Below are 124,586 nucleotides of genomic sequence, written 5' to 3'. Positions count from 1 at the left end.
ACTTTTTTATATATAATTTTACATCTATTCAGAAGAAAAAAAATGATTACATTTGTAAAATTGGAGTAGTTATTTTTAAAATATTTTAACCAACCTTTTATATTGGTAACATCTTGACAACTTACTTCTGGCTCCTCTTGTGATGTTATGTGACGACAGGAAGCCTGTCTTTCTTTTATGCCTTCTTATGATGTTACAAAGTAGGACATTATGGACCAAACCAGATGAGGTCATATAACTAATCTTGGAACCGACATATTTGTTTGACTGCATTTTATTTTGACATCATTTGCCAAGGGTATTGCCAATCAGACATGACTAAACTGATACTGGAATAAATGATTAAACCTTCTGCCCTTTTGTCCCATTTACTTTATCCACTAACCGCTTATTTTGTGTCGTTGAGTTAATACCAATCACGTTTGTCCTGGCAAGTCTTCTTGGATACACAGAAAGTTGTTTATCAAAGGCATTTATTTTTTGATTTATGGAAAGCTGTTCAAGCAGAATGTTCTAGAATTGGTTCCTGAACATACTTATAAGCATCACCACACTCTATACCACAATAGCTGCACTCTCAGAAAAAAAGGTACAAAAGCTGTCACTGGGGCGGTACCTTTTCAAAAGGTACACTTTTGTACCTATTAGGTTCTAATATGTACACTTTAAGTACTAATATGTACTTTTAAGGTACCAAAATGGAATCTTTAGGTACAAACATGTACCTTTTGAAAAGGTACCACCCCAGTGACAGCTTTTGTACCTTTTTTTCTGAGAGTGCAGCTATTGTGGTATAGAACACTATGCAGGATTTTCCCTGTAATGTTTGTTATTGATTACTTAAACAGAACTACAGCAGCCAAGAAAGATTATGTCTCCTCTTCAAAAGAGAAATGCTATCCTCATTCAAAGCATTGAGCAAAACACTCAATCTGCAGAGGCCAGCAGCCACCTGAATCTTTAACCTGTGTGTTTGAATATTTCTCTTAAGTGTGCACAATAAAAAAAGAGAAATTGTATGAATTAATGTGTTGCACTGATCAAAGTTTGTCTTGTAGTCTGTTTTCTAGTTCGAACTAATCATGCACGGTTTGAGAGTCTCCAGTCAAGGCTCAACTCTAATTCCAACCCTGAGAAGATACAATACCATTTTCTCTATAAGGCAGCTGAGTTTGTATAAAAATATGCTTTTTTGGCCAGTCTTTTAGTTGGAAAAGGAGAGCACACAGCAGCCCCGTTTTATCATGAATACTTGTTTAAAAGTCCACTGACATATCAAGGTTCAGGTATTGACAGACTTGTCTTTTCTATCTTACATAAGGTGAAGAGAAGAGAAGTGCACTGATTTCATTTCTTTCTCATAGTGCTTTTACAAAAATACAGAAAGATAATATGTAATATATACATATATAAAATAATGAAAATAAAAGCTGACTAATGTCCCTGACTGCACAAACTATTCTTTTGCATTACATGGTTTATGCCACTATGCCACATTGGGATCCTGATGTTTCTTTTTCCTGTAGAAATGTTCTTTTAGGACTTTCTTAGGCTACTTTTAATCTGTATAATGATTTGATCTACATAATATATCTACTCTAAGAAAGCCTGTTAAAAATTAGGGCTCAATGTACCATGTCATTTTCTTTATTGCTTTTTAACAGGTGTTGAATCTGTATTATAATTTACACATTGCTTTATGTTCTGTTGAAGGAAATTTAACTGAACAAAAAAGGTACTGGTAATTTTTTGCCAAGACATAAGTTTATCTATGATTTCTCAGTGTACAGAATGTAATCTTATATTGTCCTTGTGCTGGTTTATTTTGGCTCTTTCACTATTTTCAGAATATATTTTTCCCCTGAAATTAAAATTTTGGATAAAATACTGTTGCTTGAAGATGTGTTTTTCTGATTATAGATCTGAGGAAATTAAAAGGACCTTTAAAGGGATAGTTCACCCAAAAATGAAAATTCTGTCATCATTTACTCACCCTCAAGTAGTTCCAAACCTGTATGAATGTCTTTGTTCTGCTGAACACAAAGGAAGATATTCTGAAGAATATGGGAAACAGAGCAGTTCTGGGGCACCATTGACTTCCATAGTGTTTTTATTTCCTACTATGGAAGTCAATAGTGCCCCAAAACAGCCTGGTTACAAACTTTCTTCAAAATATCTTCCTTTGTGTTCAGCAGAACAAAGACATTCATACAGGTTTGGAACTACTTGAGGGTGAGTAAATGATGACAGAATTTTCATTTTTGGGTGAACTATCCCTTTAACAATTGTGCCAAACATTCTTTTATATAATATATGAATTTATGTTATTTCAGCATTACTGTTGATCAGAGACCTTTAAAAAGTCTTGAATCATCAATTTGTTAACCCAGAGTACTGTTATCATCAATCGTATAGTGAAACCTTGATTTTGTGCTGATGTGAGTGGTACATTATATTGCACATAGCCATACATATAGAGGCATGTATGCAAGCACGCACGCAGACACTGATATGCCCATTCCCTCATTAACATGGTTGCTAATTCTACACACACTTTTATCAGTCAGGTCTCTGCACCAGACATCATTCATAGCTGATAGACAAATGTGTGAACCTGACCTCAATACAGTATACTGTACAAGACAGATTTGTAATGACATTATCAAACACAGACAGTTTCGCAACTACTGCAGGATAACTGTTATCTAATCAAATAGACCGCAAATAAAAGCCCTTTTGTGAAAGTTTGCATGGGTGACTTTGTCAATGAATTGTTAATAATTATTATTAATATTGTTGATAATAATACAATAAAAAAAATAATAACATTAATAAAGTACTTTCTTTATTCAATTTATAATTTTGGACTGTTGTATTGGTCTATCATATTGTAAATGCTAAATCAGCTGTGCCGTGCTTGCATTGCTGGAGTAAAAACACAAAATGCAAAGTATTTGTACAGAATGTACAGTGTATCGCCTCAGAAGCATTTGAGGTTTGCAATACACAACTTTATCAACACTTACTCTGATTACAGGCAGTTTCCGATAAGGTTTTGAGATTGAACAGTTCTGGGATGCCATATATTATGTAATAATGGCAGCACAGGTTCATATAAGAATCCTGTTTAATGTAATGTAAAAAAATATATTATAGTAAACTGAAATAGCAACTAAAAAAAAAAAAAAAAAATCATGAAAGCGTATTTGTGTGAGTTTAATAGAGTTTAATAATTAAACACTTCATATTTATTCACAAATAAGTGTACATAATAAATATTACATATTCTTAAAAGACTCCTAGACTTTATGATAGCATGCATACATTTTTAGGAGACACATTCACATGTTCAGTTACATGCTGCATGGACTTTGATCAGGACATTTGAGTTGGATCCAACCTTCGTTCTTGCATTGATGAGCTTATCTTTTGTCTTAGGAGGCAAGTTTCTTACCTTTTTGAGTAGATAATGCTATGGATCCTCTTACTGAACAAAATGTTTCTGTGCTTTAAGCCCTCAATGATATTGTGTCCTGTCCTGCCATATTTTACTGCAGTCAGAGTCCTTTAATTAAATTAAATGAGAAACATTTCTGTTGTCTAAATACTAGATACGTGAACTTTCAGTTGCGGTATGACAATGGTGACTGAGACTGATATAGTGAATCTTATTTAGCTAGATTTTAAAACTATTGCAATGATGCTTGAAACCATTCATTCTCAATGTAGATACTTTGGTTTAGCTCAGAACATTCAGTCAGCAGGCCTTCTATGAGACCTCATAATGGGAGTGGGAATTGCTTAATATGGTGGATATGCTGTGCAGTAGATACGTGTACTTCACTCACATGCATGGCATGTCTAATACATGTGACACCCAGCACTGCATCCACACTATATCATGATTTAAGGAAGAATGTGGTTTTGTGCATTTAAACTGTGGAAGATACACAGAAGACAACAGATGGTACGAATTCCTCTTTTGCAGTATTTTGCTTTCTATTTTTAAGAGCATTAATGTTGTTTATTAGTTTAAAACTAACTCCAGCCTTATCCAGGCTGGAATCTCATGCCATTACTGTATCAGCTCCTATAAAACTCCAGATTGTGGTCATTTACCGTCCCCCTGGCCAAATTCTAGCCACCTTCCTAGAGGAGCTGGACGGGCTGATGTCCTCTTTCGTGGAGGATGGCACTCCGCTCTTAGTCTTTGGTGATTTCAACATTCACCTAGACAAGCCTTATGCTACAGACTTCCATTCACTCCTAGCTTCATTTGATCTCAAACGCCTTACCACCACTAGCACGCACAAATCAGGCAACCAGCTTGATTTAATTTACACACGCACTTGTACAGCAGATAACATTCTGGTACAACCACTACGTACCTCGGACCATTTCTTCATTACATTTACATTACACTTTGCTACTCCTGTGCCACCAACCCCCCTACCGGTTACTTTTAGACGAAACCTACGTTCCCTTTCTCCCTCCCATCTCTCCTCTGTAGTATCCTCCTCTCTTCCATCACCCACCCATTTCTCATCTCTGGATGTGAATGCAGCTACTGAGACTTTATGCTCTACCTTAACCTCTTGTCTAGACAACATTTGTCCTCTCTCCTCTAGGCCAGCACGGGCTGCTCCTTCCAACCCATGGTTATCCGAGGTTCTTCGTGAACATCGGACTACACTCAGAGCGGCAGAGAGAAAATGGCGCAAATCAAGCGATCTGTCGGACCTCAGTAGGTACCTTTGCTCACATCCTTCTCTGCTAAAGTCCACACTGCCAAATCCTCACATTTCCACAACAAGATCAACAGCGCTCCAGACATGCGTAATCTCTTCAGAACATTTAATTCCCTCCTCTGTCCCCCTCCACCTCTTACCACCACTTCTATTACAGCTGATGACTTTGCCACTTTTTTTTACAGACAAAACTAGATCGATCAGTGGTCAGTTTTCACCTCCACGCACACATGACCCTCAACCTACCACATCCACTGCTAAAACTCCCATCTTCTCTTTCTGTCCCCTCACTGAGGCTGAAGTATCCAAGCTTCTCCTCTCCAACCATCCTACAACATGTCCTCTTGACCCAATCCCCTCACACCTTCTGCAAGCAATCTCTCCCACGCTCTTACCGGCACTCACACACATCATCAACACATCCCTCCTCACAGGCATCTTCCCCACTGCGTTCAAGCAGGCTCGGGTAACCCCACTGCTCAAAAAACCTACATTAAACACTTCTCTTATAGAAAACTATAGACCTGTCTCTCTCCTTCCATTCATAGCGAAAACACTTGAACGAGTTGTCTTCAACCAGGTCTCACTGTTTCTTTCACAGAACGACAAACTGGACGCTAAACAGTCAGGTTTCAGGAGTGGCCACTCAACCGAGACTGCGCTTCTCTCAGTCACTGAAGCCCTGCGAATTGCAAAAGCCCATTCCAAATCATCAGTCCTCATTCTGCTGGATCTATCTGCCGCTTTTGACACTGTCAATCATCAGATACTCCTCTCCACCCTCTCATCACTGGGCATCACTGGCATTCCACTTCGCTGGTTTGAATCCTATCTCACTGGTAGGTCTTTCAGGGTGGCCTGGGGAGGGGAGGTATCCAAAGCACATACACTGGTCACTGGGGTTCCTCAGGGATCGGTTCTTAGACCCCTCCTCTTCTCCACATACACTACATCACTGGGTCCCATCATACAGGCACATGGATTCTCCTACCACTGCTACGCTGATGACACACAGCTCTATCTCTCTTTTCAACCAGATGATCCAACGGTAGCTGCACAGATCTCAGGCTGCCTGGCGGACATCTCGGCATGGATGAAAGAACATCACCTGCAGCTCAACCTGGCAAAGACTGAGCTTCTTGTCGTCCCTGCCACTCCGACTCTACAGCATGACTTCACGGTCCAGTTAGGTTCATCAACAATAACCCCATCAACTTCGGTCACAAATCTTGGTGTAATCTTTGATGATCAGCTGACCTTCAAAGACCACATTGCAAAGACTGCTCGATCTTGCAGGTTTGCACTACACAACATCAGAAAGATCAGGCCCTTTCTGACAGAGCATGCTGCACAACTTCTTGTCCAGGCCCTTGTCATTTCTAGGCTGGACTACTGCAATGCTCTTCTGGCTGGACTTCTGTCAAACACAGTCAAACCTCTACAAATGATTCAGAATGCAGCGGCATGACTGGTCTTCAACGAGCCCAAAAGAGCCCATGTTACACCTCTCTTTATCTCCTTGCACTGGCTACCGGTCGCGGCTCGCATCAAGTTCAAGACACTGATGCTTGCATATAGAACAACCACAGGCTCAGCACCCGCTTACTTGCACTCTCTATTAAGAATCTACATCCCCTCCAGAAATCTGAGATCTGCTAGTGAGCGACGCCTCGTGATACCATCACAGAGAGGCTCAAAATCACTCTCCAGAACATTCTCGTTCACCATTCCTGGCTGGTGGAATGATCTTCCCACCCCTATCCGGAATGCTGGATCCCTGTCAATCTTCAAGCAACAACTGAAAACTCATCTCTTTCGACAGCACTTGACTTCATCCTAAACTTAAAAAAAAAAAAAAAAAAAAAATGTCTCTTTACTTATTCCTTCCTTTGGTAGTTTGTACTTATTTGAACAATGCCTGAGACTTGGTGTTGCAAGCGCTTCGTCTGTCTGATTGCCTCTTCAAGATGAATCGCTTTATGTATTCCCCAAAAGTCGCTTTGGATAAAAGCGTCTGCAAAATGACTAAATGTAAATGTAAATGTAAATCCAGCCATTATAGAGTTAATGGCAAACCTGATAAAAACTGACTTACATTTAGATTTTACTTCTTTTGAACAACATTGTATATTTGAAAAAATTAAAACAAAATCTTACTTTTCTTAATAATTTCTACATAACATTATGTACAAATAATGCAAAGAATTTCTAGAAAAAAGGTAGATATGTTTGAGAGAGGAGACATTTCCTCGCAGTCTGATTGGTGCTGATCTAATGGGTGGTTGATTTTATGCCAAATCAACAGACAAAAATCAATCATCTCAACCCCAACAACCAGCATGTACTGTTTGTTTTGTAGTTAAACTTCACATCAGATCCTAAAATGAAATCTTAAAGCTGGACTTTATAATGCAGGACACTGAGTGGTATGATTTCCATGCCACCACATGAAGATCTTGCATATTTGTTTTGTTGAAAGACAAATTCTCAATAAAATATTTCACAATGTTTTAATAGTTTGCATTACTAATTGGTATGTGTTATATGATAAATTCAACTGATTATAGATCTTGATTTGCTTCAAGTATTTAATATTTCATTAATGATAGTCAGACAGATGATAGATAGATAGATAGATAGATAGATAGATAGACAGCTAGATAGATAGATAGATGATAGATAGATAGATAGATAGATAGATAGATAGATAGATAGATAGATAACTTAATGTTTAATCTACTTAAAAACAATCTGTTTATTTTATGTGTATAATTTTGCTGTATTTCACTTTATGCAAACTGTTTTTCAGCAGAAAAGAAGTCTGGGGTCAAAATGGTATGGAAATATCAGCACGCTTCCATGGAGTGACCATAAAGTCCATTGCCCCTGTCTGTCTGAGGTACATTTATATCTGTCAACATTAGCTGTTTGTTTTTGAGCTCAGTGCCATCATGGTCTCATTCTCTAGAATCATGATTAAACATGGGAGGTAGTTTATGGGTCTGGGGTCCATTCAGCTGAGAAATCTAAATGTGTATAAAAATAAATATTATAAATACCGTATTGTCCTGAATATAAGACGACCCTGATTATAAGACGACCCCCCTTTTTCCAGATGTACCTGTTGGAAAAAGGCTTTTTGAAAACCAAATCTTGTTTTTTTTTTTTCTCTCTCTCTGTAAAACACATTTATTCTAAAATTATTTTCATATTGCATATTTTTCCAATTCTAATTTTTGTTTTGAAAGTATGGTAAATACTGTTAAAATGTACCAACAATGACATTGGAAAATTTTGATATACCATTGAAATAACAGGTAGCCCATCTGAATTATATAACAATTAGTAGACGTGAAATCTTATTGTAGTCTTCAAATCTGGGTACTGTCTTATGTTTTAAAATCACTTACAGAGGAAGTTTGATCCCATCAGGCTAACATACAGTCAGGATCATGCTGCTGTAAGCTTTTCTTTTTCATTTGTTTTCATTCGCGATCTTTACAACACACATTACATTACATATTTCATGGCACACTCGTTTTATGCGTTTTTGGCGCCACCTATTGTTGTGGGTGTATTATTGACATGTCAAAGTCTAGACCCTGAATATAAGACTAACGCGTTTTTTCAGATGTATTTCCAAGGAAAAAACATCGTCTTATATTCGGGTCAATACGGTACATAAAAGAAGTTTTGATTGCGTAGACTCATAGCTGATTCATGCAATTACAATATCTTGTTATTCCATAACAAGAGCAAAGGTCATTTGTACAATCATAGATCAGAGATCATGAGTGTTTTTCTGTTTTGGAAAGATGGGTTGTTTTTAAAATAATACAAAATTAGATTAAAGGGTCTTTTAGGTCAACAAGCTCTTATTGATGAAGTATGAATCACATTGCATTTCAAAATCACAACATGAATTTTAGGAGAGGACATAAATTGCATAGGCCTAAAGTTTGGATTACAACTGTTTTGGATCAGAATGTTCTGAAAAAATAGACTGTTTTTACATATACAGGAATATACAGTAGGCTAATATTGAAATGACAAGCTGTGTACACTTTTGGCTACAAGAGAAATTACAAGGCAACATCTGCTGCCCCCTGGTGGAGATGTAGAACATATTTCCATCAGAGTTTTCCATCTCAAACCAATGAGAGCTAGAATTTTATAAAATATAAACATAATTTTGGAACCGTGAGAAAGAATGTTATTCAGATGATCAATTTGAGCTATTAAAATATGTACGACATCAAAACCGAATATTAAAATATAATACATATTTAATACAGGGTGATGTTATGTGGGGTAAATTGCGTCAAGGTAGCAGTGATTGAATATTGAGTAAAAATAAATAAATAAATAATAATACAAATAAATAAAAGAAAAATTAAAAAGTTGCCACAATAGTACTTGATTTTCAACAAAAACTTATTTAACATGAAACGCCCCCAAAAGGTTTTATTAGGTTAGATAAACAGCCTCATTATTTAATTAACCCTAACTGTAAATAGCCTATACTTACATTTTAGCTATATGCTTCCTATGTTTTAGATATGAAATTCTTGTAATCAAGAAAAGAGAAAATCTTTGAAGACAAAAAGCAAGTTTTACAAGAGAATTGGAGGGATGAGGGTGGGATGCAACAGTATCCAGCTGTTATGGAGATGGGATGCAACAGTATCCAGCTGCAGACAAGTACGCGCTTTCTTTCCCGCTAGCGAACTGTTCTTTTTACAGTATATTGCAGTCTGCTCTACTTCGAAGTGTACGGACTCGTCCAAAGAGTAGCACAGTGTTTTGCTCTCCCTAGATCGCTGTGTGTGCACAGAAATTATTAATTATTTGCCTTCAACCGTATCGCAACTTGAAACATGAGTTTAGAATGTGAATGCTCTCAAATATGATACTGACATCCCTTTCTCAGATCCACGAGTCCCCCCTACCGTCTAGCGGTGGTTTCGTCCATTGACAGCGGAGCAGAGCTGTGTGTGTGGTGTCAGGTCTCTCGCTCAATGATGAGGTTTCAAGTGCGCCTTTGAGATGTTATGGAGTCTGTAGAATATTCTGCAATTTATAACTTTTTCGCTTCGCTTTTATTACAACAACACTCCAACTTTTAGTCTACAAGATCGACCGGTACGTGTAAACATAGCTTATTTAGTTTTTTGTTTGTATATGCAAGCTTCTGTTAGTTTTTTCATGCAGCGAAAATTTTGAAAGTTTTGTGAGGGCACTCCTTCTCCAGGACCCGACGGACCAAGGCTACAGCTGACAAATTGGGGCACATATCAGCTTTGTCATTTTTTTTAGAGGTAAGTTGATGTTTGTTTTAAGCCTCTAATATATTTTTTTCAGCAACATATGCCGCTGTTTGTAACCCATCATTTGCATGATAGCGGTCCATGAGAATCAATACACAGCTCTTTATGGCACCTAAAAGAATAAAGTTTAGGCTAAATAATAGTTTCATGTCAAATTTTACAAATCTTCGATGGTTTTGGCAATGGTACGTGAGGTTATTTTTGTATTTCTAGGTTGGAGAAATGTATTTTTTTTATTATTCATTTATTTATTTTTTAGTTTATGGCCAGGTCGCCATAAAATCCATGAATGTAAGCAGGGGCTGTTTTTAATGCCCAGGAAAACTGACCTTATGACTCTATTTAACACTTCACATTAATTTGATATATTAAATCATTTGATTTCCTGGCTTATCCACTGAAGAATTTGACTTATATGTGAATACATTAAGTTACTTACCATATATATAATATAACTGAGTGTATAATTATAGTTACACTGCTTGTGATAGTTCCCTTATATTATATTAATATGTGCAGTACAGCTTTTCAATGGTAGTCTGAAGATGGTCTGATAACAATAGGTTATTCTTCCAATTCACTTGCCATTTGTATTCTTAATTTCATCTGTATTATGATCACCTTGTGGGTCACAGCATGATCTTCACAGCAGGAGTAAGAGGTCGATTTCCCACTTTTCCAATCAAGTCTCTCCATGATGCCTTGCAATCATCTCAGTGGCATACCTGCCAGCCTGCCATCAGTGTCAGAACAATCCGGAACCGCTGTCAACATTTTCATTTCCATCTTCTAGTCTAAATCTGGTAAATACCAGCGAAATGTGTAAAACTGTTTTGGGGAAATTCATCCTGGATGGGAAATGTATTGGATGACCTCTCGACATCATTACATTTAGCGACAAGCTATTTCAAGGAAAAATACCCTGAATTCTCAAACGAGGGTACAAGCGGATTGTTTGGTTTCCTGTGATTTTACGGTCCACCAGAGCAGCAGAAAAACTGGGTTTTCTGTTCTACTGATCTTTAGACACCTGTCAGGGTGCATTTTTGTTAGGCCACATTGGGGAATAGAAGGCTTAATGAGCCTCACACCAACACACACACAGTTAATTGAGTTGATGTTTTATGCATGATGGGTCAAAGATGAATACTGTACAACTACATGCTGAATTGCACTGATGTGTACAAAGTGTGTCCCTCACTTTCCAGGTAACGTCTCTCTAGCTATCTGATCCGTGCACATGGCAACCTGGCACATATTTTTGTTTGATTTGAATGGAGTGTAATGAAAGCTGTTATCTGGAAATAAATTAAGGGCAATAGTTGCACTGTATAGCTTTTCACACTGGTCTGTGAAAAAATACATGTCACGTGAGTGTGTGGAATCTGGCGGCGAGACACAACATTCACGTTTGCCAGAGTGGCAGCGTTGTAATGGGGGCTACTCTAATGAGAGGAAGGAGGGTAACAAAGACAAGTTTGTGCAACCAAGGCTACTGAGAGTGAAACTGGAAACTAGGTCTTGTGTGGAAATCATAGAGGAATGCTTAGTCAGTAGATGCAATATAAGAGCCTCTGACTTATTGTGACAGAATATTCCATTTAGAGGCATGGCAGGCAAGGGTAAAATATTTGGTGAGAAGAAAGTGCAACAGGGGTCAGTGTAATAGAAATTGGCATTTAGGATAAACAGAGGAAATATGTTAAACTAACAGATGCAAATTTATTCATCTGGACAGACAGTTTAAGTAAATGAAATAACATTGAAATACTAACAAGCTTGGCTGAACTTTATATACTGGCTTTTTTCCATAAACTGATTGACATTTCCAAACCTGTTTTCACCCTTAAAGAGATAGTTCACCCCAAAGAATGAAATTGCTGTCATGATTTCACTCTCCCTCTCAGGTCTTTCCAAATCTGTATAACTTTCCTTCCTCCGTGGAAAAAGTGTACTGAAGAATGTACCAGCAATTTCTTTCCATGCTGTTAAAATGAATGGTAACCGGAGCGTTCAAGCTTTAAAAAGAAAACTGAAGCCTAATAAAAGTATCATAAAAGTGGTCCACATTACTAATGCATTTTCTGAGAAACAGCTTCAGTTTACTGTAAGTGATGATATCATGATGAAATGACGATGCCTGATTCGTGAATAATATATACATTAAATATTATAATAATATATTTTAATATTTAATTGGTTCACAAAATTTTGAACCAATCACTGTGATCCAGATCTCACATTAAACTCAAATTGACTGCTTATTTATGTTAAGACTGTCAATGAACAACAAGTGAAAAGATTAGGTTTCAGTCTATTTGTGAGCAAATTATTCTTGTGAGTTGGATCTTTTCAATAAATTAGATTTATTGGTTTGCTAGACCAGCGGTTTTCAATCCTGTTTCTCGGGACCCACTGCTCTGCACATTTTGCATGTCTCCCTTATCTGACACACTCATTTGAGTTCATGGAGCCCTTTCCTAATGAGCTGATGATCTGAATCAGGTGTGTAAATTAGGGAGACATGCAAAATGTGCAGAGCTGTGGGTCCCCAGGAACAGGTTTGAAAACTACTGCACTAGACCAGTTAGAATGAATCAGTTCTCAAGTTCTACTCCGCTGACTACTTCTCTTTGTTAAGACTATCAGTGAATAACGAGCGAAAAGATTAAATTTTATGTCTATTCATGAACAAAATATTCTTTTGAGTTGGATTTTTTCATTGAATCTGTTTATTTGGTTCATAAAACTAATCTGAACGAATCAGTCTGATCCAGTTCTTGAGTACGGCTAAACTGTCTGGTCCTCTGTGTTAAGACTAATAGTGAAAAACTAATGAGATAACATTTTTGTCTATTCCTCACACACAATTATGTCATAGGATTTCAGAAGATTTCCATATAAATTATTTTTATGATACTTTAAGGCTCTAGTTCCCATTCTTTGTAATTGAATGAAAAATGACCAGTAAATGCTTAAGTGTCTCCTTTTGTGTTCCATGAAAGTCATACAGGTTTAAACTTGAAAATATTTGAATGATGGCAGAATGTAAAAGTTTTGGCTGATCTATCCCTTTAAGAAACATGAAGTCATTCTTTGGGATGTTGACATAAGAAGCTATATGTTTTCTCCAGTGTTCTTTAGGGTGTGTGAGTGCCATTTGTATCGTTTATAGAAAGACACCAGTTGTGAAACCACCTGTAAAGCATTATGGTTTGTGACTTGAGTGGCAGAGGATGCTTCTGAACCATGAGGTACTGGAGCATAAAGTAATACACCATCTGCTCTCCACCCACAATTCATTTGAGAAGATGTGTCTCACACTTCACTGTTCTGATTCAGTTTTTTTTTGCAAGGGGCTTTTCAAGCATTTGGAAAATTAGGGCTGTGTTCGACTCCTCACTCCTCTCATCATGTCTTTCATTTTGGTTCCTCTTCACAGAGAATGAATATGTGGGCCTGATTCTCAGCTCTATATATGTGCCCCCTGTGATGTTGTTATTTCTGCTGGATCAGGGCCTGTGGGGACCCTACTTTTTCATATTTTTTTCCATTTGACAGCAGCATGAGCTTACATTTTTTTTTTCCTTCAGATGGAAAGTTCTGGGTTTCTTGTGGCTTGGTAAGTGTCTGAGGGAAAAGAGGGAGGGAGCAGCAAGCTACGCCCATGTTTATGTCTGTCTGCCTGCGTGCTGCCAGGCCAGTAGCTTCACCCATGTGACTCGAGCCAAGGGAGGAGCCACTCTTTTGATGGCCTTGACAAACTAAGCAAACGGAGCAAAACCATTTTCTGAAGAAGTGGACATGTCAGAGAATCAAGTCTAAATGCCTAAAAAAATCTATTTCTCTAGAACATACTGAGTTAGTTCCTCCTTAAGAAAGTGTAGCTTTAACCGAAATAAACTGCAGAAATAAATAGATATTTACAGTAGCTTTGAGGTTTCTAGGTCATAGTAATTCAGTAACCCATGACGTTTTTATTTAGGAAAAGAAAATCTGTTGCGGTGTTGCTCTGTGGATGCAGCACGAGATAGATGGCAGACGGTATTTTAGTCACAGGAACACCAATTTATATCTATAATGAGCCATGATCTCACTTGCCACCCTGCAGTCTTGAAACCAGGAGCTTGTGGGCTAAAGTAGGACATCCTGATTCACTGGAAGGAAAAGATGCTTGCATGAAGATACATTTTTTCCAAACAGAAATATGCACAGTCTGGTCATAGTAATGGCCTTCTGTTTACACAGGTTTGATAGTGGCCAATGATGTTTTTCAAAACTAGTGCTAAACTACTGATATTTTTAATAACTAAGAGCAGAATTGTTAAAAATATACTCTTTGTGTTTATGTTGGTTTCATATGATTTTGAAAATATAAATTATATAAAATGTCATGTAATGTAACCCTCAAGTAAAAAAGTTTAAATATAAAATTTTATTTACTTATATCATTAATTATACTTTTTTAGGCTTGGCCCACATGACATTTACAACCTGAATTATGACTTTGTTCTGCAAGGATCCTTGCTATGATAGTTTTATTATTTTTTTCCTGTATGTTTCTCCATGTTGGTTGAACCACATGGCTTTGGTGGTCATGACTTGATGGTGACATTATTTTTTATACTTTTTTTCTAATATTAATAAGCAGTGAAGTGTTTTTTTAAGATATAAAAAATGGTCAAACTACCTAAAAATTCTTGCCCTTATCTCAGGACGGTTGTGTCATCCTGACATTTTTTTTAAACTTTATGTCCCCTCAAATATATCAAAATTAATTTTAATACAGAAATTAAAAATCATAGAAGAAATGTATTCAAGTCATTGTTTGAATGAGTTGCATTTTAAATGTATTTTTGAAAAAAATATTAGATCCGGAGGCTACACTTTATATTAAGGTGTCCTTATTTCAGTGTAATTGTACATTTAAGTACTGAGTAATATTAATTAACTACATGTACTTACTATATGGTTAAGGTTAGGATTAGGGTTTGGCTTAGGGTTACTTGCATATAATTATGCATTATTTATTGTTATTATAAAAGTAAGTACATGTAACGTGTAACAAGGACACCTTAAAATAAAGTGTTACCGATCCGAACAAAAAAAAAAAAAATGGCATTAAGTCATTGAACTATACTGTAAACAAGTCAGATTCAGAAAGGAATATGAAAGAGTCTGTAGTAAAAAGAGCGAGAATATGGAAACGAGTGCATATGGTCACGTAGCTTACATAACCTATCGTTAAATTTCCCATCCCTGCCACCTCACCATTTATATGGTCTTTATATGATTTGTTTAAATAGAATGAGCAGTGCCTCACACTCTGCCCCCTCTTAACGCTGCGAGCACAGGCTCATGTACAGTAAGCCACACCAACCGTTCCAAATTACCCACACACATGCAAAAAAACACATCTCTTCATCATCTCCCTGGTAACCCACGCCGACTTGATTGTTGCTAAGGGGGTCTGGTGACAGTTATGCCCTCATATTAGCCTCCCTGAATGCTGCTCAGTGCCCTCCCCCCTTTACTCCACTGTGAAGGAGTCAATAAATTCTCACCTTAACAAGGTATTAAATGGTTTCCATGGATACCAGGATCCACTCCCTGGGTTTGGAAGGGTAACACGTTTTCCATTATTCCGAAACCTACATCTGGCAGAGGAAATGTGGATCTCTTTATTCTGGCTTGTGTTGAAAGTATAAAAGAGGCTAATTTGGGGTTCAAAATAGCTAAGTAGTTACTTTTTCTTTGTGTTTGTGCTGACAGGGAGCAGCAAGGATCTGGGAACCGTCTGTGAGAGAGTTTCGTCATGGGTAAACAGAACAGCAAGTTGCGACCCGAGGTCCTCAATGACCTGCGGGAGAACACGGAGTTCACAGACCATGAATTGCAGGAGTGGTACCGTGGCTTCCTGAAGGACTGCCCATCTGGCCACCTCACGGTAGAAGAATTCAAGAAGATCTACGCCAATTTCTTCCCCTATGGTGACGCTTCAAAGTTCGCAGAGCACGTCTTCCGCACCTTTGACACCAACGGAGACGCCACCATCGACTTCCGGGAGTTCATTATTGCCCTGAGTGTGACCTCGCGCGGAGGCCTGGAGCAGAAGCTCCGCTGGGCCTTCAGCATGTACGATCTGGACGGCAACGGATACATCAGCCGAGCTGAAATGCTGGAGATCGTACAGGTGAGGTACTTTTTAGTGCTTGCCCTCCTTTTGGTTTCATTTGCATTTCTGTATTTTACCCGGCGAGTCATTGTTTTCAGAGCAGCTTGTTCCACATCAATATTGGCTCAGTCTAATGTTTGGTGATACAGACCTCCTGAATAAACAGATCTCCTCAAACAAGTGTTCCACAGGCCATATGGTCTTGCCACAAATGGTGGCCAAACACTAAGGCTTTGTTCGCTACTTCAAAGGGTCTGTTGACTCTCCATGTTAATAACATTGATGGCTCTTTTACACCTGCGACCGAGGACATGTTATAAAACAATATCTGAAAGTGACATTAAATGTGTCTGGCTGGGAAACGAGCTGGTGATCATTTGCATTGATTACGCTGATATGAAGTGTTGATTGAAGCTGTGACAGTGACAGCTGCGTTATGGAACTTTTGACTGGCAGTCGTAGCATTATAAAGACAGTCTTATCAAACTTGTTGCTATTGAAAAACGAAGCCTTTGCATGTGACGGCAAACTACCGTATGCTTTGACACACAGTTACATTAATCTTCACAGGCGATTTATAAAATGGTGTCATCTGTGATGAAGATGCCTGAGGACGAGTCGACACCAGAGAAACGCACAGATAAGATATTCCGACAGATGGATACGGACAACGATGGTACGCCTCTCGAGATCCATCTCCCACTCACTGTTAATATTTATATAGACTCTTAAGTTGAAGCACACAAAATGTAATAGAAACTGCACTTGGAAAAAAATGCACATATATATATATATATATATATATATACTGTATATATACTGTATATATATAGTTAAATATGTCAGAATTTAAAAAAAAAAGTTTTCTTACCCAATTACCAAATAGTTTTTTATTGAGCCAAATATAATGGTTTTATGTCTTATGTAACTGTGCTTGCCAAGTAAATATTTCTTGTTTTAAAGATGTTGGGAAACAAGACAGAAATACTCATTTAGAAAATAATTTTTCAGTTTCCATGACAACCACTGGCACACAGATAAAACAATATTTAGGATTTATTTAAGTTCCTGGGTATTTCATCAATATTTGCACCACTCCTGGAAATGGGTGAAATAACATTTTTGTTGTTGTTTTTTCAAATTTATAGGCAGACTGTCTCTGGAGGAATTCATCAAAGGTGCCAAGAGTGACCCCTCTATTGTCAGACTACTGCAGTCTGACCAAAGCACCTCTCGACAGTTATGAATACAGATCTTAAATGCAGCTGACAGGAAACCACTCGCATACACACTGAAAAGGCAAGATTTAATTCGAAAAGTTGTTTGGGTTATTAATGATACACTTATATATCTTTCCTGCTTAAAAAAAAAGTTTCTGTTAATGGGTGGTTACCTGTTTCATCAGTATTCCGAGCATGTTTTTGGATTGGTATTGATGAGTTGTCATAATGTCTGGGAATGGTCAGAATTTTAAAGAACCCTTGAAATCAATTGGCAAAATTCAGGTATTTACAGATATTTAAAATAAAAAAGAATATTAAAAAAAGCATGAAACTAGCATGAATCTGTAAAATTGTGACTTCAAAGTGTCTTTAAGTGATGACCTAAAAAGAATTATATTTTCACAATTGTTTGCATTCCTCTCAAAGCGGTAAATGACTAGTCAGTACCATGTGCAAATTTCTAGACTGGCTATTAGGCGAAAAGATGAAGTTCTGCTTGTAAATATTCCATTTGTTTTGCATTCATTCCAAATCTCAATCTCAGATATCTCCAGAGCACTATTTTTATGCTTTTGGCATGTTCTAAACATAGTATTTGTACTAGGTGTTCTTTGGTTGAAAGTTGGGTTTTATACATCAGGGGGTCTAGATGCATTCGGAGCGGTCTGCTGTCCTGCCAATTATGATAATTTTGAAACAGACTGTGTTCTACTTTATTTTAAAATGAAAGTATTGCTTCTTTAACTGTGTAACAGAACATGCCAACAGTTTGGTGTCAGTAAGATTTTTTAAATTGATCAAACGTCATAGTAAACATGCTCGCTTTGTTATAATTGTTAGATTTCTATTTCAAATAAATGCTTTTCTTTCAAATTTTCTGTACATCAAAGAATCCTGAGAAAATGTATCATGCTTTACAAAAAATATTAAGATGTTTCTTGAGCAGCAAATAAGTTTCATGGTTTGAAAGATAATGTGACACTGAAGACTGGAGTAATGACCACTGAAAATTAAGCTTTGCCATCACAGGTGATATATTTTCAAATATATTAAAAACAGTCATTTTAATAATAAAAAAATAAAATTCACAATTTTACTTATTTTACAGTAATTTTGATCGAATAAATGCAGCTTTAGTGAGGATAAGATGTTTTCAAACAGTTTGAAAGATCTTACTGAAACCAAACTTGTGAACAATAAATGCCCACTGTATTTTGAGTTCAGATGTAGCATTTAGATTTCAAATCTAATATGCTAGAATAAGTCTGAATTTTTTTCTCAGGAGTTCAGAATGAATCGAATTATAATGCGCTTTGATCTGTTTTAAAGTGCTATCGAATCATGCATAATTATTTTCCTGCTTTGTTTTTGTTTCAATGCTAAATTAAACTAAAGGTAGCATAAGCAGACAGTCACACTTTTCACAACCGTTTCTGCCCTGAAAGTAAAAAACAGCAGCCATCAGCCTTTAGGCTGCTCATGAATATTTGAATGCTGTTGTCGGTGTGGACATATGGAACAGATAGAATAGCAGACAGGTGGTTAGTTTCTATTCGATGCTTTCACCAATCCAGTGTCAACATGAACAGTACAGATGCTGTTGGATAAGTAGCTCCATGGAATGTAACAGTAACACTTCATGTCAAATATAGTGTCTTCAAGCACTTTCTGTTAAAAGAAACATTCTTTCACTTGGCTCTTAATTTGCTCTTTTGCATGTGTGGTATGTCAGTGCTCCCTTAGTATTTTTTTTTTCCTCTGTGAAATGACTGTTGAAGTGAAATGCCAAAACTAACATTTGTACTGGATACATATATATATAGATTTATGAGTCATTTCTAATTTTGTATAGTGTTAATTGTGTTGTAAGGAATGATGGTTGACAAAAAAAAAAGTTATATTGCAGCTGGGAATGGGATGTCCAGCCATATTTTTGTGAAGCCAAAGCGTCAGTGAATCTAAATGTTGCATCTTTACAGTGTATGTGCATGAATTCTCAATAAACCACTGATTCATAGGCAACAAGTGTTCATCTGAGTAACTTGTAATAAAAAAAAGTTAGTCAATTTATTATTTGTTTTATTTTCATAACAAAAACTTTTTTTTTTTTTTTTCAAAACAGTGCTGTGTAAGAAAAATCTACACGACACCCACATTACACCCGGTCCGGCACATTAGACAAATGGGCAAACTGGGATACAGTTTGGATGACATTCTTTTCAGTAACACAATTTAAAAACCAAAAAAAAAAAGAGTCACATCAGAGGGAGAAAGTGTGAAAATGGAAATATTTTTAGGCATCTTGCATCTCAAGGAGCTGCTGAAATTACAGAAAGGCTGATTTAAATAACCACTGGTTAATCTCATAACCAGAACGCCCAGTGCCATCTGATTAAATTTAGTCAATGAAACAGATATTAGAAAGTGTTCTGTGAAGAACCTCTGTGTGACATCTGCTTACAGGAAACAAGTGTTTGATAATCACAGAGAGTCACATTCTGCTTCATCAAGCTGATTGAAAACTCCAATCAGTCACTAAATCAAAAAGTGAAGAAGGAACTTGAGGCAGAGCATAGCTCAATCGTGATGTACATACTGAAAAGCCTCATTTTTCAACTAACTTGGAGATCTTTTCTTTTAAAAAGCTGCACAACCATTTGCTTTATTTGTATCTTTTCAGAAGTCTTAAGGAAGTTTGTGTCCCAACCATCCCCTCATCCATGGGAGAGAAGACATGGGCATCATTTGGGGTCTAGAGTAGTTTAGACCAGGCTCATAACTCATCCCTCTCCAGGTCATCCAGATCCACATCGCTCAGGTCAATGTCATCCTCCATGGGCAACTGAGGAAAGGCCACAAAAAAAAAGGGGGTTTGAGAACAACAAAGTATGACATCTAGGCACCCTCAGACTGTTTTCCATACTCACCACTCCGTCTTTCCCATCCCAAGGTTCCACAGTGTTGATCTTAGGCAAAGCTCCGCCTCCCACTGTAGCAGTGGAGCCACGGCCAACAGAAAGTTCCCTGCATAAATAAAGGCATTAATAGTTTAACAACATAAAACAGGCTGACAGTTAGAAGGGCCCTTATAAACAACACCTTCAATTTACTGTATGCTAACAGTCACTGTGACGTAACTTGTTTCCCAGAAACATAAACTCCAGCCTTCTGTTACCTGAGGAATTCGTGGATACCCGTTTCACTGAATGAGCCTTTGAGCAGAGCGAACTTCATCTTGCGAGCATTAATGGCTGCCATGGCGGGATAACCAAATCCACCGATCCCAAGAGACGACTCCAGATCCATCTGTGCCCCTGCTTCAGTCCACAGCCAACTGATGAGAGAGAGAGGGAGGGAAGAGTGTGATGTGTGTGACTGTATCCCACTCTCTATTCCCTAAAGTCTCATCTCTGGCACACAAGCAGTGACATGTACTGGTGTTATTTATGGGCAGGCTGATCTCAACATGTACTCAGACTGAAAACACTGACCCCCACATCTTCTTCTTGTATTTGTCTGCCATCGTCCTCATCACCTCCAGGTAAGAGTTTCTTCCAGATGCACCTGCAAGCATAGAAAAAAATACTGTTATAGTTTGAATATTATGTACTGTTATATTTTTTATTTTTATTTTATATGTCCTCAGGTTTTAGTCATTTTTAATAAAGTATATACATAATATTCAAACTATAACAGTAATAATACTTAAATGCATCATGTTACTAATAAATTTGTATCATACACAGCAAGTTATAAACTGAAGTGATCACTTTTAATGACCACTGCATGAATTTATTTCAATTTTGGCCAATGATAATTATTTTGAAGGGTTATGGCTGGTATCTGATAAATAGCTGGTACTGAAATTATATAGTATTTTGGTGAAAAAAGAAAAAAAAAAAAGAAAAATCATTTTAAATGCAAAAAGTGAAATGAGACAGCACAACATTACACTGTATTTTTAAGTTTTTAGTCCTTTTTTAAAAATTAACTTTTAAGTGAACATTAGATGACAATAAATTAGTAAATAAGCATGCATAATTAAATATTGACCAATATATAAAATAAAAAATCTGTAACATTAGACAATAACCAATACAGTGCCACTATATTGTGCACCCTTAGTGAACCATTCTGTTTAAGAGGATCATCAAATGATAAGCAACAAGTGTCTTGTTTTATAGTTGCCATTGAAACGCACCTGTGTCTAGAATGTGGGGCAGCACAGCTATGATACACAGCTGATAGTCCTCGCAGGTTTTCTTCAAAACGTCTTCATTCAAAATCTAAAGGAAATAAAAGTCACATGAATATAAACCAACCTAAATATTTTTTTACAATGCCTATTATGTTACAAAATAAACTAATTACTACCAACAATATAAAACACTAGTTAAACAATATTCTTCTATCCTAATAAAAATAGAAGAGAAAACACTCACCTCTTGAAGTTCTGGAGGAGGGGTGTTGTCAGAGTAAAGGTCCATGGCACGAGCAATAATGTCAGCTCGGGTACGTCCTCCCTGATAGTCCTCTGGCTCCTCTCCTTTACGAAAGATCTTGATGGTGGGAAATCCTCGAATCTAACAAAACCAGCAGAAATGACAGCAAGTCCAGATGCAATTAGTGAACCCAAAAACCAGAGAAGAAAAAAATGGAACGCAGAAAAGGGAATTCTGCAAGACTAAAATAAAGAACAGCAGATATTCAGTGTCCAAAACGGATTAATATTGTTTGTTGGGATCACTAGGATATAAAATGAAACTACAGACAATATAAGAATTGTTTATATTCAAAGACATTAAATAAGTGATATACATCAGACGTACCCCATAGCGGCTTGCCAAGCCCTGGTGAACAGTAGCATCCACAGCACCCAGATTCACTTTACCCTTTGTCTGCTCTTTGACTTCTGCGGCGGCTGCCGTCCATTCCGGCTCAAGACTGGAAACATTAAAGAAAGTCAACAGGGGAAAGCCCAGCTGGCAAAGGAATTTCATTGTCTTTGAATCCATGTAAATAATTGAAGCACTTAAATAATGCATGGCGCAGCATGTCAGGTACTATTTCAGTGTAATGACAGACAGACAGGTCTTATGATGTACACGAGACACATACTTTTTGCAGTGTCCACACCAGGGGGCGAAGAACTCCACCATCCAGATATCATTGCTGTCTAGCACGTTATGGTCAAAGTTATCATCGGTCAGCTCCACCACATCCTTCTTATTGCCGGCACCTCCTCCACTCTGATCACAACAGAACCCAAAGAGTCAATAAAAATGGAAACGTAACAATATAGCAACAAAGTCATCACGGTGGGCTTCCATACCGGTTTGCCATAGTCTGAGCCTCCAGTCTTTCCACCAAGTCTGTCTTTGACCAGCGAGCGGAGAGCATTCAGAGCGGAGTCTACAATGGCCTGACTGCTACGGCCACCTAACGTGAAGAGAGAGACAGAGACAAACTCTACTTAGGAGGAGCAACAGACATTCATATCGCCATAAAATGTTTTCTTTGTGTGCATGCCAAGACGTTTTATGAAGATGCAGTACTGGTACCTTGGTAATCCTCTGGTTTGTGTTTGTTGGCTCCGAAGATCTTGATAGTTGGGAAGCCGCGGACTCCATACTGGCCTCCCAGGGAGTTGTGCTGGTCTGCATCCACTGCACCCACCTTCACAATGCCCTGTACCAGAACATAAATGGCATCAACATTCAATAATTTTTTCTCTTTTTTTTTTTTTTTAACCATTTTTTACTTTTAGATTCATCCAATTAACTGCACTGAGGCAGGCCACTTATTAAATATTTAGAAATATTCTGAACAATAAATGAAGAATTCCCATTTGGATACATATTCCATTGAACGAACATGGTTCCTTAACAACACATAGTACTTTTAAGCAATTAAAATAAATAATTAATTCTAATAATTAACAACAACTAATTAAAAACACATTTTGAAAAATCTCAATGCCCACTCAGGCTGCATTTATTTAAAATCACAGGAAAAACAGTAACACTGTGAAATATAACAATTAAATAATTTATAACAACTTACTTTTCTATATTAACACATTTTAAAATGTAATTTATTTCTGTGAATTTTCAGCAGCCATTGCTCCAGGCTTCAATGTCACATAATCCTTCAGAGATCAATATAATATGCTAATTTAGTGCTCAAGAAACATTTCTTATCATTGTCAGTAGTGTCGAATACAGTTTCTGTGGAAACTGTGATGCATTTTTTTTTTGGCGATGCAATGAATAGAAAGTTCAAAAGTGCATTATTTATTTGAAACAGAAATATTTTGTAACAAATTTATTTAGCGTCACTTTTGATCAATTTCATGCATCCTTGTAGAATAAAAGTATTAATTTCTTCAATGATTCTTAAATTCAGAATTTACCTTTAAAGCTGTGGCTGCTTTCTTCCATTCAGGAACCAAATTCTTGCAGTGACCACACCTTAAAAACAAACAAACAATAAACTGTCAGATATTGAACATTAACATCTAAACACCATCATGAAACGTATAACCACACAGGTCTAATAATGATGCTCACAACTGTATTATGCATCACATGCAAACTAAACCTATTGACATGCAAATCATGATGCAAATAAGAATAACTAAACTATGCTTTCAACAAACATTACTAAGTGTATATACTGCTTAGAAAGCAACAGATTGGGCTGATTCAGCACCAGTATTTCAGACAGTAACCTGATCTGTAACTACAAATCTAGAGATCTCTACGAGTGACACATATCCGGGTTCCACCACACTCTTCCAACTTACCAGGGGGCATAAAACTCAATCAGCCAGAGACTGTCACTCTGTATGACTTCCCTGTTAAAGTTAGAGGGGTTGAGTTCAACCACATCATCACTGGCAGAGTAGAGACCGTGGACAGAGAGCACAGTCAGAGAACACGCCAACACACCTGAGAACATAAAGAAGGAGCATCAGGTGGTTTCAATAGCTTTATTAAAAAAAACAAAAAAAACAATGCAGCATCTTTCTGTAAAAATAAGAACCATAGCATATGGTTCAAAACAAACAGGACTTTCTACTCTCGGACTCTAAGCACAAACAAGGGATGATTGCAGAATCTCAATATGAACACAAAATTAGTCTCATGCAATATGGAGATGAATTTGCTGTAATGTATAGGCCCAACCAGCACTACTCACTCTGCATGTTTAACTATACTATAATTCTACATTTATTCATTTTATGTAAACAGGAGCTTTGTAAAACACTGTTCAGTTAGTTTTACAGAATGTTTTGCTTTCCCTTTTATCAAAATAACCCGTATCCTTCACACTGCAATTCTACATGTTAACTAAAGTTGGGCTCTCCACACCTTCCACTCATTTGTGTCGATAAAACGCCACACTACAGCTCAGTTCACGATTTTTTTGTCATTATAACTCACCCAAGAACGCTCGCATGGTTGTTCTTTGTGCCTAGTGAATATCTTGTTCAGTTGTTCAGACTGTGCAGTGCTGTGTGCGCCGCGTGAACTCTCCACCTCACTCAGTGCATCACACAGCCGGTCTCCAACCAGCAGCGTAACAACACAACACAGTCGCACCGTGGCCCGCGCTGATTGGCCCGCTTCCACCCGGAGACGAGCTCAGCCAATAGGAGCTCGACGTGTAGTTCTGCGCCTCGGTGAAGTACGGTGGCTGGGAGGTACTAAAATTGTTTTATAAAAGGTACTAAAGTAATTATGTGCTATAACAAAAGTAATAGATATGATAACATAACGTTGCAATTCAATTTTATATTGTCCTGCATCCACGTGATCCATTTTAATATAAGACAAATGCATATGCATACTTGCTATTTATATAAATTAAAATGCATGCAATAATAAATTGAAACCAAGTCGCACGGTTAAAGAAATATTTTAATTTCAGCCACAATATTATAAAAATAACAATAGTGAAGAAATTATTTAAGATACATTCTTACTCAAATTAAAGTATAAAAATATATAAAAGTGTTCATCTACTAGGCACTTTAATGTCTCTGGGGTAGTTTTATTAAAACTAGCAAATTTCAACATTAAACATTGAAAAATCCAGGTCAAAAGTCTCTTTTTGTGTGACATTTCCAATCAAGCTGTAATTTTGTAAAATTACATGCAAATAGCATGACAATAGCTATTATATAACTATGAAATTTGATTTAGCAACACAATGAGGTCGACCATTTTATTCTGTTAAAATGTTTAAAATGTAATCAGTTTTAGCACAGAATATTGTCACAATACTGTGCCTAGGTTGAAATGTGGTAGATATGTTCATGACCAGTGTTGGGGGTAACGCATTACAAGTAACGCGAGTTACGTAATCATATTACTTTTTTCAAGTAACTAGTAAAGTAACGCATTACTTTTTATTTTACAAGAAAATATCTGAGTTACTTTTTCAAAAACGTAACGCAAGTTACTTTGTTTTCCCATTTATTGACTGACAAGTCTCTTGTCCCCATATTGGGAGAAATCAGAAGAACAGAGGCGTTGTGTGCGCTGTGTGAACATGATGTTTCTGTAGTTCTCAGACTAAATGTGAATGTGCATTAATTCATCCCACTCACAAAAATACAGAATCAAAATGAATTAAAACAGTGAAATGCAAATTCAGAATATGAGCAAACCTGCAATAATTAAATATGTTAAATAACACAAATATATCTAATCCCATTTTATTAACCAATGTCGTTGCTGCTGACTTTTGATGATCCAGTTCAACCATACTAATAAGCAAAAATAACTTTAGATAAACTAACAATTGTGCTTCATTGTTTTTTTTTTTGTTGCTGAAGAGTGTTGAACCTTCTTCTCCTGTGTTCTACTGTACAGACTTGAATTTACTTTTCCTTCAGCCTGCGGTTTATTCATTACACTTTTTGGTGTGAAAGGGCTTTTACATTTGCTATAAATAGAAATTCTTATATTAAAAACAATCAAGGCCTGCTCATATTTAAAAAGTAACGCAAAAGTAACACAAAAGTAATGTAACGCATTACTTTCCATAAAAGTAATTAACGTAATTAGTTACTTTTTTTAGGGAGTAACACAATATTGTAATGCATTACTTTTAAAAGTAACTTTCCCCAACACTGTTCATGACTTTCAGAAACAAATGCCTAAAATGACAGAATTTTCCTGTGATGCATGTATAGACACTATTACATTGTAATTAGACAAAATAATTAAACCAATGACAAATAAACCAATGGCAAAAGAGCTCATAGTTGAAGAAACATCCATCCCATAAAAAGCCTTTGATGGGTAAGTGTCTCTTGTCAAGTGCCAAACACCACCTTTTAATAATATTCTTAATAATTCTTAATTATATTCTTAACAGACAAATGATGTCATATTAGCAATAAATTGCATTCAATCAGCAATGCTAATGATGCCATCCGTTTCAATAACCTGCTTTGTGCTGGCACCAGGTAATTATCCAGAGATGTTGAAGATCTTCTGGATGAAAGCTGAAGGTAATGAAAAGAACAGGAGGCCCAAAAAGATCAGTCCGGTTATGCTGAGCAGAGTCACCACTGATGCCAACTTATACTGCCGCCAACACATTATGCAGGTCACCCGTATGGGACTCAACAACCACGACAGGCTGGTAGTCGGACGACTGTGTGAAAGAGAACAGGGTTATACTGCAAACTCTCTCACTCACATGCATACCCACCGTATGGAAACAATAAACATGTTCAGTGTTTTACTTCAATGAGTTCATTTTATTAAGTCTTCATACTGACAAAAATAAATAAATCAATCCATATTGCACACTTGTAAACAAGAATTAAAAATACACTCTTTTTATATAAACAAGCCAAAATCAGTGCAAACAAGTCCATGGTCAAATTTCCCATTCATTAAATAGCAAGCAAACAAGTACATACCAAGTAAATGTACACTACACAGCAAGCAAAAACAACAGTAGGAAATATAAGAAATAGCATTCTATTGTGTTGTTAAAGCTTGAAATGTCAAATGAAACATCATTCCACTACTAGTGTCTGTTTCCCTAAAGGATAAACTACATTATGTTACTGGAGTGCAGAAGATTTGTGTCATGGACTGAAAGTGCAAACATCAAGGCAAAATGCAATCAAATTACATACTGTATATATGAGGCCTGCAACCCGATCATAATATTTTTCAGATTGTAGCTACTGATGAACATGTCATCATTCTTTAGACAACCTTGCATGCTTATTGTGCTTCTAGCAGCGACATATACACATGTAGACAATAACAACAAAATCCAATCCAACGATCTGAAGCAATGCATTTATATCAACATTTGAACGAATACCAGAAATCAATCCAGTTTACTCAATTTTGTACCAAAAATAGACACTTCCCTGCTTTCCTTTTCTTCCTATGACCAATTATTCTTGAAATGTACAAACAGAAAGATGTTAATTGATCTTTTTTTGGGTTAGACATGCAAACTGATACTGAAAAAGTTATTATATTTGATACGCTTTGCTTAGAGTGCAACTATGAGGGACGGTAAACTCTTAAGATGTTGTTTAAAAATAAAAGGAGTGCTGCAAATTGTAACCTAAAATTAGAAAAGGGCCACTTCAGAGGGAAAGGTCAAATCAGAATCTCTCAAATGAACCTTTTTGACCCCCCTTTAGGCCCCGAGCAGCTTCTTGACCAGATAGCCTGGCATGCTGTAGAGAAACAGGCCCACCATGATCAGCAGCAACAGAGCCAAGACGATCTTGATGATTAGCCATTTGTAGCGGTTGCATATCAGGTAGCGGATGGCCTTCAGTGGGCTCAAAAACCACAGGAAGGTGGTGTCAGGCCGGCTGTGATTGAGGTGGTGAAGGGGTTGCAGGTGAGAGGTGGTGAGTTGAAAAGTGAAACCATGGATGATGGAGGAAGAGAGGTAATACAAATGTTAGTGGTTAGTATGATGACTGCAAAGTTGTAAAATCTCTTAAAGGCACATCATCCATTTAAAGGCATAGTTCACTCAACATGAAAATGTGTTAGTCTTTTCAAAACTGTGTGACTATTTCTTCAGTGAACACAAAAGAACATATTTTGGAGAATGTTTTTTGGCAATGCAATTAAAGTAAATGGGGTCCAAACAACATTCCCATTGTCTTCCATTGCTTTTGTGTTTCATAGAGGAATAAAAATGTCATACAGGTTTGGAACGACACAAGAGTGAGTAAATGATGACACAATTTTTCATTTTTGTGTGAACTATCCCACAGAGCTGGTGAAAATGTTTGCCTAGGACTACCGCGTATGTGCATGATACTGTAAATTTGCAGTGGATTGAGCTCAGAGCAGTACAATGACACATCAGGCAACAAAGGTAGGTTCAGAAAGCACAGTAGCAGACAATAGACTATAAATCTCATAAAATTCATAACTAATTCAAATCTTTGCCCAAACAGACAACCAGAGGCAAATGACAACCACAAAGACCTGAAGTACAACATAACACACAGATATGCTGTGAGAAAGAAATGAGATGATAGAGGAATGGCAAAATGGAAAACACTTAATCACCCACAATTCCTCTGGTCCACGTTGTAGGCCTTTAAATACAGCATGAGTAACCAAAAGACAGAAATACACTGTGAATGGCTCAAAGTGAGACAGAAAGCAGAGAAAACAGAGGCAGTGAGAGTGGGCTACCAGTGGTCTTCCCATCTCCCCTCACGCCCCTAGAAGTTTCTTGACCAGGTATCCAGGAATAGAGTAGAGGAAGAGCCCAACGAGGAGGAGGAGGAGCAGCAGAGCCAGAGCCTTCAGGATCAGCCAGCGGTAGTTGTGCCAAATGAAGTATCGTATGGACTTCAGAGGGTTCATGAACCACATTAGACTGGTGTCTGGACGACTTTTTCCAAAACAGGAATGGGGGTTGGAATGAAGGAAATGAACAGGAAAGGGTAGGCGGAGGAAAGGGCAGTCACAGAAGGAAGGAAGGATGTGAAAAAGGAGAGTGGGAGTATTAGAAAGGGAAGTTAACAGTTTCAGAGGGGCATTCTTCACTGGAGAGAACGCTTCTGACTTAAGCCCACTTCATGTGCCAGTGTTTGTGCCATACCTGTAATTATCTACAGTATTTATATGAGACTCTTTATGTCTCCTTTCTATAGCTGTATAATTAGCACATCCTCATCAGTTAGACTGTATGCCCGAAATACTCCATGCATGCTGAATACTATGGAAGCCTGTTTCTGCCTCAGAGTAAAAAGAAAAGGGTAATTGTGAATTTATTTCTTTATTATTGCAACTTTATATCTCACAATGTTACTTAATAAACATTGTAATTTTATACACTGCCATGGGGTCACTAAACTTTTTTCAAGAAATTAATATTTTAATTCAGTGTGGATTCATTAAATTAATAAAAAGTGACAGTAAAGACACGTATAACGTTACAAAGTAATTCTTTTAATTCGTTTTGAGCTTTTATTCAAACAATCCTAAAAATGTATCACAGATTCCACAACATAAATGGTTTTCAGCATTGATAATAAAATAAATGTTTTTTTAAGTGCCAAATCAGCATATTAGAATGATTTCTTAAGGATCCTGTGACACTGAAGACTGGAGTAATAACTGCTGAAAATTCAGCTTTGCATCACAGGAATAAATTACATTTTAAAATATGTTAAAATAGAAAACTGTTATTTTAAATTGTAATATTATTTCACAACATTACTGTTTTCACTGTATTTTGGATTAAATAAACATAACCTCGGTGAGCATAAGATACTTCTTTCAAAAACATAAAAAAAAAAATAAATTACTGACCCCAAACAATTAAATGGTGATGAACCTGCACGCAACTTTATTTCTTATTTTCTCACAATCTCACAATTACCTTTTCATTTTTCACACTTAAGGCAGAAACGGGCTTTCATAGTCTACCCTGCAGTATATGAAATACTGCATATTTATTCCCACACTAAAACTACATCATTACTCAGATGTGCTATGCACCATGAGAGTGGAAGCAAATGTGTATATACATGAGTGGCTTTATGTCTTACTTTGGTTTCTCAAGTGGCTCAGGTTCATTCCGCCCAAGGCCGACTGGATTTTTCTCCGCCTCCTCCGCTGTCAATAGATGGAGCTCTGCCTCCACTTTCCCCTGCAAGCACAACATGGTTAGAATGTTAATGAGGTAATCTTATGCAATCTTTTCAATACACCACATGCTGGCAAATTACAAAGCAAATGTAAAATAACATTTGAGTAATCATTGTACCTGGTAATGAAATGGCTGTTTTAGTATTTTTCTTTTTATTATATTTACTCACTGTGAGCTCAAATTCATCATTCTCATCCCGGGCCACAAATGGCCACCAGCCCTTCACTCTTTTCTGTTTAAAGATGGAGATGGTTGGCAGCTCGTGCTCTTTGAGAACCATGCCGAGAGAGCACTGCTTAGCTGTTTTTGCCCCACGGGGAAACTTATTCAAGTCCAGCTCAATGGCACCTGCGAAAATAAACAGAGCATTAAAAATGATTTTATATTGGAATTAAACACATTAACTTTAAACTGAGCATTAATTACAAAAATGTGTACATGAGTTATCTTGAGTACACGACTTGCATACAGAAAGTCATAAATATCTAATAATTAAGTCTTTTTTTGTATTTCTGAATTGTGAACATACCCAGGAAGTCATCTGCGGAGAAATGATCAGCATCCCATACTTGAAGGGTGAGTCGAGCAGGAATCTTGTACTCGGTCTCATCCCAGGAAAACATGGATTCCTTCTTAGAGATGACTATCTTCTCCTCAGCCATGAGATAGTCAAAAGGGAAGACAAAGCGCCAGTTGAAGTTTCCTTCCCCAGTTAGAGAGTGATAATGCACGTCTGTGTCCTGTTTATCCTCCTGCTGTCCTTTTAGCCAGCTGAGCAGGGAGATGATTTTCAATTGTTAAAAGCAACACGATTTTAATATTCATACAAAAAAATATACCAGCATCGGTGATTTCTTGTGATAGTCGCATGACAAAACATGCACAAATGTTCTGAACAAAAAGTGCATTTATATACTTGTATAATGTGTGAAATGTATGTACAAAAATACTGAATAGACAACATGCATAAAATAGTATTTAGACATATCTACTCCAATACTGCCTCAGAAAACTGGGGAAAAAATTAAATAATCCAAATTCTACCCCATGGTCATTGCAGTTACACTAGGTGTTATTAAACATTGTAATGAGGTCCAAATGATTATATTTGTTTAATAAAGCACAAAGAATATGTAGATGGTTAATTCACGACTTAGAAGAGTTATGTGCTTGTTACTTTTTGATAATATCATTTGAAAGAGTGCATACAAATCACAGATACACTCTCTGAAAAGAAAAAAGAAAAAGGGATGCCTGACCTGACAAAAGGACTAGTTCACCCAAAACATTTTTGGTAAAAATGTATACACCCACAGGTCTTCCAAACATTTTATTTGCTTCTTACAAACACACAGTTTTTCACTTCAGAAGATGTTAACTGATGGACTGGAGTTGTGTGGATTACTTGTGAGTTAATAAGGTGTTTTTATCAGCTGTATGACTCTCATTCTAACGGGATCCTTTAGTGATCAAGTGAAATAATGCTAAATTTCTCCAAATCTATTCTGACGAAGAAAATAAATCTTGGATGAAAATGCACATCTTGGATGACTTGATGGCAAATGTTAATATATTTGTGAACTATTCCTTTCATTTGTGAGGCATCGATCTGCAGAGCTTCTAGAAAGCCCTTTGAGCTTTCTCTTTGAGCTCCTTCACAGCCAAAGTAAAGTATTATGTATTTATCTGAACCATTAGTTGCCAACTATACGAATCCAATACATGCATAATTGTATTTGTAACTTTAAAAAATAGACAGATTAAGTTCTCGAGACATGTTGTTATACATATGTCACAGTCAGTTTACAAAAGTTGATTTTGGCATGCAAACAGACATATCTTATGCTTTCATGCAGTATTTGATGAAGACATCTCAGTCCCCAAGACAAACTAAACAAAAATGGCTCTATAAACCAAGACCATACCAGTTATTATATATTTATGAGGAATACAATTTTACAGCCAATTGAATTCATTTGAAATAATATTATACAAAGAGTTTAGGAGGTGATAACTAGAAAGCAGCATCTTTTTGAATGATATGGTCCCGTTTAACTTGAATCTGTATGGAGGGTGGTATTTGTTTAGGGCAGGTGCAGATTTCTGCAGGCGGTGAGCAGAGCATTCAAGCCATGCGATCGTATCGTCTTTACCCCCTGACATAGATGTCAGACATCTTCTCTCCTGTCATGAAAGCATCGTCCTCTAGAACTACGTCATCAGTGTTCCAAATAATAACACGAAGCTCAAAGCTAGATAACAGCACAGCAATGACGTGGGGGGCAGGGAGGAGGGATAGACAAAATAACACCAAACGCAACAACACAGACGAACAACAAAAGGAAACAGAAACAAACAAACAAAGGTAACCGATTAAACCACACACTATTCACACATCTGCCCATACCTACCCCCTCACAAAAATGTCACTGGACTTTTCCCCTGTGAAGTAATCATCGTCTTCCAGAATTACCTCGTCAGTATTCCATATTATCACCCTGAGCTCATATCTGGGAGATGAAAAAAATGGGATCATCATCTCACACTGTAAAAAGTGTTTTAACCAAAAAATGGTAATATCTAAACTGCATTAGCTGGTTAGAGTTAAAAGACAAATATTATTTAAGACTATGATATTTTATTATTATAAAAAAATATTTAAGACTATTAACATCTATCCTTTTTACTTTCTGAATGCATGTTCCTGTTTTTTGTCTTTAAATTGTCTTTGTAGGAGTCAATAAGGTGCAACAGCACATCTTGACTTTTTGCAGCGAATTAATATCTCAGACTAAAGTAGGACAGTTTCACAGTACATGCCTCATTAAAAACTGGCAGATTCTTTAGATGATTAACATGAAAAAATAAGGGCAGATGAGAGGCGTGAAGCTGGCAGAGTAAGTATGAGAAGAAAAAGAACAAGGAGGAAAATCAAAGTTATCTACAACTTTTGGTGAAAGAATGTGTCATCTAAACTGTTTCCTTGTATCTAAACTGTAGCGGAATCACAGTAGCATCACTGTAGTTACTGTAAACGCAGTTAAAATCATTATAGTAAACAATTATGAAAATTTAAGTGAGATAAAAAGACATTCTGTAGTTTGGCAATTCACCATTCACAGCCAGTTCTTTCATCCAAAGCTTTTAAGTCAGCCAAAGAATATTAATTGCACAAGCAGTCCAGAAAACAAAGCAATCTGTTCCTTGCTTAAGGGTGTAATGATCTAAGAGTGAGTATGTGATCTCAGCATGACTTCCTATTTTTTGTCTAAACCTCTTCAAGGCTACACTCACTGATGCACAAATCAAAATGACATTTTGTTCCATGTACCTAAAGCCTTTAAGGAAAAATATGTAAACATTAAGGCAACATTATGTACAAATAAAACATTAATACCTTAACTGCAACAAACTCTTTGAATATAAACGAGTGTGAATTAAGGAAAAGCAACAAAAGTCGAGACTCTGAATAGAATCATCTACCTCTTTGGTTTACGTGGTGATATGTCAATGGCTGGTCCTGGTGCTGGTACATCCATAGGAAACATGTCCACCCACATTTCAATCCTTCCCTGTGAGATTGTGAAAATTCGAGGAGCTGATAGTTACATTACATTTTTTCTTTTAAAATACTCATTTATGTTCCCTCATTTAACATGCATAAATAAACTGCATCTGCTAAAGTTGATGCAGATGTTTATTCTTGCTCTGAATTGCGTTAGCAATGACGTTAAACTCATCAAGGTCTCTTAGTGAACATTCGAGTATGTACTTGGTAAACTTAGTAGTATCTTGTTGCAGACCCTTGCGTACCTGCTCTATGCCTGGCTTGTCTGGGTTGAGGAGGGGCCTGGTCTCCACATGCTCAGGGATGAGTTTGCAACCAACACGTGGGATCTCCTCCCAATGCCTAAGAACTGTAAGAGCCAAGTGTTCTTCTGTCTGCTTCTTCAGACCTGCAAGCCAAACGATACTGATGTCTTTTCATATATGATCAGAGAAAAACATTATAAACTCTGTAAATGTCTCACCACTCTCATCCTCAATTTCTGTTGACCCAAGAAAGATGCGGTTTCCAACTTTGACCTTCCCACCAGGTCCATAGTGGGGTCCGTCCAATTTACCTTCTTTGCACAACTTAACAAGGATCTGAGTTGGCTTCTGAGGGTCACGCCATGCATTGTAACCATGGCTGGATGTTTCATAGTGAAACAAAAAAAAAAACAGGACTGTTAGTTTAACACATTAATTATAAAGACTTGATGTCTGCCTTGGACAGATCAAGAAACTCAACTGAATGGATTATGCTGGTTATGACTGCTCTATTATTATAATCAAATTTTTAAATGTTGATATATGCAATTAATTGTGATTCAGTTTATGAATTGTTACATCATGTAAAATGTATTGATTGACATCCCCATAAATAAAATACTTCAACATGTTGTTCTATAGTTGTTCTATAAAGATTTGAGAGGTTCATGCGTTCAATGTGTTGATAACTTATAGAAAGTACAAGAAAGAAAGTACTCACACAGAGTAGTTAGATGCAATGCCACATGTGGCTCTGTGTTTGCTGTAGTATCGGTTCTCCAAATCGATCTTAGTCTCACCAATCAGGTCATCAGTTCCCACCAAATCCCAGTCATATACTGCAACCGTCAGCATGGACTCCATTGGGAATGTAGCCTCTATGTCGAACGACCTTAAGGACAGGAAAGAGAGGAGAGTATGCTTTCAAGAAATTATTTTCTTGTTTGAACTTTAACCAATTTATTGGTTTGGTTGGTTTACAATAGTATAGCGTACTTACTTTCCAAAGACAGGATTTAGCTGCTTGGATATGTAGCTCTCCTTGTCCCGAATCTCTGACTTTCCCAATCGAATGACTATATAAGGGTCTGCTTTACCATTTATATCCGCAGGATGCAGGTCTGTGGCCTGAGAAGAGAGCAGTGTTGGGTAAGTTACTTTAAAAAAGTTATCCACTACAAATTACTAATTACTTCTTTAAAATTGTAATTTGATTACATTACTGATTACTGCATTTAAAAAGTAATCAGATTACTAATTACTTTACTTTCAAGTTACTTTCAGGTTTACTTTTCAAGTTATCAAATCTAAAAAAGACTACAAAGAGAAACTCATAGTTCTTTCATTAATTTAATATTGACTGGAAAAAAAACGTAAGTATTATTTTTATAGCCTACACTCCCAATATCAACAAAACTTTTTTTTTTTCTTTGTAAAATAAAGAAAACAAATTGGGTGGGCTTTCTGCATTCTCAGTCTCTGCGAATATCTTCCTGAAACCAGTCACTAAAATGAACGAAAATGACATGAGAAATCTAAAGAAAGCTTGAAGTGTCTATTATTAAATGAAGTCAGTCAAGTCGAAAACAAATATTCTCTGATAAAATAATCCGTATGAAACCAACGCGAGGCACAGTCTCTCCCTTCTGAGCTCACCTATATCACACCCACGCACATCGCGCGCTATAAGATCATCATCCACGCGAAACCAGGCTTGAGACGTGCGGACATGTAAATGTCCACATCACCTCCGTATACAAAGAAAGATTCAAGTTCATCTTGGCTACTTTTTTGGAAGACGATGTGCTTTGAGGAATAAGCCTTGAATTGTGATGCCGACGTGGCTTAATGCAGCGGATGATCTCATTCTGATGAGTCATTTATTATATTCACTTGTTGAACTTTTCCCAAACTATAATGCCAGACTAAAATATGTCGAGTGCAACATTTTGAAATATGATTCATACGAATTGAAATACGACCTTTCCTTGCATCTAAATGTTGTAGGACTGGCCTGCATTTTAGCTCACATTGTCCAGTGATTTATTAAAGGGCATACTGACCCGCAAAACATGATTTTTTTAGTTTTTATGATTTTTTTACGAAACGCATTATACCCAACTCTGGAAGAGAGTCACGTTACTTCAGAGACAGTGCCATATGAATAACACTTACAATTCAAAGTTGAATTCACTCACTCTAATGATATAAATCCTTATGAGAACATTGATAGGGTCATTGTGAGGAATACTTTGGAACATGCCCATGTTCGGGTCAAATCCTGCCTCCCTGGTGATCTCCTCAGACAGTGGAAGTTTATACATACAGAGGGAGCCCTGGTTCATAAGGAGACAGATTCAAATCAAAATGAGATGTTCATACTTTATATCTGAAGCCTGATTTATACTTTATATATTCTTACCTTGAATCTGCCCACAATCCTGTCATCATCAACCACGTTGTGGTCAATATCATCTCCAGCCTTTCCTCTATACAGGTTGAAGGTGTGGAGCCAGTCCTCAAAGCTACCAAACTCACTCTCCAGCTCTTTATTGTACACCTGAGATAAAGGTGTTTATATTTACACTAAAATAAGGATAAATTGCTACAGATCACAGTTTAGCTAATGTATGTTCAAAATTTTGGGGTCAGGAAGTCTGAATTTTTGAACTCTGTGACTCCAAACTTTTGAACAGTAACTTTTACATGAATGTTTATAATACAGAAAAAATACAGAAAAAAATTTTCAAGAAGAAGAACTGACCATGAGTTCATCAACTTTTGGTTTTGGAGGTCGTTTTTCTGTGCCGTCATGGTTCTTCTTTTTGTCCTTGGAGCTCTTCTTGTCTTTGTTCTTCTCCTTGGGTTTGGTGCCTTTCATAGGAAAGTCATCAGCTTTGATCTCTGAGGTTAGGGGTGAATGGGTAGGTAAGGATGGAAATGAGGAAATGAGAAACGTGTGAGCACAACACCTACAATGCCAGTCTAAATGGACTATGTACTGAAGGATGATGCTTCAAGCCATGAGAGTTATTTTAAAGACCCAAAAGACATACGGACTATATACTAGATCCCCTTAAAGCAGGGGTGTCCAAACTACGGCCCGCTGGCCATCTGCGGCCCGCTATCACTCCTGCGGCGGCCCGGAGGGATTTTTAAAAATGATATGAATCTGCAGAGGTGGGCAAACTACGGGTGTTTTCATCCAGCCAGTGAGGCAGTTGGTCCAAAATAGCTAAGTTGATGCAATATCAGTAAGATTCAATAGATGGCGCTCAGACGCGGCCAGATCGCAGCAACTCGTGTCAATGTTTGTTTTTACACCAGCTACGCCGCGGCACGTTTCAAAAGCGACTCTCCGCACTGCTTCGCTAAAGATTTTGTATTTTTGGCAAATACAAAATAAAAAGTCAAAATATATAACCTACAAAACTGGCACAACTGTAATAAGTTACTTGTTTTATAAATGAAAGTGTTCATTTGTTTTGAAAAAATGCCTTGTATTGGTACTAAAAATGCTTAAAATGCTCTGTAGACTTTCCAGTATCAGAACAAATGCCAGTGTTATCCTGCTCACGGGCACTGCAATTTCGTGGGGAAAACATGGAAATAATTTGTCGTTTTATCTTGCTAAGATATGCTTTCTTCATCTGTTTGGGGTTCACCTGAAACGTGTTGCGTTTTCCAAGGCGACTTAAAGCAAACAAGGCTAAGCACAAAGTGCGCACATTAGGATTGATAACGAACGAGAAAAGGCAAGTGAGTTTGTTTTGTGCATTTTCTAGCAACCACGCACTAGTTTCAGTTTTGCTTTAAATATTTAGGCTGGGAGTTTATAATATATGTTTATGTTGAATTAGTTTGTTTTTTTAACTTATATTTTCGTTCTTTATTCCATTCTGGACACTGCTAAATTTATGGGATTTTTTGTGGAGTGTGGGGAATATACATATGTTTGTAAACGTTTAGTTTATTTTACATTATTTCTGAATGAAATGATAAAATGTGTCTTACACATCAATCGACTTGTAGGCTACACCAATGCAACTTATCTGTCATAAAGTGCTCATAAAAAAAAAAATAGGTAGAGACGGTACAAGAATATAACGGCCATGTATGTACAAGTATACATACAGTACAGTAGTAAGTGAGTGTCAGTCTAGAATAATAAAAAAAAAAAATCAAAACTTCATTTGTCATAAACATATTATGCAGCCCCTCACTTGATGTGGAAAACTTGATGTGGCCCTCGAGTCAAAAAGTTTGCCCACCCCTGCCTTAAAGTATAAAGGATCAAATACATTCAAATTCAATTTAATTAAAAGAATATGTGGGAAAATTAGTTCCCAAATTGGAGATTATTAATAGTTTCTAAATGTTTGTGTCCAACGTTCATGGCATGAAAAAAAATACTAATGGGTTCATTCATGTCATGACTACAATGGAAATGGATTTGGGATGATAGTGCTCATCTGAACACGTTTCTAACCAGAACGTTAGTTCTATTTAGAAACATGACACCAAGTCCATGTTAAGCTCTGTGGTTACCTGCACTCTCTGCTGCTATCTCCAAATCTTCTCTTTCCTCTGCCTCTGCCAAAGCGGCCTCCTGGGCTCTGAGAGTCTGCATTCACATTAAGTATATTACATATGACACTATATATCAAATGTAAAGGATCGAAAATGCTTAAAGTCTCTCCCACCTCCATCATAGTCTCTATTGAGGCAAAGTATTTGGACCACCAGTCCAACATGCTCTCATCCGGCTCCTCCTCGTCCACTTCTTCTCCCTTCTTTTTCTTCTTTTTCTTTTTCTCTTTCTCCTTCTCACCGTCATTCTGTTAGTACAAATGATTTTATTTGAAATGTAATGTAATTAAATTTGTAATGTTAATCCAAATGAATATGAATAAAATCAAAACATTTACATCTGTCTGAACCAAACCAAGACTTACCAAGTCAACTTTAACAACAGCATCGGTGGTCTACAAGGACAGGGCCACACAAACATACATCAAATACAAACAACATCCACAACAGATTCTACAATAGTTGTCGGTACAAATGTTGGTGCACTACCCTTAAAACACTAAAACAAACAGAACCACATTTGGAACAAAAAACACACCAAGCAGAGCAGTATTCTAAACCATAACAGCGTGTTCTCACAGCATGGCATGTCTACTCACAGCATCAATCTTGACAACTGTGTCCATCTTCTTAATGTTGGGTTCAGGGTCCATATTGACCACAATATCACCTGAGGGATGAGAAATGGGACGGGAATGGGGGCGGGAATGAGATGTCCCATTCGTGAGAGCCATGTAGCCATTGGCCAGTCTAGCTGGTGTGGGCAGGGTCATATGATTTAGCAATCAATGACCCAAGAACAGCACCAGGACAGAAAGGATAAGACCATGAAGAGATCAGAGGACGAAGGAATGGAGAAAAGGAATGAAAAGTCAGAAAAACTGGAAAAAAGATGTAGTCTGTACCAAGAATTTAAAATAAAAGCAATATAATGCAAGTTTTCTTATATACACTACCGTTTAAATAGGTTGGGGTTGGTAAGACTTTTTAAAGTCTCTCACAATTTATCTGAATTTGTTTAATCAAAAATACAGTAGAAACAATACTATTGTGAAATATTTATATTTTAATATTTTAAAATGTATTTGAAATTGAAATCTTTTGTAACAATATAAATGTAACTATTATCAATTAAATGTGTCCTTGCTGAATAAATTTCTTTAAAAAACAACAAACAAAAAATCTTACCTACTCCAAACCTTTAAACAGTAGTGCAAGCAATTATAATTTAATTGCTTGATGTATAAATAGGGTTGTGCAATATATGGTCAAAAACAAACAAACACATATTGTGGTACAATATCATCATCTTGCAAAGTTCGGCACCTGACCCAGATGACAATAAGCTGTTACTCACACACCATGGCATAAGAGTTTATGCAATAACAAGTGAAATGTAAAGATATTTGTGATCTTTGAATGGTGGGATTTAACTATCATTGAAATCCAACAAATACATATTTTTGTACAAATAATAATTACTAGATCATTAGAAAAGTTACATTATAATATGTCATTTAATTATTACAGATTCACAATGAGTATATTCGTATATGACAGGTACCGGTGTGAGCCCAGTTGTTAGCAGTCTTGTCTGGGGGGCTGTAGATGAACTTGCGAAGGCTGGTCACAGCATGAGACCCTACCAAGGTGTAGCGTCCGAATGCCCTGCAGTCCACCACCCGAATATTGAGTGGTGGATGAAGTAGCTCATTTTCTGGCAGATCCTGCAGCATGAGATTATTCAAGTGAACTTTTTAAATCAGAAATGAAGTGGATATTTTGTGTTACATATATAATTTCACTCACCACTTCAAACCACTTCACTAACGTGCTGAAGTTTGGATTCTTCTTGTAGTTCTGAATGAGGGCTGACTGAACTCCTTTCCCTGCACACTCGATGTCCACACGAGGCCTGTCCACCTGGGCCAGATTGATTCTTTTAAGGTCCCTGAGACCCCAGAACAGGACCTGGCGAGAAATAAAGACACAACAATACTGATGCAAAAAAATAACATGAGCTACAAGTACAGTAAAACAGTTGTAAACATATGGTTGTGGCTCTCTGTGGTGGTGCTTTCACCTCTATACGATATCTGCTGAGAACTGGTCGTATGCCCAATGGAACAGGCAGAAGGGGCCCACGGTCGGAATCAGTCGGGCCATCAATTGGAGGAAGAGCTGCCCGCCCTGCTGGACCAATCTGTGGATATACAGATAGTTTAGAATGAAAATATGTCATTAACTGATGAAAGACTGAGGTAATTACTGACTAATAATACTGATTAAATACTCATTTTAATTTCAAACCTCTACCATGTCTTGTAAACCAGGAAAAAAGCCAAAGCACAGCAATAGCAAAGAGGATGGAGTCACTTACACAAGGATGGAAAACAAAGCAGAATTACAGAGGGGGAACTGTTATTTTGTTTATTGCACCTTGATCTGAGGTACAGCAAAGTCATGGACAGAAATAAGAGCCCTCCTGATCTCCTCATCATCATAAGGAATCTGTTAAAGTTGCCATGGAAGAGTACAGCAGAAAGATGGGACAGAGGATTATGGAAAAATGAAGTGGGAAATCACACAAAAAGATCAAGAATCAAATACAAGTGGAAGGAATAGAGAAAGAGCGATCTGCATCTGTGCTAGTCAAGCAACATTTATGAATAGATAGGCCAAGCATTGACTGAGAGTCCACTGAAGATTGGAGTATATACAAGTTGATCACAGCCACTGTGTACCGCCTGTACCTGCAGTAGTTCAAAAGCAGCCAACAGATCTCCTGCAGCGCAGTTTCCTCTGTAGATCTGATAGTACTCCAGCTGGGGGGGAAACCGCGGGGGCCCGTAGTGTTCATCAACCATCTTAGTTAGTGGCTTTGCAAATGTTCGCCCAATGAACTCTGCTTTCCCCTGAATGCCACACAGAAAAAAAAACACCAGTTGCAGTTCTGCCTCTGAACACCAGGGGTCAGTGTGGCCACATTCCTTGTAAAACCACTTGCATATCATGGCTACTGTATTGCTGGGGCTTTAAGATCTGAAAATCAAGCTTTGGTTGTCAATTATGAATATTTTTATTAAACGTTGAACATAAAAGTTTGCATTCACAAAAGTTAAATTCTACTTGAGTTTGGTTTCTTCATCTGTGCTCATATCTGACCTTGGCCCTCAGCTGTCAATGAAATAAACCACAGCAACAATTACTACAAACTACTGTAGAGACTACAACTACAAGGAAACATCCAGTTGTAAACCCTCTGAACTGTCACAACCAAGGGAATGCAAGAGGCAGTTCATCACCACAGGAAACAGGTGTTTTTATCACTATGAAGGTAAGGGAAATGATCTGGTCTTGTTTTTAGGACAGAGTCCCAAGCAATTCCACTTCTTGCATGCCTTGTTGAATTCAGCTATACAAACACAGATTGACAGCAGTGTTGAAATAAGTGTTCACACTCTACTTAGCCAAAATGCCGTCCAACAAAAGGCCAGGACCAGAAGATTTTAAACAGGAAGAAACATCAAGTCAGGACAATAGGGCACATTTTCACACTCTTAATATGACTCATACATGGAAAGGATAATGTCAACAGAACTGTGCGCTGAACTAGCAAACAATGACATTTCATTTTCTATATTTATAAGACTTGGTATAAGACGTTCGTTTTGCAATACAAACTTACCACAGTGTCTTGGTCATACAGTTCAATGACAATGATTGGTGGATCATCACGGAGTTCCCCAGCCTCACCGTAGAGTTCAACATTATCAAACACAAGCAACTGATCCCACGTAGGACAAAGAGTCTCACTGAGGACCTGAAATATACAAACAAAAAATGTTCATGGATGATTCATCAATTACAACAACCTTTCTGTCCTTTAACCAAAAATAACAATAATTCTAAGATTATATCAGCTTTTGACATTTTAATGTGTCTCTTTAATTGTTTTCTTCATTTTTAGAGAGTGTATTCTGTTTTTCAGGTATAAATGGCCCTTAAACATGTTTAATTAAGAACATCAACATTTTTAATAAATTTTGTATTCATGTGTACAATGTATAAATAAATAATATTATAACAAACAATTGCAGTAATTGCAATTAGAATCACTGAAATTTTTTTTAGAAAAATTACTGCACACATTTTAGTAATTGTTTAAATGTTTATATTAGTGCTGGGCAACGATTAATCTAGATTAATCTCATCCAAAATAAAAGTTTTTGTTTATATAATATATCTGTGTGTACTGTGAATATTTATTGTGTGTATATAAAGACACACACATACAGTATATATTTTGAAAATATTTACATGTATTTACACGTATATATTTATATTAATATAATTTATATGATATATAAATATATTTAATATATAAACATAACACATTTTTCTTAAATATATACATAAATGGGTGTGTATTCATATATACATAATAAATATACACAATACACACACATATATTATGTACACAAAAACTTTTATTTTGGATGAGATTAATCTAGATTAATCGTTGCCCAGCACTAGTTTATATTTACTTGTGGATTATTGTGATGTTTTTAAATCAGCTGTTTGGACTCTTATTCTGACAACACCCATTTATTCCAGAGGATCCATTGGTGAGCAAGTGATGTAATGTTCAATTTCTCCAAATCTGTTCCGATGAAGAAAGAAACTAATCTAAAACCTGGAAGGCCTGAGGGTGAGTACGTTTCCATCCAATTAAAATTTTTGGGTGAACTATTCAATGTAAAGTGTAAAGTGCCTCTAACTTAGAATCGCCTACATACAAAAACAGCAACCACTGTATTTGTTCACAGACAGCAGAGACAGCCAAACTGAAAAATCCTGCACTTTTACAGACTCATAACCAAAGGCTCCAACACACACTCACCTCTGTCACCTGGCTGTGGGTGGAGAAGAAAACCCTTGCAAATGGGTCAGACAGACCGCTACTATCAGCAGCAAACAGACTGCGAGCCTGATACATATGGGCCCTCAGCTGAAACACCTGCTTCACTACAGAACAAGTTGAGGGTCACTTATCACATACTGTACGTTATAACATGCATGCAAACAAAAGCAAAAAACAACAACATTAGATCATATTTAAAGCATTTAATAATCTTACTGTTATAAACCAGGCTGATGGGAGGAACAGCTTGTATGCCTGTTCCCTTCATAGCCTTGCTCTCTTCAAAGCCGCTAGGGAGGCCACTCAAGAAGTCCTTCCTCTGTTTGTTCATCCCCAGCCACAAATACATCTCCAGTTTAGCCTGAACTGTCCAGCCAGCAGACCCAAAGCCTTTCTTTCCAGGCAGCTATAATGAACACAACACAAGCACCAATGCAGAATGTTTACATCAATAATATCCAACCTAATTTAATTCCTTCTAACTAGCATGTTTATTCAGAGGAAGAAAGACATGAAAATGGGGAGTTACCCTGAGAAAAACAGCTTTAACTTTCCCACAGTCTTTTCCCATCTCTTCGTCAACAATTGAGTAGAGAATGTCTTTGGAGGGAATGCGGGCGTACGCTATGCGTTTGTTGTTGCTAATCATCCATATGAACACATCAGGGATGCTGTGCTGGGGCTTACAGGAAAACAAACAAGAAAATGTTGAGTCTGAGTTGCTCAATGTGAATGGAGTAGTAGGGGGATGTGATTTCTTTTACCTCATCTGCTAGGAAACGAAGCCTGTGAAGGAAATTGAACACTAGCTTGAGTTTGTCTCGAACCGTGTTTCTCTTCACCTGTGAGCGGATAGTCTTCGACTGCTGACCCATGCTCTCCTATGAACAATGTAACCACGCAAATTACATTTAATAACCCATCAGCAGTTCTTAATGTCCAAGCTGAGACCATATAGGGTGTGTAGGCATACCAACTCTCTCATGCAGGACTTTAGCCTCTCTTTGTCCAGCTTGGTTCTTCCGGACAGATTCTGATCTTTGTTTGCCAGTGTAACAAATCGGCTTAAATTGTAGAGAACAGACAAAAAGATTGCTGATTGTGATTGTGTGCTGTATATACTTTAACTTCGATTGTTTAGATGATTTTTAACATTCTCTCACCTGCAACTTGTGCTAAGCTCCTCTAAAACACCTCTAAGTCTGCGTTCTGGATATGCCTTCTCTGTTTTTATGATTTCTTGAACATCATTCAGACCTTCCTCCTGTTTACAAAGACAGACATGCACATGCTTAAACAGTATAATAATGTCAGATTTTACAAAAATAACTCTAAAAGAACTGCTTCGAAGGAGGAGATTGACAGTTTAACAGTCAGATAGCAATTTAAGTTGGAGCCTGACCAGTTTATCTGCAATCTTGTCCATTATATTGGAGTTGTAGAGCCGTCTCCTCTGGTCTTGCCACCAGCTCTTGATGTAAATGCAGGGTTTCTTTTCAAAGTAAGGCAAGTGGAAGTAATTTCTGTAAATGGAGCAAAATGGATAGTTCAGTTTCTTGATGCAGAGCTCAACAGTAGCTGTTATCTATTTTTTTTTTTTTTTTTTTATGTGATTTTCACAAACTGCAAGTTGCCCATGAAAGTGATTTTCAGTCAGAGAACACTTCTGTTCTCAAAACCATTTCTAGACAGTTTGATGACTCGATATTTCTTTGCCATTTGATCATTTTCCTTTCCTTAACCTCTGACCTGTCAGTGATAACTGGTTTCATAGGAGGGGTGGATGGCACAGATGTCAAATCTCCATCATCCTCTGCCTCTTCATCGCTGGAGTTATGGATGAGCTCAGTCTCCTCTTCTTCACTCTCCCCTCCACCCTCTTTCTTCTTCTTTGCTGATGCAGGCTTGCTCACTCCATCAATCTGGTTACCATAGTTACCTAAGTGGAAAATTGTGTACATGTGGTGCTGTAAATGTTGTTATTTTTGATGTTTTGAATTTACTGAAGCATTTCCATAAGTATACTGAAAAGTGAATGTTTTGAAAAGAGACCTCACAGGTGTTTGACTTCAGCTCACCGATAGTGACTTCAAAGCTGATGGGTTTATCTCCAATTTTTCTGTCTATCATTGTGGCCTCCAAGAACGACCCAAAAAGGAAAAACTCCTCCATCTTCCCTGTGGCACTCTGATAGAAAAAAAAATAAAAATTGATCTTTTAAGGTCAGAATTACATCCAAATAGCTGTCATTGATTTAATTAACATAAAAAGTGTTAAATAACTATCTGCTGAATGGGATTGAGGAATGAACACACTATGTGACCTTTTATTTCACTGCATTGGGATCTCTTGCCTCTTTCCTCTCAGACATGAATAGCATTTTCCCAATAGTGAACGAAAGTGTGTGAGCTCAGTCTGAAATAATAATTGACTTGAGATTATGGCAGCTCAGTGCTGCATTGTAACCCAGCAGGGGTTTCTTCCCAACTGAAGCTGTGACCTTTGATCAAATAAATCTCTCACTGCTGTCCTTAGCAGAAAATAAGAAATGAATTCACGCCCTTATAAAAATGTACTTTTCATTTCTACAGTTGTATAACTACAACTATGCAACTGTTTTCAAAAATGTTCATCATAAATCTATTATGGAAGAGAGGAAATCTTCATTTTTATTATAACAATGGCAGTTTAGTAGTTTAGTGGGCCACTAATTTTCATACCAAATACTGTATAATAGTTTGTTTTATAAAAACAAGCTTGGTAATTAATTAATTAATGATCCATAGTAAATTGAAAATTGACTGGTACATTTTCATAAGAATTTTTAATTAAAATGGAAATTCATCATTTACTCAACTCATTCTGGAGCTGTATGACATTCTGTCAATAACAGAATAGAAAAAAAAAATTGATATGATAAATGTGAATAAGGACTGAGACTGTCGAGCTTCATAATGACCAAAAAAAGGCACAAATAAAGTGTCACTAAAGGGTCCATATGACTTGTGTGCTATATTCTAAGTCCTGGGTTCACAGACGGGGCTAAACTAAGCCAGGATTAAGTCATAGTTGAATTAGAACAAAACATTACTAGTGTGCATCTTGAGACAAAACAAAGGCACTCACATATTTTAAGATATGTCACTGCAAGTTTCTTTCATTTAAAACATCTCAGTCATGCATTTTAGTCTGGGACTAAGCTTAAGTCTCGTTTGTGAAACCAGGGGAAAGTCTTATAAAGCTGAACAAAAGCTTTCTGTAAGAAAAGTTATTTGTGAAAAATCTTCACAGATTTTTATAATAATGCTCAATTCATAAACTAATTTTACTTTTCAGTCAATCTTTTCAAACAATCAGTTGATCTACTTCCAAAAACTGATCTGCATGATCTGTTCAAGAAATGGACTTCTGGTCTGGGTTTCTAGAATTGCAATGGATGGGAAGATTGTCAGGTGAATAATGACTTCAACCATTTTGTAACACTTCAGTGGTGCTTTTGTTGTGATTACGGAGCTTCACAGTCTCAGTCCTTATTCATATTCATTATATGGATCGGAATACAGTCGGAATACAGCACATGGACACCATAGACTACTTTTATGATAATTTTATGATCCTTTAATACTGTTTTCGCTTTTACTTTTTGAAGAGTAAAAGCTCTATTTCCCTATTTATTATAATATTACAGAAAAGAATAAATGGTACAAAATGTATCCTTTTGTGTTCCACAGAAGAAAGAAAGTAATTTTATTTTTGGTGAACTATCCCTTTAAGGAGTTTATTCACCTCCTCCTCTTCTAAACACTAAGAAAACATCTAATGTTCTGTGCTAGTCTCCAGCTCTTCTGTATTATATCAATGATCTCACCGTCGACATATCTGTGGCTTACACTTTTATGTCTCTATTCTTCATGTAGCTTGGATCAATGCACAGGCTTTTACACCGCCAGGTTAGTCATGGCATTAAAGGCAGTTGGGATTATCAGAATCACATGCTTGCCTCTACATCAAATCTTGCGCTTGAGTAAAATGCATCTGACAATCAATATTTTCTCCCAAAGGCCACACAAAAATCACAGACAGCTGGACTCCCACATCTGCAGTGACTTTTTGTCTGAGGACAAAGAGCTTGGCCTTGTAATTTCCCAGAGGGCAGCTGATGTTTCGTAGAATCTGGACTGAGCTGTAATCAATTTGTCTTCACATATGGTGCAAGAAGGTTACAAATGACCAGGCCAAGATGGAATCTGTAGAGTTTTTTAAACATTGTTAAATATGAAGATTGCAGGCTTGCAGATGAGTTAGAATGAATCAGATGGCTTCCAAATAACGTGTGTGTAATGTCATGGTGTTTTGTCAAGATTGTCAAGATTTCAGTATTGATTTAAAGAGAGGTGTCACAGTGCCTTGACCCAATCTCAAAAAAAGAAAATAAGGAATCTCACCTCTGACATGTTGGACACCTGCTCTATTTGTACCTCAGTAGAGCTCATTATTTCTGTGGAAGAGGTGTCCAGGATCTCCACTGCGATACTAATAAGGAGGCGTGCCCTGAAGGACACACCTTCCCCCAGCCCCTCGTTTAGGTCCTGGTGCTCATCCATCAGGGTGTAGTTACGGGTAGAACCATACATATTCACCCAGGCTGGGCCCATAGTGGGCAGGAACCCTGGGGAGCGATGAAGGAGCCGTTAATTCTTTTGTTCTTTAAGATGTCTGTTTATTTACAGCCTCCATTCAACCTGTACATTCATTAAACTGCTCGTGTTACACTGGGACAGATCATCAGTACCTTTGTCTCCATCATTTGCAATCTTTCGTAGATCGATGAAATGGGTTCCTATGGCAACATCATTCACCTTGTCTGAATCACGGATCTGAACTTTCAGTCGCCTACACAAAGGTGGGAACATCTCGGTGAAGATTACTTGCTCATTCCAGATGGGCTCGTAGCTGCTCTTCTGAACTGACGTCTTACCCTGATGGTATAAAAATGTATTACATGTACAGAATAAGTAATCTGTCACTGTCTAATATAAAAATTGAATTGATGTAAATATTGATCTCTTATTGAGTGTTTTCAGGTGTTTCTCACCTTCTGCCCTGCAAACTGCACCAGGACATAAGGGTCCACAAGGTCCCTGTTCTCCCCGATAAAAGCTTTCTTCATGTTGGCCATGATGCTGGTGTTCATTTTTGGTAGTCCCTCAGCTCTATAAATCTTGACATAAAATCGTGCCCATTGTCTTTCTGATGGAACACCCTCCGGCAAGAGAAGATTCCTGCAATGTATCGAAAAGAACAGACCAACATGACACTCGAATGAATGAAGGAATAAATGTATGAATAAATAAAGCATTAGATGCTGTAGAAAACAGTATGAACATTTGGGAATCTAAAGTGCACTCCAATATATAAATTCATTAATTAATGAACTAAACAAATATAAGAATGTTAGTGTTTAAAGATATCAGTTTCTGACCCCTCTATGTCATCCTCATCTGTTTCATTGGCCTTGTGGGGAGTCTTGATGTTGTCTCCTTTTCCTACGACTGCAATGTCACACTTAACGTAACCTTTGCAGCCGGCTGTGATGTCATCAGGGTCCGAAAGCATTGCCCATTTGTGGTGGAACTGATGCTCTGTAAGATACATGCACCAATTAAAAGACTTTTTCCATCTAATTAGTATATCTCTTACTTATTAAGATTTTCATTATTCCTTGGTAACTGACCAGGTTGTGAGTACACAGTTCCCACATCTAGTTTGAAGGTGCCCACCAGAGTACCGCTTCGTAGAAGGTTTTTAGAATGTATTACCTTTATTTTAGCATGAGAGAAAAGCAGAAGTACAATTGAATCATTTTTCATCTGCTGTTTTCAGTGGGTTTTCTTAGCGATTTGTTATAATATGTATAATCATATGCTGAAAGTGTGAACTAATGCTAAATCTACTCACTGATATCTTCAGGATCTTGTCAAACATGACATCTGGAGGCACGTGGAAGTCAAAGACAAAGTACTGTTGGAAGATAGAGAGAAATACTGAAATAATCTGGATCAATGAAGTTTATCAAATGAAGTCATTCATCATTTCAAACAATGTGGGTGGATTTAGACATTACTTAGGTGTTGATACAGCAACTATCATGAGAAAGTACAAAATAATCTGTCTTTCCAAATAAAATAAGATGATTCTTGCAGTTATAATCGGTAAAAGGCTGTCAAAATGTCTGAAATGACAGAATTCCTTTGCTCGGATATTTTAGCAATGTGAATATAACCTCATTGTAGTAGGGGCAGTTTGTGGACTCCTTCATCGATGTATACTTCTTCTCCTCTCCAATTTCCACACAAACCACAGGATCCATGTTCAAACCAATCAACTGACGGGCCTCGATTACTGTTACACTGATCTGAAATACATTTTAATTTGGATATTAAAAATATGATTATTTAAACATAATATATTTGGGGGCATACAGGATATAAAACCCTGAGCTGGTATGTGTCTAACATGCTGATTATAAGACTGATGAGGCTGTATTAACGTGGGTGTGGAATCTGTTATGTTTTTATTACTGCAGAGGGCTAATTAGTCAAGTTTGCTTTAGGGAATCAAATGACAAATGAGCTACAGTATTCTATTGGATCACAGATTCATAAAGTAAACTTTATGACTCTGTGGCTGCATATGGACAAATAACAAGAGAAGGAAAATCATAATATTTGTATTTTTAGTTTTAGCTCTTAAATCAGCAGAGCCATCTAATTCAGGTTTGCACAGTTCGAATGAACTACCAAATTGCTCTCTCTTATTTTCCTTACATTGGCGCTGTCTTTATTACACTTCAAAGCTACATTTTTATGAAACACATTTAAGCAAATAAACTACTCTCTGCAAAATAACAGAAGCTGGATTCCAGAAGAATGCAGACAATAATACTGCTTATTGCTGCAGTGATTTCTTCTGCGAGCAGGTCCCAAAAGTTAATGAAGAGAAAGACAGAAAGCAAAGAGTTTCCAACCTCCAGCAAAATATGAACTGTTAGAGATAAGGAAAAATTTTAACAAGTCCTAAAAGCACTTACACAGCACACAAGGGATGTATGGATTTCCTGCATTTAAAAGAATTATACAGTGCCAGTACTGAAACGAATTTGCAATTCAACTGCTCAACACAACAGCCATGCAGAGGACAATTAGTAAGTAAACATCAAAGGCTTTTCTGAAACACTGAAGCTCAAGGCCGATGTTGTTTATTTGGGACGGCTCTGTATATTCAGGGCTTTATGCAGAATACACTACTCAAGGATAAATGCCACTGGTTTAACATGTCTGGTTGGCAATTCAAGGCCTGAAGTTATTGTCTTTTGTAATGTGGGAATGTTATTGAGCTCCCCTTCCTCTCTGTGTTCTTTCGTCTGTCTTCATACCTGATAATCCACAGGACGCCCTGAACTGGGCTCCATCTTAATGTCAGGCTTTGATCTGAAATCAAAATGTGAAGAAAACTTAAAACACATTCAATATAGGACTGTCAATTGATTAGTCATTTTAATCAAATTTATTACAATGTTAAAGCAGGTCTATGTTGTGGCTAAAATAAATAAAAAAATAATAATAAAATTAAATTAAAAATACTGCCATTCATACTTGAAACTCAATTAACTGTTCTTTCTCAAAAACAAAATGGATTTTGAAAGAAAACAAAAAACAAGCACTCAGAAAAAGAAATACTGATGGTTTTCTTCCTTGTGACCTTTTCAAAGGATGCAAACAGATAAACTTCAAAAAAGAGAAGAGTGTATTGCTTTAAAAATACACCAAGTGCACATCAGATATGTGACCTTTTGTTGGAGACGTTAGTGGTTACTGCAGTAACAGAGGCCAGTGAGATGGTATCTGGGTCGAGTCCACCGCCCAGACGCATGGCCTTTCGATCCAGATCTTCTGCATCCAAAATGGCAGCGTCATCTGCAAACAAGAGCACAGTTGCATTAGAATTTTATGATTCTTTAGTCTCTCCTATTGATGTCCAATGTAAAATGTAACTATGCATTTAAAGTACAATTAAGGTTAAGGTAATAAAAGTACCATAAACTTATAACTGTGATTTCAGCACTAAATTGACCCAAAATGCAGACACAAATACATTTCAGTTGATTTGTTTTCCTCTCTCAACCAATAAAAAATACATTTGCCTTTCTTGTAAAACCAGCTCAGTAATATTTACCTCCTTTTTTGTGGTCATCTTTAGAGACGCGTGTCTTGCCCAGTTTCATGGCTGAAAACACTCCTTTTCCTGTCCTACAATATAAAACAAACATTTAGATGGGCATGAACGGGGGGAAAAAGTGACATTATTTGCACTGATTCATTTTTAATCACCTCTACCTCTGGGCCTCCCAAACACTGAATAATTTATACCAGTTTAAACTCAGAAATATGATTATGTTACATAGATATTGTATAAAAAGCAGTGAACCATCTGGATACATTCCACAATTCAATCAAATAAATTATTAATACATAAGGCTTACACATAGGTAGTGCAATAGATAGGTGTCCAAGTATCAAAATGGTTCCCATATACATGTTTGCTCTACAGGTCATGTTTTATCTTTATTTTGATGTATTCATTCTCTTATAGGCACTGCTGGAGAGCAATCAGATCATCACTACTGGAGCACGACAGGTTTTCCCATGATGGAAAATTTCTGTGATATATATCACTCAGACGAGACACTCGTTTCAACAACGAGACCCCACTCACAATAGCCCCAGTGGTGTCCGATAACTCTGCACTGATATTATGGTGATTAGATATCAGTTCACCTACAAAGGCCTGATGATGTCACAGGCCGGCTGGACAAATAACGGTGCTTAATTATTCAACAAGATGGGCACAATTCTCCAATTAGCTGTGATCTGTGGATATAGATACTTTCTCAGGACAAGATGAAAGAATTCAAAGAGTGAAAATGTATCACTGATTTCTCCAATATTTGGATGTATTATGGAAATCACTAAATAACAGGACATCATCTGTCAAGTCAGGACTGGTTATGCAAATACAAGATACTTTTCTGAAAATTTTCAAACATTATTCTGTAATGTAGTCGTTTTTGCATCTCAGTCTTATGATGGAAGCATACCCTCTAAAATCTGTATCTTTGAATCACTGCCATCATCTCAAAGTGACACTGAAGAGAAAGTCTTCAGAGCTTACTTTTTAAACTTTTATTCATTAATAGAAATGAATAAAGATCAGACATTTTTATTCCTCATAAGTCTAGCAATTTACTTTTTGAGTCAAACACTCCTCTAAAATACATACGCAGTCAAACAAGAAGTTATATCAAACAAATGAGCGTTAATATGTGATCAGAGTACAGAAATTTCATCATATGCATCAGGCATGTTTTTTTTTTTTAAAGTGCACCAGATCACAAAAAGACACACACACACTTTTATAAAACAAGCTAAATTAAGCTTTGAATTTTTTTTTTCTTTCTTATCAACACAACTTGATATCTCACAGATTAATCAGGTTTAGTTTAACAAGTTTTTGAACTGCGCAATAGAACAAACTCCCTCACATATACAGGATACTCCCCAAACGCTGACAACCAGCAAAAACTCACCAATAGAGAAATGTGTGCCGAGCCACTCAGGGTAAAAAATGAGGAATTCCTCACTAGTGTACTATATGTCCATTTTCAGTTGCTAGTTCATATCCAAGCAAAACACAGGCAAAGAGACACTTCTCAGACTAAACGGGACGTCCACAATAAGGGAGAACCTGAGATGATGACCAGGTATGAGTGAAAAAGTAACAGGAGAGTACGTGACCTCACACACACACAGACACACAACGATACACACCCACATTCACTCACTCTCACTCTCTTACAGATGTGTCTGATATAATTACCCATATTAAATAAAGTCAAAATTACTGTTGTATACATCTACTAAATGTTTCTTAGGGAGCAAATCAGCATATTAGAATGATTTCTGAAGGATCATGTGACACTGAAAACTGGATTAATGACTGATGAAAACTCAACTTTGTCATCACAAGAATTAATTACAAATAATTGTAATAATATTTCACAACAGTGCTGTTTGTGATGTATTTTTGATTAAAAATAATTACCAATTTACCAATTACAAATGTGCTTTGGTTATCAGATAATGCATATATACTGTAATTGGACATAACAGCTTATTAACAACAATGTCATCTTGGCGTCACCACAAAAAAAAAAAAAAATACCCCAAAAAATATACATTAAAACACTTCAGACTATGTTTGGACTTTCACTAGAACATTACCTATGATAAGAGTGGACAAAATCAAAAAGAAAAGACTGGATTGTATCTAGACATGATAAGGTAAGCTAACACTAATTAGATGATTTTTAGAGCGTGATGAGACCAGCTCGGTTTAATCAAAGGCTTCAGTTCAGCAGTCAAGGAGAAACAGGCAACCCACAGATACGACTTGACAACACAAACAACGGCAGTTCTGCAGGTCTTTGGGATTTACTGGAGCCACATGAAATAGCTTTACAGTACTGTATGTAGGCCAGACATTCAGCACTGACTTGTTTAGTCTACATACTGTAGGATGTTCAGTAAATGATCAGTCTGATGGACAGCGTTGCTACAGAGAACAAAGCCAGAGTCTCACATTGCGCTCTGAGCAGCACACAATGGAGCAGACACTATTTTTTAAGCCTAGGAGAAGGACATTGGTGAACACTGTCAATCAATGAAGCACTTGAGACGTTTAATTCCTTCATTAAATGCTAAATTGCTGCACTTTTATTTGGATTTCATATAGTCTGTCTCAGTCTATCTATATTGGCTGGGCCATTTGATGTTTCTTCAAGAAGCGAAACCTCTGCAAAACGACAATCCCATTTTAATAAAGATTGCAATCCCCTTCCCCCAGTTTAATGAAGAGTGACCTTTGCATATAATTTAGTGTGTGGGGGTGAGCTCAAGTGACATTTGAGATATTATGAGTGAAGATGCTAAACTGGTATGCACAAAAAAGTCACTGATCCAAAACCAATTATTCTAAACCCTGTTTAAGAATTATGACCTGTACCTGTAACATAATACAAACAATACAACTGTCAACACAATATGAAAGGAGAGACCATGACACCTGGGAGAGAAATGTGAAAGGCACTTTATTTGTATTTGCTAGAGGCATTCAGACGTGATGGAATATGAGCACAAATAAATATACTGAAATCCTCAAATGTGGCATACTGTAGTACGAGTAAGACTGAACATAAATTATAATTCAAAAGTCTCTTATGCTCACCAAGGCTTGGATTATTTGATCAAAAATACAGTAAACAGTAATATCATGAAAAATGATTAGAATTCAAAATAACTGTTTTCTATTTTAATGTTTTAAAATGTAATTTATTCCTGTGATGGCAAAGCTGAATTTTTAGCAGTAAGTACTCTAGACTTCAGTGTCATATTATGATCCTTGAGAAATCATTAGAATATGCTGATTTGGTGCTCAAGATGTTTTTAATTATTATTATTATTATTATCAAATGTTGAAAACAGTTGTGCTGTTTAATATTTTTATAGAAACCATGATACATTTTTAGGATTCTTTGATGAATAGAAAGTTCAAAATAATAGCATTTATTTAAAATAGAAATATTTTGTAACATAATAAACGTCTTTGTCACTTTTGATCAATTTAATGCATCCTTTCTGAAAGTAAAGTGTTAATTTCTTTCAACCTCCCTGCCCCCAAAAAACTTATGAACAGTAGGCCTACTGTGAACATTAAAATGCACTACTAGAACTAAGATATTAATTTCACCGATCATTTTTCTGTGCTTGTGTGTGATCATGTATCTGTGCTGTAATAAACCAAACATTACATCTAAACCAGTTAAATAGCATCTTAACCAGGCTTGGAGACTGGCTGAACTTTATTTGGCAAGAAAAAGGGCACCAATGCTAAAAAAGAGAGAAGATCATTCACATCAATGAAAGTCCCAGAGTATATCACAGACCATTCCTCAACCATGACACGGAATAAATGCACAGCAATACATTTAAACAGAGATAAATGGGATGCATTGACAAGCATAAAGCAGCGTATGAATTATGTATCGCTCAAGCGCTTGGGAGACCTTGGTGTCTGAGGCTAGTTTCTCTAGCCACATAAACTAAGCTAAAACAGAATCTCAAAGCACGTTCTTCGTCAAATCACTAATCAGAACAAAGTTGTGGGGTTCCATACAGTAGCCCAGTATTAACATGATTATTTTTCCCTCTGGGTCACTCTAAAATTATAAATATAAATAGATCGGCTTCTCCAATTTTAAATAATTAGACAGTTTAAACACTATTCAGCAGAGACATGAATACACTGAAGTGTTTGTTTTAATATGAGTCTCCTTTGTATTTTTGTCATTTTTGCCATTTACAGCAATGCGTAAATGAATAAGAAGCACAATTCTGTTTCATTAATGTGATGAATTATTAAACAATGAGCGCCTTTGAGCTTTTGTGCCCTACTTTCTAAAGTGTATGTGGGGGTTCAAAGTGAGAGTTTTATGCAAGAAGGAGAGAAGAACAAAAGAATGGAGCGATCGAGAATGAACATTAAACTTCAACAAAGACAGGGAACTGAACCACTAGAGTAATGCAACAGCTCTAAAGTGACAAACATCCCTGTGCAAATGCCCTTGTTCTGTAAAGTTTCATTTGACTGTAAGCTATTGCCCGTCGTTATATCAAGCTCAAGAGAATAACGCTCCTTCTCTCATGATTAAGCTTGCCTTACAAACAGCAGGCTATGAGAATGAATCTGATCAGAACTGGGAATTGCAACAACTTAAACCAATCTAAGGTGGTTAGATGGCTTAAACCAGTTTGCATTAGGTTTTGCTATTCAGCCAGCTAGCTGAAAAAATTCCCAAAACCCCCCTAAAACCATCAAAAAGGACCAGCATAAATAGCTGGGCCAGGCTGGGTGACCAGTAAACCACCTTAGGCCAGAATAAACTGTTTTTCTCCCAGCAGGGTGGTAATTTCTGCTTTACTAAACATGAAAGCACCTGTTCTAATGCTGAGGATAAACATGCAATATCCTCTATATGATAATGATGTTGCACACAAAAGGCTGATAGAAGTCCAGTTGAAGCATCAAAAGCTTTAACAAGCTTGTTCAGTGATGCAGGTGCTTTTTGTGGAGCTCTTCAAATAACATGTGAAAGAAAAAGAACAAAACCCTTGTAAAATATAAGACTTTAGATACATCACAAATTTACATGTGAAATAGTAATGCAAATCCATCACTGCTATTTAAATCTAGCCTTGGATACAAGCCACATACCTAGTCCAATACTGGGAAAAGAGAAAAGGATTTACCTGGATTTTGGCATGAATTAAACTGATCGTTAAATTGATCCCATCTTCAACTAAGTCACAACAACAGATAAACACAGTCTTTGTAAACAAAAGTGAGAGTCCAATCAATGAGACAAGAACTAGAGATATTGGTCAGGGCTGCCCTGCAATTCACAAGATGCATTGCCTGATGCAAAATAAGAGAGAAATCTGTCAGTGTTTCTTGAGAATAATATTTGTCCATTTTTGGCATACAATTTCCTGCAACTGTCCATGGACACTGGACTGTTACATACAGAATATCGGAGTATGGAAAGCACAGTTTCAGTGCAAGTTCAAGTAGGCAGACTCATAACTCTATTGGGAGAAACGAGAAGTGAAAAAGAAAAGCTAGAAAGAAATAAAGCCGAAAGATGGGAGGGAGAGAGAGAGAGAGAGAGAGAGAGGGGTCTAATCATTAGAGAGGACTAGCAGTTACTTCAGATCAGAAGCTTCACCACGTCCCACTGGGTCCCGGCAACTTCAGCTGTACAACAAACACACACACACACACACACACACGCATACACGTTCTTCATAGAGAAACTCCAAAAACTCACACACTTTTAAAAGTAAAACTGTACAACTAAGACTTGTAATCAATAATGAAACAGCATCAGGAATGAGGTTCAAGAGAGGACAGAGGGATATATTATTAAAAATGTCAATGTCAAGTAACCTAAAAAAAATGTGCAAACCTTTTTTTAATTATTTAACATGACTACATAATGTTACACAACTTTAAGTGTCTAAAATAAAACCAAGGAAATACATAAATACATACATACATTTTGTAATTAATATTAATTCTTCAAAGTGCAAGAAGACGCTAATTGCTGTGAAATGCAAAGTAGTAGTAAAGCCAGATTCTTAAAATTACATTCAGTTCATAACTAGGAAGAAACTTGGAACAAAAAAACATAGGTTTTAACTCTTTGAAAAGTGTCAAGGTCTTTGAAAGAGTAACTCTCTGTGTGAGCTCAAAAGTCATCCATAAAGCATTAAAGACAGTGGTTTTGTGCTCACTCTTTCTGGTCAGAAACAAAAAAATATGCTGTATAAGGTCTCCAAATGCATTGCTTGCTTGCTAGTGTGCAGAAAGGAGTGAAGACTAACTTTTCTGGTGTGCGTGTGTGTGTGTGTGTGTGTGTGTGTGTGTGTTAGACTGACTTAGCAGCTGTCATCTATGCAATGCATAATGAGCTATCATATCACATCCTATTTATTCAGACCTGAACGATTCCTTGTGTTCTCTCCTCTCACTGTCTCTTCTCATTTACTCAGTTAATTAATGCTAAATTGATACATGCTAAAGTTGCTTTATTAATAGCTCTCTAACAAGAAATTATCCTGCATAAAGAAAAGGCCCATATCCAGAGGCAACACGAACAGAGTAGCATATAGATATAAAATGACTCAAACTAGGAGCATCACTTTATATTATCAGAGTGAAGACATAAGCAGTCACAATAATATGGAAAATTTGAAGTTTAAATGAAACAGATTGTCTTCATGGAGATTTAATTGAAATAATAAATATAAACTGAGTAAGCAAGCAAGGGTAATCAGAACAGATAAACAGCTCTCATAAAACACTTGCTAAAGACAACATCAATCTAAAACAGATAGAATACTCAAATTCCAGAATCACTAGGCCTATTTGTTTAAATAAAAATAAGATTTATTGGTTGAATACTCACTAATTAATTCCCAATATCAAATACAAGATCTAAATGAAATGGGGCTTTTAAATCAATCCAAAACCACCTACAAATCTCTTGAGGCTGCTTTAATTTACCTAGTAGTAACTTTAAACAACTTTCCCAATATAGATTTTTCTAGCAGTGATCACCCATATGCATCAGCATGTAAACACGTCCACACAGAAACACTAATGGTGCCCACGCACAAACCATGATGGAGTACATTTGTGTCTGTGTATGGTTATAATTTATAGATCAGCGGACCTGTAGAGACTGGAAGGCTTAGTGGAAATCAATGCATCCCACACATTCCAGTCATCCATGTCTTCATTATTCAGAAAAAATGTCCACACAGTGAAAAGATGTGCTAATAAGATTATTTGTTAATACAATGAGTAAATGTATATGTTTAGTTAGATTACTTCTTTATTACTTAATCTAATTTCCTCCTCATTATCATCACAGAGTTAGAGTTAAAGGTCCCATGACATGCTGCTTTTTGGATGCTTTTATATAGGCCTAAGTGGTCCCTAATACTGTATCTGTAGTCTGTTTCCCGAAATTCAGCCTTAGTGCAGAATTTCAGCCACTACAAGCCAGTCCCACAATGAGCTTTCCTTAGGACGTGCCATTCTGTGTCTGTAGCTTTAAATGCTAATGAGGAGGAGAGAGGCGGGGCAAGGTGGAGGGTGGGGGTGTGGCCTTAACCAGCTTGCGCTACCATGCGCTAATGTTGACATTGGATGTATCGCAATGGCTCGTAGACACGCAGTCGTTCAAGCTTTTCTGTTTCACCCAGAATCTGATCCGGATGGAGAAGCACCGGATGAAGAAGTTGCAACTCAGCGGCTACAGCAGGACGTCTCTGAATGGTTAGTTTAAAATATTGTGTCTGGATACGGTACTTTAGTTGGTTTGTTTATGTATGCTGTTACAGTTATTATCATGTAGCTAATGCTAGCCATAGGCTCGGATGAAGGAACTAAAAAAATACTTCGGTGTTCATTTGTACATCCAAACACTGAGCAACTGCCATGCTTCGCTCGTTTGCAAACCATGATGTCTCTCGAGGGAAAAAAAATATTGCGCTCACCTCGCACGGTAGTGGCTCATTTTCTCATGGGCGGGCAAAGCAGAGAAAGGGGAGGTAACCTTTCCCCATATGACGACATAAAGGAAAGATTCCAGATTGGGCCATCTGAGCTTTCATTTTCTCAAAGGCGAAGCAGGATACCCAGGGCTCGGTTTACACCTATTGCCATTTCTAGCCACTGGGGGACCATAGGCAGGCTAGGGGAACTCATATTAATGTTAAAAAACCTCATAAAGTGAAATTTTCATGCCATGGGACCTTTAAGAGGATGAGGATGAGGGTGATTGTGTTAACTGTGGCTGGCTAAGATGACACACTTACTTGCGGAATGTGGGAATGCCGTGGATAGAACGTCCAGGTGATGTCCCAGAGCTCTGGCTGCGTCCAGAGAGTAGACTGTCTGTCTCAAACTGGAAAGTTCCATCACAGTCATCTGGAATATCAAGGAATTCACCATCGCTCCATACCTTCACACTCCCGTCCATGGTCTGATATTTGATCTCTATGGAAATACTTGTCTGAAATTAAATATGCGTATTTATGTCAAATAATTAAAACACACAGTACATATTTATTTCACTTTTACTTGTTTTCAAGATTACTGAATATATAATATACAGTGAGGAAAATAAGTATTTGAACACCCTGCTATTTTGCAAGTTCTCCCACTTAGAAATCATGGAGGGGTCTGAAATTGTCATCGTAGGTGCATGTCCACTGTGAGAGACATAATCTAAAAAAAATCCAGAAATCACAATGTATGATTTTTAACTATTTATTTGTATGATACAGCTGCAAATAAGTATTTGAACACCTGAGAAAATCAATGTTAATATTTGGTACAGTAGCCTTTGTTTGCAGTTACAGAGGTCAAACGTTTCCTGTAGTTTTTCACCAGGTTTGCACACACTGCAGGAGGGATTTTGGCCCACCTCCACACAGATCTTCTCTAGATCAGTCAGGTTTCTGGCCTGTCGCTGAGAAACACGGAGTTTGAGCTCCTCCAAAGATTCTCTATTGGGTTTAGGTCTGAGACTGGCTAGGCCACGCCAGAACCTTGATATGCTTCTTACAGAGCCACTCCTTGGTTATCCTGGCTGTGTGCTTCGGGTCATTGTCATGTTGGAAGACCCAGCCTCGACCCATCTTCAATGCTCTAACTGAGGGAAGGAGGTTGTTCCCCAAAATCTCGCAATACATGGCCCCGGTCATCCTCTCCTTAATACAGTGCAGTCGCCCTGTCCCATGTGCAGAAAAACACCCCAAAGCATGATGCTACCACCCCATGCTTCACAGTAGGGATGGTGTTCTTGGATGGTACTCATCATTCTTCTTCCTCCAAACACGTTTAGTGGAATTATGACCAAAATTTTGGTCTCATCTGACCACATGACTTTCTCCCATGACTCCTCTGGATCATCCAAATGGTCATTGGCAAACTTAAGTCGGGCCTGGACATGTGCTGGTTTAAGCAGGGGAACCTTCCGTGCCATGCATGATTTCAAACCATGACGCCTTAGTGTATTACCAACAGTAACCTTGGAAACGGTGGTCCCAGCTCTTTTCAGGTCATTGACCAGCTCCTCCCGTGTAGTTCTGGGCTGATTTCTCACCTTTCTTAGGATCATTGAGACCCCACGAGGTGAGATCTTGCATGGAGCCCCAGTCCGAGGGAGATTGACAGTCATGTTTAGCTTCTTCCATTTTCTAATGATTGCTCCAACAGTGGACCTTTTTCACCAAGCTGCTTGGCAATTTCCCGTAGCCCTTTCCAGCCTTGTGGAGGTGTACAATTTTGTCTCTAGTGTCTTTGGACAGCTCTTTGGTCTTGGCCATGTTAGTAGTTGGATTCTTACTGATTGTATGGGGTGGACAGGTGTCTTTATGCAGCTAACGACCTCAAACAGGTGCATCTAATTTAGGATAATAAATGGAGTTTAGGTGGACATTTTAAAGGCAGACTAACAGGTCTTTGAGGGTCAGAATTCTAGCTGATAGACAGGTGTTCAAATACTTATTTGCAGCTGTATCATACAAATAAATAGTTAAAAATCATACATTGTGATTTCTGGATTTTTTTTAGATTATGTCTCTCACAGTGGACATGCACCTACGATGACAATTTCAGACCCCTCCATGATTTCTAAGTGGGAGAACTTGCAAAATAGCAGGGTGTTCAAATACTTATTTTCCTCACTGTAAATTGAAACATAAATATGTCTTATTGTGCATTTTATTTAAAGTAAGTTCTGTACAAAACTGCACTTAATTACTAAGTAAACACTAACTAGTTCACAGGTTTCACAAGCAATAAAGACACTTGTGTAATCGTGACAAAGCTGAAGAGAGGTAGAACGTTAGGTGTTAGAGTTAAGTGTTAGGGTTAGGGTCATGCTAACCCATGTGGCAGTATCAGTCTGTCAGCATCAGTTACCCTTTCCTTCTCATGTTTACAAACTCATTAGAAGGAACAAGGAACAATTTAGCCTCAGTCCAACTTATCCCCAAATGCCTGATGGTCACTTCTTCTCCCAAGGGCACATGTCATACAAAAGGGGGAACCTGAGCCCTGCTGCAACTTTACTTAGATGTAACCCCTGCTTTAATTAACCAAGACAAATTTCAAGCTTTCCTGAGGTCTCATCTCAACAGAATGAGCTCCTCTTATTTTGTAAAGTTTTTGTTTTCCTATCCACAATATTTTAATGCAGTATCAGAAAGCTTCTATTCAATGTCCTGGAAAAGTATTGAATGAATTACTGCATCGCCCTAAGCAAAACAAAACATGACTAAGGACCAGTCAGTGTGTTCGCTATCGCTATAGCAATGCAGCAGATCAACAAAGAAGGATTAATGTAGAACATATGTTTAATATAACACCTCCACCTAAACCGATACATTTTATCATAGAGCTGCTATTAATTATCCTGACATATAGAGATGAGCAGGATCCATATGGAAATCAACATGCACATGATGGTAGATATCACAGAGAGAGAAAAATAAAACTGAATAGTCCCTTATAGCCTCTGAGTAGACATGTAACCATGACAACAATTTTTTGTGCAAGTTTAGCAAAACCAGACCCCTGTGGTGAAATATGTGAATGGATGTTTTTGTGAGTGGGTGTGTTATATGAAAAAAAGAGCATTTCTGATCTGTCAGACCAGAACACAAATATGCACACACACACTGCCTGCGATCCTCACGTCTCACCCGTATGGCTGTGTTATTGTCGTCAATAAGAGTGTCAGACACCTCCAAGTGACCCTCCTCCACCACCTTCTGCAGAACCATGCGGAAAGTGCCAATTAACCTGCAAACACACACACACACACACACACACACACAAAGAGTCAGTCAGCTGTGTTAAATAACAATCTAATACTTCTTTTCACTCACTTTGGTTTGGCCCAATGTGCACTGAACTTATAATGGTGGTTTGGTCACAGTGAGGAACATACACTGTGACAACTACAAAGAGAATGAAAAATAGCAACACTGTGAAACACACATACACAAATACATGAAATAAAATATTTGAAGTATGTAAAGCTGAGACGAATATCATGAACTTTAAAGACAATATATTTTCATTTTATATCTATTTTTACAAATTTACTGCTACTGCTATTATTAATTATACTATTGTTTAAAGTCTAAGCTTTTTCAAGAAAATAAAGCAAAAACAGTAATGTGAAAATTTTTAAAATAACTTTGCTATTTTTTCTATATTTTGAAATGTAATTTATTGCTGTGATGACAAAGGCAAAGGTTTCATCCTTTACAAATCCTTCAGAAATGCTGATTTGGTGCTCAAGAAAATTATGAATCACACTTGAAAATGGTTGTGTTGCTTAATATTTTGTGAAAACTGTAATCTCCAGGCTGCTTTGATAAATAGAAAGTTAAATATATCAGCATTTATTTTAAGGAAACCTTTTGTAACAATTTAAAAGTAATTACTGTTTTGTTTTGTCCTTGGTGAATAAAAGTATTAATTACTGTAAAACAAAAAAATAGCATTCAGGTAAAACAGCTTTTATAAGACTACTGATATGACTGGACTTTTAATTGGGAAAATACTAGTAAATTGGCTGTGTACTGTTAAAGAAATACCATTATTAAATTATATATATATTTTTTAATTGTTTAACCAATACTGAATACTTTCCCCTCTATGAATCATGTAGACATTTTCTAATAAAAAAAAGACATTTCTTTATTACAACAAGAAGGCTGCAATCATCCCAGTCCCAGCCACACAAAAACATGCTTTTTATTTAACCACAATGTCTGTCATGAATTTAGAAGCAAACAATTCAGACATAAGAAGACCAACAAACACATGGGCGATAGTGATGTGTCTTTGTTCTGATTGTTAACTCAACTGTCTGTATGAAAAGTGACAGGCAGTGAAGAAAAGCAATCAGAACCTCTGGACTGACCAATTAAACGCCACATGTCGTTAGCTTACACACACTCTCTCTTGTCTCTTACAGCATCACTGTCAGCAAGAGAAAGACAGGCGGGTCTATCCATGTAGTCAGTGAATTTGATGAGAAAACACATCAAACCATTTAAACTGCTAACCGTTTTAGCGCCTGCCTCTGAGCTACAGCTGTATTCGGATGTGAAATGACATACTCAGCACCACTGTTCATCCAGAGGGACTCGATAAAGGAAAAACGACCATTGTGATTGATATGTGCCCAGTTCAGTGGTGAAATAATGGCTTTGTGACTGTTGGTGAACCGCATGCATCCACGGGTGAATAATTCACTGATCCTGGATCAGGTTCTGGCTCCCGATCATTTTCTAAAGACCCCACATACATTATTGATCCTCTGAACAAACAACAGACAATTGACTTTCATCTGCTCTATAATTTACTGCGTCCTGCCTTGTCAAGTCACTAGACTTGTGTTGGAGAGGTCAGAACTGGAGAATTCACAAGCCTTTGACTAACTGTGTGAGGGTTTAGAAATGAACAGCTAAAAGCTAAAATATCTATCAATTTGCAGTCATTTTATAACTAGACCATGTAAAGACCATATATCAATATACCCATATTTACTAAGGTAATGTAAAAAGAACATGCTTTTTTCAAGCGTTACTCAACCACCAAATTAATTTCCTAACATATACTGAAATAAATTTAGTCTTATTTGTATGACACTGTCAAGTTGATTTCTGATTATCTGTGATCTGATCTGTTTTCTAAATGCTAACCAGTCTTGACTTCTTTTTACTACTTATTGTTATTGTGAAGGCCATAACCACCACTGACATTGACATTTTTACATTTATTCATTTAGCAGGCGCTTTTATCCAAAGCGACTTACAATTGGGGAATACATCAAGCGATTCATCTTAAAGAGGCAAATAGCCAATTTTAATACCAAGTTTCCTCATAATTTAATACCTCATAAAACCAAGTTGCAAGCATTGTTCAAGTAAGAACAAGCTAGACAGGGAAAGATTAAAGAAAAGAGAAAAAGAGAAAAACATTGAGTAGGACAATGAGCCTTTCTTCTGCTGAAAACTGAGATAAAATAACTCACAGCAGGGATGTATGTGTATGTAATACCAAGGAACTGCCGAGCAGGAGTTTTCTCTTCATTAGTCAGTAATATAAAGAGTGGCCGTGTTGCAGCCAGAATTTGACGTTTTTCTGCATATTCGCTGTAGTTGTCATCAGCAGCAGATCCTATTATAGAGCAGGAGTGCTCTCTCCTGCACAACTCTCTCTTCCAGTGATATCAGTAAATTAAATGAATGAAAATACAGCCCAACTTCTGATATACGTCCACTGACATAAAACGTCACATTACATTGGACATTGAACTAACTTTTAAAAAACAGTGACTATTTATAAGCTACACAAACTTTTGTTAAAATGTTTGGGGTTCTGTAAAACCTTTAAATGTTTCTTATCTTTGAATGTCTCTTTTTGCCTTGATTTGATCAAAAATAGAGCAAATTATTATTACAATTTAAAATAACGTTTTCAATTTTAAGATATTTTATAATGATGGCAAAGCTGGATTTTCACCAGCCTTTACTTCAGTCTTCAGTGTCACATGATCCTTCAGAAATTATTCTTATATGCTAATTTGGTACTCAAGTATTGCAAAATTTTTTCAGAATTCTTTGATAAATAAAGCACAAAAGTGCAATTATCTGAAACGGAAATCTTTTGTAACATTTTACTGTCTCTTTTGAGTTGTTTGATTTCTTCTCATATTGACTTTAATTTGCAGGACGGCATCCTATAAATGCCTTTGCAGAAATCTCCAATGTCACCACCTGGTGGTCAGTTGGTCGTGAATTAACAACAGCACTGTTGAATGAATCTTCTCAAGGATAGGAAATCTTCATCTCTAATGTATAACCTTAAAGTCTTGCATAAAGAAGATAGAGTTTCTGAGCTACACATCGGTCTCACACCTGGTGTTTTGTCCCGATCTACAGAGCTTGCAAAGCTCAGGATATCACATGGTGTTTGTCGATACGGTCAGCTACAGTACGTAATGCATATGATGGATAGAAATTACATCTGTAAATAACAAACAAATAGCTAATGAGCTGCGTGGTAAACATATGTCACGGTGGCATGTGAATTATTCAGCAGATGCTTTTCTTATACATTGTGATCTATTCACAGGTGTCATTCAGACCACAATAGATGTCTGTGAACTCAAAACAATGCCTATGATAACACAAAACAAAGCGCTGACCATTGATTGCACACCATAATTAAATTAACTTAATTGTCGTGGTAGATTTTTCTACTGACATCTGTTGATTTATTTAGATCACGTTGATGCAGACAGATTGGTTGAAATGGAACTGACTTAGATTAGAATAGACATCAGACTCGCTCACAAGCAAGAGCAACAGAGAATCTGTTAACACCACTGCAACCTAACATCTCAACTCAATCTAGAATCTGATGTATTCTAGTGAAACGGAAGGATGTTAACCATATATACACCCGCACAACCCTACACACACTGACGTCTGCATCAGCAGGAGTGTCACACTCTTCAGGACACAGAATTTACACGTCATTCAGTGGAGAACAGCTAGTAATGACTGTCAGCCTGTCCACCACCTCTAGAGGAAGACAGTGGATGGAAACACACCACAGCACTCAGCACATAGAAAAAGAGCAGTGAGGGAAAAACTTCTTCACAGAATGAATACTGACAGGTACAAGTACAGAAAAAACACTGCACTGCATCCCATCAAGCTTCTAGAAAATACTATAAGCGGAACCTATAGGGTGCATCTCTATCCTGTGCCTGCTCTCTCGTTCGTATCTCATGAATGTTATAAAGTGTAAATTACACTGAACAAAATTATAAACGCAACACTTTTGTTTTTGCCCTCATTTTCATGAGCTGAACTCAAAGATCTAAGACTTTTTGTATGTACACAAAAGGCCTATTTCTTTCAAATATTGTTCACAAATCTGTCTAAATCTGTGTTAGTGAGCACTTCTCCTTTGCCGAGATACTCCATCCACCTCACAGGTGTGGCATATCAAGATGCTGATTAGACAACATGATTATTGCACAGGTGTGCCTTAGGCTGGCCACAATAAAAGGCCACTCTAAACGTATAAACCTGAAGAGAAACATTCAAATCATTGTTTATAAAATTATTTTTAAAATCAAAAAACTCTGTACTGTAGATATAAACATGCAGTTCTGAGAAATAAAGTCAGAATTGAGACTCACAATTCTGACTGTTTTTCTCAGAATTGCATGTTTATATCTCGCAATTGTGACTTTATTTTCTCAGAATTGCAAGTTTATTTCTTGCAATTGTGACTTTTTTTCTCAGAATTGTGAGTTTATATCTAATAATTTTGACTTTTTTTCTCAGAATTGTGAGTTTATATCTAATAATTTTGACTTTTTAACACGCAATTGCGAGTTAGTGAGTCCAAACAGAGATATAAACTTGCAATTTTGAGAACAGTCTTTTCCCCCCCTCAGAATTGGACTTTATAACTCGCAATTCTGAGTCAGAATTTACTTTTTTTATTTTTCTATTCAGTGGCAGAAACAGGCTTCCATAAAGGAGAGAAATAAGAGATATAAACTCACATTTGTGAGAAAAAGTCAAGAATTGCAAGTTTTTATCATGCAATTCTGAGTAAAAAAGTCAGAATTGCGAGATGTAAACTCGCAACTGCGAGAAAAAAGTCAGAATTGTGAGATAAAAACTTGCATTTACCTTTTTTATTTTTTATTCAGTGGCACAAACAGGCTTCCATAAAGGAGAGATAAACACTTAGAGATAAACAAATATACGAATAGTTGTGGTACATTTAAAAAAAATAAAATAAATACAATAAATGTTTTATAGCGCAAAGCCTGCAGTAGAAATTGTGGCATGTCAAATGTGGCTTCACCCCTGTAGTTGTCATGTGTAATATTATCTCAAAATACATCAAATTGTCAACATTGAGTTCAGCAATTATGAGTTATAAGGTTCTATATGGTCTCATGGAAATAACAAAGACTTGGTGCAAAACAAACAAGCCTTAGTTTGTCTAAGAGAATATTTAAATAACCAGTGCTGTGTTGCTGGAGTTTGTTTGGAGACCACAGGTTGAAGCCATGAATGTTAATTACTTGAATTAAATGGAAATGAATTTTGGGCTTTGCTTATAGCCTTGCTTCACTCAACATCTTGTCCAGATTTATTTAAGACTGCAATAATTCTTGTACATGTCTTGATTAGATTGTTTTTTCTAAACATATACTCTTAAATATAGAGATGTGTCAATAAATCTTTTTTAGCTGATCTGTTGCATATCAAATTTTTTAATTCTCATACCTGTTAGTGAAGACTTTGCTGTAATTAAACACTTGAATCTCCAGCATCTCGTCACCATCCACTTGACTCCCGATTGGCCAACGGAATGCCTGGAAAACAAACCAAACAAAAATCAATCTGTTCAATCTTTTTGAACATACTGTAGACCTTTCCATGTTAATTATCCACATTATATTGGAATATTATAAAATTCAAAAGAGCTCTAGCACCACACCACACTATTAGGCTATAATTTCTTATTATATCAAACCAAAACAAGCTAATTATCTGAATCATTAATGGCATTCCAATAAATCCCTAATCTGAATGAAAAAGGAAGTGTTCTACAGGAAATCATTAACGACACAACAGGAAATCAGCAGCTGAACGTTATCGATACTGTGCCATGCTTGGGGATTTAAAGAAGCTTGTTTATGCCTCAGAGTACAATATAAAAAAAAGTAATTGTGAGATAAAGTTTATAAAGTTGCAAATGTGAAATTTTAAACAGGCATCCATAAGGAACAGAAGTTAATTTAACTGCTTTTCTCTATCATGACCAAGCTTCAATCTAAATAACACTAGTCACTTGCCATTTACTCGTCATTAACATCCCAAAATTCATTATGGATTTCAGTGTGAATATTATATAGGATACTGAAGGATGACCCACTTGCATTCCCTTTTGAACTAATTGTTGCAATCTATGACACTGCAGGAGTCTTGTTTGCCTCTAGGGCTCTTAACAGTGGGATGATGCATTAGATCCCAGAACATGGACTCCCATCTGGCTCACTGATCTATACAGACAAACGGGCTGCCCTGAGGGCTGCTGAGGCGTTCTGTTTCACTGCGATTATGGAGAACAGCGGTACTCCACTGCCAGGCTGTGGGACCACAATGTTTCTTGCCAAATAAATCAGTGCAGTGCTGTAACTGGCCAGGATGCTCTGACTAAGGGAATGAGATTTGTTGTTGTGTGGTTAAAAAAGTCACAGAGGCCACATGCAGGTGAATGCGGTTGTCACTTCTGTTTAATCCTGTTTTGAACACAAAGTTGGGTTATTTACAGGAGTGACAGCCGCTTTCGACAGGCAAATTAAGTCTTGAAAAATTCAAGAAGTGATAACGACGTGTCTACAGAACACATAGTTCTTAATGGCGTTATTAAAAGCATATCAGAGATGTTTGTTTCTCTTCTTCTAGTATGGTGTAAACAAATAATATGGAAAATATATTCCATCCAGATATAAATATCCATCACACACTTGACACATGTAACTACCATTTTAATTAAATTATATTTAATAATAAATTTAAGGAGTTATACAAGACATATTTGTTAAATAATAACTATTAGGGAAACAGAATTACATTTAAAATGGATTTCTCATGTAATTCGACGAGCAGCCAGCCATTACTCCAGTCTTCAGTGTCACATGATCCTTCAAAAATCATTTTATTATGCTGATGTGGAGCTCAAGAAACATTCCTTTTTATTATTACAGTTATAAATAGTTGTGCTGCTTAATATTTTGGTGCAAAATTAGATTTTTTTCAGGATTCTTTGATAAATAGACAGTTCAAAATATTTTTTTTAACATTATAAATGTCTTTACTATCACTTTTGATCAACTGAATGTATTCTAGCTGAATAAAAGTATTAATTTCAAATTACCTTAATACTTCCAACTAAAAAAAAAATTCAACAGTAATATTTACATGCTCACATTTCTGTGAGGTTTCTCAAAATTTAAACTGTGTACGTGAAACAGTGACGCTAGAGGAAAACAAGTCTGCAGTAGGTCCAACGCCTATTTCCTTTTTAAAAAGCAAACAGAGAGTAATCCTGAATCAAAGAGCAGGGGGAACAAATATGAAAGTAAATACAACATAATAAGGCCACTAGTTTCATCAGTATGCAGAAATGATTATATGAACCAGGGCAATTGGGTAATAATTTTATTTAAAATTTAACTCCTGGTCTACATGGCTTCTTGACAGTGGATGTCAATATTGTGTAAAAAAGAAGACTTTTCATCCAGCTATGCATAAAGCCACACATACGGTATCTTTCAACCAAAAAAAAGTGAAAATTGCAGTTTTACAACAGCTTGTTGTCAATGAGCTATGCAAATGAGGCTTACGCAAGGAAATAACGTTTTTAAGAATCTAAGTGAAACTTAATGAAAAAAAATATATATTTGTTGAGCTTGGTTGTTGACGATGGGATGCTGTTATTAACCACACACACACACACACACAAAAGTGAACTTCTGTCAACAGGACACCCACAGTCTTTAATTCCAAACACATTAGGATCATTTTTCTGTTTGAACATTATGGGTTCTCATCACAGTATGAGCAGTTAATGCAATGAGAGACATGATTCGCACTAGAGAGTGAGAGATGCGCACCAGACGAGAACACAGGACTACAACTGAACATTTTATAACACTGAAGGGAAAAATGGAAACACAGGAGGAGTCATATGGCATGTATGGAAACTGTGAAGGCATGTCGAACACGAAAGGGTGAAGGGAGGATGTGTGTGAGATTTACTAGAGGTCTCAAACCACCTCCGTTCGCACTCGAGCAGCTGCACAGACTGCAGCACAAGTCTGTATGTTAAATCTACAGAGAGGAGCCGCTGATGGAGTACTGCAGGAATTGTGCGCTTTGCTTAGCTTCATGGTCTGAGCCAAATACCCATGGGGTAAAGTCCAGCCAAGCACAATGAGGATTTTCCCCTCAAATCCCTCAGCTCCAGTGCAGCATCTATACTCACTACCACAGAGGGTGTAAAATATGAAGAAGAATAAACAATAGGAGATGGAGTTGCTCATTAGAGAGAGAGGAATAACTGGCAGTGAGGGCTTATTTTAAACCCACTCATCTCTACAATCCCCCCGTGTATGTTTGGCCTTTGGTACGTTTATTAGAAAGCTTGAGGTGAGAGGCGGTTCTGAGAGTATGGATAAGAATTAAGAAAATGAAGAGTTGAGATAGGGGTCATCTCTTTAACCTGCTTCATGCTCCCTGTGGATCTAAAAAAATCTGAAAGCTGTTAGAAATCACTCTCATGACTACAAGCTGCATAAATTCATATGCTTCAAACAAATCCCAATCATTATCACACAAGCATACCATTGAGAATTAAAAGCATTTTGCGAGATATTTAATCATACTTAAAATTATCTCATGGGATGTTAAAGCTCAGCACAATTATAAATTAATAGTGATGCAAAATATATTGTAGGATGGTAATTTACTTAAAAGTTAATCTTTAAAAAAAATTAATAATTTAATAACCCTGTTAAATGCAATTTTCAGTAAATTTCATCTTATTGTGATGCCTAATGCATTTGTAAAACGTTTGATTTTTAAACAGCTTTTTTTGTAATTTATTTAGACAAAATAGTACCAAATTTTAACATTGGCCATTTTTCGAGTATTGACCATAACATGAAAATAACTATTGACATATTGCTATCAGCCATAATCTCGATACATGTACATGGTGCATCCCTATAAATGAACAACCAAAATATTGTGTGAAAATGTAAACAGCTGTACATAATTCATTTTGCCACCAATAATTACAGACAATGTTATTACAAAAAAATCTGTATTAAGTTGCAACAAGCCTTACAAATGCTCCTGGCTATGAAGGGAACAGATTAGAAGGAATTACAGTGACTGTGCCCATAGATCCAAATCAGATGAGGGATATTTCTGAATTTATCATATGGCTACTGATTAAAAAAATTATCTGCAGCTCAGAGATATTTTTGTAACAGCATTTGTAAAGCAGCTGCATTCATCAACACAAAGATGTACCGCTAGCTCACAGTTCCCCACCATGACTAATTAACCCAGGAAATAAAAATTAATTGGACAAAAATAGCATGACACATTCTCTCTCACATTATGTTCTAAGCATAAGCTTCACCACATTTTATATTCATGGTTAAAACGGGAAATATGGTAAGAAAAATAAACTTCATATTCAATAAGTCATCAAAAAAGTTTTAATTATACAAATTTGCTTGTAAAATTCTGTTATTTAGATGTTGTTTATGGAAAACGATGATTAAGAAAATGACTGCAATGCGTAGAAAATTGCAATGCCTGAAATGCAGTCAGATTATTTGACGATCACTTCCCAAGTTTGTACATAAAACCTTTAAGAAATAAAAAATAAAGTTCAGTACAGGTTATGGAATAATCCTGTTTGAAGCATTTTTCTGTCAATGAAAAAAAAAGACTTATCTGCCCATCCAGGTGCCAGAAGGTTTGAGCTCAGTGTCTTGTTTGACTGGACTCTATTTCACTGGAGATAACTCTGAGAAATATAGTTCATTCTCAATCTTTCCTCATCTCTCACTCTATTTTTTTCTCTGGGATACACTGCAGACTCACATAAACCAGAGAAACATGTCACAAATGCATTTTTCACAGATTCTAAACCCCAAGCAGTGTTTATATTGTGAACAGACTCATAATAAACTATAAATAATAAAATATTGGTAACACTTTACAATAAGGTTCATTAGTTAACTACATTAGTTAACATTAACTAATAATAAACTGCACTTATACAGCGTTTATTAATCTTTGTTAATATTAATTTCAACATTTACTAATACATTATTAAAATCTTGTTAACATTAGTTAATGCACTGTGAGCTAACATGAACTAACAATGAACATCTGTATTTTTATTAACTAATGTTAGCGAAGATTAGTAAATACAGTAACAAATGTATTGCTCATGGTTAGTTCATGTTAGTTAATACATTAACTAATGTTTAACTAATGAACCTTATTGTAAAGTGTTACCAAAATAATAAATCTGTAAGGGACAATGTACAGGTCATTCAACAAGTAAATAAATTAATTTGATTTTTATTTGATTATATGATTATTGATTATTTTAGAATTTTACCTGTTTATTATTAAAAATTGTCAATTACAAAGTACAAAACAATCAGCCTAGCAACAAGACAAACACTGATATATTGACTGTATGTAAACATGATTATATATAAACATGCATGGTGCTATTGACCAATCAGGGTCTAGCATTTCAGAGAGTCATGTAATAAAAATAAATAATAGTGACAATATGTTAAATGATCTCTTTCATGCTAACAAATTCACTACACTATTAAAAATAAAGGTTCTTTATCTATTGTTCAATGAAAAACCTTTAACATCCATGGAAATTTCCAATTTCACAAAAGGTTCAATATAGTGGAAAAAGGTCCTTTACATTTTTTAAATGTTCCTTACACTAAAAAAATGGTTATTTTAAGAACTGTTCTTTGAGGATCCCAAACTGGCTCTTGTCTTTCATGGCATAATTGTGAAAACCCTCGTTTGGAACCTTTGTTTTTGTCTTTGGACAGTCACTCAAAACTATACCATTAATCCAAACAATTATATATAAGTAGGTCAGAGGAGACAATTGAAGTTACAGTTGAACTCAAAAATCCGAGACTACACTACAACCAAGTCTGAAGTAGTTAATATAAACGTTGAATATGAATGATTGATCAAATTGCAAAGACCAAAACTCCCTTTGAGGTTTGAATAATCACCACAATAATCAAAAATATACAGATTACTTTACTTGAAAACATGCACCCTGGTTTTATCATCAACCTCAGTCATATTTTACCTACTTGCATTTAATTTCTCCCACCAATGGCTCTCTTATATAAGTTATGAATAGAAGATCTCTCTGCTCCAGTGATGAAGACATAAGGTGATTTGAGTTTGCAATTCAGCTCTAAGAAACTAAGAGCCGCCTCACCATTTAAATGCATGGAGAGTGAATTATTCAATGGCAAAGGATCACACGCTTTGACATGCCACATCTCCCTCCCCCTCATTTCTTCTCTTTCTTTTTGTCTGAGATTTAGATAATGGAAAGATGCATGAACACTCAACTATTTCAGCGAAATCAATGTCTCACTACTAGGTACGAAATGTGCACTGGTCCTGACATCAAACCGCATCTCTAATCAGCCTGCTCAGTCAAGCCCCCTGGTGTTTTTCTTTCTCGCTCTCGCTTGCCCTTCCACTTTTCCTTCTCCTCCTCTCCTACATGTTTAACTGTCTCTTTCTCACATATTATACGGTTTAGTCGCTTCTTGCAATTTGAGTTATTTGAGCTTAATTTCTCAGCTCTTATGTTCAGATTTATCTTCCAACCTCCGTAATGTTTCATACTGCCACATGAAGACGCTTCCTGACATTAATACAGCAAGTTAAAGCACTTCTTATTTCAGAATCCCAGTGTGCAGCCAAATCTCAGGAACATTTCAGCTAATTAAGCTGATTAAAAACAGATAGTTTTGATTTACCGCAGTAATCTGGAATGATTTAATGTGGCCATTACTTCTGCGCTCTTCCCTTTCTACACCATATGGCCTCACAGTGTGTGATTTCTCCTGCAGCACCTCAAACATCTCACCCTCTGCAGACTTCTCTAGGTGACCTCACTCACTTCTGAGTCACAGCAAGCTCAAATCTTTTCTTTTGCCATTAAATCTCTCAAGCATCATAAGAAATGCAGACATGAATTTACATGCCTGTATGTTGTTTTACAAATTCTAAAGACAGGGGGCAGTGATGTTAGACATTACCAGAAGCGAGCAGCACCGTAGTATGCAAGTATGCAGATTGTGTGTACTGTTTGACAATAAGGGAGTTACACAGACTTTTTTACGTTACCTTGGACTACATTTCCCATGTTCCAGTTCACTAATCACACGCTCACCTGTAGCCAATTACACACTATATAATGCTGCCTTCACGCCATGTCGTAATTCCGAGATGACAACACGTGACATTCTACTCTATCTAAATTATGTGTTTCTATGGCAACACTTTCAACGCCAAAGCCCTCACTTGCTCCTGAACTCGTAATTGCAGCTCGTAAACTCGGAATGTTCTGAGAGTTACGACTTGGACCAGTGACAGACGTACCACATGACCGCCGCCAGGTTCATTTAGGCGCTACTTAGGCGCTACCTCTGAGTCCGACAACATGGAAAGCTATGAGTGAAATATCACGTGCTGTCATCTCAGAATTACAGTAATTATGACATGGCATGAAGGCAGCATAACACCCACTCAGATCCTTCTCAAATCGCCAAGTATTGTTTAGCGTTTATCACTGTGTTAGCTGATAGCTACTTTACGGAGCCTGCCCTAGTTTTCCTAAGCCCAATTCGGACGGTAATTGTTTCTCATATGGATGTCTGTAAAAATAAATTTACATATCATCTCAGTGATAAAACTCATGGATTCGGATGGCGATTTATTCACAGTGGAGGAGTGAGTTCTGTGATCCTACAAACCTGGGAATGCGCTGCTCACGTGGCCAGTCACATGATTGTCTGCTGTTATTTACAAATTTATTCTTATTATTGTGTAAAATGTATTTAAAAAATACTTATTATATAAAATGTATTCTTATTATTCCAAGCATATTTTATAATGTATAATCCTATTTATTAATTGATTATTTAAATCTCCTGTTTAAAAATAGGAAATTAGATGCGCTATAGTTGTATACAATTATATGCGATACATATCTGTTTATAATACACATTTTAAAATTGTATTGCATACCTGCTGGTGCCATAATAAAGACCCATTTCAAATGTTTACTCTGCTTTTCTTCTCTTTCTGCTCCCAGTTGCTGTGGTGGAGCAGTTATGAAGTATTGTTCTTTTAAATACTTTCCAGCATTTCAGAAATAAGTATGTATGCAAATTACACCGAAGTACAACATTACCTTACGGTGTTCGGGAGTGCTCAAAAAGGGTTTAAACACTGAATTTTTAATCGATTTCTTCTCGTAAACTCAGAGATGTGGATGGACGGCAATTAAATTACCACACAACCTTGGTGTTTGTCAAACAACAGTAGGTAATTTGGCCGGGGATTTTTACGGGACATTCTGGATTCGGACGGCAATTAAATCGCCGACTACCCCCTGTAAATAGTGAAAATAACTTACGTCCCCCTGAGAAACAATTACCGTCTGAATAGGGCTATAGTCTTGCCTTGCCTTGCCTGTTTTCCCGTGTTCAGATTCTTGCCTGTGTATTTCAGATTACCCTTTCGTCTTGCCGTTCAGACTCTGTTTGCCTCTGCCTGGGCTTTTGCTGTGTAACTGGATTATCTCTCTTTGCTTTGCCCTGCTGGATATTGTTCGCCGGAGACTGATCACATCTGTCCTTGGATTACTCTTTGTCTTGCCTATGCCATACCTGTTGTTGTTGTCAACCCATGCCTATTTGTGATTATAGGGCCTTTCGCACTGCTTTAGTTCCAGAACTAAAAGTTCAGTACTAAAGCACTGGGACGATTTTGCGCAAACTATTTCCCAGTACCATTTAAAGGGTTGCATTCGCAACGACAGTAGGTACTAAGAAGTGACGTTAGCCGGTCGACAGCGACGTCATTTGTACGCGGCGTTCAACAACGTAAACAAAGAAGAACAACGTTAACAACAGGAGGATGGAGGATGCTGTGATCGGAGCGGTGTTTTTGTTGTGTCTCGCATGTTTCACAATAATGGACATGGAATTTCGACGTATACGTCAAGCGATTGAAAGAACGGAAAGGAGGGCTAAGAATCTCCAATGACAACTTGCAATGTTACATTTCATTGAGACTGATAGAAGCACAAAACGCCGTAGACGAAGTCTTCAGGTAAATGCAGTTTATAAATGCTCTCAGTATGATACAATGTTTACACAGTATATGTTTACACTGTGTTTTAAATCATGGCGGGTGAGGGCGTTTTCGTACGTGTTTAGCCAATCAGCGTACACTTACGTCACGGATTGTTCCTAGAACTATTTTAGACCCTACTCTGAAGTAGGAGCTAATTTAGTTCTTCCAAACGGAGTTCCTGGAACTAAAACCGTTCCTAGTTCCCGCGGTGTGAACACGCCAAAAAGTGAGTAGTTCCACAATTAGTTTGGGTACTATGAAAAGGTTCCTGCAGTGCGAAAGGCCCTTATGTCGTGGAATAAAGCTTTGCATATGGATCTGCACGCTTCCTCTGTTCAGTCCGTAACAATCACAGATACCAGAGAAAAACAATGCTAAAGCAAATAAATCATTAAAATGCAACTAACCATACATGTGCACAGATGGCATAGAAAAATAAATAAGCTTATTTACTTTTAAAAATGGAGAAGAAAATCAGAACCAGTTGAGAATCACTGCTCTCCTGCTGTGCTCAATAAATTCAGTTCACAGGTGGACTTTAAAACAACAAATTAATTTGCCACCTTTTCATTAGTGATCTGAACTGAAGGATTATCGTTTCTGTGCACAACATTTGTTCACGCTCCAAATTAAAAACACAGCAACTAATGTGAAATGTCAAGATTTCACATTTCAGAGAAATGTCAGCATGAAGCATGTGGTTTAAAACTGTTGGAAAGCTGAACAGAAAGAATAATCAGACTGACAAAAGAGAGAGATTAGTGCAATTTGGTGCTTCATTGGGCCATTTGGGAGAATGATCATATTAGATGAGATCTGCTGGTCATGATGAGACAATTCCCCATCAGTATAATGAGAAAGCAACTCTTATTTCTTCATTGAGACACTGATGCAGCGTGATAGGCATAGCTGAAGTTTTGTGATGGACATGAACTAGTGTGGGCTAGCTTTGCATGTTTCAGCAATAACAAGCTCCAGCGGAGAGTGTTTGATTATACAGTTAAATTAATGGGGGAGTAATAGGGTGGGGGAAAATTCTGTTCCCTATCGAAAGGTAACTCCGGTTGCGTCATCATTGACGACTGCTTTGGGGAAACTCCTGTTTACTCTGTTACTGAAGCCAGATTGGTTAACGTTTGTGTAACTGCACAAACCAATGGAGCTTGAGCCCACCAAAGGGGGGGGGGGTGCATCTTGCTATATAAGTCGGCCCAGTGCGCCATTTCATCAGAATCTTCTCCTTCAGCGACGAGACCATCTCTTCGCTGACTCTGCAAGAAGCCGAAGAAAAAAGAAGCTTACCTGCTCTACGCTGCTCTTCACTGCTCCCACCATTGAATCCAGCCCCTGCAGTGGACGATTTTCCCTGCGGCCATCCGACAAGGAGAAAGAGCAAATTTCTGAGCAAATTTCCAAGCGCGTTGTTCCCGTTGTTGTCTGGGAGTCGCCCACGCAGAGGCTGCACTCGCTGGGGCTTCGTTTCCTCACTTTTTTCATGAAGGTGATCCTCCCCGCTCCGTTCCGCCGTCTCCTCGGAGGAAGAAGCAGCGGAACAGCGGGGGTTCTCTCTCTGGCACGAGCAGTGCTGCGTCGGCCCAGCGCCCGTGGACTCCACTCTCCCCGCAGCGCCTCACGCCGCTGGTGTGCTTCACACGCAAGAATCAGTGCCCCTTGTTGAACGGGAGTGGCCTGGTTTCCTTCGGCGCGTCTGAGGAGGAGACAGCCGTCGACGAGACTGTGTCTTTGACGGCATCTTACGCTGTCGAGTGGGCGTGTTCCGGCGAAGAGCCCAAAGCTCCCTCTCTATCTCAGTCTGCGACTCGGAGCTGATCCACGTTCTCACACGTGCTGTGGAGGAACTAGGCCTGGAGTGGTCGGCCCCGGAAGAGCCCGCCCCCGGCCCCCTCGACAAGTGGTTCCTCATAAACCTGGCCAGGCCGGTTCAGCCCTGCATACTATGTCCGTGCTCCAAGTGTTTCAGGCCAAACTTCTCCGTGACTTGGACGAGTCTGGCCGAGATCAAGGCGCGTTCTCGGAGCTCCGAACAGCCACGGATTTGGCTCTGCGCGCTACCAAGGCAACGACGCAGGCGGTGGGCAAGGCCATGGCTAACCTGGTGGTGCTGGAGCGCCACCTGTGGCTGAACGGACATTAGGGACGCCGAGAAAATGACCTTCCTCGATTCACCGGTTTCACCCAAAGGACTCTTCGGTCCAGCTGTGGACAGCTTTACGGAGCACTGCGCCACTTCCTGCCTAAGCACTACAGCCCAGCGACTGTTTCAGGGCGCCCCAAGCCAGCGTCCACTCAGCAGCCTGCTAAACCAGCGCAGCCTCAGCTCTCGCAAAAGCCGGAGCCGGAGCCGGGGCTTCAGCAGCGCCCCAGATCGGCAAAGAGGTACTCCTTACCCAAGCGTCAGGGCCCACGCCCTCGCATAACGCTGGATCTTGGGCCTCAGAAGCCATCCTGATCTGCGTGCGGAGAGGAAGAGGAGAGGGATAATTCTCGCGGACGTCGGAATCCCCTCAAAGACAGCTCGCAGTTATTCCCCACCCCTTCGAATGCCTCTGAGTGGTTAAGGTGTTTTAACAGGGCACATCCTGTCGTTTCAGTGTGTGCCCCAAACTACCGCTGTGATAGTGGACCCACATACAATAAAGAGCAAATTTCCTCTCGCTACACTCACATATATCAGTTCTCCCCCTGTTGGCGGCGAACTGTCATCAGTAAAGCCTCTCGTACATGTCTGCTGTCCCCCTTCGGGCAGCGAGCACTCATTACTCCCCGCACGGCGAGCTGCCCTCGACAAAGATATTCACAAATGTAATTTATCCCCCTGCGGGCGGCAAAATGTCATTGATAAAAATAGAACCTCTCGCCTCCCGATTGCAGGCTTGGGAAACCATCCCAGGAGTGTCGAGTTGGGTTCTAAAAACCATAGAACGAGGTTACTCGCTCCAGTTCGCTCGCAGGCTGCCTCCATTCAGAGGCGTGGTGCAGACCTTCGTGCAGGACAACGAATCCCATGTTCTCCGAGCCGAAGTGCACACACTGCTTGCAAAGGGTGCCGTGGAAGCGGTCCCCTTAGCGGACAGCGAGTCAGGCTTTTACAGCCGCTACTTCGCCTCCAAAGACAACTGTCACTGCCCAACCTATTTCTCAAAGCAGCGGGATGCTCTGGCCCACGACAGGCCCAACACCCGTCTGTATGCATTCCCTCCGATCGCCCTGCTACCCCAGATTATCATTCTCCCGAGGCTGGCCGGACTATTGGCAGAAATTTGCTGGTTGTTAAGTTCCTTAGAGGTTCTCGGCAGTTAAATCCTCCTCGCCCTAAGACTGTACCGACCTGGGATTTATCTATAGTCCTCGGGGCCCTCAAGGGTCCTCCCTCTGAGCCGCTTTAAACAGCTGGTTTAAGGGTCATGGCACTTAAAACTGCTCTGCTTTTGGCCCTAGCGTCCATCAAGTGAGTGGGTGACTTGGAAGCCCTGTCTGTCAGTGCTTCCTGTCTTGAGTTCGGACCCAACGACTGTAAGGTCATTCTTCAGCCGCGCAGCGGCTATGTACCGAAGGTGCTCACAATTCCGTTCAGAGCCCAGGTTATCTCCCTTCTAGCCCTCCCTGCAACGGATGGTGATCAGGGGCCTAACTTGCTATGCCCAGTTCGAGCAACGCGAGTATACTTTGAGCGTTCTAAGTCGTTCAGACAGACAGCTCTTTGTGTGCTTTGGAGGCTGCTCTAAAGGGCTGCCGGTCACAAAGCAAAGGCTATCTCATTGGATAGTAGAGGCTATCACCCTAGCCTATGCCTCAGTGGGCGTACAGTGCCCTATAAGTGTGAGGGCCCACTCCACAAGAGCAATGGCCTCCTCCTGGGCCTGGTCCAGCGGAATCTCTATTGGGGAGATCTGTGCAGCTGCCGGCTGGTCGTCACCGTCTACCTTTATTAGATAGAGTTTGGACGTCCCTGCCCTGGTACTATCTGCTTAATGCTACTTTTTTCCCCCCTTCGGGCAGGAAAAGCTTATGACAAGCAGACCCCAGATTCCACTCAGGTCTCTTATAGCTCGGACTCACGGGGCCCACACTGAGTGTGCCTGAGCTGAGCTTGCGGAGCAGGCTTAATTCTGATTCTGCGTATAGCACGGCGTTACTGGATGCGTTCCCCAAAGCATTCGTCAATGACGATGATGTTTTTTAAACATACTTTTATTGCCTTTGGTTATATGATGAATTCCTGTGCAACTATGTCATCACTTCAAGTATTCACTCACTAGCATTCACAGAAAATGCATTTCACTAGGCCCATATTTCAGTCCTGGTATATAGTGTTTCCCAACATTTATTGTTTTATGCACTCCCACAGCCCCATTAGTGAAGTTCAAGTACCCTTTCTTCAAAACAAAACCAGAAAGATGTTCCTTCACTCATATTAAAGAAGTTTGAAGAAACATTAACTATTAAATTAAAAATAATTGACACTGTGAAAGAAAAACAGCTCACCACACAGCTTTTTCTGTATTTAATAAGACATCTGAGCTTGTTTGTCTTCTACAAGGACCAATCCCAGAGAAACTTTCTCTGAAACACCTAACAGCACATTTATTTATAAATAAAACCCAGATGGCATGTTTATACCATCTACCAATAAGTCAAATCAATTCCATGTGCGGTGGAATATAAATAGCATAGAAGCTCATGACCAAACGTGAAATATCTCCCACAAGCAAATGCATTGGCATTTTTACGCATTTTAATGCCAAGTTATAATTTACAGGTGAAAAGACATACAAGTCTACCAAAGTGAAGTTAATATCTTTCCAACCACTCCTTGAAAGCTGTTTAAGAACTACCTGGGGTTCACGTTCCCCTGGTTTTAGACATTACAAGATGGGAAAGAAATTGCCTGCCACAAAGGATTCAGCAAAGTCTTTCTCCATCAGTCACTCACTTTTTCATTTACATTTGCCATTAAACTGCTAAAATACAAGCAATAGAATTTGTACACATCCAAACAGGATATTCTACCTACTGAAGTTTCATCCACCACAAGAAGTACCTTAACCAGCGCGAGCGCCAAATGTTCACATCAGCTGCCATTAACAACAGAGTTTCTTGCTGGACTCCTGCAGATAAAATCAATGTTTTAAAGACTGGCACTCCTGCAGAGCTGATGTAAAGGAGGGCAATTTTTCACATAGCTGCAGCAAGCGTCTGCTTTGAACCTTGTCTGTCCATCACAGTCAACATCAGGTTGCAGGCCTAAAACAGTGTGCAACAGCGCTGCAATAATAAGCCACACAGCATTGAGAAGTATTTAGATGTTATTTATATTACATAAAAGACTAACCAAAGATTGTGTGGAGAAAAGGCAGCATTTTACTATGAGAGTAAGACATATCCAGTTAAATTATGTACAAATTATGTATGTTTTGTCTTTGTCAGCGTCTGTGAGCTTGTTGAAGGTAAAATAATAATTGCTCATGCATAAACAATATCTGGGTCCATTCTGATTCAAATGAATAGTCTATTTGAGAGTGTACAATGAGTACAGCTGGCAAGAGCCCTGAAAGGTGTACTCAGCTGCACATAGCAGGATTAGAAAACAAGGATTAAAAACTGCTGTTTGGTTGGACTGAGATAGTAAGGCTATGAGAAAACAAGTGGTGGGATACATGACAGAATGAGAGAAGCAGAATTTCAGAACAAATACGTTAGTAGAGATGTAGGGAAAATTCACTTAAAAGAACAGTCCACCCAAAGATTAAAATTATGTAATCATTTACTTACCCTCGTGTTTCAAATCCACAAGACTTTCATTTACATAAAGTATATTAATGAAACCTGATATACTTCTGTCCTAACATTGAAAGTCCACAAAACCAAAACTTTAATGCATCAAAACGTACAAAAAACCATTCCATTAAGCAATAGATCTGGAATAACATGAGGGTGAGAAAATTCTGACAATTTTCAATTTTGGGTGAAATATCCTTTTTAACCTGTGTACAAATGTGCATACTTCTTGGTATAAAGTAAGCAAAAAGCAGAATGTCACATTAGTAGACTATGACATACTATGATTGTTTTAGTTCTTGGTTTACTGAAGGAATTATGGAAAATGGGTAAAAGCACAAACATGAACCCACAAAATCTGTGCTAAACGCAATTTATGCAGCACAAAACGATATTCTGTATCGGCAATGCAAACCGTGCTCAACTACACAGTGTGTCTGAATATATGCCCACTTATACTGCTCTTTTATCGTCAATGATCTTCAAATCATGAATAAAAGCTGTCATGATCAATAGAAAATGTACACAAACATCTCTTTTAAATAAAGTCTGCTTACTTTCTGTTTATGTTCTGCTCTCAGTAAATGTCAGTGTTAGGTACATTAAAAGCCACATTACTTCTGATGAATATGAAACCAGATTATGCCTGCCTGATAAACCTGAATGAAAAAACAATGCTGGTGCCAAACACAAACATGCTTTTAAATAAAAGAGAGAGCGACTGCATCTCCTACAGTACTAGAAGTGTTGTCTGAACTGTCTTGTGGGGTTTGGTATGAAATCTGTGATGTAATCATAAGTGGCGAGTGGGTTCAGTAGATTTGAAGTGTGTAACGGCCCTCTCTCACCGCCCATTAATGATTAAAATATTACCACAAAACTATGAGTGAGCGATTGAAAGGAAATGAAGAGGCTGGAGTTCAACCAGAAAGGTCATGGGGCATATATGGAAGCAACATAAAAACTAATTATGTTACCCAGCCCACTTAGCAGAAAGAAATGTCAACTTTATTCTTCCACATTAAGATAATCTCAAATTATTATTATTTTTTCTTTTGTTTATTGCTTTACTCACTATGAGTCTCTCTCTCTCTCTCTTCTTATCTTACAGTACACACAGTAGAAACACCGCCTTCTCTATTAACATAGACAAAAGACCAATCAGCAAGAAAGGAAGCAGAACTTAGTTTTTAAATAGAATCAAAAGAGCATTTTTGTAATGCTTGCTGTTTGCAGCACTGGGAAAAAAAAATCAACAACCCCCTCCAAAGGTGAGACGAGGCTAACACTAGTGTGGGAGTCCCCATCACGACTGACAGCAAAACATAATTGAATTACTGCGTACTATGAGGATATACAAGTATATTTAAAAAAAAAAAAAAACACTAAACCAGCAAGTTATTATTAATGCAAATAAAAACCTCTTTATTGGTACAAGATCAGAAAATATTTGTGGGGGGACACTGTGTATGACACACATCCTCAAGTCATATTTATGATTGAGAGAGTAACAAAGCTATCAAATTGCAGGGATATTTTGGAGTAAAGAAAGCTATCATTCAGAGAACTATAGTAGCCTAATAGAAATGTAGCTGGTTTATCCACAAGCTTATTGCCACTTCATACTACTGCGTTGCTTGCCTGAGGGTCTGTGCAAATAGCATTAATAGGATTCAGTGGGGCTAAATGTGATGTGTTTGGTCACGGTTGAGCGGGCTGATTCCTTGAGTGATTCCTTCACCACATCCTCTCTCAGGGAGAGAGAAATCAAATTTGTAGTGTGTATATATGTTTCACTGCTCTGAGGTCGACAGTGTTAGTGTCACGCTTGAACATTCTTGAGTTAGTAGCCGAAGCTGGAGAGATAGCAGGGGGATATACTGACCTGCTCAAACCGAGCTTCATCCTCGCAGTTTTCCAGCACCCGAGAGAAAAAGGAGAGACCTGCATGGAGAAAAACAAAGTAAAAGGTCAATATAGAGCATAGCATCAAAGCAGTGCTATATAAGAAACATTGTGTAATATAATAAAGACTGCAATGTCAAATATTATAAATCTCTGTGTGTCTGTGTGTATATATACATATATATATATATATATATATATATATATATATATATATATATATATATATATTTATAGCTCAGATTTGGGATTAAATTAAGATTATGCATAACAGGAAGACCACAGGTCATCAGAGCCCTGACATGTTTTGGCAACAGAGAAAGCACAGAGTGCTACCATTATCATAAAACCACAACACAGTAAAACGGTGAAGTGTGAAACTGATTTATAGAAGGGGTGGGGTATAAATATTAAGGAAAGCAAGAAACTCCTTTTTTCAACCCTTTGCATCTTCTCTGACCAAGAGACCTGTCTAATACAGAACAGTGCTTGTTGTTTGTTGTCAGTGTACTGTATGCTTGTGAAAACAAGAACTGTCAATACAAATACATTAACACACCAATTTATGCACATATACACAAGCCTACACAAACACTTGAACACAAGAGATATTGCACTTGAGCAATTAATTCATGTTTTCTAGCTGAGGCACACAGGTAGATATGTTTAAGAAAGGTAATTAAATACATAAAGAATCATTACTTAGGGCCTCTGACACTAAAATAAACGGACAATACAATTCAATACAATGCTGCTTGTTCTTATTGTCTTCCCAGCCATCAATTTTTATAATGCAAATTTTTTTGTTTTGTTGTGCTATTATAGTTTTATACAATCATACCATTGTCTACTGTTGTCTTGATTCTGTGTTGAACAATTGCACTGGTACAGGTCATGAGCTCTTAAATAATAAAATTAGTCTGAATTATGTCATTTTGAAATAAGTTATAAGATATGTAATCTCAAAATACAGACAACAAAATTCTCTTATTCTCAGAGAAACAAGCAGCATCTCATCTCAAACTCATTGCTGCATGCTGTTGTTCAAAGGAGCTTTTTCCCCAGGTAACATTTACATCTACCCTCTGTACACAGAGCTGTAGATCACAAAATGCTGACCTGTTGAGGATTTTTTTTTAACTTCAAAGTCATAATAGAAAAGCAAGAATTGATAAAAGCGTGATGAGGAAGAATGTGTGAATCGTGCAGTACCGATGCCTTAATAAAGAGAGAACTGAGGGCAAAAATCACAAGGCTCGCAACCTAGATTTAAAAACACTTTTCCTTGGTGACAATAACAAGAAGACATGGATAAAAGCTCATATAACATGCATAAACTAGGCAACGACTTAATAAAAATTGATGGCCAACCTGTAAAGCAAAAGAACAATCTTGAACAGTATTGTCAATGATGTACAGTCTACACAAGGACTTTTCAAATTCCAACGTAATCACATCTGAAAGTCTGAAAGCCAATATTTTCATACATTCCATAATTGTCTATCTCTGATGAAACATTTTTATTGGGATTTTTCATTGTTCTCAGATCCACTCGTTGGTACTCAATCTAAGTTATGCAACCCACAGAGAAACAGGACACAGCTCAGTAGAGCCCTTCCGCTCCAGACAGCCTAGATCACTGCACACTGAGGGGAAGGCAAAAATGGGAGGCAAGGAAAGGGTGGCAGGAGAGCTGAGAGTCATTGCCCTCAGAGAAAATGGGGGGAAATGTAACAACAAGACTATGCATCAAAAGGACTTCTATTACTTGAAGTGTCTCAACAAAATTACATAAAAAGCAGACCGTCACATTCTACATAATTTCTCTCAAAATGTCCTTCATAAGAAGATTCCTATTAATAATGGAAGATGTTTACTCCATTCTTTTTTTTATTAGCAATAAAATGTTGCTTGTCCTAGCTCATTTCTGCTCTATTTAACTAAGGAGATTCCGTAATTTATCTTTTTATATGCTAGAAACACATAAAACTCCACACATATCTCTGGCTGTATTTGTCTCCCAACCACTCCCTCTTACAAACATACACAGAATGCATTTTATAAAAAAGAAAATAATTGTGTCAGATGAACACTGAGCAACTGTCCAAGGTGCTGAAATACACAATACAGATGAAAAAACAAAGAGAAAGAGAGGAGAGAAACAGGAGAAAAGTCTTGTCATTCATATTCAGTGTCTTTAACAGACATGAAATCTAATGGATTGATGAGGCAAGTCTCATAAGACAAGGAGTAATGAGATAAAACAACCAAAAGTTCAAACAAATTTGGTTCACTTTTCACAATTTACAACTTTGTCCAGATTTAATACTTTTGGGGACCTTGAAGACAGTATTTGAGAAAGAACCCTAGTAGCTTACTGATCTATCCATTTGATTAAAACGCATTGCTTGAAATTAACAATGAATTAAACAGTATACTGCAGTGAAAATTGAGAGCCTATAGTTGCACATATAATGAAACCAGCTCACGCTTGTGTATGAGGCAATAATGTTAGTCTCTATTTATCAGCAAGGGAGTTTTCAATCATCTAAAGCGATATTAAAAAACCCTCGGACGCTCTTTGATAAAGACAAGCAGATTCAGAATAACTGGTTTTCTACAACTTTTCATCAGAGCCTCAAGTTACACAACACTGCATGATATATATATAAATAACTGGATAAATATTAAACCTACATATGTATAACACAACATGCTTAATATACAGATGCATACATACTAAAACATTCACTGGAAATTAAAATTATTGCTCTATACCTCTGAAAGTCACTTTAGCGATGCGGTCCCCCTTTCCACGAAGCTCCGTGACAGTCCTCAGGTACACTACTAAAGCCATTTCAACTTAAAATGAAGAAAAATCAAAAGACTAAAATAGAGTAAAAATGTTTCATCACAAAGATCGCGTATCTATCTTGAACAACGCTGCATAACTTCTTATAAAATCATGTCCTAACTGCTTTTATTCGTTACATAAAAACCGGAAAATGGTACAAGCTGCATCCTCTGTGCGTAATAACATGAAAAGAGTAATTAATAATTAAAGAGCTTTCATTTTCTCTCGCTTTACTATGCGCACATGTACACTCGTCAGATCCGCTCCGACACTCTTTCACTCTGCGATGCTCCTCGCCGCTCCGCACGAGCGCAATGTGATGACGGACGACGCCAGAAGGGGGCAGTCGCACACAGTCAAAACTCTCTCTCAGGGGAGGATTCTTGCAGAAAACAAATACGCCCCAAAAGCTTCTTACCAGATTGATTACTGTTCGAGGCAGAGGCATAGTTTTATATATTCTATATAGAGTTAAACTGACAGATTAGCTATTAATAAAAACGAGTATACTAGTCTATCCTGAAAAGAATGGTTGCCAGGCAACCTTCTGTTGTCTTTTCTGCGGTGCAGGTCAGCTTTGACACGCAGTAGCTTTATGAACGGATAATATTCATAGTATTATTATCTACTCAGCCATGACTTTCAGAGGAAATGGTACTCTCATTACGCATAACAACACAGCCTACATCCCATCGTCTCTGATGCCCGGGTAAAAACATAGCTTATTTCTTATTTTGTGTGCAGGGCAGAATATTTGTCACCTTGAATTGATTGTCAGGGTTAAGTTTTGACGTTTTCACTTTCTTTTCAAACGATACAGAAAATGTGTGCTGTCATTTAATGTTAAATATATAAACAATTAATTCAGTGAATTGAAATAAACTCGAATTAACAATTAATTATGGCTGTTACCATTAAAATCTTATCATTTTACCATTTCTTTGGCATTTTTGACCCGTTTCCTGGTTTGGGTAAATTTCTAAACCTGGTGCAGGTAAATCATGAAACAATATTACCAATATTGTATCAACTGTTAATTGTGCAATTGCTGCATCATTTAAAGGTACTGTGGACACATTCCCACTACTAAATTCGTGAATGGGGAGACTTTTGGCAATTCGTCCTTAAAGTACTTCCAAAATATCCGTTCTGCAATGATGGCCTCTAGCAAAAGCTCTTACAATAGTGTGCCTCTGAGCTCCCATACCCAAGACAGTACCTTACCCTACTGGGTCCGGTACAACATTGAATTCAAAAGGCAGAAGGAGATCAAGGACTTCAACATGGTAAGAATGCGAATTAAGGTGTGTTTGAGGATCATTTTCTAAACTGCTCTCTTTTGTCTCACTGATTAGTCATGAACATTTTGGACTTCTCTTTTCCCCAGTTGTCACAGAAGCACAGGGAAAATTACAAAGATAAGACTGGCACTGTGCAGCCTGTCAATTACTTTGTCATGCCAGAAAAAGAGAAAAAGGAGCTTAGAAGATCCCTCCAGAGTGAATGTAAGAAATGAACTTTACTAAGCCATCTCAGCTATTTTAATTAAATTAACTATTTTACATGTTATCTTTTAAGTGAAAACCAAGAATTTTAAATATCTTCAGTATCTGCCTATATGAAACATTTGAATATATACACTATGTAGCCTGTGTGTGTGTGTGTGTGTGTGTGTGTGTGTGTGTGTGTCGGTGTGTGGCTAATTTTGAGTGTAATCTCTAAAAACTGGTCTTAGGCTCTCCTGCTATTCCTTCTCTCTCTCTCTTAATCCTCCGTCTCACACGGATCTAATTGCCTCTTTCATGGTCCCCTGAGACAGTCAGAGACTTCGGCTGTCCAGTGATTGTTTGTGATGGAGTCTTATTTGCTGATGCATTACTCAGGGTTAACTGTACTTGGTGCTCTGCTGTCTCTAGGGGTTTTATGTTCAGTTATGTTCACATTTAGCTGCTGGGTAGTTTCTGGAGTCATAAAGAATTTATGTACAAGCCAAACTAGAGTTGTTGTTTTTTAAATATCATCTCCTTTTCTTTCCTTCTTGTCAGTTAATTAGAGACCATGCCATATCAGATGGAAGTAGCAGTCTGATGAAGTCTAATGGTGTCCACCACAAACAAGTCTGCCTCAAGAGATCGCAAATTACATTTATTGTGTTTAATAAATAAATAAATGAGGAAAATATGTTGCTCTTTTTGTGCCTTTTGGATTATAATACATAATTTATGTAGTTGCATACATCCATAGGACAGGAATGTCTTTATAACACAATGTTTAAAGGCCAATCATATGATAATGATCCACTGGCAATTTGTTCTTTGCAGTGCATGGGTACCCTACACTTTAAAATCGTAGTTTAGACTTTGACCTATTTTATAAATAATTTATTTTAGAGGGTTATGTCTTCAGAGAAGCAGCGGAGACACATTAAATAAAAAAATTAATAATTAAAATAAAATGGACTCAAATGTATTGCCTTGCAGAAGTTGAGATGAAAATTAAGCAAAAGTAGCATAATTAAAAACATGCTGACTAGAGTGAATTACAGTAGGAGGGAGTTTAACCAATTAGAAAACAGCTTTCTGAGATGAGGGACTGTATATGTAAAAATATAAGGGATTTACAAGACAATTTTTTAAGTAATAAAGCAAAATGGCACATAATGTCTTTAGAATTGGCTTTGTGAGAACGTCAATGGATGTTAAATGACAACTGGTATCATCTGAATCAGCAGGTAGGCCTACTCTTGCTTAATTTGACTTAGGCCTATCTTTGTATTTTACGTGAATCTACTGTTTCGAGATAAGAATTTCTAAACAACGTTAATGTGTAGCAGACAAATACGTGGATATTTATATTAGAGCATGAGACAAAAAAACTCAAATTTACAGATGAGATACAGATGTTGAAAGAAACTAAACAAACTGTAAACCCTTACTACTTCGACTGACGATAACTGCTGTTTGACTGTACATACTCTTTGAAAAATGAAGGAGGTAGTACACTGCAGTGGTAGCCTACCTTCCTGCGCCTTCAATTTGTAGCCGAGTCCCAAATTGCGCGCATGCGCATTGATTTTCTCGTCTTGTATAGTTCGCACAAATTTATGGAGAACGCATATAGAATTTAGTTACCATAATTTTAGAGCTGAATATAAATTACAATACTGATACACTTAATAAACACAATAGTTATTATAACACAATTACGCTTATGAAGTACTATTACCGCGAGGTTTTGGGTAAACAGGCTATAAAAATAAACAGAGCACGATAAGTGAGTTCTACATTAGAGGAAGTGTGTTTCCAAAGATTTTCCATCGCCTTGTTCTGAAAATATTTGGGTATATAGCCCCTAGTCCCATTCGTCTCCGGAAGAGGGAGACAACGTCTGGGAAAGAGCGCACAGACTGACTGTAGCGGGCAACGGAGCATCCGAGCATCCCATAGCCTTCCTTCCCTCAGTGTAGCGGATCGCCGTAATACTGAAGCACTATCTGCAATGTCTCCTGCATGGGCACGAGCTCTTCTCGGGCTCCTGATCACACTTTGCACCCAGAGCCCACTACTGTCGGGTAGGTCAATCTACTTATCTCTGTTTAAATAGTAGGCTAATTCACAAAATCAAACTTTGTATTTTATTAGAATTATGTAGAATTGAAATTTAGAACTATTGTAAAAATATAATTCCTTAAGTATATTTGTCTAGTATAATTACCAGGGCTTTCTGTAATGATGCTGTCATCTTGTACTGTAAAGACTATTATTTCATAAGCACTTATGACAAATAGCTCTATTGAATTAATCACCTGCGGTTTGTGAATCTGGAGGTCTAAGTCCTGTTTGTTTTATTACAGTGTGCGTGGAAACCATGTGCCAAACCTTTATTAAACATTTCAAGCAGCTCTAACAATGCATAATGGGTGAGACAGTAGCCTAATTGAACAGCTGAACCACAGGCAGGTGCACAAACTTCAAAAAGTTGCTTCGCTTTAAGTTTTTAAAGAACATTCAAAGTTTTTGAAGAGTAAGTCATTTTTTAGCAATTTTAATCAGTTTCAAAAAGGTGATCATAGAAGTATGACATCTATATCTGTGTGTGTGTGTGTGTGTGTGTGTGAGAGAGAGAGTACACATATATAATTGAAACTAATGCTTACTGTATAACTTCTTCTTAAACTGATGGTGGTGATGTCACCTTTGTAATTAATTTCTGTAGCTAATTTAGTAGAGGTTGCCAGGAGTGCACAAAGAACACAGAATATTAGTTTCTGTAGCCAACTGCTAAATAAGATATTTGATTGATGCATATATATATATCAAACTATGACCAAATTTGGATTCCCAATTGGATTTCAAGTTACAGGATTCCTGATACAGACAGACAGACAGACAGACAGACAGATAGACAAACAGATAGATAGATAGATAGATAGACTGTACTGTAAGTGCATATCTCAGCAAGTGATTTATCAAATTAGAGCCAGTACAGGAAGTACAGTTAACCTCTTAAAAGGTCATCAGGGAGTGAGTGTAAAAGCACAGATGTTTTAGACATTCTTTCACTTTCAGCTCTTCAAATCAATTTTAGCCACGTTTTCTCTCTCCTCACATCTTTCTTTCACTCTGCCTGTCCCTCCTAATTCTGAGGAGAATGCAGTGGAGCAGAGGAATCTTGGATGAGAAAAGTGGTAGCTAAGTCCTACTGAGCTGTTTTAGCTGCCACGTTACAACGGGCCTTTTTCTTTCTCACTTGCTCTTTCTCAGTGTTTTGGAAATGTTCTTTATATGAGGTCACCCAGTGCAGCCTGGGACTGCCATCAGCAGCTGCATATTATCCAGTATTCTTCTCTTTCCTCTTCTCTCCATCTTCAACAAAACAAAATACATCCAACACAACTCAATCTTAAAGCCACCAGCTGCATAGCTTTACTGATTTCAAGCAACAAAAAAAAAAACCACACACTTCTAGATCGTTTAATGGTGCCCAACTGCAGCTTCAAAACCATTCCAGACATCTGCTTGACAGATAAAAGATATATTGGAAAGAATGAGTCTCAGGATTTTGTTCCACAACCCTGGACTTTAACATCCCGTCTTTGTAATTCCGGTAAGAATGAGCTTGTGTTGTCAGGTAAGAGCTCTGCCAGACAGAGAGCGAGAGGAAGAGAAGAATCATGCCCTGACCAGCTACTGGAATTTAAGCTTGCTCAGATTTTCACCAAGGAATTTGTGGAAAGTCTTTGATTGACGTAGGCAAGGCTGGAGGGTTTAGAAACTCAATCTGTCGATTAGTGAGTGTGCTATGGTACAAGACGCCAGCATGTAGTTGGCACGATGCCCACGCTCAACCTGTCACTAAGGTGTTTAAGCATTGTCTATCATCAGATGCCCTCCTACGGAACACCTGGGTATTTTGTAGCTCAGGCTGAAAGGTCTGCGTAAAAGCACTAAGCTATTGTTGACTTAACAATAATACACTCTAAATGCATCTTGTATTTGTTTGAATGTCATCCAGGCACCTGAATGAAAATAATAAGCAAAGAGTATGTTTGTGAGAGTCTGTTTATGCCTTTCATTCAGAAAATGATGTCAGAGCAGCAGGTGCTTGGCTTACAGGTCTTTCTATGGGTGCTTATAAAAAAATCCAAAAGAACTGACAACAGGACCACAGGGCATTCACTTTCACCTTCCTAATAAAAGAATAAATCATATAAATGGCTCGGGGAGCGCGTGAAAGAGTTTCAGGACTGCTATTGGGGCAGTTCTTACGTTCCAACAATCTTACATTTGTTTTATGTATGTACATGTGATTTTATGCATTGCTGTTCTAAATATTTGGTTTCCTGGGATTTACTGAACAGTGATTTGCAAAGTCATCAATCTAACTGGCTTACACCGAAATGTCAGAATTGCGATAGTAAACCGTGATAGTCTTGGAAACATCAGTTAGAATGGGTTAAAAATGGGTTTATTTTTTACAGCTGTCATGAAGTTAGATTACAACATTTCCAGCTATTACTGCAAATTAAAAAAAAAAAAAAAAAAAAAAGATTATAATTTGTTGTAATTTTAAAAAAGAATGGTCTCTACTAATGGAAAACATACTTCTTGCTGAGAATGTCCTTATCTGACATTAAGAATATAAAAAAAGCAATCATCCACTCTACCAGGGGTTCAGTGCAATTTTTTTGTACCCTCAACATTTTTAGAGATAATATCATCAGTCTTTTATATATTCTCATATGCTTTTATATAATCTAAACAATAATAGCATAGTTGTCACTACTGCAGCTTTGCCTGATTCTCCATCAGGAGGCTAACATAATTCTTATTTTATTTTTGTCTCCTCAAGAACTGTTGTTTTAACTGATTAACCAAGGAACAGTTCTTAACTTCTGGAATCATAAAATTAATCACAGTTAATAATTTTTTGTACTGACTGCAGAATTACCCAAATTTGAGAACCGCTGATCTAGGTGATGTCCACTCCCTAATACGAGCCTCAGTTAGTTTCCTCCAGAATAAAATGTTTATTTTTGGAGAAAGATCTAATTCTTATGTTTTACAAGTCTTGATTTAATCAAAATGTGAACCCACCCTACATCATAAATTTTAATATGGGCCAAGTCACAGACTGAGGTTTGATGTTTCTGTGGCCTGTGTGTGTGCGCAAGTTTCAGTAATTGCAATGACGTGTGATGTGGTTCCAAATTATGTGAAGGGATGTTCCATTGCCAATATTACATTATAAAGCAGTGACCAAAAGGCATATGTCCATGTGTACACTTAAATAAGTGATAGAGATTGATCTCTCTCACCAGGCTTTATGCCAGAGTCATGCTGTTGTACAGTAAACAGGCACAGCGATGAGAGATTTGCTCACTCCAACTCTAAGTTGGGTTATGAAAACAGCCTGAGCACTCTAAAGAACTTCACACAGAGTTTCCAGTTTGATTAACTGAGGGTTGCATCGCTTATTGCTCTTGTTCAAGCTGTAAGAGAGTTAACTTATACAACAGATCTACATTACACACTACAGCTTCCACTAAAGGAATAGTAATGCTAAGTTTACAATTTAGTTTAATTTTCCCTTGATATATCGCTCTCTGCAATTCTTAATTCCGATTGGTCAATCACATAATCACATGCACTCATCGGTCAAATGTTCATGCATAATGACCGCTAAACAGTATAACTGACCATTGTTCTGAGACAATTTCCTGCATAGCTGTTTAATACATGGAGTAATGTGTAGTCTGTCGGGCATTATTGCAAAATAAAACCTTTCAAGCTTATACAAGACCATGACAATGACCCTCAATATCCCCTACTTAGTCTAATAGTTGCTTATAAGTTAATTGTTGATTTGCGGAACTTAGCGACAGCAATCTTACAAAAACGAATTCACCAGACTGTACTTGCAGTGTGATTGACAGACAGCTGTACTATCTCCCAGGTTCTAAGCCACTGCCGCCACGTAATGTGAAGCTGACCTCGGTGGATAAGGGGTTAAAGGTCACATGGGATCCCCCCAGTGAGCTGGACGGACGGCCTGTTGATAGCTACAGCATCGGCTACGGGAAGTCCATGAAGTCACTGCGCTTCATGACTGTCGACAAGGACAGACGGTCAGAGTTACTAGAGGACGTAGGTAAGAGTGTTTTAAATGGAAAGAGACTCGCATTGAGTACTTGAGCACAATGTCAGGCTCTCATGTGCATGTTGTGTTGTTTTAGAGCCTGGAGTCCTGCATTTTCTCAAGATGAGTGCAGAGAATAAGGATGGGATGAGTAAACCTGTCTACAGGGCAGAGACTCCAGGAGGTGTGTGCTTGCATGTGTGTGTAGATAGAGATCTGCATGTTTCTCTATGACTCTCTGTTCCCTTCACTGTTGTACATTGGTGCATGGATAGATAAAGTACAGTATGCATATAAAACACATATGCATGCTTTTAAACACATATGCATGCTTTTAAACTTCGCCAAACAGTTTGTCATCATTTACTCACTCTTACGTCGTTCCAAACCTGAAGGCATTTCTTTGCTTTTGCAGAACACATTTGAAAAATGTCTCTGTTTTTTGTCCATGCAATAAAAGTCAATGAGGTCAAATGTTGTTTGGACCTCAGACCTCTTTTGTTTTCTGCAGAAGTCATACAGGTGTGGAACAACACGAGAGTGAGTAAATGACACCAAACTTTTTACTTTTAGGACAATTATCCCTTTAAGTATAACAAAACAGGAATCCCTCAGTGTTGTATATGCACAGTGGCCCCTAAAAACATTTAAGTTGCACATAAAAATATATGACTTTAACTAGAATTATCCTTCAATAATTATTCAAATACTGTATGCTTACTTAGTGCTCATCAATCTTGAAAACAGTTGTGATACTTAATATTTTTGTGGAAACTTGTGATACTTTTTTTTTTTTCCTATTCTTTTGCAATATTTTTGCAGGATTTTTTGATGAATATAAAGTTCAAAAGAACAGCCTTTATTTGAAATAGAAATATTTTGCAACATTATAAATATCTTTACTGTCACTTGATCAATGTAATGCATCCTTGCTGAATAAAAGTATTAATTTCTTTAAAATAAAAATTTTACTGACCCAAGCAGTATGACCAGTGGTGTATATATAAATTTATTATATATTTCTAATTTAAAACATTTGATAGAATACAGCACAACAAAATTTCTTTCACTTATTTTTAACAGTGTACACATAATTTTACTGGTAACTATATACCATGGATGTCATTAAATGTCTAAATTTACACTTTTATTAGCCTCATTAATTTAGACTCGTTAGACTCTAACACACATTATTATATGGTTTTTACAAGGAAAGTAGTTATAATTTCATTGCTCTCTATGTTTTTCGTTCATTTCACAATATTAGGCCAGACTGGATGGCTAACACACACTCATGTGTAGACTGCAGGGTGTGGGATATATAGTCGTTTCTGTTTTTCAAATAACTGGCATCTGTTGCTATTGAATTCCCCAAAGATAGAGCATTTCTGTGGCCAGTCCGTGTTTTTGTATCCAACCCAGAGCTTGAGTCAAGAGCCTTAAGCCTTGTGTTGTGGTAGCCAGTCACTCGTCCAACACACTCCACATAAATTTTTTCACAAAAAGTTTTTTTCAGTACGTCCATGTCCCTCTCCAACAAACAGGATCTGGGCATATTGCTGATCGTCCCACAGCATTTATCCCAAAACATCTGTCATAATAGAAAAGCTCATTAATAATCCTGCAAACAGATCATAAATGTTTTTGGCTGAGGATGTTTTTAAGCAGTTGTAAACATATCTGGTGTACAGCGCCTTGTTTTAAGAATAGCTGGTTGTTTGATTGCAATATTTGATTGCTTTTTTATTTTATTTTACATATTTATGTGTAATATAATTCAGCTTTTGTTGAGTAATTCAGTCATAAAGGCATCTATAAAAAATAAATTGCTGTAAATAATTGATAAGGTCACACATTTTACTTCTTTATTATGAGCAGATTTTTTTTTTTTTTGATAAGGATAAGCAATTAATCAAACTAAATTAAAAATAAAATATTAAAAACTAAAATCAATGGAATTTAGGCATAACAACATTATATTGTACAGCATGAAAAATTTATATTTTGAGTAAAATATTTTATTTTCTAAAAAATTATGTTTTAAAATATCAATTTATTAAATTTATAAAATGTTGTTTTATTAAATGTTTTAAAATTATGAGTGTTTTATGCAAAGATAAAAATTTACCAATAAGTGTTATGGTACCAATATGTGACCCTGGACCACAAAACCAGTCTTAAGTCGCTGGGGTATATTTGTAGCAATAGCCAAAAATACATTGTATGGGTCAAAGTTATTGATTTTTCTTTTATGCCAAAAATCATTAGGATATTAAGTGAAGATCATGTTCCATGAATATATTTAGTAAATTTCCTACTGTAAATATATCAAAATTAAATTTTTGATTAGTAATATGCATTGCTAAGAACTTCATTTGGAGAAATTTAAAGGCGATTTTCTCAATATTTAGATTTTTTTGCACCCTCAGATTCCAGATCTTCAAATAGTTGCATCTCGACCAAATATTCTCCTATCCTAATAAACCATACATCAGTGGAAAGCTTATTTATTCAGCTTATTTATTATATTTTAAAAAATGGTTTTGTGGCCCAGGGTCACATATATTGTCAGTCCTTATGTGTAACCTCATTGCTCTTTTTTCATTCAGGGGGAGAGTGGGTGAAACTGGATGGTTTTGCTGTCGAGCCTTTCAACAGATCCTCTCCAGGTAGGCCCAATACTTTCCCAGCCTATGATTGATGCACAACAATTTTATGAGGAGTATTGCCAAGCAGGTTCAAGATAAACATAAAAGAGTTATGAGAAAAACATTAAGAGAACACAATTTTATGTCAAACCCAACCTTCTTGGAATGCAAGTTTTCCTTCAAACTACTTAAAGTTCTTAAAAAATATAGTTGTTTCTGTACATTAATGGCAAATGACAGATTTCAGACTTGCAGGCTTATGGAAAACATCTATGTTGTTACTCCCTTGAGAAGGTTTAAAGTTCGGACATGTGTTTGGATGCCAGAGACCTCCGATACCCCAAGTTCTTGGAAAGACAGTGGCAGTTTGTCAGCTGTGAATTTGTTAAATCAAAGCTTTTATTTCTCTTCTTTATGAATCCACTGAGCCCACTTGAAGCCAAACTCTGTACATGCAAGCCCTCCGAAGAGAAGGAGGAATCCCAGATTAAAACCAAATGAAGAGTGTTTTAGTTTCTTACAATCTCAAGAGTAAAAGAGATGAAAACCCATAAAATGGAGAATTCCACAGATTGAATTACATGCGATCAATGGTCCAGCATACACTGCAAAAAATTATTTTTTGAAGTTGTAAATAAAACAGAGTATTCCGTTTTTCTACTTCAAAAATTCTTGTTTAATTCAGTGTATTACTTGTGAAATTTATGAGTGAAAATGTTCTCAAAGTAAATCCTACACCAACTGCAGCTCTTACATAGACTACATAGATTTTGTTGCAAATTTGAAATAGACAATACAGCTGAATGTTTGGTTTGGTAATGTATAAAAATATTTGGACACAGAAATACAGATTGTGGTCACTTCCTTAAATGGCATTTCATTATTATTTTATTCCCTTGGTCTTCCCATAATGTTATCCAGTCCATGTTTGTTCTTTGCTATTGCTGTTATCATGATGTTACCATAGTGTTGCTCTAATTTTTCTCTGGCTTTGCCGCTGGGTTAACAAAAGACATATGCTTTATGTCGTTTTGCTGGTAACCGTGATGTGGCAAGAATGTGGCAGGAAAAGCTCAATTTTGTTTCACAGCCACCATTGTTGTGCTATCATCTCTTTGTCATCACTTTGGCAGTGGAAATCAGTGGGACTGACCTTTAAGAGCAGGTCCACATGTAGCCCAGCTGAGTCCACACATGGACATGGTAACTCTGGTCTGGTTCCTCCAGCCTGGAGCTTGTTATCGCATCCAAAACCTCCCACAGAAAGAGAATTCATGGAGATAATTCGTACAATCAGTGAACAAATCAGACCTGAGGGGTGAGAAAAGAGAACGATGTGGCATCACGGATCCAAGACATGAACTTGGAAGATTGACACTGTAAAAACAACGAAAAAGGGAAAGAGTTAGAGAGGGGTGAGCTACTATGTTTCACCCCTGTTTCAAGGCCAGTGATATGTGAGCCTGCCTCAGCTGTGTTGGCTGGACTCTCTGAATGGGAAGTGGGAATAAGTGTCTGTTTGTGTGTACAGAGGAAAAGGAGTTGCTGTTACTATCGTTTCAGCTCATTTTGAGACCTGACACTTCTTATTAACTTAAGTGTTAATAATTCTGGTAGAGCTTAAGCATTGAGTAAGTGATGCCAGAGCAATCATAGGACAGTCTTTAAGCGTGCACGCAAGGCATGCGTTTAGCCAAAACCCTCACAAAAAGGCTGAGCTATAAAGGATATGAAGCGCTTTATAGAGGTTATAAAGGATTTACTCATTCCTCTCCTTCCTCCTTTTCTCCCTTTTATTTTCATTCTTCAATCCTCCAAATGACCTGACATTAGCGATGGGTGCTTTCAAAATACTGCTTCATGAAGTTTTGAAACATTTATTTTAACTGCTTTCAGGTCAGTTTTACAATGTAGGGTCATTTTTAATTCATTTAATTGTGATTAATCGCATCCAAAATAAATGTTTTTGTTTATATAATATATGTGTGTGTACTGTGTACAGTATATATTTTAACATATTGACATGTATTTACATGTATATATTTATATTCATATAATTTAGATTATATCACACACATATATTATGTACACAAAAACTTTTATTTAAGATGCGATTAATCGTGATTAATCTTTGCCCAGCACTAATTTTAATATGTGTATAATACAAAAAGGAGAACGATATTTAATTGCTTCTAACATATAGTTTGCCAAGCCCTGCATTTTACAGAGTCGTGATTTTAATGGTATATAATTATTAATATACTAAACTCTCATCATAAAATTTGCCATTGGTTTGTAAAAAGTATCATCATACATGTTTGAGTTTTTGTTGCATTTAGACAGTTTTGATCAGCAGGTACTGTTAGCCTGTGGTCTTTGGAGCGCTTCGAAACACTGAATCATTTTGCAAAGTACATGGTTGAGTTGATTTAAAATTTTAAAAAGCTTCCCTAGTGTGAACAACGCACATTTATATTAAAGTTAGGGTGGGCCGTTTTTGCACTACTAGTGTCATCCTCCCCCAACTCAAACATCACAAACACTGCTCTTATGGGTCTATAAAAGCGAAGGCGTGTCTCAACAGGCAAAAGCAGACTACTTTCAAAAAAAGGTCCAAATTATTAGGAAAACGTAAAAAAAAGCGTAGCATGCCTGTTGAGAAGAAACTTCGCAAGTTCATTGTATCGACTGATTACTGAACTTTTCAACGCCACACTGGTTGAACTGTCACAATCAACCTTTAAATTACGCACAGACTCTAATGAGGAAGTGTGACTACAACCGATCATCTGAGAATGATTAAAGAAGCGAAAAAAGACAGACGGATGGAGAAAGAGAGGGACTGTTTTTCATTATCCTCTCAGGGATGTACGGCACACCAGAAGGAGAGAAGGAGAGAAGCGCGTGAAGCAGTGTGTTGAAGGAAAGAGAGGAGGAAGACTGTCTGACTGTCTCATTCGCCTGCCAAGTCCTGTCAGATGGGGGATTACAGTAAAGCAATAAGAGAGAGGAAGTGAGAGTGCACATGACTGTAAACTGTGTGGCCCTGTGACTGTAGCCTACTTACTTTAGCAAATCTTCATGTGTCTTTGTTATTTGCCAGTGTTTTTGTTTTATAAGAGATTGCAAACATGAGTTGTCCTCTGTGAAGTATAATGGGATTTAAAAGTATGAGACCACTTGTGAAATTTTTTTAATTGAATAAAGAAACTTCTTTTTGCTTTACAAATGTTGTGTGCTTTGGTGTAAGCAAGTAAATTTGACCTTTTTTTTACTAAAGGTGTTAAAATTGTCAGCATCAAATTAGTGAATTTCTTCATATTTCGTATATTACATGATTCAAACTTTTTTTCGTGTTCAAATTTGATTTTGAATCCCAAACTTTCAGACTTTATGGACCCCTCTATGTTTGATAATGTAAAATAAACATTGTACAGTGTTATCAGAATGAAGTCATTTCTATTAAAGACAGATCTCTTTCTAAAGCACATTTAAAACAACAGATGTTGGTCCAAAGTGCTAAAATTATAATAATAGCAGATTATTAAACTCCAAAGCCTACATTATTTGCTCTGTCTTTCTTTCATTAGGCAGGATGGTATCTATAACTTCATCACAGATTAACCCACGGCCCCCTACTCAGAGGACGGCAGTAGGACAGCAGAGGGCCCCTCAGTCATCCTCAGGACCAGAACCCCCTCATCAAGTAGGACGCCTCCCTCTGCGACCCCAAAACAAACACAGAGTGGACGTCAGCCAGCACCAAGCAGACCAGCGCAATGCTAACAAGCACAAACTGGGTAAGCACAAAAGTCTGGATGTTTGAAGGCTAATAGGCATAGTGTTTGAGATACACATTGTGTATGCCTTTAAATCTAGGTTCAAATATTTGTGAATAGACCTCAGATTGCATGTCTTCAGTATGTCCCATAGCAGGTAATGTGTAATGATACGTGGCCGTATCTGGTATCCCCCCTCTGTTCGTAGCGTCTGAGTCCGTCTATGTGGTATCACTGCAGGCACCCAGAGCCCAGGGGAGGAGTGCACCCATCACCACGGCCACCATGAATAAAAAAGTAACACCAGGTATATCACAGATCACAGTGGTGCTAACCAGCACTCCATGTTCAGTATTTTGACTCGCTCAAACCTGATATTTATTCTTTGTCATCCTTTTCCATCAGAGCCGCAAGATGTGGACGAAGTAGAGGACATCACAGTTAGAGTATTGTCTCCTCAGTCTGTCCTTATCACATGGGTTGATCCACTTGTTGAAAAGAAGAAGGAAATACCAGGGGGATCCAGGTAAAAATGTATTATATCATTTTTAAAATGGTGGACCAATTGGTATGTTGGCTGCACTATATACACTACTGTTCAAAAGGTTGGTAAGATAAGTCTCTTACGCTCAACAAGGCTGCATTTATATTATTTGCATTAAATCTGTGAAATATTATTACAATTTAAAATGAATGTTTTTTACATTTACGTTTAATATGTTTAATATAAAATTTCTGTGATGGCCAATCTGGATTTTTAGCAGCCATTACTTCAGTCTACAGTGTGATCCTTCACACTTTACATGATCCTTAAAAATCATTCTAATATGCAAATATGGTGCTCAAGAAGCAAATCTTATTATCATCGGTGTTAAAGCAGTTGTGCTACTTAATGTTTTTGTGGAATTCATTTCAGAATCTTTTGAGGAATAGGAAGTTCAGAAGAGCAGCATTATTTGAAACAGAAATCTTTTGTGATGAATGATGAATGTCTTTACTGTCATTACTGTGAACGACTTTAATGTGTCCTTTCTGAATAGTGACCCCAAACTTTGGAACGATAGTATATATTTCAGCTGTAGAATCAATGTATGTGCAGGTATTACACTGTGAAATACAGAGAGAAAGGAGAATCTGCTCGATGGGAATACAAGGACACCACTCAGAGACGTCTCATAATTGAAACACTCTCTGCGGACAGCATGTACGAGTTCTCTATTTGTATCTCGCAAGGAGATCAGAAGGGAAAATGGAGTGCATCTGTGTTCCAGAGAACCCCTGAATCAGGTTTGTTTACGCTCCCTGATCTCTAACCCAGATGTTTTGCTTAGTTTGCATAGCTGAGCAGACAAATCCTGATAGTATTTATTATTATAGATATAATTATCTGCAAACTAAAAAGGTCAATGTCAAATTAAAAAAAAATCTTATTAGTATTATAACGGAACAGTGTTCAATATTACAAGATTATGATTAAAAAATTACTAGAAGTTTTATTTTCTGTGAATGTGGTTTAAAATATTAGAAAATCTGGTTATTTAGCATGAAGTTAATTTAATTACAATCTTCACTTTTATTGCATGTCTGAAAATACACTAGTTAATGAAGCAAAGGATAAACAAAAGGGTGTTAGTATTGTGTTGCACACCCATACAAATGCGCAAAAACTCAAAACAATCTTGCCTTAGTTTTTGAAACCATGTAAGCATGTTCTAACTGCCTATTTCAGAGTAATGTCACTGTTTACTGGCTGTTTGGAATTTTTGTTTGGAGTGATCAGAATGAGCTCATTCCCATGGAAAACACAAACTGTCTGTTGTTTCCATCTGAAAAATATCCAGGCTGAAAAAAATTAGGTTCAAGAGAATACACAGTGCTCCATGTTGTTTGTATAACAATTTGTTTGTCAGTCCTAGTTTTACTTTCTCCCACATTTGTCTATGCAGCTCCTTCTGGCCCTCCAGAAAATTTTCAAGTAAAACCACTTCGAGGAAAAGGTACTGCTGTCACAGCCACCTGGGATCCACCTGAGCAAACAAATGGGCGAATAAGAGGTAAGACCACAGGGTAGCTAGGCTACCAATTCAGTAAGATCCATATTGACCATAGGAAGACATATTTGTATTTGTTTATCATGTAGTGCACCCAACATACTCTTGCCTCACTTATAGTTGTATCTGCATATTTAGCTGGGACAGGAGAGAGTATGTTAACACTGATAATATTTTATACAGATATCTGCCAGCTCTTTCTATGACTTTCGGAATATGCCCTACATAAAGAACAGAAAACGACTTTGGCATTTGGAGAGTAAGACATTACTAATTGTTGACCATATGTCTTCCCTGAAACCACTTATCTGTATGCAGTGCCAAAATACATGGGATTGATAAACCTTCAGCATTACAGTTTCTCCAGCAGGCCTGCAGAGCACCAGTCTGTAAAGCTAAACCAACACAAATGCACATGTGGAAAACACAAACTGTTCCCTGTTCATGCAGAAGGAACTCTTCCTTTTTAGTATGTTATCCTTGGCCTAGATTTATTGGTTCAATCCTGGGTATTCCCAGTGTTCGTTGGAAAATGTTTAGCTATGGTATCCAAATGAAATTGACCGTACTGATTGATTTGACATCTACTTCCAGAATACATCCTTTCCTATGCTCCTGCTATGAAACCGTTTGGCGCAAAGTCAGTTACATACCGTGGCACCACCACCTCTGCTACCATAGATGGACTTACGCCAGGTGATCGCTATATCTTCAAAATCCGTGGAGTCAATAGAAAGGGCCAAGGACCACAGACTAAAGCCATTATTGTTGCAATGCCTGCATGTAAGTATTCCCAACAGATGTTTTCCCCAATAAACTTAAATAAGCATCTTTACAGAAACTTGGTTAAGACTGGTATCTTAATTTTGTCTCTAGCCAGCTCTACTCACTTAAGGAACACAGACAGCCACAAGACAAGACAAAGTGCCTCCAAGACATCTTCAAACAATGAATCAGACAATCAGGAGCCAGATGAGATGGAAGAGTCCGATAGTCAGACCACAACTCAAGCGCCACCCACCAATAGACGAGGACGCCCTCTTTCTCAAACAAGGTCCTATCACAGCATCTTCTCCTCTGTGAGGGGTTCAGTCAGAAACGGAGGTTCTAGGTCAAACTCAAACTCTCATTCTTCATCCACTAATGCCAACGATAGAGAAGGAGATACAAATGAGGAAGAGAAGCCAACAGACAGTCCAACAGAAGAGGAAATAAGAGCAAATGAGGCTACTGAGGACACAAAACCAGAGAGCAGTAATAATGCATCACCACAAACAGAGGACCATTCAAAACACTCACATGATACTAAAGAATCAAAACCCAATCAGTCTGAATCTGTCCCCAAAACACCTGAGGACAAACGTCCTTCTTGGACCCCGCGCACATCCTCAATTGTTGATATTAGCAGATTAAGAAGGCCTAATTCTCGATCAAGAATGCGGAGTGAAGCTTCTTCAAGTTCGTCGCAAAACCAGGAGTCTGCAGCTACAAGAAAGGACCTAACAGCGGTCTCCTATCCTGAGGAAAAGACTTCATACAACCAGATAAGTGTCACTGACAGGACGCCTTCAGTGATCTCACCTCAGGAAACCAGGCCTGAATCAGTGAAAGAATCAGAATCATCCTCATCTATCTCTTCTCCAACTTACTCTTCCTCCTCCTCAGCATCAACTTCATCATCTTCTTCTTCCAACTCATCTTCTTCAGTATCTTCTCCTTCATCCTCCTTACCATCATCATCAGCAGGTACAAGAAGGACTTCTTCCACGTCGGGTCGAGTCACAAGTTCAGGATCTGGTGCCATGTACCCTAATGGAAGAAGAGTTGGAATTTCAACTAGAGCTCAGAGACTTCAAACAGGAAAGCACAAACCTGATTCATCATCATCATCATCATCATCATCATCTGCTTCTTCACAATCAACACTGCCAACGAGAACCAGGACAAACAGTCATGATACAACAGAGGAGCATGATACCAACCACAAGAACACGGAGCTAGATGACACAAAGGGGGAACAACCAACTGAAGAAACCAAAAAAACCCATTCTGATACAACTAAAGAGGAACACCCAGAACAAAAAGAAGGTTATGATAACAAAGAAGAGAAAGGTAATAGTCATGGTTCCACTTCCCATTCTTCTTCAAGGACTAACCCTTTTACAACAGGAAGAAGTTCACCCCTTTCATTACCAAACCGAAATTCTAGGATAGCTACAGGGAGTCGCAGACAAGACGGGAGAATACCGTGGAGTAGGACTGCCTCATCTATAGGTGCAGGAAGGCCACTTATTAAAGGATTTCCTTCTCGTTCTACTGCTGTGAGCTCTCAAGACACCAGTGATAAAACTTCACCCACAACATACCCTTCAAAGCATGAGGTTAATCCTGTCTCAAATAAACCTAGTGTGCTAAATAAAGACACAAATGCTCCAAAAAGTTCCAACAATCCCAGTAATAATGAAGATGTAAAAATTAGCAACGATCATGAAGATGATTATCTTTACGAAGAAAGCAGAGAGACCTTGGAGAGGCAAAGCAAAGATGCCACCTCAACTGCTGCACCTAAAACCACCACAACAACAACAACAACAACAACAACTGTGAGTGAACCTCACAGACCTGCCCACAACATTGAAAATGAAAGTGTGGACAGGGAGCAAAGTAGTACCAGTAGCAGTTCAAAGTCACTTCCTTCAGTTGCCCAAAGAGTCCCTATTTTGTCTTCTAATGGTCGGGTCCGCTCTCCTGTGGTAGCAAGCCGTCTGAAAGGTTCGCGGTTCCCTGGTAGGGTGTATCCAGTACAGCACAGAAGAATGGGCTCTGTTTCCACATCAGGCTCTTCACCACACTCCTCTTCAGCATCATCATCTGCCTCCTCTCAAAACAGTCCAGCAGAATCACCACTTATCTCAAATCCAGACACGGCTGACAGGAGTAATACTAATGTTAGGCTCACCCCAAGTTCAGTTTCTCGCTCTTCCCATGGACTGTCTGCTGGTGAAAGCTCTACTGGGAATATATCTCCTGAATCTCGAAATCCAGTGATGGGATCGAGGCTGCGGTCCATTTCACAGGAAAACACTCCAGCCCGTGGCTACAAACCTAGTTATGAAAAAGGTAAACAATGTAATGTCTGCAAGGATGTGCATGCTGTACGTACAACAGTTTCAGTGTGTGCATAAGTACATTTTTACTCATTTCTCTAATTACATGTTCAGCCAAAAATGGACGGCCGAATCTCACAGCTTCAAATGGCAAAGCATCCTCAACATCTGATGAAAATTCGAAACCAAATGGAGTCCGACATATCACAGGTCCTGATGGAACAAAATGGGTGTGTTTATTTGCAATGTTAATTATTGCTAAATTTGGCAGCCCTGAATGTCCCTAAATCCATTAAGATATTTTATAAATTATATTGGTTTATTTACTACTGGCAAACTTAATTTACACCCTTTGTTTCTTGTTCTAATTTTTAAACTATGACAGTATAAAGTTAACTTTTTACCCATAGCAGGTTTGTAGCACTGATAGTGACCTTCGGGTTTCATCAACAACTTTTATTTTGTTAAACATAAATGATAGAATGTAATTTAAGATACTGTGATCACAATGTCCATATCTATGGCTTCTGTTATGTCTGCTGTCTGGATACATTAATAAATCAGACAGTACTGCAGTCCAAACAGAATTATCTTTAAAGTAAGCAAAGACGTGAACAGTTGTGATGTGAACAGTTTTGTCTCTCTAGGCATGGAAACTTCACAGGCAGGGACCTTAGGGACACTAATTCAAGCAAGACTGTTTGACTGTTGTCTCGTTTTGTTTTGAAAGAAAGATTCTACTTCTTTATAAAGTTTCATTCACTCTTTTAGATAGTAGATCTGGATAAAGGTGTCCTAATGAATGAAAATGGAAGAGTTCTTCAGGATTCAAGAGGAAGACCCAGAAAAGTTGTCCTTGGAGAGGATGGCAAGACTGTTTTTGGTGAGTGGCAGTAATAGAAATATAGAAAGAAGAAGCCTGTTTTAAACTGACTTTTATCTGTGTTTGCTATATTAGATGACCAGGGCAGCCCACTGGTAAACCAGGAAGGATTAGCATTATTTGGTCATGGAAGAGAAAGTCGGCCTGTGATTAATCCAAGTGACAAGTACCTTACTGTGGGAGGAAAACCCATCGTGGGCTTGGACCGCCCTAAACCAAGGACTACAACCACTACAACCACGACTACAACAACAACTACAACAACAACTACAACAACACCAGAACCTACAACAACAGAAATGGTAACAGAAACACTGGAGCAGTCAACATTAGCTGCTGAGCCTACATGTCCACCTGGACTTTATTCTCGACTGGACAAGAATGGTTTCCCAATATTGGACCCTGATGGAATACTTAACTGCTACTCTGAAGGTGAGATGAACTCTTAACAGCCATACTAAACTTAAATTTGTTTTATACAAGACAGTTAAGTAATGTGATGCGGATTTAGTAATGTGTGTCAAAGCTAAAATGATGGAAAGATACTCTTAAAATGGGACAGAAAACTGTTTGGCCCAGTTGGCTCTTGTATAACAAGCCTTGTCACAGGAATGTAGTTAGTACCCACAGGACCTGGTCCTCTGTAATTTAGAATCAGTATTCCAAGGATAATGTTAGTTAGGATGTACACAGTAAACCTCAAAGGATATCCCCTGTTATGCCTGAAAAACCTCTGCTATGCTTTGAATCTGCCTGTCAACAGCATGCTTTTCCTCCACTGTAGAAAAAAATGCTGTTATAAATGAAGATGGTCTTGGCTGATTGCTTTGTTTACTGGCTACCAAGCTACAAGCAGGTTGTTTTTACTTTCGCTTTTTGTACGGCCATTTGTACTCCATTTCTCTATTAATCTATTAAACTTTATAGATGCCATTTGTTTGCTGTTGTTCAAAGGGGTACATTCCTGCTTTTTATTCTTATTTTTTCATAATAAGTGGCTTTATAGGTTGCAAAGTGAAGAGCTGTATGATTCAGTGTGCACAAACTTGGATGACCTTTCTGGAATAGCAACTAGACCTTGTTGTATAATCATTTGTTATGTAATTCTGCTGGTTTGTTGAACACGGGACAGCTAATGTGGCCAAGCTGCATTTATGGACATGCTTGTTTGCATACAGTTTTAATAATTACTTGGCTTGTCCCAATAGTAATTTCCTTGTTGTGACAGGAATCTTGGGCAAGAGTATATTAACCATAAAGAAAAGTTTGGTCACATTCTCACTACTATAACTGAGCAATAGCATTAACTTTTAAAAACAGTGTTTAAAAAAGTTGCATGTATAGTGGACCTAAAAAGTAACTGGACAGTTTTGGACACTCAAACCCCACTCCTTTGAAATAAATGCCACTTGGCTTCATATTTTGTTATATAATACAAAGGCGTTCATACATTTTTAAATGTGACATGAGTGTCCAAACACTCTTTGGGCCACTGTGAGGTGGGATACAGCATCCTGTGGACTTTTATTCTTCCTGTTTTTGATTACTACTCTATCTTACAGATGGGCTTTTTGAGGAGACTACCACAACCCCAGTCCCACTTCCTACCACAACACTGGCTCACACAACAGAGACTCCTACAACACAGCCTCCAATTCCTGAGACACGGCCTTTGAACAACACTCCTTCTTCTGAGTTTGATGTGGTTGGAAAGAAACGATTCACAGGTAATACGTTTGGTTTACTACATATTACAAGTTAGTACTCTGGTAAAAAAAAATACCATATTCCCTGTTCTTGTTGGTTCCAAACTCAGCAATACCATGCTGAGATTGAATCTCTCAGGAAACACAACTGGCCGCTCACAGTTAATTTCTTTCCAGTCACCTCAGCATTTCCTGTAGATGTGAGGCACTTGAGAGTTGAATGGTGAATGTGAAGGAAATTTATCTGGCCTACAAGTGCAGCTCATGCAGCAAATAAAATAGCGCACACAGCTGACCTTAGCTAGGATTTATATGCAAATACTTGTTGTCCCTCGGTAGTTGAATGATCCTTCAAACTCCACACAATCAGCTCAATCAGAGTTCATCAAAATTTTCAAACAAAGAGACACTAACTCTTAACCAAAATGTTAACAAAGGCTCTAAAATTGCTTGTTCCTTAAGCGTAATCAGTTGCGTTTATATCCCTTTTTACACCTGGCCTTAACATGCATTTTCAGTCGGCTCACTTTTGAATTGTCAAATATAAATACATCCAAAACTCAGTTTAATCGGATTGTGATCGGACCTCTGAAATTACATTCGCAGGTGTCTGGGACAGATTTTGACCACATGTAATTTAGATGTAAATACAAACATGTTTTCATTATCCACATTCAGCTACGCAAGTAATAAATGAGATTGTGCTGTAAACAAACATGTCACTTTGACAGACTGAGTCATTCAAGTCCTGTGTTGCAAGTTCTTTTAATTATACTGCTCTCACAGCATGAAAAAAGACAAAAGACACCACACTCTTGCGTTTTTCTCACCTTATTCAAACTGTTTTATTGTATTAGACTTGGAATCTTAATTTCTCGCCAAAGAGAGCACTTTACAACCTTTTCTCCCCATTTATTCACTTCTAGCCCCATTAAAATCCTTTACTAGTGTGTTTGCAAAGACATTTTGAATGATCCAGTTTTGAATTGTGCAATCCAGTTACACTGAAAATGCATTGGGATAAAGGTGTTAATGCAATCAAGCTAAAATATCCAGATACTATCCGGATATGACACAAATGTCAGGTCCTATTTTTACACAATATTTGACTTGGATGAAAGTGTCTGTTAAATAAAAAAGATTTATGGGATGTGACCCAGGGTAGTTATGAAAATTAAGGCATAACAAGAAGTTAGTTGTAAATTTGAGGTCTGTAAGATTTTTTTTTTTAAATGTTTTTGAAAGAAATCTCTTACGCTGATCAAGGCTACACATATTTGATCAAAAATACAGTAAAAACAGTATTATGAAATATTATTATATTATAGTATATTAATATAATTTATAACAACTGCCATCCATTTTAGAACGTGATTTATTCTGTGACGGTAAAGCTGAATTTTCAACAGCCATTACTCTAGTCTTCAGTGTCACATGATTCTTAAGAAATCATTCTAATATGCTTATTTGGTGCCCATTTCTTTTTTATGTTGTGTTGAAAACTGTTGCTTTTCAGGATTCTTTGATCAATGCAAAATTGAAAGAACAGCATTTATTTTAAATATAATGTAATATCAGTCACTTTTGTTAAATTTAATGCATCCTTGCTGAATAAATGTATTAATTGCTTTCAAATAAAAAATCTTACTGACTCCAAGCTTTTAAATAGTAGTATACTGTAAATTGAGAGTAAACGGGGGAATAAGAGGAAGAAAAAATATGACTTTACCTTTAGCCTCTCTATTTGGATCATGCTATTCTCTGTTTACTTTCTACTACTAGAGGTCTCTCCCCTATGGCCAGAGTGTAACTAACTTTGTCAACCCTCAGGTCCGCATCTAATTCTACATACCATGTATTGGTAGAGGCTATTTTAGAGTCTACTGACTTTAGGATCTCTGAGGACTCAAGTTCTTTCATGTGGGCAGCTTCTGTAGGAAATATTTGAGAATGCCTGAGTGAAGGTATTTAGACTCAGCTCTATAAATTATGGCTGGATGTCTGTGGGTTTGGGCTACCTTCCCGAATTCTTCAAGACTCAGGATGTGTGTTAGGACAAAGGTGTGTGCCTGAATGAGTAAAATGATTTACAAAAAAACAAGTTTTGTTTGTGATTGCTATGCGGATGCTATTCCAACCAATTCCCAAATAGTGCAATTGTATTCCACTCAGCAGTGGATTAGTGCAATCATGATGTGACCCTACACTCTTAAAAATAAAGGAGCTTCACGATGCCATAGAAGAACCTTTTTGTCTAAATGGTTCCATAAAGAACCTTTCTGTTTCAAAAAAGGTTATTTGTGGTGAAAGAAGGTTCTTCAGATTATAAAAAGGTAAGGAAGAGATGGTTCTTTAAAGAAACTTTTGAAGCACCTTTATTTTTTAAGAGTGTATGTTACCTGACTCTAGTCAAGCTTTTTCAGCTTCAGCATGAATTGGTTTACCAAGACTGACTATAATAACCTTTGAACATTAGGTTCAGCAGACTCCATCTTTCCAAACTTAAATCCCCACAAGCTATACACCTATGGAACATTGTTTCGGGTCCAGTTTGCATGCAGAGACATGTGCCAGATGAGTTTCAGAAATGGTTATGCTGAGCTGGAGCTTTGGCTAGTCAGCTGGCAAATTTAGTTCTGCCCCTCATTGACTCTTTACAGTACTGCACTTGCAGTAGAGAAGTTCACATTGTTATAGTTATAAGTATCTGCTAAGCTCATCTACCACAGCTCGGCACAAGTCCGGTCTGGTCTCCAATAGAAGCATGTGACAAAAGTGTAATGGACTTGGAGACCCAGCTTTTCTACTTTCTTTGCTCTCTCTTTCTTTCCTTTTAAATCTAAGTTTAGTAGGTTTTGGTTACATCAGCTTTTAATCTACAGACAAACGGATTTCACATTAGCAATACACTGTTAACAATTATTATGCTATTAATTTTACAAGTTAATTTAAAAAAGTGATACAATAAAATGTATATAATTAATCATGTCTATTTAATGTCTTTCAATTACAATTATTTCAGTATTAAATATTGGTGTTTATACATTGATGTGAAATGTTAGCATAGGATTAAATGAATAATTTGAATAATAAATAGTCATATGTAATTCATTTGAAATGTCGACTTGATTGATAGCCCTAAACCTGCTTAAACACAGTGCACACCAGTGTTGAGACTCACTGATTAAGTAACTTGTTGCATTTCTCAAATGTATATCTTATGACAAAACAGGGGTCATCGTGGCCTAGGTTTTGTTTTTTGATCATTAGCCAGCAATCCAAGAGCTCCTACTGTTTCATGGCTCCTCTAATGTGCTTGTCTTGGCAGAAATGTGACATCAACTGCTCTGGCTAGGTACATAGGAAAACAGCAGAAGAATGAGAAAAATATTATGAGCCAACTCTTCATTGTTTTATGAGGGAGGCCCTCGATGGTCCCTAGGTTGGTGATTGTAATGTATTTATATTGCAGTATTAGAAAATGGCTATGCCCAGCAGCGCTATGCGAGGAAATAGAGATAACAGCACCATTTAGACCACTAGAGCCAGAAGCACCGCTGAGCTTTTCAAATACAAAAGTATGAGTATTGAAAGAACTGAGGAACCAAGCTGTGCCTGTACAGAAATACTGCATGTTCCAGGCTGTGGCTACAGCATTTGGCCTCATAATGCTGATATTTGTACTAATGGGTACAAGAGGAGGTGCTTCAAGTCCTGGTAAAATTGAGTTGAGGAAGCAGTAATACATTAAAATGGCAGGCAGTAATCTATGATTGAGGAGAATCACTTAAAAGAAGTCAACATCACGAGGTCTAGCTCCACCAAAACAAGCATCATACCAATAAAAAGTCAGTTCCAGGAACATAGCAAACACAGCTCTTTGGTAAAATGTCCCATCCTCAATGCATGGAGAGATAAATCCTGACACTCCAGATTTTGGGCTGCACAACAGGCACATACTTACACATATGCAAGCCATTTAAACAGAGAAACATGTCAAGAAAGAACCCCTAAATAAAACGACATGAGCTAAATGTGCTGATATCAGCCGAGAGCGGCTTCCTTCTGGCCCAAACCTCAGACATCTCCTTAGATATTTATGGCTTTAATATGCTCGGGTGTTCTCTGCTCTCCAGATCCACCAACAAGTCCACTATATTTCATACCATCTCTGCTGTGTTTGCTCCCACCTTGCTGTACGACTCTCTCTGTAGGTGTGAATGCAGTAGCTGTAGTGTATGAGAAGTACATAGAAGTTGTGTCTTGATACTTATTCTTATGCATTGTTCAGTTTTTCTCCCCTTCACACTGTATTGTGGCTTTTGGTTTAACACCCGTAACGAGTGCAGCTTGTACGTGTGTTTGAGTCTCGGTCGGTCTCAGCGGAGGCACATGCACAGAAGTGTGTTTTTTGTTCTGTATCAGGGTCAGCATCACATGGAGCTTTTGATTAGCTCCAGGTGTGAATCTTGTGGCCCAATCGGACGAGGGGTTCTGGAAGTGTTCACAGCTGTGGATCCAGCTGGCACTGTGTGGGACGACAGAAATAACAAAATTTCATTGAGCCAACAGGAAAAGGTCTACAGCAAAATATCAACAATGGTAGCTTTTATTGTCTATAACCACGACCAAGAGTAAATTGGATTCATTCTTAAACTAGGACAACAAGCTAATGCAAACAACACAACAGAAATGTAATGCTTACCAAACGGAACATCCAGCAACATTGTTATTTGTTGTCAGTTTGCATAAATATCAGTGGGTGTTTTGCAATCATTTTTGTATTACTAGTTGTAGCAATTAAAACGGACAAATTGAAAGCCAGTCTTAAAGTTTTTTTTCTGCAAGGATGCATTAAATTGGTCAATAGTGACAGTAAATACATAGGTTATAAATTTCAAATGAATTGTTCTTTTGAACTTTTTATTCATCAAAGAATCAGGGGAAACAAATACTGTATCAAGCTTTCCACAAAAAATATTACACAGCATAACTGTTTTCAACATTGATAATAAGAAATGATTTATGAAAAAACAAACATCATGTGACACTTAAGACTAGAGTATTGGCAGCTGAAAATTCAGCTTTGCAATCACAGAAATAAGTTATATTTTAAAATATATTAAAATGCAAAATAATATTGCAATATTACTATTTAAATATTCAATATTACAATAATATTATTTCACAATATTACTGGTTTTACTTTATTTTTGAAAAGTTTAAATCAAAAGTTATGATCCAAAATAAATATGCATGGTTCTGCACTATTTCTATTTGATCATGTGACTTTTTACAGATGTTCTGATCAGGTTTCACACATATTTGCAAAAGTCCGCTCAAGTGTTGCTGCCAATAAAGCAATTGGGGACAAACAAGGCATTATGAAATTAATGTTATATGATTAGTTCAAATTGTTAATTTGCTTATGAACTGAAATAAAACATTTTATATTATAGTAGCAACATTGCATTTGCCTTTACGTATTTCCTAAATTTGCATATTTTCCCTTTCTCTTCTTATCCTTAGCTCCATATGTAAACTACATCCGTAAAGACCCTGGAGCTCCCTGCTCCCTGACCGAGGCTCTGGAGTACCTTCAAGTGGATGTCTTAGCAGATTTGATGGAGAAGGAACAACAATCAATCAATCAAAAGCAGCCACCCAAAAACAAGCCCCATAATGTCACTGTGGTTGCTATGGAGGGCTGTCACTCCTTTGTGATTTTGGACTGGGCACTTCCACTGAAAGATGACATGGTGTCTGGTGAGTGTGTGTAGCAGTTCCTTTTTTATTATTTAAAAAATGCTTTTGCAGTTGCAGAACTGTGAAAAAATGACTTCTGTATGCCTGTAAGTTTCACCACAATGTTTGCTAGATGTAATATGCAAATTTACAAGCTTTCTTTTGCATCTTATATCATTTGAAGATCGGACTTAGGCTTACGATTAAAAGCTGAAAAAATGACTTTGTTAAATTTAACAAGTCATGAGTTATTTATGACTTGATTTATGCTCAAGATGAGAGGTTTTATTTTCCATGGACTGCATTTCAGCTGCTTTTTCCAACATACCAAATGTGCAGCGATTTCTTAGAATGCATCAAATAGATGTGAAAAACACCCAATCCAGTTTATGGATCATCCTATAATGTTCTGTTCCTCTATCTGCAATGTGTAAATCTCATAAAGCAAGTTAATCATGCATGGGCCTGTTTGATAGCAACACTGAAAAAGATTTATAGCACCAAATACTGATACAAATCGTGAAAAGGCGAATCAGACATGTCAGCATGAATTTAGTGATTTGAAAATTGAGAAAGACAGCTATGCAATTAGCTAATTAACTGCATGCTTTCCTCGTTTGGTAATAGCATGATGTTAAAGGGATAGTTCACCCAACAATGAAAATTCTGTTGTTCATGTCATTCCAAACCATTCATGAATTTGTTTTTCTTCCTTCTGTGGAGCATAAAAGAAGATTCTTTGAGAAATGTCTCAGTGGGTTTTGTCATCCATATATTGGAAGTCAGTGGTCACCGACATTCTTCAAAACATCGTGTTTTGTGTTCCACAGAAGAAAGAAATGCAAACAGCCTTAGAATAACCTTAGAATGTGACCCTGGACCACAAAACCAGTCTTAAGTCGCTGGGGTATATTTGTAGCAATAGCCAAAAATACATTGTATGGGTCAAAATGATCGATTTCCCTTTTATGCCAAAAATCAATGTTCCATGAAGATATTTTGTAAATTTCCTACTGTAAATATATCAAAATTTAATTTTTGATATGTAATATGCATTGCTAAGAACTTCAGTTGGACAACTTTAAAGGCGATTTTCTCAATATTTAGATTTTCAAATAGTTGTATCTCAGCCAAATATTGTCCAATCCTAACAAACTATACATCAATGGAAAGCTTATTAATTTGTGAAAAATTGACCCTTATGACTGGTTTTGTGGTCCAGGGTCACAAATGAGCGTGAGTAAATCATGTCGCTGTCATTTGTGAATTGGCACATTCCATAATATACCTCACTTTCATAGAAAGCAGTGTTTACTGTAAAATCAATAGAGATGGCCTTATTTCGTAATATTGTTTGTATTGTTTTGAAATAAGATGGAGGATAGTGCGCTGAAAGACCTTATTCTGAAGTACCCCAGTTTCTAAATCCTGGTTTCCATTTAATGTGCATTACCAAACACAAAACTATATATAACACATCTCTAATATATTGAAACTGACAGTTTCATCCTGATTCACACAAACAGGGAGGCAATTCCCACAGCCACTGTTAGTGTCATGATATGATGTGTGCGGAGGTTTAAATGCAGCGGATTCCCTGCCAACTGACAACCGATAACCGATGCTTAGATTAATGGAGCAACTTTTTCAACACATGAAAAATAATGTCCATATGCTCTTGAATAAAATTGTAAGAGGCAGCCTAATATTACTGTAGGGGTTTCATAATGCCTTTTGCATTACTAGACCCATAGCATTTATTTATACATGATACTGTACATTTACAAATTCAACATAATATTTATTAGTGTGTGCATATATATAATATGTGAAGACTAGAGTAATGACCAGTGAAAATTCAGCATCATTTATTTATAGTTTAAAAACTATAAATAAATGATGCTGAATTTTCACTGGTCATTACTCTAGTCTTCACATATTATATATATGCACACACTAATACTTTGAAAAATCTGACCCCAACTTTTTGAATCGTATTGTATGTAAAGTTAGCAAATGATGGTTATCGACAATTGACATTTAATAAAAAAAAAAATTCTCCACTCTACTTCACTCCTTTTCAGTCATCCTGCCTTCTTTCAAAAGCTTCACTCCTGCACTGCATATGAAATGATGGAAAATACACGCATGTGCTTTATATACATCCTGCTGCCTTGGCAGGAGTTTAGTCCTTCCATGGCTTAATAAGGAACTAGAATTATATTGAGGAATATCTGCACAGACATGACCAATACATACTCATTTATTTGAATGTTTTTGAATCTCTCACATTTAGAGTATGCTTTAATTGTTCGCCTTCTCTTTTATAGGCTATATGGTACATAGTGCATCCTATGACGATGTCCTAAATAACAGATGGTCAACCAGAGCCTCAAGTGGAACCCACCTCCCTGTTGAAAATCTCAAGCCCAATTCCAGGTGCGATCTAGCATGTGACAGATCTCATGCATGCACACAGACACAAACATATTCCATCAATTCATAAACTAATTTACAAGGTTTTGCATGCTTGTGCTTGCACATTTAAGCATCTGCGTTCTATAGGCAACAATACAAAATACAAATACAAAAGCATGTCTGAGTTTTTAGTTGAGATCTTTTGGGAGGCCTTCTAAATCATGCTTAATCCATGAACTCCAAGAATATGCTGGGAAGTGGCTGTGAGGCTTGCTGGTCTACTAAGCTATAAAATCATTACCACTTACTTTATTGAACATAAATTTATATGAGTGTCATTTATCTTCCCCTTGTTGTGCAACATCGTCTAGAAATAGTGATGTATATTTTCCCAAACATCTTTTGCTAAGTCTTAAACTATCTCTGACAGGATACCTGATCTAAGATGTAGTTGAATATGTTAAATATGTGACAGGGAGATGGGGACTAATATATAATTAGTAGGGCTGTCGTAGTTAACTCGTTAATGCATATATTCAGTTTGACATCATATCGGTTTTATTCTGTATTGTGTGATTTCGAACTAATCTGAATCTTTGGAGCAGATTGAAACTGATACATCAAACACAGACAAGATGTTTAACAAACGTCAGTTGCATTAATTAATTTTTTTTTGTATGGTGAAATTTAAATATCATCAAATTTTACAGGAATTTTTTTTAAATTAAATTTTAATAATATTTTACAATATTTACTGAAATAAATTCAGCCTTGGTTCACCAAAGAGACCGCTTTCAAAATCTTACTGACACCAATTTTTTTTTAACAATAGTGTAAATAATTTGTTGTTTTTGAAAAAATAAAGAGCACTCTTGCATACATTTCAATTTCAAATAGCATATTATTTAATCTTCTTTCATTAAAAAATAATTTCATATGTTAACTATAAAAAAGATTAAGTGACATTAATTATTTTAGACTGATAGCCCTAATAATTATTTCATTATTATTGTCCTGTCACCCTCCAAAAAAATCTAAAATAATTTAAAAGCAGCAGCAAACAAGAGTTTTTCACTCTGTTCACAAACTGATATTTTATTCTGTGGAAAATCATCAGAACCTGCCCGCCTTTAGCCAAGACTCAATTTCAACCATATTGACTGAACTGCACTGTCTACATGTGTCTGTTTATTGAATGCTGCTCTTACTGTAACGCTGTAAACCCCTACCAACACATTTTTGCAGCAGTAGATAAGGGAGGTGTTTATGGGCTGTCTGGATATTTCCCACAAATGTGAAGTCATTTCTGCGTACCAGACCCATCTAAGAGTTTTCTTCACTAAGTATTGGTACATTACAGCAGGCATGATCTGTCTCACAGAATTGGAACGCCCGTCATTCTGAAAGTTCTGCACATCCCTTACTAATTTTTATTCATTAAATGTGTTTGCTGATTCAGTAATGATTTCAAAGTGTAGCAATCTCAGCACATATTTAGCTTTAAAATCAGTGCAGAAAATGCAAAAAACATGCGCAGATCTCGTCTGGACCTGCACACGGGTTACTCACGCATGCATAAATGCATGCAGCTGTGTGAAACGCCCCAGGTTTGATTGACGTTTGTTTTGTACATTTTCCCAGACAGGCAGATGCACTCTCTCCATCACTACCTTGAGAAAACACATGAATGCTTATGCACTCATTAGAGATGTTTGGTTCATAAGTGTGGAATGTGAGGATAAAGTTGTTTTTATTGTCCTCTGGGATTCATTTAGAAGCCTCTCAGCCGAGCTCAGTGACTGGCAACTTTATAATTCAGCCATGAAGTGTTGATACGTTTTATGAATGATTTGTAATAGCTTTTAGAACTAGGTAAATAGTCTAGACTGCGGACAATAACAGCTCCTTCTTGGTCAAAGTAACAATGACGAACCACTTGGATGCCATATTGAGACTTGCATCAATTCCACAAAGAGTTATGGTCAGAAGAACAAGGAAAAATAAGACACGTGCACATACGCATATACTTAATAATATAAGGTCAAAAGAAAAATTGCACGTGGACATTACACAACAGTAACACACACATCCTAGTTGAAATATGACAGGCCACCTTCCACTGGCGGTCTGACTGTAATTGTCCATTTTCTCTTTATTTTGGTCAGAGTTTCCACGTGGCTGTGCTAATTTGATCCAGCAGTGCTGATTTTATGTCATTAAACGGGTCCTGAGTTAAACCAAGTGAAGCGTGAGCTTACTGAACAGCCTCTCACTGGCAGAACAGAAGGCTGTGAGTGCTGTTAGCGCTGCCCTTTGAACTTCATCACACTTCTCTGTTTTAATTTCTTTACTTGTCTAATGTACTATCCTCTAAGTTAAAGAATGTGCCAGAGTCAGAGCAGAATAAGTGGTTGTAGTTGTATATCTCCATGTTGATGTGTTATTCTCTAGCTCAGCTTCTGACATGCGGCCTCTTCTTGTCGTTAGCCTTCTCTTTGCCAGAGGCTCACTCTTATAACTTTCTCTCATGCATGTTTTATTAATGCACAATTTAACTGTGCCCTTTGCTTTTTGCTTTTTCCTACCCTTTTTCTTTTTGTTCTCCAACATTTTTTCAGCTTTTTGTTGTTGTTGTTTTTCCTTTTCATTTTTTCCTATCCCATTTTCATTTTAACGGATATAATACAGTTAACTGTTAACAGTTATCCGTGGATAATTTCCTGGCAGAAAATTGCCAGTATTTATTGTTTTAATTTGGGGTTTATTTCCTATGCTTTTTCATTTACTTCTTTTTATTTTCCTACACATTTTCGGTCACACTTTATTTTAAGGTCCAATTCTCACCATTAACTACAACTTTTGCCTCAATAAACTTCTAATTTGCTGCTTATTAACAGTTAGTAAGGTAGTTGTTAGGTTTAGGTATCGTGTAGGATTAGGGATGCAGAATATGTGCTTTATAAGTACTAATAAACAGCCAATATGTTAATAATAGGCATGCTAATAAGCAATTAGTTAATAGTGAGAATTGGTCCCTATACTAAATTCTTTCTTTTCATTTCTTTCCACTTTTACTATGTCTCTGTGTCATTAAATCCTGATGCTCTCATTGTAACATGAGGAGTGAGTGTTCAGTTGAGTTTTATACATACATAAGGTGCTTTTGTAAAAAAATGGTCTCTTCATGACAGCAAACCATGATTTTAAAATAATAAATACATGTTTCATTCTTGTTCTCAGGTATTACTTCAAAGTTCAAGCAAAGAATATCTTTGGACTGGGGCCACTCAGTGAAACTTTAACATATGTCACAGAATCAGGTGAGTCTTCTTTTGTCTGAACCCACATAAGGGTTATTGGATTCAAAATAAAATAAATTTGTTTTTTTATTAATTTTTTTTAAATCCAGATGATCCCCTGCTCATAGAGAGACCCCCAGGTAAGAGATGCACCATTACACGTTATATCACTGTATGTTTTAAGTAACCTTTAAAACATTGATGTGCTAAAAAGATCAGCATGTGGGTTTTTTTAATGCTGCTGGTGTCCCTACGAGACTATTAAACTAGTTTAACCATCAATACCTTGGTCAACCAGCTTTTTTAGAAAAGATCATGGTAATGGAGTTTTGACTTAGCATGGTTTTGTTTGCCCTAACCAGCATAAAAGTCATCATTGTTACCTTTTTCGTGATATTTTCCAAACAGTAATGCCCTAAAATGAAAAATATTTGCTTTCTAGGTGGGGAGCCCATCTGGATCCCATTCACATTCAGGTATAACCCCGCCCACAGTTCTTGTAAAGGAAGTCAGTTTGTCAAGCGCACCTGGTATAGGAAGTTTGTCGGCGTCGTCCTCTGCAACTCGCTGCGCTATAAAATCTTCATGGGAGATGGACTGAGAGGTGCTGACCTTTCTTTCTAACAACACAATACATTTAAAACTTTAATCTAATGATTAGTGTGTCTGTAATATGAAGCGCCCTGTTTTTGGAGCGCTGGCCTGAAAGCCTTGGAACAATCCGATCCAAACCACAGTTTCCCTCAGCTAAACACAAGGCGCTGTCTGAGGTTTGGGTCCTGAGGGATACTCAAGCTACGACTGTTTTCCATTTCAGAACCGTTCTACAGCATTGCTGATGCACTTGGCCACGGAGAGGACCACTGCCAGTTTGTGGACTCTTATCTAGATGGAAGAACAGGACCACACAATCTCTCCCTCAACCTGCCCACAGCTCAAGGTACGATACACATGAGCGTGCTCTGTAGTTTGTCTTCACTTCAAGCCTCAAATCATCATGTCATGTGCGTGTTTACTTACTGAGGGTGATCAGTCAGCACTGTAACATGATGCCGTTTGTGGATTTCAGGATATTATCGGTCATACAGACAAGAGCCAGTGAATTTCGGGGCCATCGGCAGGCGCACACCGCATCCTTTCGTTGGCTGGTATGAATGTGGAGTTCCAATCCCTGGAAAGTGGTAACAGGGGGAAACTCCAAGAGGACATTTCCACAGGCAATCACATTCCACGTGTTCTGTTCCTATATCTATAAGCCAATCACAGAGGTGAACCATTGCTCACCATGGCATCCAAACCTAAATCATATAGCAACTGCTTCTGACGGAAGGAATATAGTACTTTGAGTAACACTAATATTTCTACATATTCGATATCAAGCACTTTTTGAAAAAAATCAGTCTGTATATGAGGAAATTGCAGCATGTGTATTTGAGTTTATCAGCAATGTTTTATTTTCATGTGTTGCGTAATTATTTCACATTCCATTCCACTTGGAATATTTATCTTACAGTAACTTCAAAGAAACAAATTGGTGGCTAGTTAAATATCAAAGCACAACATCAAATGACTACGTAATGTCTGGGAAAATGACATTTGCGATGATGTAACAAATTTTCTGTGAGTGATGTTTGCTGTTGTTTATATAACTTGCTGAGGTTTTGTAATCGTACATTTTTGTATTACCCTCTTTTTGAACAAAGGTTGGCATGAAAGTATTGCCCATATTAGGGCAGATTGAAAAAAAATATATATATTTTTATTTGCTCAGGAACGGTTAAAATTTGAATAAAGGTGCTATGGAGAAAATGTAACGTTTTTATCTCCCGACGATGCATAAGTTATATAATATAAAATAATTGTATATTATATATTGTAGTTTTAATTCTATTTTATATGAATTATATTGATCAGCATTACTACTAATCACTTTTGCGAACTTTGAATACCCACACCGCTACATTTCTAGAAAAAAAAACTAACTAAGAGTACATTTTATTATGTGCACAGTGTATTAACAGAGTACAAAAAAGCAAAAATAAAAGTCAGGGAAATATTAAGTCACCGTCTTAATACATTTTATGTATCCAGCACGTTGTCAAGAATGGTTGAATTCTTTCTGATTGAAATGTATGTGTTTGTGGTCATGGCGCTGTGGTGGGCTTTCCACATAATAATAGGTGGTAATAACTGATCCTCCCATTCTAAATCAATTTCGGATGAGGTGTTTTAGCAATAACCCTTTATTCTGACACATTTAAAAGCCTATAACTTCTAAAATTACAAATACCTAGAAAGCTCTTTCCTCCTACACGCCACGCAATAAATTTTATTGCACTTCATATCTCTTTTTTACAATTTAATTTATTATTCCCATCTTTTGTACAAGAAGACTGAATACTTTCCCATCAGTTAAAATAAACAATACTTATGGCATGCCTGTTCAATAATATTCTAGGCATTGTTAGAAAGGTGCGTCATCATTTGGCTTGCCTGCCATAATTAGTCTCACTCTGGCATCGGCTGGATTCAAATCAAAATAGAAAAAGCAAGGTTCTTATCTTTGAGTACAGCATTTCCTTATCATTAAGTAAAATCCACTGATGTTTTATTTGGCATCCGGTCACAATCCACATGCCTAAGGGGGATCTCTTATGTGTTTTTCCAGGGTTTGGTGTTGGTAATGGTTATTTTCAAGAATAGACAATAACTAGAATATCATCTGTCCATTTTAAGAGTAGACTTGCCTTGCTTGCCCTCACTTGCCCTCATTCAGTCAACAAATATCTGTAGAGTTCAAAGCAAAACATTTTTTGACAATTTACAAGAAAATCTAAATGTATCAATTCATCTTCTGTAAGAGGAACCGCCTTTACAGATAATGAGTTTGATGTGGGTTGCCAAAATGAGACCGGAAAAACACATCTGCTGAAGATGTTAAAAGAGGAAGCGGG

The 124,586-nt window shown here is 37.4% G+C and overlaps 5 protein-coding genes across 27 annotated transcripts; 3 read left to right on the top strand and 2 right to left on the bottom strand.

The window, feature by feature from the left end:
• The first annotated feature begins 9,698 nt into the window (after nucleotides 1–9,698).
• hpcal1 (hippocalcin-like 1) lies at nucleotides 9,699–19,488 on the top strand. 2 transcript variants are annotated; one of them, XM_058755317.1, is made up of 5 exons: nucleotides 9,699–9,890; nucleotides 10,000–10,066; nucleotides 15,848–16,268; nucleotides 16,821–16,926; nucleotides 17,399–19,488. In XM_058755317.1, the coding sequence occupies exons 3-5, from the start codon at nucleotides 15,891–15,893 to the stop codon at nucleotides 17,494–17,496; spliced, it is 582 nt and encodes a 193-aa protein (XP_058611300.1). In that variant the 5' UTR covers nucleotides 9,699–9,890; nucleotides 10,000–10,066; nucleotides 15,848–15,890; the 3' UTR covers nucleotides 17,497–19,488. The 2 variants fall into 2 exon arrangements, with proteins under 2 accessions (XP_058611300.1, XP_058611299.1); XM_058755316.1 differs by having other exon boundaries at nucleotides 9,699–10,066.
• A 47-nt stretch (nucleotides 19,489–19,535) lies between these two features.
• pdia6 (protein disulfide isomerase family A, member 6) lies at nucleotides 19,536–25,075 on the bottom strand. The gene is made up of 13 exons (XM_058755315.1): nucleotides 24,919–25,075; nucleotides 24,279–24,423; nucleotides 23,886–23,943; nucleotides 23,035–23,161; nucleotides 22,806–22,912; nucleotides 22,592–22,722; nucleotides 22,303–22,417; nucleotides 21,916–22,056; nucleotides 21,675–21,759; nucleotides 20,965–21,037; nucleotides 20,649–20,807; nucleotides 20,401–20,497; nucleotides 19,536–20,315 (listed from the first exon to the last, which is right to left on the bottom strand). The coding sequence occupies exons 1-13, from the start codon at nucleotides 24,932–24,934 to the stop codon at nucleotides 20,247–20,249; spliced, it is 1,323 nt and encodes a 440-aa protein (XP_058611298.1). The 5' UTR covers nucleotides 24,935–25,075; the 3' UTR covers nucleotides 19,536–20,246.
• Nucleotides 25,076–25,385: 310 nt separating this feature from the next.
• otofa (otoferlin a) lies at nucleotides 25,386–91,398 on the bottom strand. 19 transcript variants are annotated; one of them, XM_058755297.1, is made up of 49 exons: nucleotides 88,283–88,640; nucleotides 85,485–85,543; nucleotides 69,065–69,153; nucleotides 63,428–63,527; nucleotides 60,533–60,729; nucleotides 52,209–52,282; nucleotides 51,823–51,949; nucleotides 51,409–51,463; nucleotides 50,257–50,388; nucleotides 49,932–49,994; nucleotides 49,708–49,792; nucleotides 49,456–49,615; nucleotides 49,069–49,255; nucleotides 48,766–48,952; nucleotides 48,419–48,642; nucleotides 46,052–46,160; nucleotides 45,723–45,912; nucleotides 45,376–45,496; nucleotides 45,137–45,237; nucleotides 44,947–45,037; nucleotides 44,738–44,854; nucleotides 44,503–44,655; nucleotides 44,190–44,379; nucleotides 43,953–44,077; nucleotides 42,738–42,872; nucleotides 41,803–41,964; nucleotides 41,489–41,560; nucleotides 41,133–41,252; nucleotides 40,859–41,020; nucleotides 40,614–40,776; nucleotides 40,334–40,375; nucleotides 39,649–39,803; nucleotides 39,415–39,444; nucleotides 39,163–39,297; nucleotides 39,008–39,083; nucleotides 37,224–37,363; nucleotides 36,882–37,019; nucleotides 36,658–36,795; nucleotides 35,460–35,587; nucleotides 35,181–35,351; nucleotides 34,678–34,838; nucleotides 34,460–34,602; nucleotides 34,130–34,218; nucleotides 33,058–33,156; nucleotides 31,176–31,417; nucleotides 30,816–30,994; nucleotides 30,546–30,646; nucleotides 29,182–29,383; nucleotides 28,198–28,337 (listed from the first exon to the last, which is right to left on the bottom strand). In XM_058755297.1, the coding sequence occupies exons 1-48, from the start codon at nucleotides 88,359–88,361 to the stop codon at nucleotides 29,203–29,205; spliced, it is 6,177 nt and encodes a 2,058-aa protein (XP_058611280.1). In that variant the 5' UTR covers nucleotides 88,362–88,640; the 3' UTR covers nucleotides 28,198–28,337; nucleotides 29,182–29,202. The 19 variants fall into 19 exon arrangements, with proteins under 19 accessions (XP_058611290.1, XP_058611277.1, XP_058611278.1 ...); XM_058755298.1 differs by lacking the exon at nucleotides 33,058–33,156 and adding an exon at nucleotides 32,800–32,898; XM_058755307.1 differs by lacking the exons at nucleotides 28,198–28,337; nucleotides 29,182–29,383; nucleotides 88,283–88,640 and adding exons at nucleotides 25,386–27,142; nucleotides 91,377–91,398.
• On the top strand, nucleotides 88,747–90,537 carry cimip2c (ciliary microtubule inner protein 2C). Its single transcript, XM_058755318.1, has 4 exons — nucleotides 88,747–89,067; nucleotides 89,422–89,644; nucleotides 89,746–89,863; nucleotides 90,404–90,537. Exons 1-4 carry the CDS (start codon nucleotides 88,994–88,996, stop codon nucleotides 90,409–90,411), a joined length of 423 nt encoding a protein of 140 aa, XP_058611301.1. The 5' UTR covers nucleotides 88,747–88,993; the 3' UTR covers nucleotides 90,412–90,537.
• Nucleotides 91,399–91,815: 417 nt separating the features above from the next.
• Nucleotides 91,816–123,820, top strand: fndc1 (fibronectin type III domain containing 1). Of its 4 annotated transcripts, XM_058757026.1 has the most exons (22): nucleotides 91,816–91,929; nucleotides 95,814–96,008; nucleotides 96,094–96,180; nucleotides 98,606–98,665; nucleotides 102,235–102,444; nucleotides 102,632–102,730; nucleotides 102,829–102,949; nucleotides 103,523–103,710; nucleotides 104,370–104,477; nucleotides 105,069–105,257; nucleotides 105,351–107,594; nucleotides 107,696–107,811; nucleotides 108,353–108,464; nucleotides 108,540–108,896; nucleotides 110,027–110,191; nucleotides 115,700–115,936; nucleotides 118,246–118,354; nucleotides 121,574–121,653; nucleotides 121,743–121,772; nucleotides 122,075–122,236; nucleotides 122,450–122,572; nucleotides 122,702–123,820. In XM_058757026.1, the coding sequence occupies exons 1-22, from the start codon at nucleotides 91,857–91,859 to the stop codon at nucleotides 122,815–122,817; spliced, it is 5,181 nt and encodes a 1,726-aa protein (XP_058613009.1). In that variant the 5' UTR covers nucleotides 91,816–91,856; the 3' UTR covers nucleotides 122,818–123,820. The 4 variants fall into 4 exon arrangements, with proteins under 4 accessions (XP_058613009.1, XP_058613010.1, XP_058613011.1 ...); XM_058757027.1 differs by lacking the exon at nucleotides 96,094–96,180; XM_058757028.1 differs by lacking the exons at nucleotides 91,816–91,929; nucleotides 95,814–96,008; nucleotides 96,094–96,180; nucleotides 98,606–98,665 and adding an exon at nucleotides 101,534–101,657.
• Nucleotides 123,821–124,586: the final 766 nt, after the last annotated feature.

Source organism: Onychostoma macrolepis, chromosome 20 (assembly GCF_012432095.1).
Source record: "Onychostoma macrolepis isolate SWU-2019 chromosome 20, ASM1243209v1, whole genome shotgun sequence".
Lineage (NCBI taxonomy): Eukaryota > Metazoa > Chordata > Actinopteri > Cypriniformes > Cyprinidae > Onychostoma > Onychostoma macrolepis.
This window is presented reverse-complemented; position numbering and strand designations above follow the sequence as displayed.

Excerpts from the sequence above, each read along its gene's own strand:
- hpcal1 (XM_058755317.1), top strand. The coding sequence starts at position 15,891 with ATGGGTAAACAGAACAGCAAGTTGCGACCCGAGGTCCTCAATGACCTG. Across the intron at positions 16,269-16,820 it reads AAATGCTGGAGATCGTACAG|GCGATTTATAAAATGGTGTC; the intron begins GTGAGGTACTTT and ends TAATCTTCACAG. Across the intron at positions 16,927-17,398 it reads GATGGATACGGACAACGATG|GCAGACTGTCTCTGGAGGAA; the intron begins GTACGCCTCTCG and ends TCAAATTTATAG.
- pdia6 (XM_058755315.1), bottom strand. Across the intron at positions 22,418-22,591 it reads TGGTGTGGACACTGCAAAAA|TCTTGAGCCGGAATGGACGG; the intron begins GTATGTGTCTCG and ends TAATGTTTCCAG. Across the intron at positions 21,038-21,674 it reads GCCCCACATTCTAGACACAG|GTGCATCTGGAAGAAACTCT; the intron begins GTGCGTTTCAAT and ends CTATGCTTGCAG.
- otofa (XM_058755294.1), bottom strand. The coding sequence starts at position 88,361 with ATGGCTTTAGTAGTGTACCTGAGGACTGTCACGGAGCTTCGTGGAAAG. Across the intron at positions 40,777-40,858 it reads TAGTGAAGTGGTTTGAAGTG|GATCTGCCAGAAAATGAGCT; the intron begins GTGAGTGAAATT and ends CTCATGCTGCAG. Across the intron at positions 34,603-34,677 it reads AGAAATTGAGGATGAGAGTG|GTCTGAAGAAGCAGACAGAA; the intron begins GTGAGACATTTA and ends TTTGGCTTGCAG.
- cimip2c (XM_058755318.1), top strand. The coding sequence starts at position 88,994 with ATGACTTTCAGAGGAAATGGTACTCTCATTACGCATAACAACACAGCC. Across the intron at positions 89,068-89,421 it reads CCATCGTCTCTGATGCCCGG|GTACTGTGGACACATTCCCA; the intron begins GTAAAAACATAG and ends CATCATTTAAAG. Across the intron at positions 89,645-89,745 it reads AGATCAAGGACTTCAACATG|TTGTCACAGAAGCACAGGGA; the intron begins GTAAGAATGCGA and ends TCTTTTCCCCAG.
- fndc1 (XM_058757026.1), top strand. The coding sequence starts at position 91,857 with ATGTCTCCTGCATGGGCACGAGCTCTTCTCGGGCTCCTGATCACACTT. Across the intron at positions 110,192-115,699 it reads TGGAAAGAAACGATTCACAG|CTCCATATGTAAACTACATC; the intron begins GTAATACGTTTG and ends TCTTATCCTTAG. Across the intron at positions 118,355-121,573 it reads AATCTCAAGCCCAATTCCAG|GTATTACTTCAAAGTTCAAG; the intron begins GTGCGATCTAGC and ends TCTTGTTCTCAG.